This window comes from Ictidomys tridecemlineatus, chromosome 1 (genome assembly GCF_052094955.1).
Source record: "Ictidomys tridecemlineatus isolate mIctTri1 chromosome 1, mIctTri1.hap1, whole genome shotgun sequence".
NCBI lineage: Eukaryota > Metazoa > Chordata > Mammalia > Rodentia > Sciuridae > Ictidomys > Ictidomys tridecemlineatus.
The window spans coordinates 67,034,811-67,178,989 of NC_135477.1; the positions used below are offsets into that span (position 1 = coordinate 67,034,811).

The 144,179-nt window shown below is 36.7% G+C and overlaps 1 protein-coding gene and 3 pseudogenes across 5 annotated transcripts; 2 read left to right on the forward strand and 2 right to left on the reverse strand.

Annotated features, from left to right (window-relative positions):
• Window positions 1-20,983: 20,983 nt before the first annotated feature.
• LOC110597362 (prostaglandin E synthase 3-like) lies at window positions 20,984-22,611 on the forward strand (annotated as a pseudogene).
• A 6,519-nt stretch (window positions 22,612-29,130) lies between these two features.
• Window positions 29,131-29,616, reverse strand: LOC144366944 (protein tyrosine phosphatase type IVA 2 pseudogene; annotated as a pseudogene).
• A 5,963-nt stretch (window positions 29,617-35,579) lies between these two features.
• Mbl2 (mannose binding lectin 2) lies at window positions 35,580-69,814 on the forward strand. Of its 5 annotated transcripts, none has more exons than XM_078041994.1 (7): window positions 35,580-35,638; window positions 55,216-55,320; window positions 65,110-65,249; window positions 66,458-66,645; window positions 67,044-67,160; window positions 68,299-68,367; window positions 69,003-69,814. In XM_078041994.1, the coding sequence occupies exons 3-7, from the start codon at window positions 65,239-65,241 to the stop codon at window positions 69,374-69,376; spliced, it is 759 nt and encodes a 252-aa protein (XP_077898120.1). In that variant the 5' UTR covers window positions 35,580-35,638; window positions 55,216-55,320; window positions 65,110-65,238; the 3' UTR covers window positions 69,377-69,814. The 5 variants fall into 5 exon arrangements, with proteins under 5 accessions (XP_077898120.1, XP_077898117.1, XP_077898128.1 ...); XM_078041991.1 differs by lacking the exon at window positions 35,580-35,638 and adding an exon at window positions 51,387-52,230; XM_078042002.1 differs by lacking the exons at window positions 35,580-35,638; window positions 65,110-65,249 and adding an exon at window positions 51,387-52,230.
• Window positions 69,815-79,074: 9,260 nt separating this feature from the next.
• LOC144366946 (transmembrane protein 126A pseudogene) lies at window positions 79,075-79,681 on the reverse strand (annotated as a pseudogene).
• Window positions 79,682-144,179: the final 64,498 nt, after the last annotated feature.

Below are 144,179 nucleotides of genomic sequence, written 5' to 3' on the forward strand. Positions count from 1 at the left end.
GGGGTATTCTGCTACCACTTTCATATTTGTGACACTTCCTCACTTTCTTTGCTTCTTATTTGTGACATTAGTTTCTGGTAATTCACCAGAACTTTTATCTCTTGAACTTCAAAGGAAAATATATACCAAAGTCGTATTTTCAGAAATCCCATAGTCTTCATGATTAACTACCTCAGGCTTATTACTTAAAACACTTCATTTTCAGATATCTTCTTGTCTTCCCATTTATTCAGGTTCACAATATATGTAAAAGACTTTACATCAAACCCTGTTCTCAGTTTTCCAAGACACACCCATGTTTCCTATCTTGCAGTATCTCAAGAGTGACAACAGAGCTTTAAAATGAATACTTAAATAACTAAGTACACAAATTTCTGAACCTGAAATTATAGATTATGACATAAAAATTCAGAGTGTATATTTTAAAACACTGCAATGAAAAAGTTTTTAGAAGTTCAAATCATACTATATGGTTTTTCAGACTTTCTGCTTCAAGAACTATTCATTATTTGCCGAAGACATCTAGTTTTTAATTAGATTAAGAGATTTAAATACTCTTACTGGAAAAGACTCAAAACCAAAGTACAATACCGTTACAATAGAAATATTGAGAAACAGGTTTAAAATTTCTACTTTTTAACAAATTCTCACAGTTTAAATGTAAATATGGAACCTAGAATAGAAATCGAGGAAAAGCTCTCATAAAAATATATGACATGAAAACAAAGTGGCCAAGAAAAAAACTATATGCAGTGTTCTGCATAGTGCTCAAATTGAAGGAATTAGGAAAATTTCATGATTCATAAATATTTATTTGATTCATTAAAGATTTATTTTGTCCTGAGTATTAAAAATTATGGAAGCTTATTTAAAAGTCACAGTGAATTTATCCAATAATCATTGACCCAATCTCTACTAATGTAATTACAATGTTTCTACTAATGTAATTTTCTGTGGTTATGGATTTTCAAAAGCCCCTGCTTGCCTAAAGGATCAGACGGAACACTGATAAAAAGATAAAAGTAAAATCCCAACACATTGTTATCAGATAATTTCTCCTAGAACATTTCCAAATAAAATGACAAGAAAAGCATTGCTAAATTGAAAGACTAAACACTTCACAAAATTCACATCAAGAAAATGAATTTAACAACAGGGCATTTACCTTGGTGTCAGATTTGTTGTTGCTCTCTTCTGAAGTAGGCTTGGTATCAGCAGCACCAGGTTCCTCTTCAAATCTTTAGAGCAAAATGTATTACAAAAATGGGTGAGTCTGGTTTTTTAAAGTAATAAAATCTGGTGAGTGTTTGGATATCACTATATTAAATCAGGTTTTTTCTTTTTCTTTTTTTTTTAAGACAGAGAGAGAAATTTTTAATATTTATTTTTTAGTTTTCAGGGGACACAACATCTTTATTTGTATGTGGTGCTGAGGATGGAACCCAGCGCAGCGCACATGCCAGGCCATCACGCTACTGCTTAAGCCACATCCCCAGCCCCAGAATCAGGTTTTTGACTGAGAGAATTAAAATATGACCTCCATTTTAACAAAACTTTTGTTTACCTCTTTCTGCCTTCACTTTTCCCATTCTATGAATCATTCAGTGAAGTCATACTTAGATCAATTTCAAACAGTGAGAGCCAATGTATTAGCCAAGTCTGAGAATCATTTATCTTCGGAAACTACCTCCTGCCCTGAAGGCTGAACTGAAGAATCCAATCAGAGTCCAACATAACCTTTGTAGCCTGGACTGAAACAAACCTGATAATCTAGCATGAGGTAGAAAGATATACTGCTCCTTCTCCCTTTTCTCTTCCTGGATCAGAGTTGGCTAACTTGAATGTGGTAGCCTTGGTGCTTTGGCATGGAAACCACTTACAATATGTACCTATTGCCTCCCTTTACTCAAAAACGGCACAGGGATTTCTCTGAAACATGTTAATGGTTTGAAAGATGAAGATACACAAGAGAAAAAAATGCATATGTTGTTATTGGAAATTCCTTTCTTAGACACATTAAAACATTATAAATTATATAATTCAATTAATTTCCCAGTACAAGTCCTGCCTTATTCAAGGCCATGAAAGCACTTCAAAATATTCACAGACACTCAGACACTCAGTGGGAATGATTGCCTCTGAGGTAGAGGACTGCACGTGGGACTCTGTTTCCCTAAGTACTATCTAAATAAGTTGTACTTCTATGTCCTCAAATATCTCAACATCTTCCTTCCTGTGGGCTTCCACTCCCATGTCCTACTTCTGCAGGACCTTTCAAGCTTCATCCTATAAAGATGTACTTTCCTGAACAAGGTTGACTTCAATGACCATGAGTGGGAGCTGCTCTTTCCTCACTCCTAGAAAACAAGCTAAATGGAGTCTCAGTCACTGGTCTCAGCATAAGCATGTTACCAACCATCCAACTAAAGCTCTGTGATAGCTCTGCCAGATTGTACCCCTGTCCTACCCTACCCTAAAAATAGGGGAAAAATGAGAAGGTGGCAAAAGTGGCAGAAGTGAGCCTATGCCTGCTCTGGGCCATAGATCATGTGGTTGAGCAACTCCTAGTCCTTTGGTGCCTGAAGTCTGGTAAACCACCCTCATGTTCCTATGTACTCTACACAATCTTCCCAGTAGCTCAAAAGGGTTTAACATCTTCAACAGAAACCTGAAAGTCTGTCAGTTCCAAAAGCAACAACTTGTTTTGGACTTTTTTGAACCCCTTATTTTAATATCATTTTCTACTTAGTTCCCAAAATCCATGTCCTAAATTCCTGTTTTGTTTCATCAAACCAGGTGTAAACTCAAGATATTTTGTTTTCTTCTGGGAAAACAATGATTCCTACCCAACTCAGTTTTTCCTCTTCAATATGCCCTCCCTCTGTAGTTCTATTATGATCCTCTACCTCCAGGTTCACTTACTAATTCTCTTCCTATTATCCATGTTTGGGCTCACTAGACTCACTGTTCCATTTTATTGTTAAAACACTCACCAATGGTACTGCAATTCAGAACAGTATTTGGCTTTCCATTAAGGAATATGAGTTCAAATGTCATTGCTGTTACTTTCTACAACCAGATAAGGTCATTTAATATATTTAAGTTTTAGGTTGTCCATCCTAACAACCATTTGGGCAGAATGTTTAAAATATTTTGAAGTATTGGAGGTTTCTTTGTCTCATGACTACGAGTCTTTAAAATTCTGTTATTCTCTGTGATTTTGATTTTATCTAGAGAATAATTTAGTACTTAGCTGACAGTAATTTTTTAAAAGACCAAACATCAACAAAAGCAGAAGAAAAAGTTAAAAAGTTTTTTCAAGAAAACATCATAGCCATAGAAAAAACATAAATGATGAAAAAAGAAAAATCTTTCTAGAACTAGGCAGGGGCGCTAGCTTGATGTGACAATCAACTATGAAATCAAGAAGTAGATAAACCTATTAAACTATTCTCTAAATAATTATTGAAGAAGATTAATGTAATTAATAACTATATATTATTAATATTAATAGTAATCATTATTAACAATTAATAATTGTTTGTATATCACAGACAGGTCATATGTATTCTTCACTTCCAGGAAAACAATTCCTCATCAGTAATTTCCTGACTTAAAAAAAATCTTTATTTTATTCATATGTGGTGCTGAGGACCAAACCCAGGACTTCACACATGGTAGGTGAATGCTCTACTTCTAAGCCACAACTCCAGCCCAATTGCCTGACTCTGCTTATGTAAAACCCATAGTCCTATGACCACTGGTATGGGAGATTTGCCCTAAAACATTTGAAGTTAAAAAGTTACCATTTGCTGGGTGTAGTGGTGCAGGCCTGTTATCCTAGCAGCTCTGGAGGCTGATGTAGGAGATCATGAGTTCAAACCCAGCCTCAGCAAAAGTGAGGTGTGCTGAGGGCCATTACCATAAAATTAAAATTAGGGCTGGGGATGTGACTCAGTGATCAAGTGCTCCTGAGTTCAATCCTGAATACTAAACAAAAGGTACAACACTTATTGGTGCCAAGTTTTAAAAATATTAGCACAAATTCAAGTACAAACAGGTTTTTTAGAAAATGCCTGATTTAAGCATTAACAGACAAATAAATTTGAACTTATGAATTCATCTGCTATGGACCTGAATCTTGATCCTTTGTGTCATACAGGTCCCTATCAATCTATGTAAAAGGGCAATAGAATGAATTTATTAGCCAGACAGGCTGATGATCAAATCAGAGGCCAGCTATAAGATTATAAGATCATGGGCCCATTAGTCAACTTTTTTGAATGACTGGTGCTTAATCAGTAATTAATAGGTTATAATAGCACAGATACTTTCAAAGGTGGTGTGATGAATTGCTAAGCACATATTATGGTGTCTGGCTTAGACTAGAACATCCAACAATTTTCATTTCTTTCTGATGCGTTCCCCCTCATTAGCTTATGAGGTCATTATTTTTTTCTTTTTTAACTGGTAAAAGTCTACCTGGTTAAGGGTTGGGGATATAGCTCATTTGGTAGAGTACTTGCCTTGCATGCACAAAGGCCCTGGGTTCAATCCCCAGCACCACCAAAAAACAAAAACATACCTGGTTGAAGAGTCAGCGCACACTATAAAAGCAAATGGTAAAATAAATATGTTATCAACAATACAAAACATAAATAGTAGAAGTTCATGAATCATGCTTTCTTATAAAGCAATTCTTTCGGACCATTCCTGAAGACTATTCTATACTGGCTATCAATTATACTACTGATAGGCAATTAATGCACTGTGAATCAAGGGTACATAAAAGGAGCAAAGGTACAAACTGCAGGCATAGCAAACTTATTCTGTGAAATAATACTAGAAAATGCACCATATCATGGGAAATTATATAGACACCCAGGAACAGAAAGTGTTTAGAACCCCAAGTGAACCTGACCAGAAAAGAAACTCTCCACATCATATTATTATATAAAATTGTCAAAAATATAAAATCAGAAAGAATACTGAAAGCTACAAGAGACAATGGTTGAACTCATTATACAGGCAAAGCTATCAGAAGTACAGTACATTTTTAAACTGAAACTTTAAAAACCAGATAAGTATACAATGATTATTTCAAGCCCTTGCAGGGGGGAACAAAACTGGAATATACAAGGGCAATTATCCTGTTAAGCAGAGTAAACCAGAAAGGCAAGTATCCTGTGTTTCCCTCACATGTACAGCCTGGAAAACAAATAAATGAAAGGATGCTCTGAAACTACAAGTGACTATAGGGATGAGGAAAAAGACCGGGGAGAAACAGAGAAGGGAATGTAGGGAGGATAGAGAGGATTCAAATATGATATGATATCCCTGTGTGGAAATGTCACAGTGAAATCCACTCATTAGTGCCAAAAACAGGAGTCAATAATTATACTAAAAAAGTATCAAGTTTTATAACAAGCCCAATTTACTGTAATGTCACTATAGAAGAATTACACAACATACTAATTTTAAAATAGGATTTATACAAAGACAAGTAAGATTTCTGAGGCCAAATTTTAAATAACGAAATCTTTTTCAGAAAACATTGTTTGAAAATATAAATTCTCTACCATTTCTTAAAGAATTCTAAATTATAGGCTATTAAAAAGGAAAATATGAATGTCCTAAACACATTGATCTGATGCCACTCCTTTATGATGGCACTTTCTTACTCTTACTTTTTTATGTAGGGTAGGAACACTAAGGGCAATTCACTATCAGAAGTATTACCTGCTTTCCTGGCTTGCATGTCATTAAATACTGCTCTTGTATGTGCCAGAATTAGTTTCCTATTACAATGTACAAAAAAGGAATAAAATTAGTATCTTAAGACTGATGTGAGAAACACTAACCAAATATAAATTGTGAAGAGTATTATAGATAGCATCAGAACTAATATCAGTACTTAGCCCCACATATTTCAATTGTGCAAGTTCTCTATGCATGGTATTAACCTTGCAGTTATTTTTAGGATGTTTGGGGAAGAGGGTATTTATTATGTTTTGTTTTAGAGATGAGGTTTTACCACATTGCCCAGGCTAGTCTTCAAATCCTGGGCTCATGCGTCCCTCCTGCCTCAGCATCCCAAAGACTGCATCCATAAGTTGAAATCAAAAACAAAGTAAGGTGAAATGAATGTTCACATTTATAATTCACTTTCATTTCACCTGCTCAAATATTAACTATATTAGCTTGACATAAGGAAAGCATTCTGAACTCAGAAGATGTCCTCTCTCTGTCAACAATAGCTTTGTGTTTTGACACAAGTCATTGCTCTTAGGCTCAAAGTCTCCTTCTAAAAAATAAGGATTGTACTGCTTTAGGTCACCAGGTTGCTACTAAGATTTAGTGAGTTAATATAAACAATGATGAGAGAAATAGTAAAGTAATGGAATGATTTGTACGTTAATGTTGAACTCTGAAACTCAAGTAAAAATCCAATCTCAGTTTTTTCACAGGTTCTAATGATCAAATATTGCAATTATTAACAAATTCTAATGAGTCCTAATTTGGGTCATTGACTGTACTATTCTTGTGCTATATTGTTTAGGATAAATCAGGTGTTTAATAATTTATAACTCAATTTATTTATAAATATAATTGAATAACATAATTTTCTCCTTATACTGAAACTAATCAATCAGTTAGCTTGGATTATTACTATTCCTTTTCTACCTAATCAAATGGAACCAGTAGATCTTTATTCAGAATGAAGCTTAATTTCCACACTGATCTCTAGCTAACTTGAAACACAAAACCTTCTTTTACACATGAATACTGACAAATCATGATAAGGCTTAGCTCTAGGTTCAATGAATTTACTTTAGTTTTTGAGAATGATGTTTAATGTCTTATTTGTGAGAAAGAACTTGAAATGTTCTGAAAAATGAAGCAGACATGAAAGCAGCATGGAAAACTTTTATTGCCATGGGGAAAAAATCACTTAAGGTACCAATTAGAATTAGCATCCTCCCTGGGAATCATTGACATGGGGCCTCCCACAACCAAAGAAAATGTGCTTTATAAGATATAATGGGGCTTTGGGCTATGGATCAGTTAGAAGAGATTAAAAGGGAACTCTGAACTTTTCCTATAACATTATTTGAAACTGTTGGATTATTTTGAATGATCCAAAAAGACAAACAAAACCCTCAAAGGACCACTCATCATAAAGGTCTGGGCTAGCATGTGGACTGCACATAAGGTTTTAAGTGGGAGGGCAGGATTGGCATGTTCACCCTGGGGTGACCAAAGCTAGGAGATCCAGCTACCAAAGCAGAGTGCCAACTGGGAAACAATAGATGAGGTGATAACCATACAGATACTTAGAAGGAAAATAAGTTGTAACTTTTAAGTATAAGCTTATATCACCATGAAGACTCAGGGATCTGGATCAGTCAGGACAACCTGGTAGTGAAGTTAATCATTACCAGATTGTAGGACTACTTCTAATTGCAACATTACAGCAACCCAATGGACAGAAACAAAAGAATGTCTGGGAATTCCTTTTTATCTACCCTCTGGTGACAGAGATTTCTCTTCCTTAGGCATAAGAAACTCCTCAAAGAAATCCAAGGAGAATGGTTGAACAACTAGTTCCTAGAGAAAGTAAGATTTTCTGTTAAACTCTGACATGGGGCCTCCCACAACCAAAGAAAATGTGCTTTGTAAAACCCAAAATGACACTGGCAAAACACAAATAACCAAAACAAAAAATCAAAGATATGGTGTTATTTGTGCCTCATATGCAGGGGTTATACTTAGAATATAATGGATAATTCTGGGATAATGCTTAGGATAAATCAGCTATTTAACAATTTATAAACTCAATTTATTTATAAATATAATTGAATAACGTAATTTTCTCCTATACTGAAGCTAATCAATCAGTTGGCTTAGATAAAGGTTTTAAAAGTCCTGAGACAGGGTTCTACCATGAGCACCATCAGAAAGAGGGTGGGGCTTAATGAATCCTACATACATTGTGCCTTCTAAAGAGTCTTGATTTTTGCAGGGGTCTTGACTGCAATCCAAACATACCTGAACTATGAAATCAGATTGGTGTGTAGGATGCATTAGTTGTAATTATTTTGAACCTCCATTGAATCATATCATTTTAATGTAAACACTTACACATTGAAACCACTAGCAATGGCGTGCTGTAATGCGTTCCTTCCAGACTGATCTTCAGCAAAGGCATCAATACCTTCTCGAAGAAGAAGCTCAACTATACATTTTGCATCATATTTTGTGGCAAGTATGAGGGCTGTTCTAAAATAACAGAGAGATAACTTCACCCTTAGGTACTTTAAATGATGAATTGTCTTTAATAAAATCATTTAAACAACTAATCTTTTTACCAATTTAAGTTCTTGATTGTGTACAAATAACCTTTATATATACTAACACCCAAGTGTTCATCTTTGCATATTACCTCCACATCAAATAGAGAAACACAAACAGGAAACCTCTTATCCCAATTGGGTATTACATAACAGAAGTTGCACATTTAATGTACTTTGATGGATCACAACTATGATGAGGTCATTTGGCTGAAATAGGTAAAGATTGAAGTGAAGAATGATCCATTTTTACCCTAGTCTAATGTAACATGTTATAACTCTCATTCACTTCAAAGTCAAATAAGAAAAGGCTGTTTGCAAGCTTAAAACAATAGGAATAAGAATGATGATAATTATAGTCATTGCAGTTTCAGGTAATGATAATCATGGGCATTTGCTAGGCACTGAAACCTCTGCAATATACGTAATTTTCTAACCACCTTCAAGTATATATTATCTTAATTTTCAGGAAACATATTTAGTGATGAATAATGTTTCTAAGGTGACACACCTTGCAATTAGCAAAGGAAGGAATGCAAAACAGTCATGTTTGGATCTAAAGCCTATCACTTGTCTTTTGCTCACCCATCTATGACTCACGTTTATTAGCAAATGTTTATCCCATTAAAGCTGCTTTTCTTCCCTTTGCTCCAGTCAATTAAAAATATAGCCATCAAAGTATGTTAGAAATGAAAAGGGAGGATTAAAAATAATCTACCAATAGCAATTAATACTCACCTAGAGATAACCTAAAATGAATTTTCTTCAAAAAGCAGTTTAAACAAAGGATCATCCAAAAGTAAATGGCTTTCAACATCTACTTATGATCAATAGAGCATTGTAAAAGAAAACATACATAAGATGCAGAAGTTTAAATATGATAAAAGGTTAAGAAATTCAGTATTGAATGCAAAAGTAAACAAAAAGCCAATACTTTGCAAAATTAATGTGAAATACCCTTGGCTAAAGGGTTGATAATGTGACAAATCAAATCAGTTTACACATGACAAACATCAACAAATACTATAATGGAATCTGATCATACTATATAATGTTATTTGTATTAGACCATATAATTACTTTTCTAAAAGGTGATATGTGTTCCTATATTTCAATTTATCCCAATAATTATAAGTTAATATTCTTCTTCCCATTAATTTAATATTTTTGCTTGAATTATTATTATCATTCCATTAAACTTTGAAAGATATCACTACTATACCTTTTCTCCTTGTCAACTACATGTATATTTGCTTTTCTGTGAAGTAACAATGCTGCGACATCTTGTCTGTTGTACTTCAAAGCAAGTAGAAGTGGCGTGTGGCCATTCTAAAAAATAATAAAACAATTTATTCACAAAATTTCTCAACTGAAGCAGAAAAATTATAAAAGACACAATGGGTTCCAGAAATCTTGGTCTCCATCATAGCATTTATCCTGGTTTATTGGTGTTGTGTGGTTGCAGCTCCCTTCTAAACCAAGAACTTGTTGACGACAGGGACTAGATCTTTTATCTCAAAAACCCCGAACCCCAAAACCTAAAGGTAAATGATTTGGGTACTTTTGTTGAATTAACGTGCTAAATTTTCTTTTTTAGAGTGTGGATTATCCATCTATTCCAAAGAATATCTACTTTTCCATAAATACCAAGTTTCATCATAAAGATTCCTTGTTAGAGAAACATGTCCAATATTAAAGAAGTCCTTTGCCATCATTAATACCAATTTGAACATTTTTTGTATAAAACAGTTACATTTGAGGAATTAAGAGTTGCTAAGAGACAACTCTTGAGAGTTTTCCAATGAGGAGAAAGCTTCCCTCATGTTGTATAAACCCAAGTGATTCTATCTATGGTGTCAGAATCCCAAATACCAATGTCAGGCACTCCTGCTTCAATAGATTTCCAAGGAAATGGGTTTTGAATTAAAAGAGGCTCAAAATGACCTTTGATTTCATTCTTAATTGTTCCCTGAATTTGCTGATATTATACAATGAAAACTGTATTAGCTGTTAAAAAGCTCAACACAAAATATATGCTCACTTATAATAATAATCCTGGGTTATAATTATCACTACTATCATATCTTTTACTCTGCTCCCATTTTAATTGCAATTTAAAGTTATTAATTAATTCAAACATTTTGTGAATCAACAAATGTTTTACATTGACGTACATGGATTAAATTTAACATCATAAAAGACACTAAATCACCTGCATTTTAAATGGTGACTCAATGAATGAATATAACACATATATCTGTGTGTTACATTTAGTCTGCAGCTCTTGATTTTATCTTTACTGTGAGTATAAGAGTGGTTATGTTCAAAGCAAGTGTTTGCATGTAAAATCTTTCCTTTCTTTAATATAATTTTTCACCCAAAAATGAGACCTCAAAATATAATACAAAAAATTTGTAACATCTTCATTTTAATATTTTTTTCTACCAACTATAAAACATACTCCATTTGTTCACTGTTCTCCCAGATGATTATTTAAATAAGAATTTAGATGCATAGGAATGCTGAAACTAAATTATTAAGAGGAGCCCCCATGATGTTCTTACTACATAGTTTCAGTTTTTAAAACTGCTAGGCTGATTACATCAGGCCCAGAAACATAATAGACCTAATGATATAGAGTAGCATCCAACCTCTGCTAAAAATCTTCAACATTTGCCGTTCCTAACCAAGAAAATCATTTTTCAAGTCAGGTTTTGTTGACCCAATGATTGGAATGATAACACAGACATAAAATCCTTAAGAGGTTGGTCTCTGCTTATTGAAAGACTAGCCATAAGAAAATTTCTAATCACCTTTCCAATGATAGTAATTGATTAATGTTTGTTGAAAGGAAAAAGGTTGTATTCTGTAAGCCAAAAATATATCACTAATCATACTTCTTTTAAATTCCCAGCCATGGAAATAGAAAAAAAAATGTAATTTAAACTAATTTGGTCAGAAAGGAGAGATTGGAAGGAAGTTGTACCTAGTCAAACTCCAATTCTCCCAGTTATTTCTTCAGTTTTGGGGATCTGGGATTTTGTATATTATACTCTCTATTGAGTGATTCTTTTCCAGGAGTTGGGTCAGAATCTCAGGAAATATTGCAAATATCCATGTCCAGGGCCTATTGGATTTAGTGAATATAAACCTCCCAGGAAAAGCCTAGGTTTGACAATATTTAAATCTTCCCCAGGTCACTTTGTGATACCATTGGAGCAGAGAACTAGAAGACCAGACAATCATCTCTTCATCTCATCTCTCATTTTCAGGAACAATTCCATTTACAATTTGGAGAGTTGCCAAAAAATAAAAAAAAACAAGCAAGAGAGAGTGATTTAACAATACTCCATGTAATTTTCCTAGACAGTGGCAGAATAAGGACCAGTAAATTCAAAATGCAGCTTGGTTTCATATGTAAGCTCCTTAGCTCCCACATTTTAATAAGATAGTGTAGGTTTGATGGCATGGTTTGACTCTTATCTAATTGGTTGTTTCAGGCAGAAAAACATCATCTATCAGTTAACAATGTGTTCTCCCCAGTAGCTTCCCCATAATCACTGCCTAGTCACTGCCAACATGGTTTCCTCAGAACCCACCTAAAACTGCATTTTAAACACGTTTGCAACTCTGCATCTTCCTTCCCTAAATTAAGTATTGTTCCCCAGATCGAATAGCACCTCATCCATACACAGAAACTGAGAAAAATTACAAAAACTAAACTCTTCTTGGTATTTTTTCCTTAATTATCTAAATTTCCTCATTGGAAAATTATCTGCTTTTCCACATTTCCTGCTCAAGCCTTACCACAGAGAGATATTTAACTTTCATGTAACTTTTCCCACATCAAAAAGATCACCATTTATTGTAAAATTCTTTGTTTTGTTTGAGTTTTAAGATAAACCCTATTTCCAGGGCAAAATTTGCTTCTCTGTTTTCTTTTACACTATTTAGAAAAAGGTCTTGGTGCAAAAAATAATTTGGACACAGGAAATGTTTTAACTTAAAAATTCAGTATTTTTACAAATATTTGCCATTGGTGCATACCCGAAAGCTGTACCTCCTAATACTTTTAAAGTATCGGTACTTGAAGTGAAGTCTCAAAAGTCCATTCATTTCAACACATTTTCCTGCACTGAGTGCTTCAGCTTCTTAATATGGAAATAAACCCAACATATGTCATTATGAAAACAAAAGTATTTCAAATAATCTGGAAATAAAATTCAGTGATGTGTACCTTGTTTTGCAATTCCATATTTGCATTGTGTGAAAGCAGCTTTTCTGCCATTGCAGTGGTTCTAAAAAAGACGGCATTGTGGAGAGGAGAGTCACCATCCCTGTCCTGAACATCTGGATTGGCGCCATTATCGAGAAGAAGCTTTACACAGCGCAGATGGTGTTGTTCTGCTGCCTGTTGGTATTGTACCAAGAAATGTATCATAGATACAAGAAATGCAAGCCAAACATTTTATAGGGTCCACTAATTAGTTATATTTAAATTATATTAAGCCCCTTTTATTTGTGCATTTCAATCAAATCCATCTCCTGCAGAAACCCTAGGCTACTAACTGTGTACCTTAATCAGAGGTGTGTTGTAGTCACCATCCAAAAGTTCAAGATTGCATTTCTTCTCTATTAAGAGGGCCACCACATCCCAGTTTCCAAAAGCACAAGCATAATGGAGAGGGGTCCTGGGAAAGTAAGAAGATTCATTAGGAGATCATAGAGCACTTTTCACCACCCACTGAATCCAAGAGGTGAGCCAACCTAGTCTGCCACAGCGACTAACCAAGGCAGCTCCAAGATCTGGTGTCCTTCAAGGGCAGAATAGTCATTCACAAACAACTCTGCTAAACACAAGTGAGCTTGCAGAGCCTAAAGGACAGTGACACTGCGCGTGCTCAACCTGAGCTCTCAAAGAAACTCAAGCCCTCTAGAGGAGTTTTCTCCTGTAAACACTATGAATAGCTCCAAGATATAAAACATCATGATGGACCAGAAATCAATGACATTCAGGGAGGTCTTGAAAAGCTCAGTTGTTTCCCAAGAGAACCTCAGGATTTACAGCAAGCCTAAAAGAAGTCACTGTAGATATCTTCAGTGATCCTCCTCCACTCATGATCATCCAGGCTGCCAGTCCAGCAGACTGCTGACTGCGCATGATCAGGAAACCCCATCCACCTGCCTGAAACAGCAGTATCCGTGTTGCCAGTGTGGCCAAGGGTTCCTGAAAGTCCTGCCACCTACTCTCCAATCAACCCTGGACTCCTCCAACCAGATAGGTGGACGTTTGGGATATAAGGTGGTAAAGGCAGTACTGGAAACAGAACTGGAGGTGCGACAAAAAAGCATGATATGTTCGTGGTTTCATTAAGTGTGAAATCTCCCAGTGACTGCTATCCTCTCTCAGGGGAAGTACCTGAAATTAGTGCAAAGCTTGCAGGAAATCCAGACTTCTCGGCAAATCTGGTTATGAAGATGGTTGGCTGCTTAAAACCACACTGAGTGAGCCTTCAGAAGTTGATGGATGGGTACAAGTGGACCACCCAAGAAATAAGGAAAATCCTTTGAAGACTGAAATTGGCACCCCTAAATATGCTAGTGTGAAATAACATTAGAAACAAAACACTGCTGCCACTCAATACTCAGTTAGCAGCTAACAAATGAAGAATGGTTACCAAGCAAACCTGCGCAACAGAGACAGGAGCCATCTTGCCATTTCAAAATGTCCTTGTAAGGGTCCTCAGTAGAGAACTTATATACATATACATCTACACTGATGCAAATGGATTCCAGATTGTGTTCAAAGAATTATTTTTGCCCTTAAGTTGCTATATTATGGGAAATGTTTTGTCTCATGCTGCACTTTTCTACAATATACATAACATTTTTTAAAAATGTGTACATTAAAACAAAGTGCTGGTACAAAATTTTGTGATTTAAATCACTTTTAAATAGTCAATCAAGCGTTCTATAGGATGAATTTTAAGTGGCTGGGAAGCAGGCTAATGTTTTGTTTGGCTGCTCAATAAGAACTCCTGGATGGGAGATGTCTCCAAGGTCTATAGATCCCAGGAGTTGAGGAGCCTGTGAGCGCAGGAAAGTCAAGCACCTGGTGAAAGGAGAGTTGGCCTCTTTTCCCTCCTTCTGCCCTGGCCCAGTGGGAAAGGTGGAGCCTTCTTCCTTACTGGCCCTGCCTTCCCTGGTCAGCACCCTGTCGCTGGGACGCCTAGTCCTCTGGACATTATTACCTGTTTTTTTTATCTCGGTCGTCAACGCCAGCTTCTCCATGGGTCAAGATGTAGTTCACTGTGTCTACATCTCCCTCTCGGGCCGCTCTGTGGATTCTCGTGTTCGCTTTATAGCGAGAGCCCAGTTTCCACAGGCTCCTCATGAATGAGCTCTCGGTTCTGACAAACTTAGAGGCCATGACCAGGCCTCACAGGCCCCAGCCTTGTATTCTGGGGCTTTCAAGACTTTTTTCTCAGTCACAGAATAAACAACTTAGTCCCACCAGGTACCTAGTTGTGGCTGAGCCACTCAATACTCAGGTAGCAGCTAATAAATGAAGAATGGTTGCCAAGCAACCCTATGCAACAGAGACAGGAGTGGGCATGAGCAGCTTCAAGAGCCACACCCATCTTGGAACTCTGTGCTGAGGGCTGAAGTTATCATGTGGCTGGACTGGCCGACCAGGTTAGGTGCTTGCTGACTGTACAGGATCAAGAAACCCCCGCCCACCTGCGTGATGGCCAGCATCTGAGCGGCCAGCATAGTCAAGAGCCTCTGGAAGCTCCACCATCTGTCTCAGTCAGCACTGGGCCCTTCCACCCAGAAGTTGGTGGAGGTCTTGGAAGATGAACCTCCCAGTTCTTTTTCCAGTACTGCCACACCCAGAGAAACATAGAAGTAAAGCTGAAGATTGGTGGGCATTTTCTAAAGGTCTCCAATTCTGGTGAAATCCAAACAAGCAAGACTCAGTAAGAAATTTTTCCACTTTGGCCTGGATTGTTACATACAGCACTAATATCAATTTTGATCTTACATGCTACTTTTTATTTTGAATCAATACATGTTCATCTTTTATCAAATTACACCCTCATCAATATTTGATTATATTCTTGTAATGTTTTAAAGATTCACTGGAAACCATTCTATTTTTGTTTTCCTAGGTCATATGTACACTTGCTCCTCTTAGTCCCACTTTCTCCTCTACCATTATCTGCTACTAACACAAATTCCTCCAGTCATCTTTTCTTTTTAACTTGGTTTGTATTATTCATTTCTATTTTTTTTTATTGTTGGTCGTTCAAAACATTACACAGTTCTTAATACATCATCTTTCACAGTTTGATTCAAGTGGGTTATGAACTCCCAACTTTACCCCGTATACAGATTGCTGTATCACATCAGTTACCCTTCCATTGATTGACATATTGCTTTTCTAGTGTCTGATGTATTCTGCTGTCAGTCCTATTCTCTACTATCCCCCCTCCCCTCCCCTCCCCTCCCCTTTTCTCTCTCTATTTTTTTTCTCTCTCTTTCTTTCTTTCTTTCTTTCCATTTAATCTCTACTCTTCTTTTCATGTCCTACATAATGTGGCAGTAATTTTACTATCTGTAATAACTCATTTCCCAACCTACTCCAGAGTGTTACCACAATTTTATACCCAGAATATGAGAAGAGTTGAAAATTTTTTCATCAAGTCCCACTTGACCTAAGGTTTATTAGTGTGTGAAGTTTGCTCTGAAGGTACTAAGGTTTAGTATCTTCTTTCAGTGATGCTGAGTTTGGGAATAAAGATGAACATGTTGAATGGGAGTACCAATACCTGGATATTCACCCAGCCCAGGGAACTTACACAAAGAAGCTCACTAAATTGTCTCTTGTTTAAAAGTATAAGTAATAACCAGGTTTGGAACCTCATGGCTGTAATCCCAGGAGCTCAGGAGGTTTTTGCAGAAAGACCATGAGTTCAAGGCCAACCTGAGCAACACTGTGAGGTGCTAGGTAACTTAGAGAGTCTCTGTCTCAAAATTTAAAAAAAAAAAAATGGACTGGGGATGGGGCTCACTGGTTAAGCTCCTGGGTTCAATCCTTGGTACAAAAAAAAAAATAGTAAAGGTAATCATCCTCTCAGAAGTTGGGTACACACAGAAATAATATGAAAAAGCGTGTAAACCTACCACCCCAAACAACCCACAACACTTCAACAACTGATCCCATTGACATCACAGTGCAGAAAATATTGAGAATTTAGAAAGTTCATAGTTAAAATGTTCAGTGAACTAAAAGAAGATGTAAGGGTTTTAAAAATACAGGAGGTAAAAGATGATTTCAAGAAAGAGATAGATATTCTGAAAAAGGACCAAAGAGAAATCCTGGAAAGATTCAGACAATCAAATTAAAAATTAAGTGGAAAACGTCACCAATAAATGAGACCACTTTAAAGACAGATTCTCAGGTCTTGAAGACAAAGAATATTGTCAACAGTAAAACAAAGAATATTGTCAACAGTAAAGATGTTAAATAACCATAATACTCAAGAAATGTGAGATAACAAAGGTAAGAATCATTGTGATAGATGAAGACATCAAAATACAAAATATAGGAAGCAGGATAGCGTTTTGTTTGGCTGCTCAATAAGAACTCCTGGATGGGAGATGTCTCCAAGGTCTATAGATCCCAGGAGTTGAGGAGCCTGTGAGTGCAGGAAAGTCAAGCACCTGGTGAAAGGAGAGTTGGCCTCTTTTCCCTCCTTCTGCCCTGGCCCAGTGGGAAAGGTGGAGCCTTCTTCCTTACTGGCCCTGCCTTCCCTGGTCAGCACCCTGTCGCTGGGACGCCTAGTCCTCTGGACATTATTACCTGTTTTTTTTATCTCGGTCGTCAACGCCAGCTTCTCCATGGGTCAAGATGTAGTTCACTGTGTCTACATCTCCCTCTCGGGCCGCTCTGTGGATTCTCGTGTTCGCTTTATAGCGAGAGCCCAGTTTCCACAGGCTCCTCATGAATGAGCTCTCGGTTCTGACAAACTTAGAGGCCATGACCAGGCCTCACAGGCCCCAGCCTTGTATTCTGGGGCTTTCAAGACTTTTTTCTCAGTCACAGAATAAACAACTTAGTCCCACCAGGTACCTAGTTGTGGCTGAGCCACTCAATACTCAGGTAGCAGCTAATAAATGAAGAATGGTTGCCAAGCAACCCTATGTAACAGAGACAGGAGTGGGCATGCGCAGCTTCAAGAGCCACGCCCATCTTGGAACTCTGTGCTGAGGGCTGAAGTTATCCTGTGGCTGGACTTTTCAATAAATATGGAAAGCATTTTTCAATAAATATCAATAAATTTTCAAAACATTTAAGAATGAGATGAAAATCCAAATACAGAACCTCTTTGAACATCAAATAAACAGGATTAATAAAGATCCTCTCCAAAACACATTATAAGAAAAATACCTAATATACAGATTAAGGTTAGGATTTTGAAAGTCTCAGCATGAAAAAGGAAGTCATGTTTTGAGGGCAGTGCAAATATCCCAAGTGGTTTTGCAAATTAGGGTTTCAAATGACTTCACAGTTCAAACCCTAAAAGCAGGGAGTACTTGGAATCATATTTATATACCAACCAAAATTAACAAATCCAGCATAAATTGTCCTTCAGAATTGAAAAGGAAATAAAAACCTTCCATGCTAAATATAAAATAATTCATATAACCAGAAAGCCTGCACTATGACATTTACTCAATGAAATATTTCATGCAAAAGAAAGATAAGAATCAGAACCAGCAGAAGGATGAAACTCCCTAGAAAAAATAGTCATCTAAAGGAGAAGCAAGTCTGAATTGAGCATTAGAAATAAATGAAAATGGCTGGAAATAAAAATCATCTCTGCATATTCATATAAATATGAATCCTTTGCATGGCATGTGCTTTGACACTGAAATTTTATAAACATTACCACAAAGAGGTTGCTAACACAAATCAAATTGGTAAGAACAAACTGACAGGGATTCCAAACCCCATTACTCCTCTCAGTACTATGAGGCAGTTCACTGCAGAAAGCAATGGGAGCTCAAAGTATGTGAATTTTACCCTAGTGGCCCCAAGGTCAGGGGTCAGGTATCCTCCTTACTCAGAGTAGATGGTATCTGCTCTACATGGTCCTGCTCTCATATTCACCTGCTTCATACCTGCAGGTTCTGGCCTCACCCTCCCAGACTACTTGTCAGTGTTGCAAGTCCCTCGTTCCTGGTGACTGCTGGGGCCCAGGTTTATGAAGCTTGCTGCAATCAGTCTGTGGGTACTAGCAGCCTCTTCACTGGTGGTCACTGTTTCCCAAATACTCTGTGAAACTGGAATATGCTGATTTGGAGAAAACCTCACCTAGACTCTGACACTTTCTTGCTCAAACATCTATTTTTTCTCAAAACAATCAAAAGCATTTTATTTTATTACACTTTTAATTTTAAGAAATAGTGTGTGTTTTGTGAATGTATGAATTGACATACATTTCCACTTGATTTGGAGATACCAGTACTTTAAAAGCACTTCAAATAAATTGAAGGAAGGCCAGTAGATTAGAAGCATGGGAAAGGGGATAGGAGGAGAGTAGGGAAAGGAGTAGTACTGGGGACTGAAGTGGAGGCAATTACTTTCTATGTATGTATGATTATGTAAAAGGAAAATTCAATATTACGTGTAAGACATTCAGAAACCTCTTCCAGACTTGTGGTTATTTCTTTCTTTTTACTACTATTGTAGTTTCACTTGCCTTCTTTTTCCCTTAATTAAGATTGATAAGGGACTGGGGTTGTGGTAGAGTGCTTGCCTAGCACATGTGAGGCCCTGAGTTTCATCCTCAGCACTACATATAAATAAAATAAAGGTATTATGGTCATCTACAACTAAAAAAAAAAAATTTAAAAAAGGTTGTTAAGCTGTGTGCAGTGGTGCATTCATGAAATTCTAGGGATTACCCAGGCTGAGGGAGAAGTCCAAAGTACAAGTGTCCTGGGAAAATTATTGAGAACCTGTCTCAAAATAAAGAAACTAAAAATAAGACCTGGGATTATTCTCAGTGGCGGGTGCCCTGGGTTCCATTATCATTGCAGGTGGGGGAAAAAAAGAAGATTGAGAGCCACAAATTTAATGATTATTTGAATTTTTATCAATTTATTCCTGATATTACATTTTCAAAGTCATTCATTTCTTTCATTGTTAGTAATATTTTTTGTAATTTTAAGATGGAAATGTTTTTGTCACTCTTGCTCATCTCTTAACACAAATACTAAGATGTCTATTTTAAATCTGTCAGGTTTTTGTACAATACCTGCTGTGTCTTCTGACTCATCCTGTAGTGGTCCTTATACTGGTATACCTGTGACTAAGAATTTCTTTTTGGATATTCTCTCTCAGAGTGGCTTCATGCAGGGGAAGACCTTCACTAATAATCTCACCTAGATATTTCATGACCTCTCCATCCTTTCTGAAAATTCAAAATCTCTGAGCCTTTCAAGCAGAGAGCTGTGACCTGTCACAAATGAATAACCTACTATTCCTCCTGTTGTTTGTCTGCAGTACATGGGTGCTCAACCAGTTGTCAAGTTCTCTCTTGTTCTCAGGGGCCTCTATTTTAGCTCTCTGTGTCACAGGAGACAGAAAGCCATCACCTGAAAAACCAGAATGTTGGACTTATGTTATCTTTTTCTAACTCCCGAGGAGAACACTGAGAATTTGTTATTTTCTCTGATCATACCAGATTGTGTCCACTTAGGAACAGGCTGTTCTGGGTACTTGTTCCTCCCCATTTTCAATTAGGTTGTTCTTATTTTTGTACTCTATACTGATATTGTCTTAGTTGTACTAACATTTTTTGTTTGGCATGGAGGGCTGTCCATACCTCCAGGTGTGGTTGTGAAAGAGAAGTCATTTTGCACAGCTGCTAATATACATGGAGTCTATGCCCTTTTTAAGTAGTTTGGGAATCCTTGGAATTAAAAATGGATATGTTTCATTGTTCAGTGTATAAATGTAAAATGTGGTGAATGAAGTTATGTTTAGATTTGCTAAAGTGAAAATGAATGGTAACTTTGGGTAAAAGAACTTTAGAGGAGTACTTGAGGAGCAAATCACTAGAGCGAGTTCAAGAGTGAATGAAGAGCCTGAGAGGGCTGAATGGTAGTGCTTGCCCTGGAATTGGCCCAAGGACTTAAAATGACAATGAAGTCAGTGAGTACAGATCCTCCTCTCAGTGACATCAAACTAAGTGGCATAGTTGTGGGTGATGTAATTTTTATCTTGTTTAACTGTATCTTTCAATTCTGACATAAAAATCATGCAATATATTTACCACACTTCAAAGAGTCTTAAAATTACATACATGGAGTACCAAAAAAAACTAGAATAAGGTTTTAAGTAATAAATTCATAAAATTGCAAACTAAACAAAAACCCCTTGAATATTTTCACCAATTTCTTATAAAATCTATTAATTTGCTAGTTTTTGTGAGTAAAGAGCACGTAAATAAAAAATAATTGTGAGGGCAATATTTCTTGCTTTTTTACTATTAAATAATAGTGTTAGCTCACCACCCCTCGCTCGCACGCACGCACGTTCATTCTCCGTCCTCGCGCCCCTTTTCCTACACTTTCCTCTTCTCCCCCGTCGAAGAGCCGCTCTCTTCGCGCGGTGCATTCTGGGGATCTAGGTCGAGCCCGCTGCCGCCGTCGCCTAAGGAGAGCGACTAGAGGCCGCAATTGGGGAGAAAACGCCGGAGTCGCCATCGGAGAGGAGCCGATTCCCCAGCCTCCGCCGCCAGAGAGGCCCGCCCACCCGTTCGCCCGTCCCCCTGCCCCATTCACAATGCAGCCTGCTTCTGCAAAGTGGTAAGATCGAAGGGTCTATGTCTTCATTGAATTTTGTGTTGAAGACAGTAAAGATGTTAATGTAAATTTTGAAAAATCCAAACTTACTTTCAGTTGTCTTGGAGGAAGTGATAATTTTAAACATTTAAATGAAATTGATCTTTTTCACTGTATTGATCCAAATGATTCCAAGCATAAAAGAACGGACAGATCAATTTTATGTTGTTTACGAAAAGGAGAGTCTGGCCAATCATGGCCTAGGTTAACAAAAGAAAGGACAAAGCTTAATTGGCTTAGTGTGGACTTCAATAATTGGAAAGATTGGGAAGATGATTCAGATGAAGACATGTCTAATTTTGATCGTTTCTCTGAGATGATGAACAACATGGGTGGTGATGAGGATGTAGATTTACCAGAAGTAGATGGAGCAGATGATGATTCACAAGACAGTGATAATGAAAAAATGCCAGATCTGGAGTAAGGATTTGTCGTCGCCTGGATTTTGAGAAAGAAAATTACTTCTTCACAAGATTTCATAATTGAGAAAATTCCTGAGTTATAGCTCTAAAGGCAGATGCTGTATTTGCCTGCTTTAACCCATTTTTCAACCTGTTTTTCCCCCCTTTTTTAAAGGCTTTCACTAAGGGTTGATAATGTACCATTGTATTGGGGCAAATTTAAGTCAGCTAAGGTACTATCCTTATGCATGAACATTTCCCAGACTTCCATGAAGCTGTTGAGGTCCTAGGCAATTGATAACAGCAGTTGTAATAAGTAAAAACATTTCACCTGTCTCCTTTACTTTATAATATAATTACTGACATGATAGGAAGCTCTCAGCTTAGGGAAAGATAACTAAACTTTAGGTTTTAGGATATGGACTCAAGAGTGGCTGAAACAAATTGGCTGACATCTTAAACTGATAACCTGCCTTTCCTCTGGTGTACCCTACAGGATTGTTACACTAAAGTTTATTTTTCAGAAAATTTACTGCCTATTATTGTATGTAAGTGATTACTTGTCAGTGTTCCAGATGTATCTTAGCTAAAACTAGTGAATGCCCTTAACTTAGATGGTTTTTGAAGCCTATACATTTGGTATTGTTTGGCCCTTAAGCTTTTACATCTCTTAGCATGGAGGACGAAGAAAGCTGTACATTGTTGCTTGAGAGTCTGCACATTTAGACCAGATTTGTATTTGCACTGTCAAATACAAATCTGGTCTGTCAGTATGGCAAATGAGTGAAAAAATGTTAATGCACTATTGGATTTTTTTTATTTCTTTTTTTTTTTAATTCAGCTTGTCTGGCTGAAAACCTCAATTTATGTTCATGACAGTGGGGATTTTTTTAAATGTCTACATTCTTTCTAATAAACTGTTGGAAGACTTTAAAAAATAATAGTGTTATTATTTTAAATAAATAATTTTAAACAAATTGAAAAAAAATTGTTTATGAGTTTTTCTGTGGAAGCTTGCAATCAAGGGCTCCTGTGGATGAGCCAGGCTCAGCAGAGACAAAGTCTTCTGACCTGATTGCAGCAACTTTTGCTCTGTATAATTCCAGATTATTCTTCCAGTTCAGATCATGACTGGATCAGCATACCCCATGTCCCAGGGGATGAAAATAGAAATACACCTACTAATGTCCCATCTGCCACACTTCTTCACATGGTCATATGTAGTTGCTGGGAGACTGGACTCCATGGTCTCACTGTTTTTCTAGGCCATTCTGTTTCCAACTACAACCCAAGAGGACAAGGACTGGTAAAGCCAAGGACAGCAGGCATCTTTTCTCTGGCACGTTGTTTAAATCATGAACCAGGTTGATGTGGTGACGCTCTCCTTGGCTACTGGGGTTCTTCCTCTGTGATTTCCTTCCTCCTAGACATCCAGGAGTGCACCTTGGAGATCCTGCATCTGACCCTTCTCCCCAGCACTCTCCTCTCACTGTGCATGTCCAAGCCAGCATGTGCTGTCCCAGGATTGTGCAGCTGCTACCTCTGGGACTTCCACTTCTGCTTCTAAAGTCTTCTTCACCTCCATAGCCAGAGAAGGCTTAGGAAAATGAGGCCAGATCAGGTCTCTCCTCTTTTTAAAATCTCCCAATGGCTTCTCATAAGAAGAAACGCTAAATCTTTGCTCGAGGTCCATACAGTGGGCTCCACCCTAACTGACTTTATCTATTTGTGGATTTTCTTCACAAGGCTCCAGTCATACCGCCTCCTTGCTGTTGTCCCACTCCACTAAGGAAAGTGGTCTATTCTAAAGCTCTTTGTATTCAAAATAGCAGAACAAGAGGGACTGAGTGAGCTGCCTAAGGTCATAAGCTTAGAAGTAACGGAGTCAGGATTCAAATCAGTGTGGCTACACGTTCTGTATCACTTCTTCTACCTCATTACCCAAATGGTTCCTGAGTGCTTGATTGCTCAATAACAGATTCATGCAGGCAGGCAGTCCTACCTGAGGAAAGGCTGCTAGGTGTCTCTAGGAGAAGCGCTTGCCTTTCACAGGAGAACACAATGTCTTCTGCGTTCTGTCTCTGTTAGAAACCATCAGGAGCTTCTACTCCAAACCTGGTAGCCATGAAGCATCATCAGGACTGAGGTCAGCACAGGTTAAATGGATCAGTCATTGTCCTCTCCTGGACCAAATGGACAGACCCTCTTGGGGAGTTAACACTGACCTTCCTTGGGTTGGATACACTTATGCTGTTATTCCTGCAGAATCATCGCCATTTGGCACAAGCAGAATTAGGTGCACTTCTTACCCTGTTCATTAACTTACCTTTTCAATTCTTATGTAATTATTATGTAATGTACTTATAACAATTCAAATATTTTAAAAATTATATATATGTGATCCCTACAAATACTAGACCAAGGTTTTAAGGAGTAAATTCATAAAATTATACACTGACGACCCCTTGAATATTTCTTAACAATTTCTTATAAAATATATTAATTTGCTCATATTAATGAATAAAGAACACAGAAAGATAAAAATTTCGAGGGTACTATTTCTTGAGTGATAATATTGCTCTAATTCTAGCATATTTTAATCTTGTCAAATATACAACGTAAGCAGTCACATTGATTATTAATTCAATAATACTAACAAGGGAGAGAAATTTGGAAAATCATCTTATTTTATTAACTAAATTTTTGTGAATTTATGTTTATGGTTTGCACAACCACACTATCATCTATAAAAAGGAACATGTCATCTGTGCACAGTACACTGAAAGGAAGATTCACAGCATTAGCAGTCCTTTGCACCAAATTCAGTCCATTGCCTGTTTTTATAAATGGAATGTTTTTGTTTTGTTTTGTAGTGGTTGTGAACTGAGGCCCTCAGGCCTTCTAGGCAAGTGCTCTACCACTGTGCTTTGCTTCTTATCCCCTGAAAATAAAGTTTTGTTGGAAACATTAACACTCATTCACTTATCATTGACAGCAGATTTCAGACTATACCCACAGAGAACTTCTGGCTCACCAAGCCTAAAATATTTTCTGTGTGGCCTGTAGAAAAGTTTTGCCAATTCCTTGTTTAGTTTATCACAGTTCCTCTATTACCATTCTAATAGACTTTACCAAATACACTGAAGTACTTGTGGGACAAGTACTGGATCCCCTTATGTAATCCCTTAGTGACATTCAGATTAATTATATGGCCCTTTCTCTGACAACCCATGCACTGGGAACAAAAAATAAAAATGTAGCAAACAATAACTTTGCTGGTAACAAGATACAGTGCCAGTAGCAGGCAGCTTCCTTTTGCACCTCAGCAGTTGATGCAGGTATTAGAATAAATTTGCTTCAGATATGTCATCAATCTAGAGTACTTTAATTATACTTGTGAAATAATTAGGACACTGTAGATCTAATAGTTTAAAATGGTGGTTGCATGCTACATAATTTTATGGGTATGAAAATAGAACTATTTTATTATTGAAGAGTATTTAGACTATCTTAAATTTGGTATGATAATGCTGTACTAAATATACTTAATGTACATATGTACATATGAAATATTTGAATAAATATCCCTAACATATATAAGTCCTTCTTGTCTGATATCTATATGAAATACATATTCACCTTTGAATGTTACATATAATATATACTTAACATGACAAACCCAAGGACAATATTCATATAGATAGTGCCCACATCTTTGTCCTTAATAGGAATCAGAGTTTTTAGGGAAAGTGACTGATTTGGGGCCTAGAGTAAGAAAAATACAAGATGATCTCGGGAAATAATGTCGGCAATTAATACATAGAATGACATCCAATGGGGGAAAATAAAAGCTTCTACACAGCAAAGGGAACAGCTAGGAATGTAAACACAGAGCCTATAAAATGGGAGAAAATCTTTGCTAGTTACTCTTCTGACAGAGAAATAATACCTAGAATATATAAAAACCTCAAAGACTTTACACCAAAAAAATCAAATAACCCAATTAGTAAGTGGACAAATGAAGTAAACGACAGTTTTCCAAAGTAGAAATACAAATGGCCAACAAATATATGAAAAATGCTCCACACACTAGCAATAAGGGAAACAGAAATCAAAACTACACTGAAATCAGTCAGAATTACAGATATCAAGAGTACACACATAATATATGGGAGGATGTGGAAAGAAAGAAACACTTGTACTGGGGGTGGGAAGGCAAATTAGTACAATCACTATGGAAATCAGTATGGAGGTTTCTCAAAATACTAGGCATGGAACTACCATATAACCCAGCTATACCATCTTTCAGTATTTATCCTGAAGAATTAATGTCATCTTTCTACAGTGAGTGACACATGTACATTCATGTTTTTAACAGCACAATCTACAATTGCCAAAGTAAGGAACCAGCCTAGGTGTTCATCAACAGGTGAAAGGATGAAGAAAATGTGCTGTATATACACAGTGGACTTTTATTCAGCCAGAAAGAAAAATTAAATTCGTCCTTTGCAGCAAATGGATTATGTTAAGAAAAATAAATCAAACTCATAAGGTCAAGTGATGTATGTTCTCTCTCACATGAAGAAGCTAGAGAGGAAAAAGGTAGAGAAATGTTGGGCCAAAATTATGAAAATAAAAGGGAGATCAGTAAAGAAAAGGGGTCAAGGGGAGAGTGTAAGGGAAGGAGGGGGGAAGTGTTAGAGAGTGATATTGGCCAAATTATATTGTATAGTGTTTGAATGCATGACTATGTAATGACAAATCTCATCATTGTGTACAACTATAATGTGCCAATAAAAAATTGTGAAAAAAGCATATAAGGTTGATTACACTGTAATAATTTAATAACATTAAAACATTGGTATGGGCCACAGTACTAGCATAGCAAAATACTGTTAGTCTAAATCATTAAGTCTGTAGTTGGAAACAAAAGTTGGAAAATACAAATAAGTCATCAATAATGTGATATTTAGAACCATAAATTTATTAATGACCACTTGATTGTCAGGGTAGTGTTTAGTTAGCTGGCATTTGGGTAGTGTGAGTACATAAAAATCCAATGGGTACATACTTGCAATTCAAATTTAGTTGGAGGTGCCAAGAAAAATTCTAATTGTTATATTTATTTTATTTTTTAACGTGTAAAATATGTTTTATTGTTCTTTAAAAGGGTTCAGGGTTTGGTTTTAAATCAGGCTGCATACCCTTCATCAGTCTGACATCTCTCTCACCATGTCAAACTGGCTTCAGCTAGCAATACTTCATTAAATCCATAGGAAAAAAAATGTTTTGATGGGAAAAAAACCAGTTCTGAGAACAATTAACATTAGTCTGTAATTTAAAATAAAATGAGGGCTAATGTTTCACTTTGTTTCATATACCCTTCTTCTCACTTAGAACCAGGAATGTAGTTCTCCTAACTCGGGCAGGCACTGGTACTGATGGAGGCTGCATGCATGTGAATGCACACACCTATACTTCCCCGCCCCCCAAACAACATTCAGAGCATGTCAAATGGAAAAGGTTTCTGATGGCATTGATCCAAAGAGTTGAAAGTATATCTGAACTTAGAGGCTATGATATTTTGATTTGATCTTGAGTCTGTGTTAAAGGATTCTATTGTCATGTTCAGAAATAAAAAAGAATTTTGGATAGTACCATCATTTTTTTACTTGAAAATTCTAGAAACAATGTCAAAAAGCATTATTTTGCTTTGTTGGCTGAGATGAGGGAAAGGAGAATCTACAGATTTGTATTTAGTTAAAAATCGAAAACTACTCCGGCAGTAGGAAATAGGCAGTTCACATAGCCGGCCAACGTCTGAGGTATCATCAGTGAGAGACCAGGTCCTGTGCCATTCCTATTGGCCTAGCTGACACTAACAAAATGGAAAGCTTATGGCTCTGCACAGCAAACTCCAGCAAGACAAGATGACACTAAGCCTGTATTCAGAGCCTTAGAAGCAGGGCACTATTATTTAATATTTAGGTGAAAAGAGTGCAAGAACCCCTGATGGTGCCTTTCTACTTGCTTTGTCAATACAGCCTGGTCATAACTTCCTTCTGCAAATGAGGAGAAAAACAGCTTTTCTTTCTAAATCAGCACATTGAACCCAGCAGAGATTTGCAAAAATGCTACTATACCACTTCATAAGCAACACAGTCCCTTTGCTTCTCATTGGGTTGCCTGGTATCTTCTAACCTGTTTATAGCATTGCTGGTTCTGAACCAGTGACTTATTTTTTTTTTAAATCTCAAAAAGAACCTAGAAAGAAAATAACAAGGCAATCAGTGGTTCAACTGAACTATACATATAGGGAATAGTTTGAAAAATGATCACCACAGGCATTTCTCAAGACCTAAATATTGTGAATTTGCTGTTGCTCCTCTGACCATTTCCGAAAATTCAGAGTACAATTAAGTCCTGAAGTAAGAGTTTTAAGCTACCAGTATTCCCTGACATCATTAGACAGAAAATCAGAGTAGTGCTATGGTCCACAATTCTACTGTTTGTAGAGTGTGCTAATTCTCGGCCTCAACATATTTTTAGTAATGAACTAAAGCTGACCTCTTCAGAAAACAAATTTCTGGGATACTCACTTAGCATCATTGGTTGGTAAAGAGAAGAATTCTACTCTCAGCTAAGTTCTTTGAAAATAAAGATTCCTCTTCAAATGCTATTTCCCCACTAATTTACCAAAACAAAAGTTTCTTGGCTATTTTGCCTAATGTTAGATCAAGGCTTTGAGGAAAAGAAACTAAGATGAATACTCCATCATCAGTAAAGACTAAAACCACCTGCATGCCTTTTTTTTTTTTTTTTGGTGTTTTTTAACATTTTTGTTTGTTTGTTTGTTTGTTTTTCCTCTAAAAGTGCCCAGATGGGCTTAAGGCTGCCAGACTGCATGCAAATCTACAGCAATAAGGGCTTCTCCTAGTCCATCTACAATGAATATCAGGGGAAAGGAGGGGACAAGAGAAAACAAAAAAGAGGGGGAAAATGCACCTCTTTCCTCCTCCCAAATATCCCACCACAGGGAAATCTATGTGCCAAGCATAATGAAAGATGTGCTCCCCAAACAGCTGGTTCTGCACAGGCTAATATTCTGCTGGTTTTCCTTAAGAGACCTATTCTGAAAAAGTTTAAAAAGACAGGAGATATTAAAATAATTCGATCCTGGCAGAAATTAAAACTCCAAAACCAGGAGAAAATCATCCTTCACTGAATTAATCCCTTTTTTCTTTCTTTTTTTTTTCTTTTTTCTTTTCTTAAACATTTTATTCACGTTATAGAGGGATTTCTTATTTGTTTACTTTTTCCTAATTGTTAAGAAGAGTGGTTGAGGAGTACTGAATCCAACACTATTTCGATGACACAGGTAAATTCCAGATTCACATTTCCAGGTACCAAGAGTTCCCTCTAAATGCCATGATCACATAAGCCTTCGTTTGTATTTCTTTCTACTGAATACAGCAATGCCCATTGGTATCTCTGAAGCGTAATCGCATCTTAGGTCGATATTTCTCCAAGTAAAGCAGCTGTTTGGAATTGAATGCTCCCCTTCTTTTTTGTCTTATAAACTGAACTGCATCTTCATACTTCATTCCACATTCAATCAAAGCAAGTGCAACCAGCACAGGTGCCCTTCCCAATCCTGCAACACAATGCACTGCCACACAGCAACCGGGATCTTCACGGAATTTGGTTTTTAACAAGTTCAGCCAGTCATCTACTACCTGATTAGGGGGTGGAGCTCCATCATCAAATGGCCAATCTAGAACGTAGATTCCTTCTTTTTCGACTGGAGCTTTATCATATGTAGCATCCCAAACTCGAACCAAAGTTGTCACTCCATACTTCTTTTTTTTTTTTGGGGGGGGGGGCAAGTTGCATTTATTCTTGACATCACACCTGTACAACTCACACACACACACAACAGGAAGCATACCTTCGTTTCACAACAGCATCAGGCTGTGCTTCCAATTATAATACAGCGAGAGCAAGATCTCTGGGAAATGTACATTTATACACTTGACATACTTCTTAAGTTCGCTGGCGAGCTGGGGACTGGGCATTGAAGTCCGGCGGCGGCGGGAGCGAGGAGGCGCCTCTCTCCTCGGTCACCTGGGAGGCGGCGGCGGCGCGTGTCCACGAGCCCGTCTTGCTGCTGCTGCTGCTGCTGCGGCAGCCGCTGCGTCTCCTGCTGCCGCCGCTGCCGCCGCTGCCCTGTGGTGTTGCCTCGCGCCCTGCCCAACCGCCGCTGCCGCTCTAGCCGCTCCCTGACGGACGACGGTTACAGCCCGGCCGATCGCGCCGCCGCCACCACCGCTGCGCTGTTATATTTAATATATGCGCATTTTATACAACTTTATGAAATTGTGTATTCCACAAATACATAGACCTGCCCATTATAACCAACCACAACTAACTCTAACTGTACTTGAGTGGAAAAAAAGAACAAAAGATTTTTCTCTGTAGCCCTCAGATTAAAGAGGAATTTGGAATAATAACAAAATATTTTGCTACAAAGAAATATCTTACAGTAAATACAGTAAAATTATACTGAGAGAACTACATATTCTATTTCTTTTTGAAAGTCTAAAAATGAGTAATATAAGTTTCCTAATTAATGATCAACCAGGCTGAGTACATTAAATATAAAGTTAAAAAAGCAGAAATAATTCAAAAAGCATAACTAAGAAACATGTAAAACTAAATGTGTAGAAATGATAAATAAAAGCAAACTTGAAATACTAAACCAGAAATAAAGAAGCTTTATAAAAACATAAAATAAAAATATAAAGTCAGAATTCAAAAAAGTAAAACCCATGGTACAAAATATTTTTAAATGATTGTAAAATGACTAGATATTTTTACTAGAAGGTTTGCAGAAGTTCTAGCAAGTCCAGGTCCAAATTCTGTAGCAAATGGAAAACAATGAATTATTATTATATTCTTTCCCTCAAAGATTTCAGCTCCTAAAACTTGCTCCACTCCTCACTCCATTCGTGGAAGTGAAGAATACCTATAACTTGACTGTGATTATATATATAATTATTAGTTGTTATTAATGATTATTATTATTAATAATATATAATTTTTAATTACATTACTCTTCTTCAATAATTACTTAGAGAATAGTTTAATTGGTTATTCTAGTTCTTGATTTCACAGTTTGATTTTTGCTTCAGGCTAGCACCCCTGCCTAGTTCTAGAAAGATTTTTCTTTTTTCTTTATTTATGCCTTTTCTACAGCTATAATGTTTTCTTAAAATAATTTTAACTTTCTCTACTGCTTTCATTGGTTTTCTGTCCTTTAAAAAATTACTGTCAGCTCAGTACTACTTTTTTTCTCTAGACAAAATTAAAATAACATAGAATAACAGAATTTTAAAAACTCTAAGTCATTAGTCAAAGAAACCGCTAATACTTCAAAATATTTTAACCATTCTGCCCAAATGGTTGTTAGGATGGACAACCTGAACCTTAAGTATATTAAATGATCTTATCTGGTTGTAGAAAGTAACAGCAATGTCATTTGAATTCATGTTGCTTAATAATAAGCCAAATACTCTCCGGAATTACCATACCATTGGTGAGTGTTTTAACAATAAAATAGAAGAGTGAATCTAGTGAGCCCAAACATGGATGATAGGAAGAGAATTAGCAAGTGAACCTGGAGGTAGAGGATCATAATAGAACTAACAGAGGGAGGGCATATTTGAAGAGGAAAAACTGAGTTGGATAGGAATCATTGTTTTCCCAGAAGAAAACAAAATATCTGGATTTGCACCTGGTTTGATAAAGACGAAACAGGAATTTAGGACATGGATTTCGGGAACTATGTAGAAAATGATATTAAAATAAGGGATTCAAAGGAGTCCAAAACAAGTTGTTGCTTGTAGGAACTGACAGACTTTCAGGTTTGTATTGAAAGTTGTTAAAACCTTTTGAGCTACTGGGAAGATTCTCTAGAGTACATAGGAACCTGAAGGTGGTTTACGGGACTTTAAGCACCAAGGGACTAGCAGTTGCTCAACCACATGGTCTATGGCTCAGAGCAGGCATATGCTCACTTCTGCCACTTTTGTCAACTCACTCATTTTCTTCCTATGTACAGGTAAGGTAGGGCAGGGGTACAATTTGGCAGAGCTATTTTTCCCTAGTAACAATGTTACAGATTTTAGGCCTTTTTTTTTTTTTTTTTCTTATGGCAGGTGAAGTAGATCGAAGCCAGTTCAGTTAGGCATTAAGCTGTTAACTAAATTTTTATGGGTTTAAATACCATCAGTCTAGAGAATTAAGATAGTTTGTTTAGGTCTTAGCTTAATTAAAGTAATTGATTTGCATTCAGTTGATGTGAGATAGATAGTCCTGATTGTAGGAATTAGTATTTGCTTAAGTATTAATTAAATTTACAAGACTCTTGGTCTAAATTTAACCTAAAACCTAGCTTAAGATTGATAGCTAAGGTATAAGGGAAAGGAAGAGGGTTGATATAATTATGAAAGTTGGCATGAGAGGGTTTATTTTTGTATTTCGAATTGTCATTTTATTTTAGAATTGTTGAATGATAGAAATAGTGTTAGCGGATGTTGAGAAGATAAGTTGTATATAGAAATACAGTTTTAGTAAGGCTGTTATCGGTATTGATATAGATATAATGACATTGCTACTTGATACAAGTTCTTTAATAATAACACATTTTGGGGTGAATCCAATTAGTGGAGGAAGTTTGCTTAGAGATATAAGTACAATAAGAATTATTGAAATTAGTAGAGGAAATTTGTTTAATATGTTGGAGAGTGAAAGGGTGGTGGTTTTCTTGTTATAATGGATTAATATGAACATGTTGATTTTATATATAATATAAATAATCAGATTTATAGTCAATGTAGGATTCAATGTCATGATTGTTATTATTCAGCCTATGTGGGTGATTGATGAGTAGGCTAGGATTTTTTTGTAGATCGGTTTGTTTGAGTCCTCCTCAGCCTCCTCATACATTAGACAGAATTGCTATTATTATCATTGCTATCATTGTCATAAGGACAAATTGATTGAGGGGGCAATTTGAAACATAATGGAGTTTGGGGCAATTTTTGACATTGTAGTCAGATTACTGCTGATATAAGTGGAACTCCTTGGGTAACTTTTGGGTCTCATAGGTGAAATGGGGCTAGTCCCATTTTTACTGACAGCACTACAGCAAATATTAGGGGTAAAATTTGGTTGGGTGAGTTGATTAGAGTTCATTGTCCTGAGTGTATAAAACTAATGATGCTAGAGCCTGAATTAAGAAATATTTGGATGCATTTTCTGTGGATTGAGGGTTTGCTTTGTTAATTAAAATAGGGATAATATCTAGTATGCTTATTTCTAGTCCTACTGAGGTAAGTAGTCAGTGGGAACTAAATAGTGCCATTAAATTTCGTGAAAATGAGGTGAAATTGATGGTAGAGGCAATTAGAGATTAATTAGTACAGGAAGGGTATAAACCAACATTTTTTGGGGAATAGCCTGACAGCTTATTTAGATGACCTTACTAATAGGACATGGTGTGTAAGGTACCCTTAAGAATTTTGGATTCTTAAGGTTAGGTTCAAATCCTATGGTTCAAGAAACAAAAGGGTTTAAACCTCTATTATTTACTCTATGAAAGTAACTCTCTTGTCAGACATATTTCTTTAGGTTAGGAGTACACATGTCATGACAATGCGCAGGGAGATAGATGTGTCATATGCATATAGAGTTCGTGTTAGGGGTAAAAAGTTTTTTTTCATAATAAGTGTATGAGTTTTCCGTATCAAAATCATGGGTATGATGCTTGAATTCATAGAAATGTTGAAGTTAATACTAGGGTTTTTAATGCAAAACTGAATGTAAAGATTTCAGGGATTGGTGGGTTGAAGAGTACTCCTATGAAAAAGAGTTGTGGTTAAAGCGTTTATTATAATGATTTGAGTGTATTAGGCCAGGAAAAATAAGGCAAAGGGGCCCGCAGCATATTCTAAGTTAAATCCTGGTACAAGTTCCTCCTTCTGTCAGATCAAAAGGAGCTCTATTTGTTTCTGCTAGTGTTGAGATGAATCACATTATTGCTAGTGGTCACGTTGGTGTAGTGATCCTATGAATTGTTGAGTTGCGATAAGGATTGACATAGGAAATGATATGTTTATAAGTAGAATGAACAGTAGAATGATGGCCAGAGTTCCTTCATATGACATTGTGCTACAACGTGTAGTGCTCTGATTAGGGCGTATTCAGAATTGGACACTCATCTTGATCATAAGATTGTATATATGTATATATGGCTAAGCTTGAAGTTGCAAGGATAAAGAGTACCTTCAGTACTGTCAGGAGACAGCGGATCGGCCACGGTCCACTCACTGCCTGGGACACCACCTGGCAGTTACAGTGAATGAACCTGACCACGTGCCAACGCTGCTCCCAGATGTGAACAGACTGCAGAAGGCGGGTGCAACAGGACAGCGCTGGTGTACCCCTGAAACACCACAGCATACCCGTTTCGCTCTTGGGTGTGCACGCAGAAAGGGGTAAAAAGATGAGCTAGAAGACACATGTCAACTTCATGACTGAAGTGGCCTGGGGGAGGGCGCTGTGGCTGAGAGGAATGGGACTCAGAGGCCAGTCCTTTCCTCTTCTCTCCTGGGTTCCTGGGCCAGGAAGGCCTGTAGTGTCCATGCTCCCTGACAGGAGTGAGTCAGGCTTCCATGGGAATGAGAGGGAGGCACAGCCTGGCTGGGCAGCAGGAGCAGCCATGCAGAGCCTGTGCGCAGCAGAGGGGACAGTACATGACAGACCACAGTTCCTTGTCCCCATCCCCCAAGTTTGACCCACTCTCTGGGGGAAGGGCCCTAGGAGGCCTGCTGTCTCAGGAGGGTTCCCCAGAAGCCAACCGAGGTAAGGGCCAGGAGCTGGGCTCTCTCAGTCATACCAAGGGCAGCCCTGGGGGTGGGGGCAAGTCTGGAATTTTTGTTTGTTCAGGTGCTGGGGTGGAACCCAGGGCTTTCTGCCCAGGAGGCATTTATGGTAATGAAACTAAGTGCTTTATTTAGAATTTTTTAGAGAAAGGAATTGTAGTGTAATCAAAATCAGTATTATCAGTGTTATTTGTTTGGTCCAAATTCTGTGTTGGATTTCTTTCCATACTCTTATTTCTTTCCTTTCTTCTTTGGCTTAAACACATGTTCACTTGACTGGCCATGTTTCCCTCTTTCTGTTTGTTTCTTTCTCCTCCCTTACCTTTCTAGAAATGTTTTACCCCTAGGCTCAATATTTCCCTCAGGCACCTATGCCTCCATGGTGGCTTCTTTAATTAGTCTTTCTGTTTTCCATTTGCTGTGTGCACCTGTCATTCATCCATCATTGTCCTAAAGGATTCATTATTGCCTTTGTCAGATGCAGCCAAATGTATGCAATCACTTGTCTTCAGGTGTCTGACATACAGGATAAAAGGACTCTCTCTCATCTCAGTTGTAAATTGTCCTCAAAACTGAGCTCAAGAGGTACTTTGTGCAAATAAAAATCATGGGAACATTCAAAACGCATGAGTAATTACTTTGTCAGATTTTGACAAGTATGCTAAGCTACCGATGGATCAAATTTTTATCTAGGATTATTGAGATCAAGAAAATAATCTACTGGATATCACAGTATTTGCATAATAACTGACTAGAGGTGAGGGGAGTAATGTTTGGAGATGTCTCTATCATCTCTTATAATTCTCAACCTATGTGAAAATGCAGGTCAGAATTGGGGTTGGAATGTATGTCTGAATGATTCAGAAACCTATGTTCTTTCCAATGTATCATGTAGTAATGCTGAATACTATAATTATTCTATCAAATGTAATGCTCATTACACATAAAGCTTTTCTTCCTTCCCAGAATGTCCCTGAAGGAAAAGGAAGCATATGTGGAGATGTTCAGCATTCCAAGAAAGATGGTAAGATACTTGAAGGCTGCTCATTCTTGTGCTGTTTATTAATTTGAAGTTATAGACATTTTCATTAACATAGAAGCAAAATGTGAGATGGAGAAACCAACAAATGCCATAATTTGCATTTATTTCATTCGAGGGCAATTGGAGGAGCAGTATATACAACTTATAATCATATAAATGATTTTGATGTGTTCCACAAATAACATTTTCCATACATTCTAACATCAGATTTGACATTTGACTCACAACTCCTAGGGTTCTGTGTTGCTCCTCTGACTAGGGATCATGTTATTCTCCACTAATCAGCATGTTTACCTTGTTATATGTACACTTTCATTCATATATATATAATTTTTTTTTAACCAGGGTTTGAACTCAGAGGCACTTAAATACTGAGCCATATGCCCAGCCATTTTTGGTATTTTGTTTAGAGAGGGCATCACTGAGTTGTTTTGGGCTTTCCTACATTTCTGAGGCAGGCTTTTAACATACACTCCTTCTGCCTCAGCCTCTGAAATTGGGATTACAATTGTGCACCACCATGCACAGCTCCTATAATGGTGTCATTGGAAACATAAACTTGATACTGGAATCTTAACTTTATGTTTCATTAAACCTGTATTCCTGATTTTTCTACAGTATATTCTGTCATGTTTTTGCCTTAACCGTAAAGAAAAAGCCAAAAGCTAAAGTAATCATCTCCAAACTATGCATAAGAATTCTTCTCTCTAATAACTTTGTCTGAATTTATGATTATTTTTGATATATTCCTGTATAATTGATTATCTATACCTTTTGCTTTTTAGTCTCTCCAAGGAAACATTCTCATGTTAGGATGAAATATTTCCATTTTTTTCTAATATATTAACTATATATTGTAAGACTATACAATTTTAATATAATGTCTTGTTTGCAAACCCATCAAGGCTGTCATTGAAGAGAAAAATAAAGCAAATGAGGTAGTGGAAGTGAATGATGTAAGGACATTCCAATCAGGTAAATTTTGCTATACAAATTTTCTGGAAAGAACTACATTAAACTCTTGAATTGTAAGCAAACTTTCCAATCTTTGTTTTGTTTCTAAATTCTATGGAAGGATTTCACATAAAAAATTCAAATGTGAAAGTCAGCGTCTATGATTAAAATAAAAGTTATTTATAAGCCTAGGAAAAGAATTTTTATAAAGATGACTTTGTCTTAGATGTTGCTACATTTAAACCTTTGTAAAAATTTTTATTAGTGCATTATAGCTATATATAATATTGGGGTTTATTATTGACATAACAATATATGCATGGAATATAATTTGTTCCACATAATTTCTAGGACCTCCTTCTCTCCCCACCTTCCTTCTATTGTTCTCCTTCCTCCATTCTACTGGCCCTCCTTCTATTTACAGTCTTTAACATTTGTTCTTTTCTATAGACACAGAGTTGAAATGTTTTGTGGTATATTCATATGTGTGCCTAGCCTAATTTGATCAACATCTTTCATAGTTGCTCTCTTTTCCTGTCCCTCTTGTCTTCCCATCTATCCTCTTCTTCTATTCCACTGATATCCCTTCCATTTTCATAGCCTTCTTCCCATTTTTCTTCATATTGTTCTAGCTTCTGAATATGAGAAAAAACATTCCACCCTTGACTTTCTGAGTCTGGCTTATTTCACTCAGGATGATGTTCTCCAGGTAATTCCATTTATAAGCAAATGCCATAATCAATTTTTATGGCTGAGTAAAAGACCATTGTCTATATATACCACATTTTCCATCCATTTGTCTACTGATGTGCACTTGGGCTGGTTCTATATCTTTGTCTTATGAGTTGCCCTGCTATAAAAATTGATGTGACTGCATTGTGCTAATATTAGTTCTTTTGGATAAACAGGAAGGAGGAGTGGGATAGCTGGGTGGTTCCATTCCTAGCTTTTGAGAAATCTCCATGCAGTTTTCCAGAGTTATTTTATTCATTTGAAGTCTCCATCAGGTATGAGTGTATCTTTTTCCCCTTGGTCTCTCCAGAATTCATCATTGTTTATATTCCCCCAAATTGCCATTATTGAAGTGAGATGAAATCTCAGTGTGGTTTTTGAATTGGATTTCCCTAGGGATGTTGAACTCGTTTCATGTGTTGCTTGGCCATTTGTAATTTTTCTTTTAAGAAGTGTCTGTTTTGTTCTTTGGCCCATTTATTCATTGGTTTCTTTTTTTAGTTTTTGGTGTTAATCTTTATAGAGTTCTTTATATATTCTAGATATCATTCTGCTTTTGGAGAAGCAGCTGGAAAAGATTTTCTCCTATTCTGTATGCTCTATATTCTTGCTCACAATTGTATGCTCAACTTTTTAAATTTGATGCCATCCCATTATAGATTCTTGATTTTCTTTCTTGAGCTTAGGGTCTTCTTAAGGCATTTGACAACTGAGACAATATGTTGGAGTGTTGACTCTGTCTCTTCTTTTAGCAGTTGCAAACTTTTTGATCTAATTCCTGTGACATTGATCCACTTTGATTTGACAAATGTCCAGGTTGAAAGATGTTTCTGATGCACATGGATAGTTGGCTCAGCACCATTAGTTAGAAGGCTTACCTTTTCTCCCATGTATGTTTGTGACATTTGTCAAATATCAAGTGACTATGTGGATTTGTATCTGTGTTTTCTATTCCATTGGTCTCTATGCACATTTTGATGTTAATACCCTGATATTTTTGTTACCATAGCTGTGGAGTACAGTTTGATATCAGGTATTGGAATGCCTTTAGCAATTCTCTTCTCTCTGAGTATTGACTATTCTGAAGTTTTTATTCTTCCAAATGAACTTTAGGACTGCTATTTTCCAGTTTTGTGAAGAATGTCATAGGTTTTTTGGTGAGATTGAATTGAAACTGTGTGACATTTTTTGTAGTATGGGCATTTTGACAATATTAAATTTGCCCTTCCAAAAACAAGAAAGGTCTTTCCTACTCCTTGTTCTGTCCTCCCTCCTCCTCCTCCTCCTTCCACTTGAGTTTATTAATAGTTCTATTAAAGTATTATTAGCATTTCAACTATTCCTTCTTGAAACTTGCTACTGCCTCCTCAGAGCTTCCATGTAAGTTTCTTTAAGACAGTTATGTATGGATCAGAGTAATCAAACCTATAAGGGAGTCATCTTTCCAGTGGTCCTTTCTGTAGGATTACAAGCCTTGTTTGCATCACACAAAGAGAGAGAAAATAGGTGGAACTAAGAAATTAGCAAAACAGGATTAGTGAGAACAGTCACAACAATTTCTATTAAGCACGTCTCAATGGAAATCTAGATTTTCCTTGTAAGTATTTGTCCCTTGTCTGCTCCTGTATTTTGTCATTCTACTAAGTATACTGCCCACAGAACTAGCTTCCTCATGGTGAGGTATTTTATTCTCACTAGTTTTGACTGAAAACCTGGAGACACTGTTGTGTGCAAGGATGCAATAGTATACTCCTTATAATAGTTCTATTGCCATTGTTCCAGAAAGCTCCTGCTATGTGTTTGGCTCTGTCAGTTATATGCTAATGACTTATTTTTCTGTCAGTTTTTCAGCTTTCAGTTAGTGTTATGGGCATGAACACATCAGTTTAGGAGTCAAACACTGATAAATCTTATTCTTTATCCTTTCATTTGACAAATCCAAAAAAGAGGGGGGGCAAGAGAGTTTTTAATGCCTTAATTGCCTAACAGTAAAATAAATAATATTCATTGAAGAAGAATTTCCATGAATGGTCCCAAAGGAATACTCTGTAATAAAATATCAGTCTCATGACGTTTACTATTTCATGTTTTTATACTGTTGATTAATTTACCCTTTTCTTTAACAACAGATGAGAGTTCTAAAAATGAAACTTTAACCAGGTAGTATTTTATGGATTTAAAAATTGTATTTGTTAAGTATTTAAAGCATACAGAGAAAAGGAGGATGTTTTTTAAATTTTTTTAAATTTTTTAATGGTTGTTCAAAACATTACAAAGCTCGTGATATATCATCTTTCATACATTTGACTCAATTGGGTTATGAACTCCCATTTTTACCCCAAATACAAATTGCAGAATCACATCATTTTGAGTGCTCTATTCTGAGCCAGAGATCCTATTAGGTGCCTCGAACTTGTTTTTTTTTTTTTTATCTCTCTTTTTTTCTTTCCCTTTTGGTACCAGGGATTGAACCCAAGTGTGCTTAACCAGTGAGCCCTATCCCCAGTTCTTTTTTATTTTTTATTTTGAGACAGGGTCTTGCTAAGTTGTTTAGGACATTGCTAAGATGCTGAGGCTAGTCTGGAACTTGGGATCCTTCTGCCTCAGCTTCCCAGGTCACTGGGATTACAGGCTCCACCACACTCGGGCACTTTTTTTTTCCTTAATAGTAATCACAGCAGCTTGAAACTATGTTTTGATAACCTACTGTTTACTAATTAAACCACTCTCATTCATATTTGTACTGACTATCCCATGATTCCCAAACTAACAAGTACCTGGTCTATGATGGCAGATGGATATTTGACTGTCTGCCCACTTGGTTGACTAATATATACTTTCACCCCTGTGCATGGATTGATAGAGACTCATGGGGCATTAGATCCACACCAGATGAATTCAGAAATTTACTCTGAGTTATGTGTTCATTTTGATTCAGACATTACCTGGGAAGCTGGGATATATTGCAAGAGTTTGTCTTAATATTTTGTAGAGTGGTTTGATAACCAATACCTTTTAACATCAAATAGTTTAGGAAAAATCTCACAATAGCAATGATTATAGGACAATGGGTTTTATATGAACAAAATCAGGCAAGTCTGGGAGAAAAATTATTTTATTGGATGTGTGGTATATTGATGTATAGTCCATGTTATAAAACATTAATTATATTTGAAATCTTTTTAGAAGATATTTCAATTGATTTCTCTATCTCCTGATTTCTCAGTTTGGATTTACCTTCAGACTACAACCTTTATGTTGTTCTATCTAGATACTTTTTTCTTCATAGTCTTTTTTAACTTTTATGTGAGTATAATCATGTTATGAGTAAAGTTCTGTTTTTTTACATTCTCTTCTACTTTTGATGTCAATACCCTGAGTTTCTTTTGCTCTATTAAGAAAATTCTGCCAGCTAAGTATTCCTCTTTCTATATACCACATCAAAAGCATTGAGAATTTCAGGGTTTTAAGGAATCTTATCAACTAGTCAAAGTAGTACTTCCAAATGTGTTTATTATCCTGGGCAAATGGTTGTTATGATCAATAACCTACAACTTAAGGGTAATAAAGTGATTTTCTGGATATAGTAAGTGGCCACAGTAAAATCTAAATTCAAGTTCCTATTAGCCCAATATTGTATAATTTTACTGCTCTATAGGTGCTTTTATTGTTGTTGTTATTTATTTTTATTGTTTCTTTTTAGTTAAACATGACAGTAGAAATCATATCACATAATTACAAAAGCATGGAATATATCTGCTTGTCATGCAGTCCCTAGTATCTCTTCTTCCCCTCCCCTCATGCACTCCAGCCCCTCCCTTTCCTCCACTGCTCTTTCTGCCATTTTCCCATAGATATTTTTAAAAACTAAGTGATTTCAGGTGTGCACAATGTTTTCACTATCATATATTCATATATGTACATAGGAAAATTTTGTCAGATTCATTCCAGGGTCTGTCCTTTGCTGATTTCCGCTCCCTTCTCTTGACTCCTGTTTGTCTATTTCACTGAAATTCTATATTTTTTAACACTCCCACACATTTATTTTGGATTAGCTTCCACATACCAGACAAAATATTCAAACTTTGGTTTAATGGGAATGTCTTATTACACTTAGCATGATACTCTCCAGATCCATCGATTTACTAAAAAAAGTCATAAAATCATTCATTACTGTGATTAATACTCCATTGTGTACATATACCTCATTTTCTTTATCCATTATCTGTTGAAGGGCACCAAGCTTGGCCCCATAACTTGGATATGGTGAATTGTTTTGGTATAAACATTGATGTATCTGCCTCCCTATAGTTTGCTGATTTTTGATCCTTTGGATATATACCAAGAAGTGGTATAATTGGGTCAAATGATGGTTCCATTTCTAGTTTTTAGAGGAATCTCCATATTGCTTTCCAGAGGGGTTGTACCAATTTACAGTTTCACCAACAGTACACCTTTTCTCCCCACATCCTTGCCAACATTTATTGTATTCTTGATAATTGCCATTCTGGTTGGAGTGAGATGAAATTGCAGAGTAGTTTTAATTTGCACATAGCTGAGTATTTTAACAACAGAATAGGAGAGCTTGTCTGGTGAACTCAACTGAACCCAACTGAAGAAGGTGAGACTGAAGGTAGTGCATGATCGCCATCCAGAGGATCAGAATGGAAGCAATAGAAGAAAGACTAGTTTGAAGAGGAACAATGTGAGTTTTGGAGGCATGGGTTTTGAGAAAGAGATCAGAATATTAGGTTTTGTGGCCAATTTGTTAAAGACCAAACAAACATGAATGACAGAGGATGTTGGGAGCTATCTAGAAAGGCATATTTAAAAATTGGTGCCCAAGGGAGTGCTGAAGAAGTTGCTGTTGCATGCTTTTCTGCTTTATTGGAGGAATGGGCAAAATCCAAGTTCCTGTGGAAAGATCTTAAAATTATTTGAGCCACTGGGAAGAGCAGAGAGAAATGTGAGGAAGGGTTAGAGTTCCTCAAGCATCATGGGGCTTGAAGTTCCTGGACTTCAATTTTCTATTTCCCTGAACAGATGTCTGCTCACATTCATCCAAGTCACTGATTCCATTCCTATGTAGGGTTGGGCAGGGTTGTGATTGGGTGGCAGAGCCATCATGAAGCTTCAGTTGAGTAGCTGCATAACATGTTCACACTGAGATCAGTCACTGACACTCATTTAGTTTTCCAGGAGCAGGAAGAGAGAGCTCCTAACTTTGTCCTTTGAGCCCAACCTTGTTTCAGAATTCTTCATCTTCATAGGATGAGATTTAAAAGTAAGAGATTGTATTTGTATCCTGCAAGAGAGGGCCTTTGGAGTGGGAGCCCACAGGAAGAAAGTTATTTATATTGTACTTAGGGAAACAGAGTTACAGCATCCAGAACTCTACTTTACCAAAAGTCTTTCCAGTTGAGTGTCTGAATGCCTACAGAATTTTGAATTATTTGCTATATAATGTGGCACTGAATAAGGTAGGACCTATATAAGAAAATGAGTTGCATTTTATAATGTATAATGCCTCCATCTTGCAGGGAAAAGTATTCTCAATAACACATTACACATTTGTTTTTTACTATTGTACATTCATCTTTCAAGCAATTTAAATGGAACAGGTAACTCCCTATGATATTTCTGGATAAAGGGGAGCAATAGATTCTTTTCAGGAAGTTATTTCCATGCTGAGGAACTGTACTTGTCAGTTACTAATATTCTTATCTCTTTCTCAAAACCTATGCCTCCAAAACTCGCATTGTTCCTCTTCAAACTAGTCTTTCCTCTATTGCTTCCATTCTGATCCTCTGGATGGTGATCATGCACTACCTTCAGTCACATTTTAATGTGGTTTAGTCTTTGATCTCTGGAGATACAAGGGAGTAGGGACAGTGTATCTGAGGTAGAAACCTCATCTGGGTTACCAGTTTTTGTTTCAGTTCAGGTAATACCACTGATTTCTCTTATCAATTGGATTTTCAGTTCAGCCTTCAGGACCATTTTTTTAAAAAAAAAGGTTTATACTCAGGCTCTGTTAATCTGGCTATCACCTTTTAAACAGAACTAAGTATGTCTTCTTTTACTATTCCATTGATTAAAAAAAAGTGGAGTCAAGGGGTAAAAAATGTTTTTAAAAATAGAGGTCATAAGTTAATTACATCAATCTAGAAAAATCTACTTCTAACTAGACATTTGCAGTTTGGGCTATAAAGCAGGCTTATTACTATTCTAAACATACCTGAACTATGAAACTTCCCTCATGTATAAGAAGCAATAGTTGTATTTATTGTTAACCTCCATTTAATGTTGGTTAGCATTTTAATGTAATACTTCACAGCATGACGACTACCAAAAACATAAGCTAACACTTTCTTTCTAGAGTTATGTGTAGCAAAGATATCAATACCACTTTGAAGAAGCAGCTTGATGATATTTTTTTATTTATATTTGGCAACAATCATGAGGGCAATTCTACAATAACAAAGATCACTTCATCCTTAGGTACTTTAATAAAGTTATTTAAGCAGTAATGTGATATATTTTTACCAATTTAAGAGCTTGCTTTATTTATACTAACAGACATAACCATTTTGGGATATCAAGTGTTCATCTTTGCAAATCATCTCTAAGACTAAAAAAAAAGAACAAAAAAGAAAAGCTTTTGGCCCAATGCGGGGAGAAGTTACAAACTTAAAATTCTTTTATGGACAATAACAATGATGAGGTTATTTATCTAAAGTAGGAAAAAAGTGATGGGAAGGGAGGGAATGGTTTGGGGAGATCAGAAGAATACTAGAATGAAGTAGACATTATTATTACTGTGTGTATATATATGAATGCATGACAGATTCTTCAACCTTCATACTCAGAAAAATGAGATATTATATCCCATCTGATTCAAATGTATGATATGTCAAGGTCATTGTACTGTCATGTGTAACTAATTAAAAATTTATTAATTTAAACAATAAAAAAAAAAGTAGGTAAAGATTTCAATGAATAATGAAAAATGCTCATTTTCTTCCCTAGTCTGATGTAATATATATTTCACAGCTATGCGCTAGTCAAGCAAGTACGATCTACATGTATCTTAAGATGATAATGATGATAATGATAATAATAATAATAGTCATCATTGTTTCAGTTAACAACACTGACAAGTATTTTCTAGATGCTGAACTCAATGTTACATATATCATCTTAAGCATATATTTATCCCTTTTCATATTGGGAAACTATTTAGTGGTAAGTAATGTTTCCAAGTTGATACACTTTGCAACATGGATATATATAAAAGCAACCAAGTCATGCATAAATCCAAAGTCTCTTTTCTCATTATCAGATACCCATGGCCTTTCTTCATTAAAGGCAATGTTTATTCCAGTAAATCTATTTTTCTTTCTTTCTCCCATGCCAATTAAAAACTAAAGCATTGGGCTGGGGTTGTACCTTAGTGGTAGAGCGCTTGCCTAGCATGTGTGAGGCACTGGGTTCAATTCTCAGCACCACATAAAAATAAATAAAGATCCAACAACAACTAATAAAAAACAAACAACAAAAAAAACAAAAACACCACAAAAAAGTAAGCATCAGGTAGACGCTGCTGTTGTAGGCACAACTGCCAAGACTGGAGATCTCTTCTCTGGGCACAGCCTCTGTAGCCTTGGTTACCTCAGATGTTACTTACAATGTTACTTTGGTGGTCTCTGTCTCTGAACCAAAAGTTTCCTGTCAATCAGCTGCCACCTGTACCTCTACCACCATTGCTGCTGCCTCTGATTCTGCAACCTGGGGTGGCCTAGAGGTCTTCTTCCTGGGTTCTGCTATCACAGAAGTCATCTCTGCCATGGATGCAACTGAAGCCAACACTGCTGCTGACCCTGGGAGAATGCCTAGTGAGGTGTTCCCCACAGCTGCAGTGGTGACCCCCACAGCTGCACCTGCTGCCAATAACTGCTGCCATTACCACTGCTACCACGGCCTCAGGACTGCTTCGTGGGAGACTCCAGGTTTGGTTGCACATGGCTACACCCATTTTGGGACACCATCCAGGGCCTGAGGACCTGGGCACCAGCAGTTTTACCATCACAAAAGCCTCAGTCTGGGGACTCCAGCCTGGACCTGCAGGTCCAGTGTGGCGGTGCTTACAGGTTTGGAGGTGCCTGGGTCTTCCTGCTGAGACTGCTGATAGCCCTTGTCTTGCTGCTGCATCTTGGAGTTGCTCCTCTGGATGAGTGTATCTCTAGTGGTGTCTGCAATAGGAACAGCATTGAGAACTTGAGACTGCAGCATGGCCAAGCCTAAAGTAGCTGAAGCCCAGATGGATGGGATAGAGACTGGGTTTGTGAGGGCTGATCTGGGTTTGGTGATCCCAAGAGATGTCAGAGACGGGGCTGAGAACTGTTGAACACTGACACAGACACTTTGACTTTCCAGCTACACTTATTTTATTTTTCAATTCTCTAATCTCTCTACCATATTTGGAACAGGATTTTTTATTGAATTTATAATTTGGTTTACTGATTCCTTCATATTGAGGACTTCTGGTTAGTTTTTTTCACAATCTCTTTATTGAAGTGGTCTTTCACTTTCTGTGTGGAGGATAATGATATATGAGTGAAAATTTCCATTTTTCTTGTATTCTTATGTCTTTAACTTTTTCTCTTTGTTTATATTCTTTCTCTCTCGTCTACTTTCTTGGATTTTCTTTACAACTTTTCTCCAACTAATAGCCAATCTCTGTCAGCTCCTCTTCCACTCTTCCTGTGAATTTTTACTTCTAGCTTTCCTCTTCCTCTCTCCCGAAAACGGAAAACCGCATATTATACTACCTCTGTCTCTCATACATCATTTGAAATTATAAACTGTTTTAACAAATTTTCTGTTTGTACTATAGTTATTAAACTCATCATTTTGGTTTTATATGAGAAAGCAGTAGATGCCTTAGTGGATGTTATTAGGTTTAAGGCTATATAGTGTACACTGGGTGCTGTTGATATTGGTCTCAGTATTAAAAGCAAAGTGCTGGAAACCTTCAGGGACACTATAGGTCTACAGGGTCAAATTTATGCTCCCTTAGATCCATCCATACTTCTAGATGGAAAAACACACTAACAACATAAAAAATAACAAGGAAATAAAGCACCCAAACAAACCAAGATGCTTCAACAACAGAAGCCACTGATCACACAGTAAAAGAAATGTTCAAGAAGGAGTTCAGATTATACATAGTTAAATTGAAATGTGAAGTAAGGGATAGTATAAGGAGTGAAGTCAAAGGAAAAATACAGGAAGTGAAAGACCACTTCAATAAAGAGTTAGAGATCATGAAAAAAAATAAGAAGAAATCCTCGAAATGAAGAAATCAGTAAACCATATTATAAATTCAACAGAGAGTATCACCAACAGACTATACCACTTGGAAGAAAGAACCTCGGACAATGAAGACAAAATATATAGGTTTGAACACAGAGTTGACCATGCAGAGAAAATGGTAAGAAACCATGAATAGAACATCCAAGAATTATGGGATAACATGAAAAAAACAAAAACAAATTGAAGGATTATCAGAATAGATGAAGGAGGAAAGATACAAACCAAAGGAATGCACACTCTTTTCAATGATATAATAGCAGAAACTACACCAAACCTATAGAATGGAAAATCAAATACAAGAGGCTTATAGGACCTCATGTGTACAAAATTACAGCTACCTCACACCAAGACACATGATAATGAAAATGACTAAAACAGAGAATAAAGATAAGATCTTAAAGGCTGTGAGAGAAAAAAAATCAAATACTTATGTATAAGGGGAAACCAATTCAGACCTCAACTGATTTATCAAACCAGATCCCCAAAGCTAGGAGGTCCTGGAATAACATATTTCAAGCTCTGAAAGAAAATGGATGCCAATCAAGAATTTTATATCCAGAAAAAATAAGTTTCAGATTTGAAGATGAAATTAAAACAACAGTTAAACTATGGAACCAACCTAGATGTCCCTCAATAGATGAATGGATAAAGAAAATGTGGTATATATACATAATGGAATATTACTCAGTTGTAAAGAAGAGTGGAATCATGGCATTCACCAATAAATGGATGGTGTTGAAGAATATCATGCTAAGTGAGATAAGCCAATACTACAAAACCAAAGGCCAATATTTTTCTCCAATATTTGGATGCTAATTTACAATAAGGCAGTTGGCACTAGAGAAAAATACCCTTACCTTAGATTAGGTAGAGGGAAGTGATGGGAAGGGAGGGGAGGGGATGTGGGGATAGAAAAGATAGTAAAAGGAAACAGATGTTATTTCTGTATGTATAAATGTGGCTGCATGACTAATATGATTTTGCACATGTACGCTCAGAAAAATGAGAAACTATATCTCATCTATGTATGATATGTCAAATTGTAGAAATGCATTCTACTTTCATGTGTAACTAATTAAAACAAGTAAAAAATTAATTAAAAAACTAAAGAATCAAAATACTTTAGAAAAAGTAAAGCATCTGGCAATTGCAATTAATTCTCATTTAGGAATAATATAATATAAATTACTTCAAAGAAAGTAATTTAAAGCAAATAATCACCTAAATAAAAAAATGATTTTCAATGTCTATTTTTTGCTTAATATAGCAATTTCAAAGGGAAAGTGTTAAAAAGCTGAAGCTAAAAACACAATAGAAAGGTTAAGGAGTTCAGTTTTGGATCAAAAATAAACTAAGTTTACACTTTAAAATCTTACATGAAAACCCTTTGAATAACACAAAATCATGTGATCCACAAAATCCCTTAAAATAAAAAATACAGATAATATTGTAAAGGAATAAATCATACCATATATATATATATATATATCCCAGTCCAAGTAATCACATTTCTATCTAACAAGTGATTTGTGCTTATATTTCTCACTCAATAAATATAAGTTATCATTCTTCTTCCAATTAATTTAATATTTCTGATTTGAGTGACTATCACCGCATCATTAAGGCTTTTTTTTTAATAAGATACCTTTTCTTCTGATCAACAGCATGTATATTTGCTTTCAGCTGAATTCAAAATTTTGCCATCTGCTGTTTGTTTTCATATTCAGCAATTAAAAGTGGCATGTGGCCTTTCTGGAAAACAAAACCAATTTATTAACAAAATTGCTCAGTTGAACTGAAAATCTGATAACAGACCATATGAACACGAACATATGATATATAAAGAAGATGAAGAGCAGCCTCTTCCTTCTATGGCCTGTACTTCCAGATGGGCTGCTCTTTCACTTTACAAAGCCCTCCTCTGCCTAGAGTGGCCACATAAACTCCAGTCATCTCCAAAACTTGCTTCAACTGTTTAGTCCTCTAAGGAATCTTTGCCTCTGTCATAGCCTTTATCATGGTGTTTTGGAGTTAAATAACTTTTTCCTCTTTCTAAAACTAAAACTTAAACTTTCTTGAGGACAAGGACTGACACTTTATTCTCAATAACACCCAAAGCTAAAACACTGTAGTAAGAGGATTTAAGAATCCTATTGAAGTTATGAGCTAAACTTTCATCTCTAGAGCAGGGATTATCAATCTGTATTCCAAATAATGTCAACATTTCCAGAAATACCAAGGCTCATCAGAAAAATTCCTTGATTCACTGTCAGAAAAATATTATAAAACTGTGCATTATATGTTCAATTTTTTTAAATTGATTTTATTTTTTAACTACATGACAGTGGAATGCATTACAATTCTTATTATACATATAGAGCAAATTTTAAGTATGCAATACAGTATTGTTTGCTAAAGGTGACTTGACTTCTTTTAAAATGCAAGTAATATTGCAAAAGACTTAAGACTATAGTCATGTTTCAGCAATGGTCCAATATTAAATCTCTTCACCAATGCTAACACCTATTTGATAATATTTTCATAGCAAACATTCACATTTGAGGAATTAGAATAGCAGGGAGATAGCTTTGGGAGCTTTCCAATAATATGCAAGTTTTCTTCATGCTACACAAACCTATTTATAGTGTCACCATATGTGTCACTGGGGAAATGGGCTCTGTGTTAAAAGACAGGGACTTCAAATAAACTTTGATTGCTTATTACAATTATTGTTTTTCCCCTGTGATATGTGTTAGAAAGCTCAATACCAATGTATTCTCACTTAAAATGATAATCCTGGAACCCTAATTCATATCTCCTTTTCCAAATTCTTTTTTATATGGTTCCATTTATAATTGCTAAAATTATTTATAATTTTATGTAAAATTATGAAATTTTGTGTTTCAACAAATATTTTATACTGATACACATGGATTAATGTTAGAATCATGAAAAAAGTAGAAATCACTTGCATTTTAAGGGGCAATGCTGAAATAAAAGATACAATATTGCTTACAATGTGTATATGCTGTCCACCTCTAACCATGAGTAAACTAACAAAGTTTATGGAAATTTTAATGGGAATATCACTTATTGTACACAGAATGAAAAATATCAATTTCTAAATTCTAAAATCCAAGTTCATTTCAAAGAGATTAATATATTCCATAGCCCATATTCTTGTAAATGAGTAAAATTATCATGAAAACCATGAAATTTTAGTCAAAATATGTTATAAAACAAGAGTCATAAACTCCTCTATACAGGCAAAGTACAGGATTCTGAGTGAAAGCAACAGTGCACCAGCAGAAATCTGGGAGACATATATGCCCAGTATGAAGGGGGCACCCTGTGCACCACACAGTAGTGGTCTTAAAGGAGACCCCATGTGGTTCTTCAAGAGAACCTTGAAATCCATATTTCTGCATGAGTCTCCTTAAATTTTAATATTGACTCAATTTCTATGAACTAAATATATCTATGAGATTAGAAAACATGTTTCCGGCTGGGGTTGTAGCTCAGTGGTAGAGTGCTTGCCTCTCACTTTGAGGCATTGGGTTTGATCCTCAGCACCACATAAAAAATACACAGAGGTATTGTGTCCATCTAGTTTGCTATTAAATCAAATGTATTTCAAATATTTTGGAAATAAAGGTGGTTGATGAGACTTGAAATAAAACTAAATGTATTCATAAATATGCAACATGAAACCCACCATTATTTATAACTGACTCACGTGTGCTAGACAAGTGCTCTACCATGGGCCACAACTCCAGCCCCTAAAATAAGGTCTTTTGAAAGGAATAATAAAATTGATATCATCCTAGCCAGACAGGACTAATGAAAACAGAAAGAGAGTTGAAATAACAAAAAGGGCAACATTATAGCATAATTAATAGCTAGCAAAAAATAAAGGACTATAATAAATACTTTTATGCCTAGATGAACTAGACAGATTGTTTTTCATGATATTTGAAAAATGCAACTTACTGATTAGGACCCATGGAGTAACAAAAATCTGTGCAGTTCAACCTCTGTTAAAGAAATTAAATTTGTCATTAAAAGCCAGGCTATAAATAAATATTTGGGAAAACAAAAATTACTTAGGAACTGCAACATTTAGAGAAAAAAATAATAACAATCTTACAAAGACCTTTCAATTAAAAAAAAACTGTCTTTTTTATAAAATAAAACGACTATTGGCACTGAAACCTCAGGAGATAGAGGAATTGTTATCACTCCTGATGAGCCTACATGGCAAAAAAATTCAAAACTTAAAAGAATTAGCAAATATAATGCAGTTGCTCCTTCAAACTTAACAATGTGTCTCCTCTTACAAGAGCACAGCAAAAGGGGCAGGGGATACACTGGGCCTCTGGAGAACTGCGCTGCATCATGACCTTGGTATTCTAAAGAACGGTCTTTCATGCTTCATGTGTTGAGTGTAAGAGAGCTTTAGCCACTGCACAAGTCCGTAGGAATAAGAAATTTGGCCTGTGGTTTTAACAGGCTTAAAGCATAGTTGTTAGATGCCTTCCAGGGGGGTTCTGGTTTCTCTTCTTCCCCTGCAAAGGGTCACCCAGGAAGCCTGCGGCAACAGTTCCTTCTGAACCACACGGTGGCGCTGTCAGGGCGCTGCCGCTACACCTTGGGGAATTAGCCACGGTGTGCTGGGCGCTGGAAGTGGGGAGACTGCGTGGAACCAAAGTACCCTCGGAAGGAAGAAGGAAATTGTGTATTTTCCCTGGGAAGAGAAGATAATTTCGTTGTTGAATCGCACACATAAGCTTTCACCCAGGGAGAGAAACGCCACCGCCAGCACCCCACCGGAACACTACCAGCAAAATTCCAGAACAAGTGCTTACCTCTCCTCCAGCGAGCCCGGAGTTCACCGCCAGAGTCTCGAGTCCACCGAAAAAGCAGAGAGTATGGGGAGTCCCGTGCGCTTCTGCCTTAAATGCTATAATCAAGAGGCAGATGAGGACCCGGTCCACTGTGAGCAGAGACAGAAGTACAACAGGAAGAGCAGCCCCCTCCAAGCGGCTTCCTGAAAAAAAAAAAAAAAAAAAAATCTCTTCCCTTTGTGAGCAAAGGGACTGTTAAAAAGTCCCTTCCACCGGGAGCAGACAAGCTTCTCTAAGGATTTACACGCAGGTCTGCACTGCTGAGCTCACACAGTGGGCGCCTGTTCTGGCCCAGAGCTTTCCCAGGGCGTGTTGCTTGTTCCTGGCTGCTCCTCCATTGAGAGTGACTGAGCCTGGAGAAAACTGATGGTGCAGGTGCAGAGGAGTGGATCCGCAAACGACCAACATCAGCTCCTTGTACCTGCAGCGTTTCTGTGGTGGTGAGCTATCTGAACTGAGCCACAGCTGCTGAAGAGGGCTCCGACCCCATGTAGTGACCTTCCAGGAGGAGTAGAGGACACTATCATAAACATTTCATGTACCAGAAATCTTCAACTTTATGCCTAACATTATGTGAAAATCAAATGAGATCAAAAACAGCAAGAGCACGTGAGTACTCAGCCTATTTCAATTCTTCACGGAATTTAGGAAATAAGAATGTGGAGTGAAAATATGGCTGAATTGGAAATTTTTGCATGACGTAATTTTAAATTCTGGGTTCTTTCTTGTAAAAGACATCTTGGCAGATTTTCACTAACTTACTGGTAGTGATTTACAAGGATGTTCAAACTAGAGCAAAAATCAAGTTTTCCAGAAAGATTTGTGTTGAAGCCTTTGTAATCAATCCAGTCTTCCTTGTCACTGACCTGTCATTAATGAAGATGGGAGTCAGGTGAAAATCTGTAGACCAATTTGACATTACCAGGTCATCCAGGTGTGATAAGGGTGTCTGATGATTCAGGTTACCCTTGTTAAGCTGGGTGACTCCCTCTTCTGAACTGCCAAAGTCTCCCAGATCTTATGCTAGCAAGTAGTCAGGTGCAGTTGGACAAGGTTCACAGTGGGGTGTGTTTGAAGGTTGGTTCTGCAACTGAAACCTCTCATCTCTATGAGGAATTTCACTTTTTAAAAATGTGTGTCATTCAAAACATTCCACAGTATGTGAAAACTTCTGAGGAACACTGAAGCAATTACTGATCTATATCTATTATTTTAAAATACATATTCAAAACACTTTTATTTTTTATTACCAGCTTAACAATGGCAATAATGTCATACATTTGAATTTTTAAAAATTTAATATCTTACATGTTATTTGTTAAAAGCAATGCATTTGATCTCGGTAGTTTGAAACATTATCTATTGTACAATAAATATGCATAGAAATAGTTGCATATTAATTATTTCTACTTGGTAAAGGAACTGTGAACTAGAAGAACTTTGAAAAAGGTATATTTAGACATGGAAAACAAATAAAATTGTTGTGCCTTATATTGCAGACTTAAATTCTCATTAGATATGTATTGCACACAAACACACACACACACACACACACACACACACACACACAAATAATATGCTTAAAGTTTTAGCATCCAAGCAGTATAAAAAGATTCTTGACAATGTTTCCTACTAATCAAAGTAATGCTTTTAATATTTATTTTTCCTTCAAAAATTATTGAATAAATACTCAGAAGTAAATGATGGTAAAGCTCTAGCAATCTGCTATATTTTCATATAATTAAACACTTATAATACTGATGAACATATATGTGAATGTACATTCTACCTTTATATAAATACACATTTGAATATTAAAGGTATATTTATTAAGTGTGCCACTTCAGAATAAACACTGAACAGTTTATTTGTTGGGAATTATACATGTATCAGTAATACCAAAAGGACATCACATTGATTCAATTAAGCTGAAAATAGTTTTTCAGATATTGTTAGTTTTTAAATTAAAATCCACTCTGGTAGGGAAATCTTTAGATTATTACCAATATGATCCTAATTCTTCAGATGAAAAGAAGAGAACAAGAAACCATTGAGGTGGAGAAAGTTATTTTGTTTTTAAATATTTTTTATAGCATGTATACTATTTGTTTTTGTACCCAACTGAATAATTCTTCCTATTAAGACACATATAAGAAAAGTGTGCTTCTCAGCAAAACTAGATTGATCTAAAAAAAAATGGAAGAAAAGAAAAGATGTAAGCCTATACAACTGAGATGAGCTAGGGCTGACATTGACAAATGAATGAATGAATAAATAAATAAATACTCAGAACCACTCAAGTTAATTGCTTGATCACAATCATTAATGCCCCTCTGATTATAATATTCTGGGGGATGTATGTATGCCCTGTGATAAGCATTATAACATGCTATTTTTTCCTCTTTTTTAGAGTTTCGTCATTGTAAGAGCATAGTGATTTGCTAGTATTCAGATGTTATCCATTCTTTCACCATCTCATTCCCACTGTTATTAAGAATTATTAGAGCATTTTCTCCAATGTAATCTTCTGAAATTTCCTATGTCTGTCTTTGAAATAAAAGTAACTATTTGGAAAGTTGAAAGCGCAGAAGCATTGAAAATATATTTGCTTGATTCATTTGCACTGGAAAGTGATGAACTAAAATTTATTTGCAGCAGATTGAAACACACATCTACAAATTAACTGACTACAATGCCACCTGCAAATCTAATGAGGCAGAATAAATAGTAAGTTATACAGTATACAATGATACACACCAGATAAACATTCATCATGTGAAATTCAGGGATCTTATATGCTAAGTCAGTTGGAGTTAGTTCCTAGGTAATGAGAAATACTAATTTAGAAGTCCTTTAAATACTGTGCCAAAAATTCCTTATTAATCAGTGCTTGCCATTCTTCTGTAAAATATATTGACTAATGCCCTTAGCAAGCTTAATAGTGTTGTGGGGCAGTTGCTCAGAAAACACACCAAGTCCTAGTTTTGTCCAAATTGAAAAGACTATTGTCTGACGGGCAGAGACTGCTTCCTACTGGACCAAGTTATCTCTGCAGGAAACAGCCTCCAGCTTCAACATTTTAGGGTATTTAAAGGCAAAAACAAAAACAACAACAACAAAACGCATCCAGGTTATGTGTCTTGTTGCAGGGGAAAGAAGCCCTGATAAAAAAAGATAGAATGAGCCCAAGTTGGGGCAACTTGTGCTGAGGCAGAAGAAAGAAAAGTTTGTTACTTTGAAGAAGTGAGAAAACACAAGCACATGTAGGGGAAACAGTGCCCCAAGAAGGAGGCAAGGGAAGTTTTCTGGGAGGCAAGGGAGAGTGAAGAGGGGAGGCAGAAAAATAACAGGACTTTGGAGTCTAGCAGACTTTAGGTCACAGGGAGGAATCTTGAGGCTCATCCCACAGGTCACCCCAAAAGAATAAATACCATATAGTGTGTCAGATGATCAGAGCTGACACTATACTCCTTATCATAGGGACATTCAATGACAAGATTATAGATACCCTGGGTCTCAAGTTCTCTTAGTTAATTAAGCTTGTTGACTTTTCCAAACAAGTCTTAATCTTCCCGGCATTTATCTCACTTCCAGGCTCCCGAAGACCTAAACATGGAGCCCCATCCTGCTTTTGTGATTTTCCCAAAACATCCCTCTAAAAGCTGCAAGTTGTTTTTTGACATCATTAAAGATGCCCAGGTGAGTAGGCACTGGGGTCATCGTCCAGAGCCTGAGTGTCCCTCAAACTACTGTGGAGGAAACACATAACAGGGCAGCCAGAACCTGCCCTCTTTAGAAAGGCTTACCTGCAAGACAGGCCTTTGATTGGAGTCTCAGAACTTGGATTTCTTGAGTTCCCATCCATCCCCATGTTATGGTTTGGATGTGGGGTGTTCCCCAAAAGAAAGCTCAGGCGTGAGAAAATGCAAAAAGGTTCAGAGAAGAAAGGATTGGGTTATGAGTGTCTTAACCCAGTCAGCAAATCAATCACCTGATGGGATTAATTGAGTGGTAGCTGGAGGAGTTGGGGCATTGGGGCTATACCTTTGGGGTATACATTTGTATCTGGTGAATGGAGTCACTCTCTCTGCTTTTGGATTTTCATAGAGCTATTTCTCTCCACCACATTCTTCCACTCTGATTTGCTGCCTTACCTTGAGCCACAAGGAGTGGAACCTGCTGTTTATGTACTGAGACTTCTGAAACCAACAGTGAGCCTCCAGGTATACTTTTCCTCCTCTACAGTTGTAGAGGAGGAAATTGCTGGTTGAGTTTTTTACTCACCACCATGAAAAAGCTGATTAAACTATCCCAGAACATCTCAGAGTGGCTCACTGTGCCTGAAGCATTGTATAAAGAGTACTGTTTAGTCTAAACACCTATTTTCCATCCAGAAGCCTGGAATTGCAGTATATTCTAGACACAAACTGCCTACTTTACCAGCACCCAATAAATAATCCTGAATACTAACAAATAATCCTGAATACTAAGTTTCTAATGAACTTCCTCAGTATGCCTTATAATACATGTGTTGTCACAGTTTCTTACTAGAGGCATTAAGCACATCCTTTGTGACACCATCAGGAGAGGACCCTTAGAAGCTTGCACCTGGCCTTCTCCAGACTTCACCTCATGCATTTCGTTTTGTTTTGTTTTGTTTTTTTAATGTTTGCTGATTTGCTTTGTATCCTTTCACTAGGCTCAACCATGGCTGAGTGCTACCATATCCTGAGTCCAGTGGTGACTCCTCCTAGTGACTCATGGAAACAGGGTGGGAGTAGTAACATAATGTGTGCCAAATACAAGTGTTGTGAAAATTAAATGAGATATTGCCTACAAAGTAATCATCACACTGAGGCATATATCAGGTGCTTAATAAATGCCTCGTCTTTCTCCCTCCCTTTAATCTTTCTAAACAATTGAATTTTTCCTCTCATTAATTCTTATTACTGATTTCTTCATTATCAAATGCTTAACATGGTCTCTTCACAGCAGTTTGCAAGATACAGGTGAACACAGTGAATCAGATCCTCTCTCCTGACTTCGTAGTCTAGTGTCTGAAGTTGTCTGTCCCAATTTCTTTTTGTGTGTGGGCTGGCTCAATACCTCAGGGTCAAGAAAGTCCTAACCTCTCTTCAAGAGATATACATGAGCCCCTGATCCTTCAAGGACAAACCACTGACTAGAACAGTTTCCTAGAGTAGTTCTCAAAGAAGAAGAGTTCATGCCTGTAATTTCAGTTACTCAAGAGGTTGAGGTAGGAGGATCACAAATTTGAGGTCATCCAGGACAACTTAGTGAGACTTTATATCTCTAAAATATATACAAACAAACAAATAACTAACTAAATGTGTTCTTTGACAAGTCTCCATTTATAAGATGAAGAATTTACCTATGTTTCTAGTCTGGAATGAGGATTCCTATGAAAATCTCATCTTATAGTCTAGAGTAGCAACCTCATGAAACAGTAGCTTCAAATAGAGAACCAGCCTATGGGCCTTAACACCACCAGACCTGGAGCGGAAATTCCTCATGACTTGGCTCAGAGTTCAATATACATAACAGAGTCTTGAATAACCAGACGGCAGATACCACAATTTCAAATGCAGCTTGAATTTCATCGCAATGGAATGAATTCTGAAAAAAATTCTGAAGTCCTGATCCCTGAGTCTTAATTCAGAGACCAGAGCAGAGGGACTCGGTGATCTGATCCCATTCTTCAGTCAGGATCTCAGAGAACTGACCCAGAGACAGAGGACCCGAATCCAGATTGTCACGGCAGGCACCATAGCTCACACCTAGAAACAGAGTTCAAAGCAAAAGTTTTGGTCAAGATCCTGAGTCCAGTCCATAGAGCAGATGCCAGAACATAGAGACCAAAGTCTATCCAGAACCTACATTCCATACAGTGTCCTGGAAAGGGAAATGACATACAGAGATCATCAGAGATCATCAGAGCTGCCATCTGCATGATGCTCAGTACTCTGAGAGAGTCAAGAGATCTGGGTGTGGATCCAGTCCCTAAAATGTCAACATCTTCCTTACCTATGGCATTAAAATGCATTCCCTTCAGTCTACAATGAGCTTCCTTGTACTTCTATAATTTAGAACTGTTTCTCTTCCCCAGAAAGGCACAATCTCTGGATGTTCTCTACATTATTATTTTTTTCTTCATAGCAGAAATTGTGCTAATATAAGTTTTACTTACTCCATTAAATTGTCATCTCACAAAGGCAATTATTCTCCTTAGTCTCCCTCCATCTTGTCCCAGAGACTGACATATAGCAGATTTGGGGTAGTAATCTGTACAACAAGCAAACAGAATGGGCATGGGGATGTGTTGGCTCTCAGTGCATCCATCCCAAGCCTCTGCTATTCTCACTGTGGCCAGTAGGTGGCAGGGCTGACCCATGCTTTCCCATATACCAAAATGTGTTTCCTTCAAGCGCTTCTGGTCCTCAGAGTTCAGTGAGTCCCCTTTCTCTGCTGTGTTTCTTAGAGGTCATACAGAGACGCAGGAGAGGACAAGATCCCCCTCCACCACCCTTCTATGGATCTCTAAAGAGGGAAGTCAACTTGGGGCAAATATTCCTGGGTCAGACTCTCCTTTTTCTAGGCCTCTGTGTCTATCCTGTCTCAGGAAGCAATCCTTTTCTTTCACTGTTCTTTTCTGAGGAGACAGGGGGATCAGTCAGCCTTAGGATACATTTTTAATTGCTAATTACTCTCCTAAGTTCATTTTATGAGTAAATAACAGTTTTAACCAGGTGAGGGCCCTTGTCTATGTGGCTCTGCTCAGGTAGGGATGAAGCAGAATCACATGTGTGCACCTCTCTTGTCCCTAACACCCTCCTGCACCACTCCACTGACTTGGCCTGGTTTCTGGGCATCCAGCTGATTGGGTGGAGCAATTGGTATAAAGCAAAGCCCTTTGGAACCAGCCTCCTCTCAGCATTTTTGCCAGAGAACACCTTCCTTAAGATTATGCTTCCCAAATTTGCTACTCGGTCATTCTTTTGCATGATCTCTACCTTTCCATCCTTGAAAGCCTCCCCTAAATTCTCACCTTCCTACTACAGAGGGTGGTTGTGGGTGGTTGGCTGAGATTTCCAGACCTAATTGGTTCTCTTAATGTTGAACTGGGCTGGGAGCCAGTTGCTTGTGCCTGGAAGGAAAGAAAGAAAGAGGAAGGCCAGAGGGGACCTCTGAGCCCAGAACCAGCCAGGCCCACCCCTCCACCTTCCTTGCCTGCTCAGCCTCTCCTATGCAACCCAGCTTGAGGAATCCTTGTTGTCCTTTCTGCACACAGAGGGCACACTCAGTGCACATATGGACTTGCTATGTACACAGACATGAAGATACACAGACACACCTATCTGCCAATTATTAGGGGACTCTGGGCTACAAATTTACCCTTCAATTTATGCTCTTGATCAAGGAGAGAATCCCTTTAAGTGTTTTTCAAGTGGGCACAGTGACAAGCTTTTCAACAGATGGCACTAGAGAGATGTCACAAGAACAAGAGCTTCCTGCAGATTCTGGATGTGCCTCAGTGGGTTTGCTTTCTGAGCCAGAGCCTGCACCCTAGGGAGTCAGAGAGATTAGAGCAGCGACCTGGCCTCAGCTCAACCTTCCTGCAGTCCGAGAAACAGGGAAAGCCTGGGGCTTCCTACCCACCCTGCCTGTGATTTCCTCTGCTTGTATCCTTCCCCCAGGTCTCCCATGGTCCACGCAGTGTTCCAGGCCTCCTACTGCACCTGCACCCCACTGCCACTGGGCAGCCATTAGGGCCACAAGTTTCAGTTTGCTTGTCCTGCCCTGGACTACAGGGCTGATTCCAGACTACCCCATGATTGCAGAGCTACTCTGGCTCAGCAAACAAGTACAGTTCTTGGCCACTCAGTGGGTTCAACAACAACTTTTCCACTGGGGTCTGAACCACAGGAAATTGCTAATATCCTATTATTATCTTTTTAATCATAGCTTAATAATTCTATGCTTTAAACTTCCCCTCTTTGGATTACTTTGTGATTTCTGTCTCCTAAATCGCTCCAGAGTATTGAATCACTTCAGAGTTCAAAATCCCAGGTGTGCTGTATGATCATAGGTGAGGCCACACAATTTATAAAAAGGCTTAGACTCGCATACAGAAATCCCCCACACAAGTACATATACATAAGTACATGTATTCGTACATACCTGGATACATAGAGTGTCAGTTTTTTCCCAAGTGCACAGTGTGGGGTTTTGGACAACTAAATTGATGATACAATTAATTCATTATTGCAAGAGCTGACCTTGCTCTCTCTGGTCCCAGGAAGGTAACATAGGAGCTAAGAGAATACCAGGGAAGACATAATATGATGTTGTCTTGAGACTTTCATAATTTTTTTCTTCCAAGGGGTCCCCTTGTTCTTGGGTGAATCAAAGTGTGGCTGTTAAATGAAGTTGGGTTTAGCAATCAAAGTGAGACAAAAACTGGAATGACAGAGGTATTTACGCCCAACTCCTTAAATTTCTGAACTTCCACTATATGCTTGCCAGTTGGGGTTGTCTGCCAGTGTGACTATAGGGACAGATGAATTCCCTGACACAGTTGCAAATGGTATGTGTATTGTTGTATAATTGTCTTTGTTGAAAAGAAGGCCCATAATGTCTTTGGATTTGCTCAGGGTTTGTAAGAAGCAAGGAAAAAATACTCTAAGTGGAAACACAGGACGGTACAGGATGGAGAGTGTACAGGAGGGAGAGTATGGGAGGGAGAACATTCGAGCCACAAGGGGCACTGCTGACAGAGACAGCTGCTGTCACTTGTCTCTCAGACCATATTGTGGGATTCCCCACCTACCATAAACAATTCCACCAAAGGCCAACTTAAAACAAAACCTCTCTGGATGAAACATGAAATCACTCGAAAATGTCTCTACACTTAGAGAAAAGAGATGCTCTGTGAACCACAAAAGTGGAAAACATGTCCTTCTCCTACTTAACATGAATATTAGCTACTCCTTTACAAAGTATAGCTTTGCCTCGCTCTACTCCACTCATCTCATAAAATTAAGATACCCAATTAGATTTGCCCAGCTTCCTGACAGTTTCTTGAACTTCCCCTCAAATCACCCAACACAAAACCAAATCCCATGAAAAAGTCTGGTGGACTCTTGTGTAAAATTACCCTCCTCCAAAAGATAGGAAAAAGAAAACTCAAATCTGAAGATAAAATAAAATAGTTGACTTTGACTGTGTTTTCCTGATAGCCTTGGAGGGTAAAGGCACTCCCACATCTTGCCTCTGTGATACTTGCAGCATCCTGTGGAAAAGGGAATGGGCTCAAAATCTTATTTTATACAGGTCAAGACCAACGTTGAGCCAGTAGGTGGTTTGTCTAAACTCACAATCATGAGTCAAAACCAAGACTTCTGATTCTAAACCCACCCTTTGCCTCCCAGATGGGACTGCACAAGAACACTGCTTCCAAGCTAAGAAAACTATGGCCCATCATCCTGCAGAGGAAGGCCTGTCTGAAGCAGACTGCCTTGGGGAGCTGTGCCGTGCACTCTTGGAGTGGACCCCACAAGTGTGCAACAACGCACAGCCAAGGCAGTATGCCCTCTTTCACACAACAGGGAACTGAGGCCATAAAAGCATTGGAATCTGGCCAAGTTAGACAGACAGGAAGTGGCGGAGCTCAGATTCCACCCAGGCTACCAAAGGAGATGGAAGGGAGACACCTTCCTACAGGTCAGGGAGGCAGCCGTGTCTGCAGCCTCTGGGGTGAGGGAGATTTCCAGAGGAGCTCTCAGAAGGGAGGCAGTGTTGGGAAGTCCCTGAAATCCTGAAGAAAGTGGGCTTTTATGTGGGGTGAAGAGCAGAGTGTGTAATCAGAGGCTGATGCATGTAGAGAGAGGCATCTCATGGTGCAGAAGCTCTGCTGGAGATTGGGGAGCACGAAGGTGCTCATAAATGGGTGGTGCTCAAATCTATGGGTCAAATGTCAGACTGACTTCCCACCCAGATGCACTCCCAACCCAGCCCAATCCCGGGAAATGTCATGTTTGGGCAATGCAGTTTCTTGGCCTTGGAACTTAGTACACAGTGAAGGCAAACACTGTGGTTCAAGTGAGTATCTCCAGGGTGACCTAATGTCAATTACCTCACTTACCTCCTGCACTGGAGCAGAAGGCAGCAGCTCTGCATAGTAAAGAGTAGTGATGAGAGATAAACAAGATGCCTGCTGAACCTCTGGGCCCCAAACTAATAGCCATCCTCTGCTTTGGCCATGTAACTCTCTACCACCCTGGGCATGTCTGCAGGCACAGGGTCAGCAGGAAGTAAGGAAACCAGGTCCTTCACAAACCAAAGAATGGTCCAGTGGAAGGGAGCCTGGAGGGCATCTGGCTCACACACTTGTGGTATTTAGAGGCTCCTATAAGGCCCCCCATATGGGCCTGAGGCCTTGTGTGATGCTCATATTATGGGGTCGCTCAATGCCCCAAGTTAACGTGACATTTTCATGACAGCTGCTATTGTTTTAATCTAGAATATCCCCCAAAGGTCCATGTTTTAAAGGCTTGGTGCTCAGGCCACAGCACTTTAGGAAAGTTGTGGAAACTTTAAGAGGTGGGGCCCAATGGGAGGTTTTGGGTCACTGAATGCTTGCCCCTAAATGGGATTGTGCAGTACTGAGTTCTCTCTCTCTCTCATCCCTGGCCATGGGGTGAACATACTTTCTCTACCATAATCTTCCACCATGATGCTTTGCCTCACTACAAGTACAGAAGCAAGCACAAAAGCAACTGGACCAAGCAGCCATAGACTTCAAAACTGTGAACCACAATAAATCTTTCCTTTTTTCATATGTTGATTTTTTTTTCAGGGATTTTGTTATAGTAATAGGAAACTGACTAACCCCGAAGAAGAGCTAGAAGAAATTTAGTTCAGAATTGAGTGAATTATGCTTCATAATATATATTGTTCCATCTCTTCTACACTATCCCAGTCGATTACTGGAACATGCTCATTTATCTACAAGATACCCATCCTCTTCCCAGATTTTCTCATCATTTTTCCCACCCATGTCCCACAAAAGTGGTGGAAACAGAGTTCCTCTGCTTGGAGTGACTGGCTGCGAAATAAAGCTAAGGGGAAAAAAAAGGTGGTGAAAAAACACCACAAGACGCAACATTGAAAGTAATTTTGAAAGGTGAGGCAGGACGGCTCTACAACCTTAGGGGTTGAGCTTCAACACTGTAAAAAGAGAAAGTGAGAGCCCATGTTTGGTTTATTCATATGAGGGCAACATCAAAGATTTTTCAATAGAATGTTTTTTTGCCAAATAAGGTAGGAGGTGAGCTGTCCAGGCCCAAGGGGTTACACCCAATTCCAGAGCTAGGAGAGCAGATTTCCTAGCCCAGCAAAGACTGAGGTCACAGCATTGTGTAATCCATTAAGTGGGAGGAGCCATAAAATGACTTGCAATGCCAAACCAAAATCTCCTTTGCTCAAGTCCCAAGAAGATGCTAAATAGCTCAGGAGTGGCTTCCCATAACTTTGTCTTGGTTTTTATTTTAATTGTATGGTGCTTATGTATTTAAATTGGAAACTTGTATTTAAATGAAAATAAATAAACTTGTATTTAAATGAAACTTGTATTTAAATTGTATTTAAATGAAAACATCTTCTTGTTCATCACTTCATATTCAATCAGTTCTCAATGTAGGTCAGCTTTTCACCATTAGGACTCTCTTCTAATCTTTCTCCACACTGTAGTCAGAACAAACCTTATAGAATTCAAATGTTATCATCTCTTTCCTTCTGGAATGCTTCCAAAGACCTGTGGGAAAATCCCCAAAGTTTTTCACACAGTTGACAAGTCCTATTATCAATCAGTGCAAGCCTCCTCTCCTATCATAGGGACCTCACACTGTGAACTGGGCAGACTGAATAGTGTTACCATTGGGAAGCCAGCCCACTCTTTCTTACCTTCAAACCATTGCACAGGCTATTCACATTGTGAAACTTGGACAACGTTCTAAGGGAAGCTTGGATGGTCTTTGTAACACTCACAGATTTCTAAAGACTCTTTTTGAAAAACTTTTTTCGTTTGAAATCATTTTAGTCTAACTTAGCAGTTGAAAGAATCATAAAGAAAATTACCATGTGCCTTTCAATCATCATCATTCACTAATGAATGTCAGGATCTAACATACCATAGTACAAGTATTCAAACCAGGAAATTGATTAATACAACAGTAAGATACAGATGCTGTTTGGATTTAGCGGTTATTTATCTAGATACTTTTCTTTTTCTTCAGGTTCAGCTCTCTGAAGATTCTTTTTTGTAAATATAAGCTTTTGTAACTACCAAGATACAGAATAGTTTCATCACCCCCAATAAAACTTTCCGCTAGAAATCTTTATAGTTATACTATGCTTCTATTCCTATCAAGAACTTATTTGTTCTCTATGACTATAGATATGTCTTTCAAGAATGTTTTATATGAATAATTATATACCTTGTAAACATTTGAGATTAAATTTGTTTTGCTCAACATAATATTCTTGAGATTAATCCTAGTCATTACATGAGTCAATACTCTGTTCCTTTTTTCCCTGTGCGTTCAATCATATGATGTACCACAGTTTATCCATTTACCTGTTGAAAATAATTTAGTTATTTTGAGTATTTTTAGTCATTGAAACTGAACTTTCCAAAATGTGAAATAAACCTATGGTGAAATGCTATTGAACTTCAAAAATGAATGAAATTACAATACATGCTGCAACACAGATGAAACAAAGATATTCTGCTAAAGAAATAAGTCAGGAACAAAATGAAACTTGTTGCATGGTTTCAAGTATATGAGATGCCTAGAAAATTTAAATTCATGTAGACAGAGGGTAGGAAGTGGTTACCAGCCATTGGATGGGGTTGGAAATGGACAGTTACTATTCAAATAGGAAAAGAGTTTCAGTTTGTGGTGATGAGATTTTCTGAAAATAGAAAATAGTTATGGTTGCTCAACAGTCTGTATGTTCTTGCTGCCACTGAGTTGTACATTTAATAATGGACAAAAATGTTAAAGTTTGACATAAAAACAGAAAAATAAATGACTATTATATGACACAGTATAAGTGTGAATGAAATGTAAGTATCTCTAAGTGTAAATATGAAAGAAGATAATACAAGCTAAGAGGACAGAGAGGCTGGGTAGGACTAGTTTATGTAAGATTAGACAGGAATCTCTGAGATAGGTGTATTTTAGGAGAATGGAAAGAGCCAGCCTGCCATGCACTGAAAGGAGGGCATTTAAACACAGGGAGATGTCAAGTGTGGAGCCTGAGGCAGGAACCATTGTCCAATGGCAGCAAGAGGTCTGCCATGCCTTCACAGATAATGTATGTGCATATGTGCACACTTGTGTGTACAGCTGGTGTGCAAGAGAATGAGTGTACATTCATGGGTATCTGTATTTTTCTCTATTGGAGACAAGGACCTTGACATCAACTGTGCTCGTGGTAACTCTTCAGTGAGAACTGGCAAAAGAGTTGACAAAGGAAGGATGGTGCTGTATTAAAGCAGACAGCCACCTAGTGTTGTGCTGGAGGTCCCAGGGAATGCTCTTTAGGTGAGTCTAATGTCTCCTAGAAAGAGTTATTTATTAATCTGAGGTTAAAGGCCAGGTCCAGGGTATCCCTTTTCACATGATTTGTTGCTAAGCCCAGCCTCCTTCCTTTTTCTGAGGCATCTGCCAGTCCCAAGCTGGAGGGCCACTTTCTTTGTTGCTGAAATCCTGCTGGGCAGAAGCCTCATAGTAAGTCTTTATGTTGATATTCATTCCTTGATCAAGAGTCTAGGGGTTCAACTTGACTCTAGAGACCTGGAGGAGGCTTTCAACAGGTAATGGGCAAGAGGCACAAGCAGACAGAAATCATATTGGGGAAAACCACACCATTAAGTTTCCTTAATTATCTACTGCAAAGGAGACTGCCTCTGTTTTCAGAGAGCCATGGAACATTACTTCCATGGGATTGGGTTGCTAAGCTTTCCCAGCAAGGAGCAACTGGAAGAAAGCTTTGAAAGACAGAGATTTCGAAAAAGGAGAGAGAGGCAGTTTGTCTAATTGCCAAAGGTTCTGACTCAGAAAATACAGGGGAAACATGACGGGAAGTAGAGAGGGATCTAACACTGTGCTTGGGCAAAGGTATTGAGAAGTTTCTAATGGGATATTTTGTTGTGGGAGACAAAAAAACAACCAAAAACATAATAAAACGTTATTTCTGGGGTAGGTTAGCGACTAGCAGATGAGTTGATCTGAGACTGGGACCTAACTCTTCCTCTCTGTATTACTGTCTGCAACTTAGTGCCTGGAACTGTATAAATGAGAGTTAAGTGGCTCTGGAGGGAAATCATCTGCACAGATATGAAACTGGGGTTTGGGGTTCAGATGGCACAAAGGGAGGTAGGAGGAGAGAGGGAGCTTCTGCAGACACCTGGTTCTCCTGCCTTCCCACCTCTTAAGCCAGCAGGCATGAGTGAGTGGAGATAGGTGGTGGTTTTGCTCTCACAGCCACAGGAAGTATATTCCCTGTCTTCTAGCAGCAACACCAGAGGCCTGGGCTCTGGTGGTGCCCTCAAAGGACCCTGCTACATGTCACTGTGCTGATTTTTGTTAAAATACTAATCAACAATGTTACAAGGAAGGTTTCCTTTTCTAAATACTCAATCTAGAGGCCCACTAATTCTTTGCCTGTGCCCAAGTTCAGGACAAAGGGCATGTGTGGCAACTATGGGCTGCTTAACTAAACAAGATATCTTTCTTGACTTATCTTTTAGTAAGCTGAGGACCATGTTCCTGTTTCTACCATTCCTTCTCCTTCTTCTGAGTCTGGTGACATCAGATACTGTAACCAATGAGGAGGTCCAAAAGACCTGCCCTGTGATGGCCTGTATTCCTCCAGGCATGAACGGTTTCCCAGGCAAAGATGGACGTGATGGAGCCAAGGGAGAAAAGGGAGAACCAGGTACCCATTGGCTCTTCCAGCTGTGTGACTCTTTACCTTCCAGATATAACTGGCTGGGGAAACAGGAGGAATTTCCTATCTAGGCAGATTAAGTTTTTCTTTACTATATAATATAACTCAAATCAGAGATGCATCTCCTGTCCTCTGCCATTTCCGACCTCCACCCATCATTTTGTGACATGTGTTGTCTTGCCTGTCCAGGAAAGCATCTTTAAGGGTAGGCTCCCCCTTGGAACACAGGAGGATTATTTCTTCTCTGAGTCGTTGGAATAAGGGGTTCAGAGGTTGGCCCTGAGTCAATGTCTCCTTTCTCTGGGAAGGGATTCCACATCAAGTTCTTGGGAAAAGAAAGCAAAAGCACAATAATGAGTCATGTTTTCTTTATCTTCCAACAACAGGTCAAGGGCTCAGAGGCTTGCAAGGCCCACCTGGAAAGTTAGGACCTGCAGGCCCCCCAGGTCCCCCTGGATCAAAAGGGGAAGTGGGTAAAAAGGGAGACCCTGGAACATGTCCAGGTAAGATCCATCTAGAGAAGATTGAATTAAAGGTGCTCAGAGTTCTGGAACCCAAAATATCAGGTGGGAGGTGTCCTTTTACTGACACTTTAAGGGAAGAGGCCTGACTCTGCTTCTTGTCCCAAGGCCCCCTCAGCCCACTCTAGGTTACTTAGAGCCTCGAGGCATTGCCACCAATGCCTAAGTACAGATTTACTAATCTCTCAGGGCTGCTTTCTCACCAAGCATACCCTGGGCCCAGAGAGAGAAAGTAGGACAACTGAGTGTGGACTTAATATTTCTTTTGTCCCATGAAAGTATATCCATGTCATGGCAGTTATCTCTTCATAAGAAATCAAACCAAACCTTAGTGGGTTCAAAACACAACCAGTTATTTAAATACAATTTTGTGGGTCAGCCACAGAAATTCTGGTTTTAGCTGATCTCAGTCTATGGTCAACTGATGGATGCTCCATGGTTTCATTCATATGTGGGTGTCAGCTGCATTGAGGAGATTAATTGAGCCACGGACCTCTTATCTGACAGGCCAGCCAGGGCTTGTTCAAATAGCAGAAATTTTGAGATTCCAAGTTGTAGAAAGAATAGAATCTTCAAGGCCTCCTGAAGCTCACAACACATACATTACCATTTCTGCCATACTGTATTGGTCCTAATAAGTCACAAATGTGACCTAGTTTCAAAGAGCATCAAAATAGCCTTTATTTTTTTTATGATAGAAGCTACTATTTTTTGTCATCAATGAAACACAACTTGCCTCAGAATCTCCTTACTCAAATAATAAAAATTCCTTCAAAGGTTTCTTTTTGCCTTTGAGGTTTGTTTTAGCAACTTATTGGGGGAAAATGTAGTGAAGAGCTTTGGCTGCAGATTTCTGTCATGTGAGGTATCCAGGGAGTGCACGTGTGCATGGGTGTATAAAGGTGTCTTTAGAACAGTCATCAGATGGAGACTGGTGTTTCGGACTGTGTGGAAATGGAGGTATTTTTCTTCTTTTTGCTTCTTAATACTTTTTATCTTCCTTCAATATTTATACATCAATGTAAAAGAAACTATTTTAAAAAAGGTACTCACCTCCTTATGTGTACAGTTCTGGGACTCCTTCTCAACAATGCCCCTTTGTTCTGTTTTTATTTTCTAGCATGTGACACTAGCAGAGCTGCTTCTGAAAGAGCAGCTCTCAAAGCAGAATTGGAAAGCATCAAAAAGTGTAAGTTTTCTCTCTTGTTCTTTAAACACCTTAAAGTGAGGGACTGGTGAAAGTCAGTGAATATTTATTTAATATATATAATTTTCTAGTACCTGGGTAGACATTTCTTTTATTCTGGTATCAAAAAGTCTTCACAAGCCCCCTCAAGTAGACATGAAGGCAAAAGGAATTTAAATTTCTCATTCAAATGCACAATAGAACTTGTAAGTAGTAAAATTGGTTTATCAACTGAAGTCAGTTGAACTTAGGAGACTATAATCCTGGATTCTGATCTTTTCTCTCTGGAAATGGTATCTATGCCCCTTTGTTATGCTGGTTTCTAGACCTGGCAATGGGACCAAACTTGTTCTTTCTGACTAGGGCCATATATGCTGAGACGTTTCTGTTTAGTCTCCAGTTAATGGTGTGGTAGAATTCAGAATTCCAAGTTATATGTGTTCTAGACTTCTGATCCAGTGTTCCAGGGTGTCCCTTCCTTTCAAGGTTGTGAGAATTAACAAAAACAGAATATACTAGTTTAATTTGAATTTAAGTTTATTTTATCTGACAAGTCTACTGTGGAAACCTTTACTCCTAAACATACAGCGGGCAGGAGTTTAAAACAAGCTAGTTTTATCTACTTTTTCCCATTTTAGTGCTATTGTTGTCTGTCACCAAAAAAGCTGGAAAGAAGTTCTTCTGGAACAGTGGCGAAACAAAAAATTTTGACAGCGCTAAGGCTCTGTGTGCCCAATTCCAAGCCTCCATGGCCACCCCCTTGAACGCTGAAGAGAATCAGGCCATCCAGAGTTTGGTCAAAGATTCCGCCTTCCTAGGCATAACAGATAAGGAGAAAGAAGGCCAGTTTGTGGATATGGCAGGGAGGAGAGTGACCTACGGAAACTGGAACAAGGGTGAGCCCAACAACGCTGGCTCTGGGGAACACTGTGTGCAGATGCTGTTGGATGGCACCTGGAATGACGTCACCTGCTCCTCCTCCTTTTTGGCAGTCTGCGAGTTCCCTGACTGAGGCCACATGCCCCTCAGCTCCCCCTGTGCCTTTACTGCACCCCGAAGACCTACAGTCTGCTCTGAAGATGAAGACATCAATTTCCCACACCTTGTCAGGAGTTGCTCCTTTTTTGGAGCATTGCAGAAAATGAGGAGAAGGGATTGAACGATGGCATGGGGAGGGGAGAAATGAGAAGAGGCTGATAATGGAGCAACACAGAATTCTGTTTCAGTCCAAACCACTAATAATGAACACTAACAACAACATAACGGTGATAGTTTTAGGAGTTGCCTGGTAATATTAATAATATATTTTAAACGTTCACTTTGAGCAAGATGCTACATTTTTCTATCTTTCAATGATTATCTCATATAATTAAGTTATGATATTTTTGTGTAAGTACTTACTTGTTCAGATACAAAAATAAAATGAGTTCACTTTTCCATTTACTACAAATGCATTGTGTGCTCTGTTGTGCTCTCTTTTCTCTCTGGGTGGAGGGTTTCCAGGGTAACAAATCTCCATAGTATCCTCTTCCATGGCTTCTCAGCCAGTCTCAAATATCAAGAGGACTTATATGTAGCTCTATTTCTGAATTCTAGTTCCCTTTAAATGAGATACTAACTAGGAAAAGAACATAAATCTCAAGTGAGCAGATTCATGAGTGCATACACACACACACACACACACACACACACACACACACACACACACACATATGTAGCCATCTTCTAGGTTAAGCTATGGGACAATTTTAGTGCCCTAGAAGCCCCTTTACAACTCCTCCTAGTTGGTATTCCAAAGTTAAATACTATCCTAAGCCTACCATTGTACATGAATTTTATTTGTTATGATACACAGGCAACCATCCTGTATGTTCTGTTTTATATCTTGCTCTTCATTCACTCTAAAGCCTAGCTGTGGGAATTTTCCACTGTTACATGTAGCAAAAGTTTGCTTTCATTTCTATGCAGAATTGCATTATATTTATGTACCTCAGTTTACCTCTTGTATTATTAATGGATACTTGGCTTATAAATTTGGGCCATTAAGAAAAAATCCTCATGAGCATTTCTCTGTGTGTTTTAGTATGCATGGCTTACAAATTTCTCTTGGCTCTCTACTCAGGGCAGAGTCTTCAGGTCACAGGGCAAGTACACATATAGTTTCAGTAGACACTGTAGTTTTCCAAAGTGTCCATACAAACTTATGCTCCCATCAGCAAACTGTGTCGATCCTAGGTACCCCACATACTTGTGAAGAGGTGGCACTTACAGTCCTTGTAATTTCAGCCATTCTTGTGAATGCAAAGTTTTACTTTTTACCTCCCTCTGGCTTGAATCTCTTTTCCCAGAAGAACAATTTTCATATGCTAATCAGATGTCTGGACATCCTCTCTTGTGAGATATCTATTAGAGTCATTTGTGTGTTTCTTTAGACAATATTTTTTAAATTCATAAAAATATTGTTTACTTTTACATTCAAAATATATTTTTGTTTATGTATACCACAAATATTTTTCTAGTATTTACTTACTTCCATTGTTGACTTTTGATGAAAATAATTTCTTAAATTTAAGAAAATCTCATTTACTCATATTTTCTTTCAAAGTTGTGCTTTTTGTGCTTAATTTAAGAAATCATTGCTTGTTCTCAAATCATGAAGATATTCTTCTATATGTTTTTTTGAAAGCTATATTGCTAAACCTTCCACATGTCTTTAGTATGTACCTACTTGATACAGCACTAATTTGCTTGAAAACCATGTTCCCTCCCTTAATTGGAGTAGTTCATTTTTGCACTTCAGCTGATTATGTGTGAGTCTGTTTCTGGACTTTCTATTCTATTGTCCTATTCTATTCCTCCAGTCTGTGTGTTGATTATTTTGCCAAACACCACACTATCTTAATTACTGTGCAAATGTAGTAGGAACTGGCATGTGGCTATGGAAGCCTCCCAGCCTTTTTCTTCTGTTAGCTAAAAAAAAATTAAGATAATTTTTGAGTAGCCCCTCAACTCCTACAAAAACATGATAATGTTTTCATTAGATCTGCATTAATCCTACCAATTTACTTAGGCAGATTTGACAATTTACTACTGAATTTCCAATGATCATAGTGTATTTCTTCATTTAACTAGGATTTCCTACAATTTTCTTGGTATGTTTTAAAGATTTTAGCTTAGTGATTTCACATATTTTGTTTTGGTGGATGAAAGGTTTTTAAAAATAATGTATTCTTCATAATTATTTTCTACTGTTGCACATAGAAATATAAGTAATTTTGTATATGATCCTATTATATTTAGTAATCTCAAGGTGTTTATTTTTAAAATTCTAGTAGTTTATAAATTCTTCTAGTTTTTCTAGATCTAAAAACATGGGAGTTACATCATTCTTTCTTTCTTTTTCTTCTTCCCTTCCTTTTTCTTTTTTTCCCTTTTTCTTGCCTCATTGCACTGGTTAACAACTCCAGTACAGTGCTGAATGGAAATGGTGAGGGTGACCCTTCTTTCCCAGTTCCTTAGTCTGCCTTTGTTTATTTTAGTGATTAAGATTTAGGTTTTTATCTTTTTAAAAAGTTCAAGTTCATATTTACCTAAACTTACTTCTCCTCCCACCAATTTTCCTATACTTCAGGGGCTTGTAAAGTCCCAATGTCCATCACTCTGTTCTGTTCCTGCTTCTTGTATTGAATGTAGCCTTCAGGTATTGGGCTACAGAAGGGCTGATGGTTCTTAAGACTAGCTGTCCTGATATCTTTTACCATGCTGACCAGGCTTGCTGTCAGTAGGTCCCCTGTAATGGGGTAGAACATCACAACTAGGTGCTTAAATCAGCTCCCTTCCAATTTTTCTTTGCATGCCTAGGTGAATGTCCAAGACCAAAGACCTGCTCTGCAAATTCCTCAGTAACATTTGGCCAGGCCTCAAATAATGCCATATGTCAGAGCCTAATATTTGCCAACCTTGAGAAAATCATAACATCTCTGAAAATGTTCCTGAAAATATGATAATTAGTCTTAAAATCTTGGCAGCATAGAGTCTCCTGGGTAAAAGATTTGAAATACAACAGATAATATTAGGAGGAATTTGACCTAGTAGGCTTGCTTAAAAAAACAAACTAACAAACAACAACAACAACAAAAAAAAAACCACCTCACATCATTTCCTTAATTAGAAGTCAAATGAGCCATGTGTGGTGACACATGCCTATAATGCCAGCAGAGACAGGAAAATCACAAGTTCAAAGAGAGCCTCAGCAACTTAGCAAAGTCCTGAGAAACTCAGACCTTGGCTCAAAATAAAATATACAAAGGGCTGGAGATGTGGCTCAGTGGTTAAGTGTGCCTGGGTGAAATCCCTGTACACACACACACACACACACACACACACACACACACACACACACAAAGTCAAATAATCAGTACAATAAACACTGTATATTCTGAGTCCCAGGTCCAAAAGTGAAAGGTCACTGGGACATTTCTGCTATTCTTTTGCTTTCAAAGACCACAGTACCAGGCAGAAACAATCACAAGACCATATAGCAGAATGTTTCAAAATATGGATAAACAGGCTTATCTGACTACTCTCTTCTCTCCCAATTCCTGGCCAGGGCTATGTGACCAGGCCTCCATTTCTAGATTTTTTCTGGAGAGTCATATTCTTCACACTGAACCCAACTCAGTATGACTCATAGATGTCATGTTTTTACTGATAATCCAACAAAGTATCAGAGATGTCAAAGACATCAGGACCCATGAGGTCACCCTCTCAGGCAGAGATGAAGAGCGTCCTCAGCTGAGGAAGGCACTGGACAAGCTGATTCACAACTGTGTCCTTCCCTCTCTTGAACCCACTCCTGTCTGTTCTAGTATGTGGATTCCTTGGTAGTGTTCCCTTAAACTCTGCACCTGCTTATGCTCATGCTCAATTCCAGGTTTTCAATAATAGAATTCTTATCAATTATATATTCCATAGATAATACCTTTACCTCTCATGCCTGCAATCTATTGATTTCACTGCCCTCCCTGCCCAGGAGTTGCTGCTTTCCATATTTGTTAGCCCAGCAGCTCAGCTGGCCTCTCTGTCCCTGTCCATACTGTGGTCTCTGTCAGATGTCTCAACTGGAGAGTAGTCATGAAAAGAATAACAAAAGTACTTATTATACTCATCAGTAAACCATTAACTTGTGGGGTGATGGGTGGAAATTGACACCAAGTCACACCCCCACACACATACAAACCTCCCTTGCCACATCTGGCTGACAAATAGTTGAAACTTGTTGCACAATATTAAGCTCCTCTTCCTGCCTCTGACCCCGAACATTAAAAGGGATATTGTACAATGGAACCACCAATATTTTATGATGAAACAACCAAATGCCTTGGTAACAGCCGGTCCAAGTGTGCAAGTAAGGATGACAGCACCTCATATGTGACTGCCATAGACCAGGGGAGATGTGTGTACTCCACAAAATTGAAGATGTCTTTTTCAGGCAACCTCTCACATGGAACATGAATGCCTACAAGAGGTTCAAGAGAAATTTTATCAGGAAAAGATTCTTAAATGTTCAGATTTACAGTTTTTTACAGTATGAGACTGTTTTGATGAATATAAATATTTTGGAAATCCAAGGTTATTTTTGATAACTACAGTCTTATGTTGATTTCAGGATTCACTTTATTTTTTTAATATTTTGTTTTGGTAGCAAAAGTTTAGAAAACTGAATGCCGTACATAAATACTTAAAAATGATGGCTAGGTGTTATCTTCTTAGCTCGAATATGCACTTAGGCTCAATATACATTGTCTTGGCACTGGATCCACTTAGAGGAATAGGATGATAAGAAAGGAAACATAGCCTGCCATTGGAGTAGCTGTGAGCCCTGTTCTGCAGTGGGAGGAGCCTGTCAGAGATTGAGACAGCAATCCAGGAGCAATTTTCTGTTCCTCTTTAAAGAATTAAGATGTGACAGAGTTAGAATTACACAAGTAGGTGCAGTAGAAGTTCAGCAGTAACCGTGGCTTAAAGCTACTCAGCCCTGACAGGAATTAATATGAATACAGCTTCACAGGCGAAGTTTCCAGGTCTCCTTAAGGGACATGTGGGTTCCAAGAACCACCACACCTTTGGAAAGTATAGGTCTATGGCTTCCAACTGATATCTTGACTTTAGTCTGTGCTCCCAGTTAGAGGCAGTTCACAAAGGTCATTTCTACCACATGCACAGCTGTTCAATAACACAGCTGACATTGCACCTTTATCAGTATTCCAGGCAAACAGATCTAGAAAGTGAACTCAAGGTCAAGGTCAAATTCTACTAATAGGACAAAGGCTGTGTTAACTCTTGACTTATACAGTGTTATTTCAAAAAATGTGTGTTCTCAAGTGTTCCACACACCAAAAGAGGAAATTTACAGGAAAAATAATAATATAACACAATATAAACCTGTCACTGAAGTTTCCCTATGAATATCATGAAGAAGACAGGTACTGGCAGGCACTGAGTTGACATGTCATAATCCTTGCCTGGCATTTAACTGATCTCAGTCTAAGAGTTGCATAGCAGTGAACTGACCTGAACAACAGATTGGGAGTAGAATCTGCTAGGCTGAATTTCTAAAAATTGACCAGGATAATGATGGATTTTCTGTTAAAAGTGACATTTTTAACCAGTTTAAATACATACAGAAATCCATACAAATAATTTTGTTGTATTTAGTTCACTCCATGCTGGAACCACATTCCAACAGTCTGTGGACTTCCCAGGACTCTCTAACCCTTGAACCGACCCTCTCTTCACTGCCCTTATTGTCCCCATGGCATCTTCTGCATACTAAGATGGCCAAAATAATCATTGTTATCACTATTTTCTGATTCCACTTTAATAATTCTCTCCATCTTTCAAAAGTTCTGGGAAAAACAGCAATCATTTTTTTTTGTATTCTAGTTGATAAATTTATTTCCTATGGGGATAAAGAATAATAAACTTGTTATTCCTCTACCTGTATACTGCAATTGAATAAATAGATATGTTGTTGATGGATTATGGGATCTCAGTTTCTTTTTTAATTTTTTATTGATTTTTTTAAAAAAATAAATGACAGCAGAATGCATTACAATTCTTATTACATGTATACAGCACAATTTTTCATATCTCTGGTTGTACATAAACTATGTGGACACCAATTCATGTTTTCATACATGTACCCTAGGTAATGATGTCTATCACATTCTACCATCCTTGCTAATCCCCTTCTCTACCCTATCTAGAATTCATATATTCCTCCCATCCTCCCCCTCCATACTCCACTATGAGTCAGCTTCCTTATATCTGAGAAAACATTCAGCATTTGTGGTTTTGGAATTGGCTAACTTCACTTAGCATTATCATGTCCAATGCCATCCATTTACCTGCAAAGGCCATGATTTTATTCTCTTTTATTCCTGAATAAAATTCAATTGTGTATATATGCCACATTTTTTTTTATCCATTCATCCACCGAAGGGCATCTAGCTTGGTTCAGCTAGGTTGGTATAGCTATTATGAATTGTGCTGCTATAAATATTGATGTGACTGTGGTCCCTGTGGTATGCTGTTTTTAAGTCTTTTGGGTATAGACCACAGAAAGGGATAGCTGGGTCAAATGGTGGTTCTATTCCCGTATTTCCAAGGAATCTCCATAATGCTTTCCATATTGGCTGCACTAATTTGCAGTCCCACCAACAAAGTATGAGTGTACCTTTTTCCCCACATCCTCACCAATGCTTATTGTTGTTTGTCTTCATAATAGCTGCCATTCTGACTGGAGTGAGATGATATATTAGAGTAGTTTTGATTTGGATTTCTCTAATTGCTAGAGATGATGAGCTTTTTTTTTAATATATTTGTTGATTGATTGTACATCCTCTTTTGAGAAGTGTTTGTTCAGGTCCTTGGCCCATTTGTTGATTGGATTATTTTGTTATTGTTGTTGTTAGCTTTTTGAGTTCTTTATATACCCTAGAGATTAGTGCTTTATCTGATGTGTGAGGGGTAAGGATTTGTTCCCAGGATGTAGGCTCTCTATTCACCTCAAGGTTGTTTCTTTTGCTAAGAAGAAACTTTTTAGTTTGATTCCAACCCATTTATTGATTCTTGGTTCTAATTGTTGTTCTATAGGTGGCTTATTAAGGAAGTTGGGACCTAAGCCCACATGATGAAGATTAGGGCCTACTTTTCCTTATTTTAGATGCAGAGTCTCTGTTTAATTCCTAAGTCTTTGATCCACTTTGAGTTGAGTTCTGTGCATGATTAGAAATAGGGTTTTAATTTCTTTCTTTCTTTCTTTCTTTCTTTCTTTCTTTCTTTCTTTCTTTCTTTTTTTTTGTTGAAGGTGCTATCTTTTCTCCAATGCAAGTTTTTGGCACCTTTGTCTAATATAAGATAATTTTAATTTTGTGGGTTACTCTCTGTGTCCTCTATTCTGTACAATTGATCTACCAGTCTGTTTTGGTGCCAATACCATGCTGTTTTTGTTACTATTGCTCTGTAGTACAGTTTAAAGTCTGGTATAGTGATGCTACCTGCTTCACTCTTCCTGCTAAGGATAACTTTAGCTATTATGGGTCTCTTATTTTTCCAGATAAATTTTATAATTGCTTTTTCTATTTGTATAATGAATGTCATTGGAATCGGAATTGCGTTAAATATGTATAGTGTTTTGGAAGTATGGTCATTTAGATAATATTAATTCTGCCTATCTAATAACAAGGTAGATCTTTCCATCTTCTAAGGTCTTCTTTGATTTCTTTCTTTAGGGTTCTGTAATTTTCATTGTATAGCTCTTTCACCTCTTTCATTAAGTTGATTCCCAAGTATCTTGTTTTTCATTTTTTTGAGGTTATTGTAAATGGGGTAGTTTTCCCCATTTCCATCTCAGAGGCTTTGTCACTGATATACATAAATGACTTTGGTTTATAGGTGTTGATTTTATATCCTGCTACTTTGCTCAATTCATTTAGTAATTCATTTAATTCTAGAAGTTTTCTGGTGGAACATTTTGGGTCTTCTAGGCATAGAGTCATATCATCAGCAAATAGTGCTAAACGTTCTTCTTTTCCTATGCATATCCCTTTAATTTCTTTCTTCTGTCTAATTGCTCTGGCCAGTTTTTCAAGAACTATATTAAATAGAATTGGTGAAACAGAGCATCCCTGTCTTGTTCCAGTTTTTAGAGGGAATGCCTTCAATTGTTCTCCATTTAGAATGATGTTGGCCAGAGGCTTAGCATAGATAACCTTTATGATGTTGAGATATGTTCCTGTTATCCTTAGTTTTTCTAATGTTCTGCACATGAAATGGTGCTGTGTTTTGTCAAATAATTTTCTGAATCTATTGAGATGATTGTATGATTCTTATCTTTGAGTCTATTGATGTGATGAATTAAATTTATTGATTTCCGTGTGTTTCTGAACCAAACTTGCACCTCTAGGATGAATCCCTCTTGATCATGGTACACAATCTTTTTTATATGTTTTTATATTTGATTTGCCAGAATTTTATTGGGAATTTTTGCATGTATGTTCATTAGAGATATTGGTCTTTCTTTGATGTGCTTTGCCTGGTTTGGGGATCAGGGTGATATTGACCTCATAAAATGAGTTTAGAAGTGCTGCCTCTTTTTCTATTTCCTGAAATAAATTGTAGAGTATTGGTATTAGTTCTTCTTTAAAGGTCTTGTAGAACTCGGTCATGTATCCATCCGGTCCTGGGCTTTTCTTGGTTGGTAGGCTTCTGATGGCATCTTCTATTTCCTCACTTGATATTAGTCTGTTTAAATTTTATATATATTCCTGATCCAATCTGAGCAATTCATATGACTTAAGAAATTTGTCGATGCCTTCAATATCTTATATTTTATTGAAATATAAGTTTTCAAAGTAATTTATAATTATCCTCTGTATTTCTTTAGTGTCTGTTGTGATATTGCCTTTTTCATCATCCATGCTGGTAACTTGAGTTCTCTCTCTCCTTCTCTTAGTTAGCATAGCTAAGGGTCTGTCAATTTTATTTTTTCAAAGAACCAACTTTTTGTTTTGTCAATTTTTTCAATTGTTTCTTTGGTTTCAATTTCATTGATTTCAGCTTTAATTTTAATTATTTTGTGCCTTCTACTGCTTTTGCTGTTGGTTTGTTCTTCTTTTTCTAGGGCTTTGAGATATACTGTGAGGTCATTTATTTGTTGACTTTTTCTCCTTTTTAGGAATGAACTCCATGCAATGAACTTTCCTCTTAGTACTGCTCTCGTAGTGTCCCAGAGATTTTGATATTTTGTTCCTGTGTTTTTATTAATTCTAAGAATTTTGTAATATCCTTCTTGATATTATCTATAACTCATTGTTCATTGAGTAGCATATTGTTTAATGTCCAGGTGATAGAGAAATTTTAGTTTTCATTTTGTCATTGATTTCCAATTTTATTCCATTATGATCTGATAAAATGCATGGTAGTATCTCTACTTTTTTGTATTTGGTAAGAGTTGCTTTGTGGGATACTATAGGGTCTGTTTTAGAGAAGGATCCATGTGCTGCTGAGAAGAAAGTGTATCCTCTTGATGCAGGTTGAAATATTGTATATATGTCAGTTAAGTCTAAGTTATTGATTTTATTATTGAGTTCTATAGCTTCTTTTTTTATCTATACAATTTTATTTTGTATACACATTTGCTCAAAATCAGAGAATTTCTAGCCCAGATTCAGGTAACTGAAGGGCCTTTATAAGTACTTTATATTGTCTAGCCCCAAGGTATGCTGCAAACATAGTCTGAAGTAAAATGGGAAATAACATCTTTCTGAAGATAGGCTTAGTAATTTTAATCCAGTAAGTTAAGGTGTTTCCTTTCTCTGGTAGCAAGACTGAATGATACCTGGCTGCTAAGCCACCATTTACAGGAATAGCCAAGAAAACAGGGTACAGACCTCCTAAAACTAATCCAACAAGTCCACCTGTTGTCACAGTACAGGTTTCACAATTCAAATCACCTGTACTCAAGGGTAAACTTAAAAAACCTTTGAAAGATGCTTTTGCTATCAAAAATGGGAGCACTGCCATTGGTAAGCCAGCATCTATTCAGGCCCTTGTTACATGCAAGACACGCTGAAAAAGACTGTTTGCTATTAGGCCACAGAAAGTAGCAATATTTTTGGATCCATGTTCAAGAAGATTCCTTTCTGCTTCTGATAGTAGTTCAATTTTTCTGGCTATGACATCAAAAATTGAGTTTTTCTTGATAGTATCATGTGGTTTATGGTTTTCCATCTTGACCCTGCTGCTATCCTCCCAACAGGTGCCTTCCCAGTTCTTCTAACATGCCTGGGCTTAAGATACAACCTTTACTCCATTCCTCCCCGTGCAGCCGTCTTCAGCGAACACCTATAGTTTCTTTATTCAACTTTTGTTGGGAAGATTTATCCAGTGGTGAGAGAGGTGTGTTAAAGTCACGCAAAATTATTGTGCTGTGGTCAATTTGACTCTTGAACTTGAGAAGAGTTTGTTTGATGTACATAGCTGAAACATTGTTTGGGGCATGTATATTTAGGATTGTTATGTCTTGTTGGTGTTCATTCTTGAGCAGTATGTAATGTGCATCTTTATCACTTTTGATTAACCTTGGCTTGACGTCTCGTTTGTGTGATACAAGGATGGAAACCCCTGCTGGCTTCCACAGTCTATGTGAGTGGTATGATTTTTCTCAAGCTTTCACCTTCAGTCTATGGATGTCTTTTCCTATCAGATGAGTCTCCTGGAGTCATCATATTGTTGGGTATTTTCTTAAATTCAGTCTACTAGCATATGTCTTTTGATTGGCGAGTTTAAGCCATTATCATTCACGGTTATTATTGAGACATGGTTTGTATTTCCATCCATATTTATTTATTTTTGTTATTTAACTTGACTTGATTTTCTTCTTTGATTACTTTTTCCTTTAGGTTACTACCTCCCTCTGCTGATTTTCATTATTGTTGTTGCTGTTTTTCCTCTTCATGGAATATTTTGCCAAGGATGTTTTCTGGCTATAAATTCTTTTAACTTTTGTTTATCATGGAAGGTTTTTATTTCATCCTCAAATCTAAAGCTTAATTCTTCTAGATAAAAGGTTCTTGGTTGGCACCCATTTTCTTTCAGAGCTTGAAACATTTTGTTCCATAACTTCTAGCTTTCAGGCTCTATATTGAAAAATCTGCTGCTATCCTAATTGGTTTTTCCCTATATGTAATCTTTTTTCCTTTCCCTTGTGGCTTTCAAAATTCTCTCCTCATTCTGTATGTTGTGCATTTTCATTATTATGTGCCTTGGTGTGGATCTTTTATGATTTTGTACTTTGTTGTCCTGTAGGCTTCTTGAAATTCAATTTCCAGTTTATTCTTCATGTTTGGAAATTTTTGTGATATTATTTCATTAAATAGATTGTTCATTCCATTGGTTTTGACCTCTATGCTTCTCTCTATCCTAATAAATCTTAAATTTGGTCTCTTTATTCTATATACATATTTCATCAATATTCTACTTGTGGTTTCTTACCATTATCACTGTGTGGTCTATGTTATTTTCAAGATTATATATTTTATATTCATTGACTGATGTACTATCTTCTAAGTGATCTACTCTGTTGCTGAGACTTTCATTTGAGCTTTTAATTTGGTTTTTTTTTTTTTTCATTTCAAGGATTTCTGTATTTTTGTTTTGTTTTTAAGAACCTCTATCTCCCTGTTGAGGTGATCTTTTGCTTCCTGGATTTGTTTATGTAGCTTCTTGTCAAAGTGATCTTTCACTGTTTGTAGTCTCTCTCTTATATCTTCCTTGAGTTCACAGAACATTTTAACAACGTATATTCTGAATTCTTTCTCTGCAATTTTTTTCTGCTGTGCCTGCCAATAATTCTAATGATGTGGTGTCTTTATTTGTTTGTGGCACTTTCTTCCCTTGTCTTTTCATGTTGCTTGTGTGTCTTCCTTTCCAGCTCTGTGGGTTTGGGTTGTTATTGTTTTACCCTATAGGTTTGTAGTGCTCTTGTAGGGTTCCAAGATCCTTCCTTTGTGGAGAAGTCAATGTTAACAGATCCAATATCAATAATATATCACCTATGAACAACTTGTTGTTATTAAAACATTTATAGTGTATTCTCCATGTACAGAAATGTTGGATTTTCAATTATTATCTAAAATATAATCAGTAGTTTTGTAAAAAGATTACAGTTTTCGATGGTGGATAATGAACTGGGGTTGGGTGTAGGACGGCATGCTGATGGGGAAAGATGTGAGGGTATAGAGTTAATATATCTTAGGAAATGTGAAAGAAAAATCTAATGAAGAGGGTTAGTAGCAAGAGACTAGGCAGGAAGTAATTTAGGATAGACAAGAACGTGGGAAGACAGTAGAGTACATAAAACGAACACACATATATATTTAGAAAAATACAGGATGTTAAAATAGTAAAATTTGGAGTGGGAAAGAAAAATAAAAAAAGTGAAAAGAGAAAGAAAAAAGTAAAAAAAGAAAAAAAATGGAGGGCATGTACAACACCTCTATATTATATTATTCAGATGACTCAGTCCTCAAAATCCTATTTCATGCAAAGTTCTTGAGTTTACACATGTTGAGGGTTTGAGGGCTGGAGGAGAGAAGAGTAGAAGAGAAAGAGGGAAAAAAATATTCCACAGAAGAAAGCAGGTTTGTTACTAGTTTTAGAGGTTGTTTCTTTTCTGTTTTTCTTCTTATCCAATAGGTAGGGCTGTCCTTTTTAAGCTGGTATCTCTGCCCTCAGTATGGTGTAGGTAACCAGGATGGGAAGACTGATCTTGGTGTAAGACATCTAGAAGCGAGGATTCCCACCTGCCAATCTCTGCAGGGAGGCTACACCTCAAGGGTCTCTTTTTGGGACAACTCTTGTGATTTATGCACCCAGTATTGTCCTCCTTTCTTGCCTGGATATTTCCCAGATCCTGGTCTCTCTGTTGGGCTCTAAACTTAAGCTCATCCTCATCACTTAGCAGTTCCCACATGCTGGACCTCTCACACACAGGCTCACAGCAGTGGGTGGTGCCCTGGTCACACTGCACACCTCCCTAACTGGGAGCTGTTTTTGTGTTGAGTGGTCACTATGCTGAGATCGCTGCTGGGGGGATGAGGCAGTTGGATACCTGGTACCTGGCCAGATGTAGATTCAATCTGGGAGCACAGAGCTGCCCCCACCAAATATGGTGAGAAAGGTTATCCAAGTTGGAGTCAGTCTGCTTCCAGCACAGCAGTGTCTGGTGAGGTGGGGTAGCTGGGTGATGGCTTTGTGTGGTGGGTAGGTAGCAGCCAAATGACCTGCATGGGAATAGAGTACAGTTTGGAGTTCTGCAGAGGTGCTGATAGGTGATTCTGCTTAGCCACTTCAGAGTCTTATGTGACCTAGAATTGTGGGCTTTGGGTTTCTACCACTGCAGGGGTCCAGAGTCCTACTCGATCGCTGAGGCACTGGGTTTGATTGTCAACACCATATATAAATAAATAAAATAAAGATCCTTTGATAACCAAAAAAAATGTTTAAAAAAAAATTATCCTTGACCAAGCCCCATTCTGGCCATCCTCCGTTTCTATGCTCACTGCCTCCAAAGAGCAAAATTCCCTGAGTAATACCTTCAGATATAATATGAAGGAAACAGATTTGTTTCCAGTGCCATTTCCTTTTCTTAGGTGCACAGGAAGCAGCATTTCCCAGCATCCCTTGCAGTTGGGATGGGAACACATGATGGAGCTCAAGAAATACAAATGTAAGCAAAAATGGTATTACACATCAATTCATTGCACTTGGGTGTCCTCAGTGTCTTGTCCATTCTTTCTCATCACTCCATCAGAGATGAGTATGGGACTACCATGTTTGTGAAATGGAACCATTCAAGAGACTTGACCTGGAGAAAGCGAGCTATCCAGGAAGAGTCACAGAGGAAGGCTTTCCCTCAGCCATAACCTGAAGTCATGCACTCCAGGGGTGAACTTGAGGCTCTGGGCATGCTGGTGTAGGACATAGTTTCATATTTACTCCCTCCAATTATATCTCCATGAAACCCTGTTCTCATCCCCTCTTTTTGCAGAATTCTAGCTCTTATTTTTCATTGCTCATTTGGTTATTTGCTTTAGAACTCTTTGCCTATTGTTGTTATCCATGATCTATCCTGAAAGTTAAATATTCAACATACTTGCCACCTCTTCACAAACTTCAGCCACTTTGTTTCCTATTCTATAAAGAAGATGCTGACTTACCATTTTGATTGTGCTCACTCAATATTGTTAAATTCATAATAATAATCTGCCAAAGGGCTTTTCTCTTCTTCTGTAATGTTGATGATACATTGATTTTTCTTTAAATCATTAATTCCACATGGTTGACATTGCAATAACTTTCAGTTTCCTCCAGGATTCTTTGCCTGCTCATCAAAATGATCTCTACTATGATTTGGAAATGCTTCCCTAATGTGGTGTGTGTGTGTGTGTGTGTGTGTGTGTGTGTGTGTGTGTGTGTGTGTGTCTTGACCCCATGATATCAGTTTTGGGAGGTGCTTTGTACGATTCCATTATGATGTACTGCTCTCGCTAGAAGCCCAAACCAGTGAAATTACTGAATCTTGGGCTTGAACCTCCAGAAATGTGAACCAAACAAGCCTTTCTTTACTTAATATGGACACATCAGATATATTATTATAGTTATGAAAAGCTAACTATGGAAATCTCTACCACCTATTTCTACATTATGAATTATGATCTCTTCTCTCAGAGAACATGCCAATTCCTTACTCTTGAGCCAGAATTCTTATATTCAAACCTGACACTCAGTACAACCACAGAAATCACTGTGAATCTTCAGTTGCCTATAGTACTTGTAAATATATTTTAGCTTTTTCTATTTGTGCTTGGATCTATTCCCCCTTTTATTCCAAAGTCTGTACCTTAATTTCAGCATCATACATTATTTCTTCTTCTTTCTGACTGTTGGTGGTTTTCTTACTATATTGTTTCACTATAGTGCAAAGGATATTTCTAATCACAGGTTTAGAAATATTTAGAACTTCCAGCATTTCTGATTTTCCATCATATCCATTGCAGAATGAATATTTACAACATTATATTTTGCTAAGTCTAGTGTTGAACTTCTACTGGCATATTCCCTGTCTCCTTGTCCAGAAAGACTTTCTTTGGCTGATATGAAAATTCAACATGAAACCAAGAGAACTTTGAAAGACTGAACTATCAGTGTCATACTCTACCATCTCCTACTGATGCTCAGGGTCAGCAAGACTTAGTCTCACATCATCAGGTACTTTCACCATACAACTCTTCAACATCTACATCTCCAAATAGTAAAAATCTCAGGAAGGATAAAGTTCTTCCTTAATTTTCCAATCTGATGTAGGATCCTCTGCAGCTACCATAGCTAGTGGATAATCAGACTTCTTGCAGAATCTATATTCCAATTGTATACCTTGATTCCCCAGACAAAAAGAATCTAGACATGCATTCCTCTGAATACTCTAGCAAATGCTTTGCTCAGTAGAGTATTTCCAAGATTCAGGTGAGAAAATGGTATCCTGTGCTGTATAGTGGGAGTGACATTCCTGTTCTCAGACAAGAGACTCTGCCAAAATACCCAAGGATTTACTCTTTTACTCTGCACTCAGTTTCTGCACTGCCAAATCTGTAGATATCCATGATCTTTCATCTAATCACGTGCTGGTTAGATCTACTGTGTTGGCAAGAGCTTGGTGCAAGATACCACCCAGGACATCAACATGGAAGATTGTGAAGAGGCAGTGGCACTGGGATGGGACTTCCAATCTAGATGAAGAGCTTGAAGGCCAAGTGACCCAGATGATATGAGATAAAGGTGAGGGATTATAGACTGACCTACTTCCTTCTTACTATGTCTGACATTAGTTCTGTCCCTTCCAGATATTTGCAGAGTCAGGAAAAACTGGATATTGATGGGTATAGTCCTTCTGGACAACCCAACCCACAAATCACTCTCCTCCCTTCTTAGCCAAGATTTAATTAAAATATAATTTATTAAAACCACAAGGTAAACTTTGCCTTGGAGTTTTAATACTGTTAGATAGAAACATTAATGGGATCTTTTCTATTTCAAATGCCACTGTAAACTAAGTTGCTCATAGTTAATGTTATAATGTTGTATTGGTTAATGAACAGCAGGCTGAAAAGAGACATGAAGACAATAGAACATGCACTCCAGTCAGAATGGCAATTATCAGAAAAGGTACACTTATACATTACTGGTGGGACTGCAAATTGGTATAACTACTCTGTAAAGCAGTATGGAGATTCCTTAGAAAATCTTGAATGGAACCACCATTTGACCCAGCTATCCCACTCCTCAGCATATACTCAAAGACTTAAAATCAGCATACTACAGTGACACACCAACATCAATGTTTATAGCAACTCAATTTACAATAGCTAAACTGTGGAACTAACCTAGATGCCCTTCAATAGATGAATGGGTAAAGAAACTGTGGCATATATAAACAATGGAATATTATTCAGCCTTAAAGCAGAATGAAATTATGGCATTTGCAGATAAACAGATGGAGTTGGAGAATATCACGCTAAGTGAAATAAACCAATACCAAAAAACCAAAGGCCAAATGTTTTCTCTGATATGTGGATGCTGATTCAGTTTGTTGAGTCCACAAAACCAGGGATGGAATCACCACATGATCCAGCTATTCCACAGCTGGATATTTTCCCTGAAAAACTAAAATAAGCATACTAAAGTGACACAGCTACATCAATATCTATACAGCACAATTCACAGTAGCTAAATTATGGAAGCAACCCAGATGCCTATCAATATACAAATGGATTAAGAAATTGTGATCACAATTTCATATATATATATATATATATATATATATATATATATATATATATATATATGTATGCATGTATGTATCAATGGATGATTCAGGGACCCTCCTATCTCAGAGGAAGCACCATCTCAGGAACAGAGAGATCAGGGAACAAATTCTCTACTGAAAATTTGATTATCAAACTCATGGGGATGCATTTCCAGAAACTGAAGATTCTGGAATGAATTTCTTTCCTTTATTCTTTGTCTCAGGTCTGCAACTTCCTGTCTAGCAATAATGAGATTTTGTTCAGTCTCCTGAAGTCTCAGACAGTCATCAAGGTCTTTCCTTTCCAAGGACAGAATGATTCCTTTCTGTTCTACTTTGAGATCTTAGAATCACTTTCAGTGCATCTCTGACTCTTTATATTCATGGCTCATCAGATCATTGGCTTCAGAATTTTCCAACTCTTACTGTAAATCAAGATTTATATTGACAGAAATAAACCCAAATATTCCATTTCTTTTTGGTGATGCTGTTTAACCATTTCATTTTCTTTCTCCCCAGGATAGCTATCTGCCCTCTTGATGGAAATTTCTTTGACTGGGGCACCTTAGTTATGTCCTCTTAGGGAAGCTTTCTTCATTTCTTTGACAATGCTATTATAGAATAAATCTTTCCCACTGTCACAAATGTTTAAATACATACTTGATTTTGCAACAACTTTCAGTTTCTTCCTAGATACTCTGGCCTTGTTAGTAGCATGAGTTTCATTCTCTGGTTCTCCTCATTGCACATTCTCACCCAGATCCTTTTTTCCCAGAAGACCTTTCCCTTCTGTGATCTTGAGCCACTCTTCCTGTAGATACACGGCCTGAATCTTCATACAGAACATAGAGCTCACTATGGACAGCCTGGGTCTTTTATCAGTTGCTGGTAAACATTTTAACCACGATTTCATTTCATGTTCTTGTGTTTTGATGTTTGTCCTTTCTTGGTCCAGAGCTGGGATCCTTCAAAGACATCTTCTCTTCTTGTTTTGAACATTGACATTTTTCTTTTCTCCTGTTTCTTACCACAATACATATGATGCTCCTCTTCACAGGCCTGAAAATATCTGAGTCATCAGCCACTTCTCAGTTTTCATCTTCTTTCCAAACTAGGATAAACTTATCAAGAGCATTACATTTTACTAAAGCTACTGCTGAACTGCCACTGGAAGGTTCCTTGTCTACCTGTTGAGAAAGTCTTTCTCTGAATCTTCAACATCTGCATCTCCAAGTAGTACAGATCCCAGGAAGGATGAAGTTCCTCCTTAATTGTCCAATCTGATGTAAAATCAAGATAACCATGAGCACTTGAACTATCTAAACACACTCTGTTATCTTCCACTGACATCCAGAGACAGTGAAACACAGCATCATATCATCAGGGGCTTCTGCCATGAAATCCTCCAGTGTTTCTTGAGTTTGATAAAAGTGCCTTCCATCAGCAGATTGAACTTGCTCCATAGTAGCCTAATATGATACAGAGGTGCCTAGAGACACAGTTTACACACTCTCCACTCTACTCTTGACTCTGTTTCCTTGAAAGAAATGGGTATTCATTTTCTTTGGAAAAAAAATAAAGGTCTTATGATCACTTTTTATTTCACAGAGATATGAAAATAAAGCTTCTTTGGATGACCTTTTGAAGCCAAAGTGTGGAATGAGAACTTTAAACCCTGAGCAATACTATAGGACTATAGGATGAGCAGAAGTCCCTAGGCCCTACCATCTAGCAGAAAAAAACATAGGACAGCCCTGCACTCTGCTGGCTATGTTTTGAACTACAGGGAATGAATACACAGTCTAAGAAGGAAAGCTTTTGAGGAATATACATGACATTCAGCCAGAGACCTGAGGGACATGGAGGGGAAAAGGGGAAATCTAGGCAAAGAAAACAGCTTAGGCATATGATCCTGATCTTCACGATGACCAGTGTGCGTCCAGCACACCTGGAACTTCCCAGGCATTGAGAGTCATGTAGATGACAGGTCAGCTTCTAATGGCACTATCTTCCAGGGCACTGGCTTCCTAGGTGTGGACTCTAGTCTCCAACCTTAAGGTCCTGGGCTCGCAGCTGAAGCTGAAGTCACACTCTCAGTGCTTTGGTATCTGAACTCTGGAAAGAGGATTGGGACTCTGAACCAGCTACCTCTGTTCTGGTCTCCTGAGTTTGTATGCCTATACTTTAGTTGTGACCTTGGTTCCAGCTGCTGGAACTGATTCTGGGCAGTGATCTTGGTTTTCTAGAGAAGATACACCTTTATGCTCTGTAAATTGGGTCTTAATTCAGGGTCACTGGCTTTGTTTGAGGCTTGCTTGGCCCTGTGGCTCTGGGACTTATTGACACCTGGCCTCTGGGTTCCAGGAGGTTGGTTTATTTCTCTGAGCTTTTCCTTCGGTGATATACAGGGCCCTGATGATACAAGTTTAACTGAGACCTTCAATCTTTCTCTTCCTAACATTTTTCTTGTCCTGTTTCCTTGTTCTGTGCACTGAGGTTGGAGCTCTAGGTTTCAGGTCCTGTCCCTATGTAGTTTAAGTCTTTGGATCTTTTGCTGGTCAATTCCATCTTCATTCTCTGGGCTAAGGAGTTTCTTGAGTCCCAGGCTCTAAGTTCAGGATGTGAGTTCTCTTATCTGGCCTTTGGGGTTCAGTGCTGAACAGGACTCGTAGGTTTGTCTAACGCTTGGGAATCCTGGAAAGGGATGGGAGGTAGGGAGATTAAGTGTAAGATGAAGGTGATAACTTGGGAGTCCAGTTGGGGGAGATAATAGGAACCACTACATCAGTATCTGCTTGGTAGTCCCCAGGACTAGGACAAGGTCTTCTCCCTCCTGAACTGGATGACTTTTGGAAGTGACTTCACCTTCCTGAAAAGAGACTCTGCTCTTACTAAGTGGTTGGTCTTCAGAAATGACCTCACTTATCTGAGCCTCAGTTTTCTTATCAGTAACATGAGGATCTGAAAAGCACACACATACAAGGGATTCCTGTTTAGTTGACAAGCATGACTAGCTTGTCCTAGCAATGCTATTTTGAGGAAGCAGTTCTCCTGCCAGCCTCTCAAGACCAGGGCCACCCTGTGGGACTTCTGAAAAATCCCTGGAGGAAGTGCTTCCCTCATTCCCAGCCAGGGGCAAGGAGTGGAGCCCTGCTCTGTGGTGGTGAAGACAAGAAATGGGCCTTCCAAGGTATATTTCCCTACACCTTGACCCATTCAGCTCACATTGACCTGGCCCTCCTGCCATCCTCAGGCCAGGGCAGACCAACTCCACTGCACAGGCCAAGAAGCACAGAGCTCTTCTCCATCTTGTTAGCACCTCTGACCCAGAGGCCCACATCAGGCAATTGTGAAATTGACATTTCAAGAGGCAAGTATGAATTTATTTCCAGAAAATGCTGTTTTGTTTTTTTACTATGGATTGAATTTGGGGCATTTAATCACAGAGCCATATCCCTATCCCTATTTTGTATTATATTTAGAAACAAGGTCTCACTGGTCAGGGTTGCTTAGCACCTCACCATTGCTGAGGCTGGCTTTGAACTCACAATTCTCCTGCTTCAGCCTTCCTGAGCCACTGGCACTATAGGCATATGCCACTGCACCTGGCCAGAAAATGCTGACTTTTGATGCTAAAATCATTAAAATGCTGAACTATGGTCAGATAAACACTAATAGTCACAGGACTAAGCTTGTAAAAGGTACCACAAACAAGCTGTGCTAAATGATTATCCCTGGCCAGATCTGAGCACATTCGCCCCACCCATGTAGCCACCATTGGACATTCCAGGGCCTTCAGCTTGCCCAGGGCTGTATCCTCCATGTCATACCTACCAGACATCCACTTCCACCTCCTGACTGCAGAATCAGTTGGTCTCTGGCCTGTTCAATTTTCTGCCCCTTCTATAGCCCCCTCTTTCCCCTCTTGGCTTGTTTCTGTTCCTCCCATTGTCCTTTTCCTGCAGGGTTTTGCCTAGCCTGTGTCCCATTCTGAATCAGCTGTCCTGAATTGCAATCATCTTTGCTCTTTCCTTTGAGATGCAGTCACCATTGACTGCCCATCTTGAAGAAAGAGCTGGAGACTTAGGAGATTTTGACTCATGACTAAGACTTTAAGATCTGTGTGCTCTAGGGGAAACCACTTATTCTAACACAAAATAAGGTTTAACCTCATGCTGTTTCTCCAGGGGTGTTATGAGAAGTATAAAGAGTGAAAATGAGAATGCCAGTACAACACTTATAGTTAACAAGAGTTGTTTTGTCTTGTTGGGTTTTTTTTTTTTGGGGGGGGGGAGGGGGGTACTTGTTGCATCACAGAGTCCTACATCAGGGGGAACCATGGAACCTCTCCATAACAATTTAAAAGAAGGATTGAAGGGAATTTGGGTTTGTGCTATGTGATTCTGAGGAGAACTTAAGGAAGTGAGAGACTGGTCTGGACTGGATGCTGTCATGAAGCAGGATATCTTGATTTTTTCTAGAGGTAGGGAGGAACAAAGAGGGGCCACCACCACAGTTAATACAGAAGCAGGAGTTACTCCTGCTAACCAGAACAGAGGCCTGTTGGCCATAGTTGTGGTGTGTATAATGACTTTTCCTGAATAAGTGATCAAGATTTTGTGTGTTAAAATTTTTGTCTTATAAAGAAATCCATGAGCAATATTTTTGTAATATATTTTCTGGATTTTGACATGATGATAATGTTGGACTCATCAAAAAAGAAGGGAGTGTTCCTTATTCCTCTTTTCTGCAAAAATTTGTAAAAGATTGATTTAATTTATTCTTTAATCTTTAACAGAATCCACCAGTAAACCATCTGAGACTAGAGTTTCAGATGGTTTTACTAATTTTGATAAGAAATTCACTTTTATTGGTAGATAAGGAGCTCTCGAAATTCTCCACTTGATCTTGCAAATTTATTGACATAAAGTTTATAGTTATCCTTTATTATACTTTTGTAATTTATTGGGACCAATAGTGATAGGCCTTTTTTTAATCACTGATATTGCTAATTTTTGCTGTTTGTAAAGAAAGACCTTCATAGACATTGATAAATATGTTTTGATTTGTTGCCTAAGATCATAGGTGGTAAATTATCAAAAGAATTGGAACTACAATTCAAGTGTCTCATCACAAAAAATCTAAACAATATTTTCCAACATGTTTTTTCAAATGGAAAAGATAATTATTTTTGTGAATCTTGAAGTAGTTTTTAAAAAACATTGTTTTAGGTGTTGATGAATTTATTTTATTCATTTATTTATATGTGGTGCTGAGAATCAAACCCAGTGCCTCACACATGTGAAGCAAGCACTCTACCACTGAGCCACAATCCCAGCCCCTTGGAGTAGTTTTAATTAGAAAAAATAATTGCATGAGCTATATTAAGTCCTACATAAAAACTTCGGGAGCAAGAAAAATCAGATGTAAGTACAAAAGATATGTTACTTTTAATTCTCATAATACTGGTTGGCTATGCTGTCATACCTTAATTTCATTTTATTATTATTTTCCATGAATGGTAACATGAAAAAAATCAAGGAGGCAATCGCCCCTATGTGACGACATTCTTTGTCAAGACAGCAGAGGGTGCTCTTCCACTGAGAAATTACACTAGCCACTAAGAATTCTGTTTTAAGATGTTTACTGGGTAGCAAGAAATGTCTTTTAATAAAATTATTATTTTGATGGTTTAGTTCAAATTGTTGGTTTTTAAGTGAGGCCATGTCTGGAATTTAAGGAATGTTAGTAATATTCCTGTCCATTCACTCATCTTTGAAAACATTATGAAAGCTCTCTGGTCTTCCAAAAAAATGATAATAATCTACACACATATACATAAAACATTGGTGAGGAAATTAGGGAAACACTAAAAAAAAATGGACTCTTTCCCAAATATGCTCAATAGTTTTTCAGAGGCAGTTAAAAACAAATTTTTATGGGAAATTTGAACATAAAAAAAAATAACACAGTGAGCTATAACCTCTTTCATTCTCTGCTACCCTCTCCCTTGTGCTCTAATACATACTTAATGATTATAAAGCCTGTTAATCTCATAGCACCAAATAAATCCTATCTTATGTGTGTATTGGAAATTCAGGACTTTTTCTTAAACATAGCAAACTGTACCATTATTATACCTTTTAAAATTAACAATAATTTTCTTGGTATTTCTTAAATACAAAGTGATTACCATATCATAAATTTTCACGTTTTAGTTGAATGTCTCCAGAAAAGGTGTATGCATTTCATGTGATTATAAAGAATACTTCTATTTTTCCTTTCTTATTTTAAAATTACTTTTACTTTGTCTCACCTTGCCACACACACTCTGAAAGCTTATTATGAATAAACAATTTCAAAACCCATGTCACACTACTGAGTCAGAATATAGAGAATTGATATGGCAGGACTGCTTTCTGGGTATTTTCTCTTCTTTTTCTAGGAGAGGCACAACATCTAGTTCTATCTCATTTTATGATATTATAAGCTATTGACAACCATTATCAGCCATTGATAAGTATTGCTTTTACCTACTAATTTACTTAAAGGCTTGAAAAATTATGACATATTTATTCTATCATTTCATACTTTATTAAATAAGATAATTTAATAAAGGGGAATTTTCCAACATATTTATTCTATCATTTCATACTTTATTAAATAAGATAATTTAATAAAGAGAAATTTTCCACATTTACTATTGTATTGCTTTAGAGTTGAAATTCATGAAAAAATTAAAACAAACAATAACAAAAAAAAACAGTGTTCAAAATAGTGAGTTGGCCATAAGCAAAGGAGCTTTGAGGGAAGGAAAATGGTTTTCCTCTGCACTTCAAATTTCTTTGGCTGAGCTTCAAATTAAAATGACATGAGATGTATCAATAGGAGAAAAACCATGTGAGGATCCAAGAAGAGGCATATGATTGAAGCTTATAGAGAATTTCAAGCTATTTTGATGGTTTAGCTTTGAACTTGGGGTGGGGGGTTGATAGAGACAAGTTATGGGAGGACAAGAGGACAAGAGGAGGAAACATACAGTGAATAAAAATGCTTTATTATATAGAGTTTAAGAAAAATCTCCCAGGTAATAAAAGTGTTCTGGAGCAGCCTTCTTCCTGATACAGATAATTATACTAATGTGGATTTCCTTTATGGATGTAAATTTTTTTTATAAAAGAGCAGCTTTTCAGAGCTAACATTGTGTGTACAGTTTCTCAGAAAAACCATCCCCAAATATGGCAAGGCAGTATATTTGAGGGTGGCATAGTCTCATCTCCTATAGTCATATTTTTTGGATAATGTGTCCTGAAGTCTAAAGGTATCCAAAGATTTGTTGTATATTTTGGAACATAATTATAAACTCACAGGATTTTAAAAATAATGCTTGATTATTTTAATTCACCACAGTTCTAATCTTATCCCCAACTTGTCTCATCTTTACTATTGGAATATGTATGCAGCTGGCCCTGATTCATTTTGACATGACCATGTCCCCAGTCATCTCTGATATATTTCCTTGTTTTCTGTTGTCAGAAAATATTCTTGGCTTTTACTGTGCATTTCCTGTTTCAGCCCTGGAATCAACCACTCTTCCAGTGCTTCCTAGCTTGATTTAGTCGGAAATGGTATTTTGAGACCAATCACCTGTGTACTAGTGGTGTTCATTGCTACTGAATAATCAGTGGACATTATGTCTAGAAAATCTTAGTGGACAAAGCTAAGAAATGCATATTTTGAGAACATACATATTATGTACTTATGTCAATAATTTCAATTTTATTTGTAAATACAGAATGTTTTGGCTAAATTCTCAGATATTATTGTTATAAACCTTTTTGTCATGAAAATCTTGACTCCTAATTATATTAACAAAATTAACATTTTTTCAACTACAGTTGCTAAATAGTTTAAGAATAAAAATCTAAAATTATCACTAATGTTTTAAATTGTAAAAAAATGGTTTTAGGAGTTTTTGCTGTTTTACAATTATTTTGTCCTCAGGACTTATCTCACTAAGAATGTACAATCAAATTACTGTGCTTTAGAGTAACCTGAAATAATTCCTGATTGTGTGGTAACTACCAACTCAACATGAAGTTATACATATTTATTTTGTTTTAAATTTTTAGGAATGTCTTCTGACTTTAATACTGATTTACTTTTTCACGATTATGTGTATCGTTCTAATTGTCTGAAAGCCAAATCTAAGAAGCAAGATATATTCTGAGAAGTGCAGCTGTGGGGACCCTATTTTTTTTTTAACAGAGTTCTTGGTTTATTTCACAACATAAAATAACAGCTAAATCAGGTCAAAAGTGGAGATGTTATAGGACAAAATGAAGGCAAAATAGAAAACCTGGAATGTTTTTATAGCTCCCTAAAATGAGATGCAGCATGGCTAAGTTTACTTTCCTTAACATGCTTGACTGATTTTAGGAAGTACTGTATGATTTATGCAACATCCTTTACTAGGTTGTGAATAAACTCTGATACTTACTGTGGGCAATACTGCCACACTCTGGGTGGAGGGGGGAAGAGAAGCAGATGTTGGCATAAATGATTTTATCTTTCTTTTTTATGTTTGAATAAATTTTTATTTCAATTATTTTATTTTGTTTTTAACTGATAAGGGTTTGGGTAACTGCTCTTATTTTTCCTGTTGTGTGCTATATGTAGAAATAATTGATCTTTTGTTTTATATTATCTTTATTTGGTTATAAGAACACTTAGTGTGAGATCTGCCCACTTAATAAGTGATCAATACAGTATCCTCAACTTGGCACAATATTATATAATAATTCAGTATAACTGATTTACCTTGTATAACTGGGATTTTACACTCATAGGACAGTAATGCCACATTTTCTACCTGTCCCCAGATCCTGGCTACTACCATTCTACTCCATTTCTATGAATTCGATTATTTCAAATACTTCATATAAGTGGACTCATGCATTATTTGTTCTTCTGTGGTTGACTTACTGTACTTAGTATAACGTACTCCAGGCCCATCCATGTCGATGCATATAACAGAAGTTTCTGGGTTTTTTCTCCTCCAAAGACTTACTAATTTTGCAACATTTGTATATATCACATTTTCTTTATCCACCCCCAGTGAATATTCATGTTGTTTCCTAGCTTGACTATTGTAGTAATGCTTCAATGAACTGGGAATACAAATATATTTTAAAGAGCCTCATTTAAATTCTTCTGAATATATTCCCAGTAGCAAGATTGGTGAATCATATGGTCATTCTTCTTTCACTTTTTAAAGGAATCCATATTGTTTTCCATAGTGGTTGTATCATTTTAACATTGCAACATTTTGCATGTCCACAAATAGTGCACAGGATTTCCAACTTCTCTACATACTTGTCAATAGTTATTGTGTGTAAGTGTGTGTGTTAGGGTGTGTGTGTGTGTGTGTGTGTGTGTGTGTGATAGCTTTCCTATAAGGTGTGGTGAGATACTTCATTATTTCATTTTGATGTTGCTTTATATTTGATGATTAGTGATGTTGAGAATTGTTTTATATACCTACTGGTCATTTGTAAGTCCTCTTGGGATGCATATCTTTTTATATTCTTTGCCCAGTTTTTAATGATTTGCCTTGTTTGTTTTCCTTTTTGCTATTGAGTTGCAATGATTAATTTTTTATGTGACACTGAAAGCACAAGCAACTAAAATGGAATCAGGTAACTGGGACTAGAGTAATCTAAAAATTTTCACAGAAAAAGGAAATAACCACTAGACTGAAAAGGCAATTTATGGAGTGGAAGGAGATATGTGCAAAACATGTATCTGATAAGGGTTACTATCCCAAATGTATAAAAGACCCCTACAACAGCAAATTAACACACCCAACCAAAAACCAAATAACCCAATTTTTATAATGAATAAAGAACTTACCAGCCTTAGAAATATGAGCAGTCATATTGTTAGTTGTTTTTCTCTTCATTAAATGAAAAAATTGAATAATATAATATTTCAAATTGTTTCTATGAGTGAAATTATCTTCTACTACTTATGAGACAAATAATGTCAAAAGATGACCACCATTAATTTCTTCACTTTCTGTACAAACATGCATATGCTCCTTATACTGAAATGAATCCTCATGTCCATTTTCTTAAATCTGGGCTGCCTTTAATGACTCTTTTGGTATATAGAACTTAGATGTAATTTCTGGGATTCCCAAGTCTAAGTGATAAGAATTATTTCACCTTTATCTTGTTTCTTAAAACACTACTTCTAAAGGAAGCCATTATCCATACAAGAAGTCCAGTTATCCCAAAGAAAGACAAGCAAGCTGCACAGAGGAACAAAGCTCATTTAGCCTTTACCTATTCCTATCATCTCCACTAAAGCTTCATATATGTGAGTTGTCTTGTCTGTCACACTCAGCCAAGCTTTAAGGTGACTCCAGACCTAACTGCCATCTTATTACAACCACATGAGACAACCCAAGAAAGAATTGTCTAATCCCAATCAACCACTACCATTAAGCACTACCATTTCAGGTGAAATTTGTGTAATAATAGACAATCAAAATAGCATATGATCATTGCTATCAGAACTGGTAATCTAACAGAAGAAAATGAGATTCATTTTTACTGTGGGAGAATAGCATTGAATGTTTTTGAGTAAGGTCTTGAAGGATATGAAAACATACTGAAGGAAAATATGAAGACAAGATTATATACAGGATATCTGGGGACAACTTATTATCAAGGGCATTTAAATATACAGTTCAAAATTGAACATATGAATATTTTTATAGTTTTATTTAATAAAAATATACCACCAAAGTTAAAAATTTTGATTAAAAAATATGTTCCAATGTTCTTATGATTTGGTAGATCTGACTTTAACCAAGAAGAGCATTTAGAGTATTGAATGGGAAGAATTTTCTACATAACTTTCAAAGCATTTATCCATTTGTGATTTTCTCTAGCTTCTCCATTTTAAGTGTTAGAACCAGATGTTCTCTAAGGCAAACTCAAGGGTTCTGGTATTCTAGTTTCACAAGCTCTAGAAACAAGATAAGTAGATAGTATGTTGCTTCTATTTGGGGGAAATTGATGAATCTGAATTTGTTCCAAGAAACATCATCTCACCTCTGCTTGTACTACAACATCAGAGAAAACTTCAGGCTAAGCAACTTTATCTTATTTTGTTTTGTTTTAGCTTATAAGTATGGCATGACCATTTTTCACATCTTTAAATGTGCCTTTGAAATAGGACTTATATTAAATATTCCCCATCTCTATGTCTTTATCATATTTAACCACTCCCCTATAGATGGACATTGGGTTATTAGTTTTTCTGTCTTTTACTTTTTGATGATCATCCTTAGACTGAACTAGTAGTACACATTCATGAAATTTTACTTAAGAAATGGAGACATCCATTTAAGAAATGGAGAGATTTTTATGGTATCCCTTCTTCCTGAATATCTATGATAACAAATAAAAGATAGCAAATAAAATTATCTATAGTTAAGAATATATAATAATTTAAGACATATTGCACCCCAATTTCTCTCGTAATTATTATTTCTCTTCAACCTGGTTCCAAGTACAAGTACTATAAATCTTAAAATAGGGTACAAATTTGAAAGGGCTGAATTTTAAAAGTTCTATATTAGAAACATCTACAATATTGAGTCAAACAATGTAATAATTACCTTGACTCACATTCAGGCAAATAGGAATGTTATTCTGTAAAATCATTGTGTAATGTAAGCACTAGGGTGCTTGTTTAAAATTCAACTTTTTGAGTTCCAGTGTACTGATATACAGCAAATTCTTTGAAAACCATGGGTATAGGATCTAACTCTAATGAAGACCTCTTATATGTCTCTCACACACAATTGACTAATATTCAATAAATTATTCTTTAGAAATGCATATCAAATTCCCTTATATTTCTGCTAATTATAATGTTTTGGGGGTTTACCTTTTCGGGGAAGACATGATTTGCTTTCATCACTCTTCCAAGATGTTTGCTTACTTCCCCCATCCATGAGAATAGGCTAATTTTCAAATCTTGTTTTTAAAATGGTTGACTGGAAGAATATTTTCAGTAATATAATTGATCAATATAAATCAGACTAAAGTTTTTACATCACTAAAAACAATTATACAGCTTGCTGAAGCAGAGAGAACAAAGTGAGATGCCTGAGAGGTCTACAGAAAGATTGGATCACCAAACACCAGGAGGAATGTGAAACATCTGAACCCAGGACCACCTGTCCCCAGGCACTCTGATGCTCCAGAATCATTCTCCACTTTTCTTTCTGGAGATATCTGGAGATGGTGATATCTGGCTTCATCAATTATATATTATTACAATGAAGAAACTAAGAGTAGATTTAAGTGACTTCTCAAGATCACACAACAAGTGAGTAACAGAGCCAGAATTGAACATATGCCATTCTCACCCCAGAAACTCAACTCAGAAATATTTTCTTAAACACTGATGTTGTCTCCTCAATTATCACCTAAGGTGTCAATATTTAAATTGTTAATGAAAATCATAGTTAAATACACTAATTTAAAATTTGATCTTTATTGTTGTTATATTAAATGAAAATTAGCACAATTTGTAGTTTATTTTCGATGTCTTAGATAATTTCCATCATTTAAAAATATGTAAAACAAATTGTGTTGAACTCCAACATTAAAAAAAAAAAAATTGAATCCAGGGCCAAAACCACTGAGCCACATCTCAGCCCATTTTTTTTTTTTTTTTTGGTATGTCTTACTTTGAGACAGAGTCTTACTAAATCCTTAGGTCCTCTTTAAGTTGCTGAGGTTGGTCTCAAACTTACAATCCTCTTGTCTCATCCTGCTGAGTTGCTAGTATTATATGCATGCACCACTGTGCCCAGCAAAATTCAACATTTGGAATGAAAAATAAAACATCAGTCCTTGTCAGTACTGTATACCCAATGTCATTTGCCTTTATCTACATTCTTGTAAAAGCAATCTTATGTTACCAAATGAACTTTAAAGATAGGAAAATAAAGGATTTGTAGTGTGGCTTTTTAAATAGCAACGAAATTAGCAACATTTTTCTGCTGATGTACTCGTAGCAGCACAGATTATTTGAGGATCTTCATTGTTATAGTAAAATTGATAATACCCTCATAATATAAACCTCCACTATTATAGCAACATAAAATACAATTTTAAATGCTTTTGAATTAATTGTTTAAATGTATCTTATCTACCTTTAATTCAGCATACTATAAAAGGCATCAATCTAAAGGAACATTGTTAATTGTTTTTTAACATCATCATTATGGATTTTTATCAATAATAAGTGTTCAAGCTGCCCTTCATTTATTACTTAAGTATTGTCTTTATATGGTATTTTCTTGTCTCTCAAAGAACTAAATCATTTAATGTTTCCTATGATATACAAATATATCCCATAAATATTATTGTAGTATCTAAACCCAAAAATTAGTAGTAATTTCTTCTCCAATTTTTTCATGTCTCTTTAATATATATTGCTATTACCAGATACGGTGGAGAACATCTGTAATCCCATCAGCTTGGGGGGGCTGCTTGTGTGTTCAAAGCCAGCCTCAGCAAAATGAGGTGCTAAGTAACTCAGTGAGACCTTGTCTCTAAATAAAATACAAAATAGGACTGTGGATGTGGCTCAGTGGTTGAGTGCCCCTGAGTTCAATCCCCTTTATCATGCCCCCCCACAAAATATATATATTATGGTATATGAGGATAAAGTTCTAATTCTTCATTAGACCTCCTATGAATATCACCCTAGTGTGGTGGAGGAACTTTGCTAATCCAAGATGGAAATGGAAGTCGGTCTCCATTTGGTTTTCTTGTGGATGATGGCTTACTGGTACCTTGTGGGGTTGGAAGTTCTTGATCTCTACTGGATGTTCTCTGACAACCAGTCTGGCAGGGAGGTAGGAAAATCTCATTGCAGTCTCAGGGTGAAGTGTTGACTTCTACTAAAGTTTGGCTGTCTGAAGTTTGAGGTGGAGTCCCTGTTAGAACTTTCTAAGTACAATTTTTATAAACATTACATTCCTTTTTAATCAACCTATAGATGAAAGTCATGGCATCTCTAGAAAAATCAAGTGTGAAGCAATTAAATATTATGTTTAATAACTTTTGCATCAGGAAAGATAAAGTAGAAGGATTTCTTTTTATTCCTTCTGATGAGTAGAGTTGAAAGTCTTAGACATTATTATAAACATGAGAGCTATGAAGTACACCATGATCAAGTGGGATTCATCCCAGGGATGCAAGATTGTCAACATACAGAAATCAATAAATGTATTGCATCACATCAATAGACTAAAAAATAAGAATCATATGACCATCTCAATTGACACCAAAAAAGCATTTGACAAAATACAGCAACGCTTCATGGTCAAAACACTAGAAAAATTAGGGATAACATAAACATATCTCAACATTCCAAAGGCTATCTACATTAAGCCCCAGGCCAACACCATTCTAAATGGAGAAAAATTGAAGGCATTCCCTCTAAAAACTGGACCAAGACAGGGATGCCCTCTTTCACCACTTCCATTTAACATAGTTCTTAAAACACTGGCCAGAGCAATTAGACAGATGAAACAAATGAAAGGGATACACATAGAAAAAGAAGAACTTAAAATAGCACTACTTGCTGATGATATGATTCTATACCTAGAAGACCCAAAAAGTTCCACAGAAAACTTCCAGAACTAGTAAGTGAATTCAGAAAAGTAGCAGAATATAAAATCAACACCCATAAATCAAAGGCATTTCTGTATATCAGTGACAAACCCTCTGAGAAGGAAATGAGGAAAACTACCCCATTTACAATAGCCTAAAAAAAATACTTGGGAATCAACTTAACAAAAGAGGTAAAAGATCTGTACAATAAAAACTACAGAACCTCACAGAAAGAAATCAAAGAAGACCTTAGAAATGGAAAGATCTACCTTGCTATTGGATAGACAGAATTAATATTATCAAAATTACCATACTTCCAAAAGCACTATACAGATTTAATGCAATTCTGGTCAAAATCCCAAAGGAATCTCTCATAGAAATAGAAAAAGCAATCATGAAATTCATCTGGAAAAATAAGAGACCCAGAATAACTAAAGTAATACTTAACAGGAAGAGTGAAGTAGATGGCATCACTATACCAGACCTTAAACTATACTACAGAGCAACAGTAACAAAAACAGCATGGTAGTGGCACCAAAACAGACTGGTAGACAATGGTACAGAATAGAGGACACAGAGACTAGCCCACAAAATTGCAATTATCTTATATTAGACAAAGTTTCCAAAAACATACATTGGAGAAATAATAGCCTCTTCAATAAATGATGCTGGGAAAACTGGAGGTCCATATTCAACAAAATGAAATTAAACTCCTCTCACCATGCACAAAATTCAACTCAATTTTGGATCAAGGACCCAGGAATTAAACCAGAGACTCTGCATCTAATAGAAGAAAAAGTAGGCCCTGATCTTCTTCATGTGGGTTTAGGCTCCAACTTCCTTAATAAGATTCCTGTTGCATGAGAATCAAAATCAAGAATCAATGAATGGGATGGATTCAAACTAAAAAGTTTCTTTTCAGCAAAAGAAACAATCTGTGAGGTGAATAGAGAGTCTACATCTTGGAAGCAAATCTTTACCCCTCACACATCAGAGAGAGCACTAATCTCTAGGGTATATAAAGAACTGAAAAAGCTAAACACCAAATAAACAAATAACCCAATCAATAAGTGGGCCAAGGATCTGAATAGATACTTCTCAGAAGAGGATATACAATCAATCAACAAATATATGAAAAAAAATGTTCATCATCACTAGCAATTAGAGAAATGCAAATCAAAATCACTCTAAGATATCATCTCACTCCAGTCAGAATGGCAGCTATTATACAAACAACAATAAGTGTTGGTGAGGATGTGGGGGAAAAGATACACTCATAGATTGCTGATGGGACTGCAAATTGTTGCAGTCAATATGGAAAACAGTAATGTGATTCCTTGGAAAACTGGGAATGGAACCACCATTGACTCAGCTATCTCTCTCCTCCGTCTATACCCAAAGGACTTAAAAACAGCATACCACAGGGACACAGCCACATAAATGTTTATTGCAGTATAATTAACAATAGCTGAACTGTGAAACCAACCTAGATGCCCTTCAGTAGATGAATGGATAAAAAAAAATGTGACATATGTACACAATGGAATATTACTCAACAATAAAAGAGAATAAAATCATGACATTTTCAGGTAAATGGATGGAGTTACAGAAGATAATGCTAAGTGAAGTTAGCCAATCCAAAGAATAAATGCAGAATGTTTTCTCTGATATAAAGAGGATGATTCATAGTGGGGTAGGGAGGGGGAATATGGGAGGAACAGACAAACTCTAGATAGGAGAGAGGGGTGGGAGTGAAAGGGAGGGGGAAGGGGCTTAGAAATAATGATGGAATGTGATGAACATCATTATACAAAGTATATGAAGTATGAAGACATAAATTGATGTGAATATACTATATATACAACCAGATATATGAAAAACTGTGCTCTACATGTGTAATATGAATTGTAATACAATCTGCTGTCATATATTAAAAAAATCAATAACATGAGAGCACTGAAAGGGGAAGAGAAAATAAACTAGGGAAGCATCTTTGAACTTTAGGAACAACACATCAGTGAATTCCCTGGGTTTTCCTTTTTTCCTGATATATTTCAGACTGGGTTCGGCCTAGAAATGTAAATGGATACAAAATAAATAAAAGTAAATAAATACCCCAAGAGTAGCTGGGTATCTGAGTCACAGTTCTAGGAGAAGGACAATCTAGCAAGAAGAAAAACTTTTAGGCAATAGCTGTTCACTCCACTCATGCAGGAATACAGGGACTCCACCCCAAGTTTCAAAGAGTCAAGCCTTAGTAGAAGTCTAGACTTCACCCTGAGGCTATAATGAGATGCTTCAAACTCCCTGCCAGTCTGGTTCACAGAAAAGATCCATTAAAGATCAAGAACTTCTATCCCCACAGGGCTGTAACATGTTCTCAGACCCAAGAAAACCAAATGTGGACCTGGACTTCCATTTCCAGCTTGGTTTAACAAAGTGCTACACTGGAATTATGTCATAAGAGATCTAATGAAAAGTTAGAACTTTCACCACCACCCAGCAATGAAAAGTTCACTCAGGCCTCACATGGTGTCAATTGAAGACCAGTGGGGAACAGCAATGGGGCATCCTCTTCTTGTTAGCAAGGGCAAAATCTTACTGGGAAGCCTGGAGTTCCACCTCCATTATTCAGAATAACACAGAGACCGTCCTGCAGGTATAAATGGAGGCTGGTTCGCAATTTGTACTTCCATCCCGATGGCACTAAGAGGGAGTGTATACTGTTCCCTTTCCAGCAGGGTGTCAGATGAAGCAGGCAAAAACACAACTCTTAAATTAGTCCTAGAATCTTAAAACACATCAAATGTTTCTTATAAAAAATCATTCTTCATATCATGAAACAGGAAAATTTTGATAAGAGTAAGAAAAGAAAATCAATAGATTCAACACTAGTGTGATACACATATTGCTAAAGCAACCATAATAAAAATATTTCCATGACCAATAAAAACATGCTTCAAATAAGCTTAAAAAAGAAGAAATAAGGGCAAAAACACCCTCTGATTTGTTTCCTCCATTACTACAAAACATTTCACAAAATGTTGTGGTCAATATGAAATAGAATTGACAGATTTAATTGCTAAAAATAAGGATTTACTCTAAGTAGAAAATGTATGAAGCAAGAAATCTGAAGTATATGACTTAGTCATGCATTCATATCCTGTGCATCAGCTAGTCATCATTCTCTTGGTATTGCACAAGCAGATGACTTACTGAAATATAACTAAAACTGATCATCAGTCAACAAATAGCTATTGAATGCTTCTTTGTACCAGACACAATTCTAATAGATAGGAAAATTAGTCTGTGCTCCCTGCTTACAAGAATCTCACCTTGCAATCAAAGCAATTTAAAACACATTTACACGTTAGAGACACAATTAATCATTACTTTGAAAGGCAGTGTAATGAAAGCAAACTTCATCACAGAGGAGTGACAATGTACCATTTTGTAACCTCTCTAAACTGCAATATCTCCTGAAGACGAAGATGTTAAGATTACTTTAAAGATAAAATGAGAGTAATATGTACTCATTGACTCATAATAAATGTTCAATATCACTTACTGCTATTTTTATGAACATTATATTATTAATGTGATAGAAGTTTAAGATCAAATGTTCTTGAAACCACAGAGACAGAAAAAGAAAATCACAGAGACCAGAACATTGCTGTCTTTTTAAATGTCTAGACATTTAAAATTTGAGTGTCAGGAAGCAAAGCCCAAAGGAGACAGTAGGTGGGGTGAAAGAACATAGAGTTTAGAATAAAAAAGCAAAGAATTCAAAGCTCAGTTTTGCTATAAGACTGAGTCCTTGGTAACTTACTAAATGTTTCTGAGCCTCACTTTTCTTCCAATATAAATGAAGACAACATACCTTGTAGTGTTTAGAGAAATAGCTGGGCAGATTCCAATCATCTAAAGTGATTGTTATTCTGCTCAACATATGAAAGGTTTTCTATAAAAGTTAGCAAATGTAATTATTATTAGTATTATCATAGGTGCAGATTGGACATCAAAATTCTCATTTAAATGATCTCTTTTCACTTTGAGATGTATTAAATCTTTAATTAGTATTAAGTCTTCCTACAGGTTGGTTTTTCAATGTCTCCCTTCTTTCTCAAGTTCAACAGCATTACTATGGGTCTTTTAAGAAAGAAATGGATAAAACAAAAATCACTACATCATTTCTATTATTAGCATAAAAAACTTCTTCAAAAACACTATTATAAAGAGTTTTACCTTTTAATTTTAAATTTGAAAGTCATAAATTCTTATCTGTTTGCATGTTCACATACTAAGATTGTCACATTGCTACAGTTCTGGGAAGGAGGTCCCTTGGGTTATTATAAATGAGAAGGTTATGATGTACAGTTTAAGCTAATGAAGGTAGGCTTCCAGTCAGGATGTGGAGTCACTCCCTGTGGTGAAGCCATTAAATAGCTAGGGATGAAACATGTCTATAATTAGAGAGGCATTAGGCATTAGTGATCCAGTGACCAGGGATCCTGTGCCCAATGGACTAGTCAGACTGGCTGGCTACCCACCCAAAGCTATTTCCTCCATCAGTCAAAGTCAAAAGCAATGTATCAAGGGGTGGACTCACAAATTCCATTGAGCCAAAACTATCCATCCAAAACATAAATAAATAAGTGAGGTTTCTGAAAAATAGGCTTAGAAATTGTATGCACTTAGAGTAAAACAAAAACAAAGACATAACATCCAGGAAAGCAGCAGATTGAATGGTCAAACAAGGCAAAATGACTCTCAAAACTATGAGTAGCAGATCAGAAGAAGTATCATTCCATGTTTGTTCTTAATCATTTCTTTGGTCTGAAAATAAAAGGGTTGTCCAGAGACAAGTCTTTACATGTCTCTGGAAGACACATTTGTTAAAAGTGCAGAAAGGTTTCAGTGTCAGGGATCCCAGTGATATCAGCAAAGTGAATAAAACTTGAGTATTCTGAAACACACTTGGGGTGTACAGAGAAATTCTAGTATATCTTCATTGTTTCAGAGATAAGAACACCAAAGCTGAGGATAAGCAGCTTTGGTGTTATTAGAATTAGAGTAACCAGTTATCATTTATTATAATGCATTATGCATACTTTTAAACTACTAGAAAATGCTTCATTCTGTGCCTAATTTGATTTTCAGTCCCCAGTGAAGTAGGGTATAAAATATAGTCATCTCAAACACAAGGAAATGAAGTAACAGAGAGGATGAGTACCTATCCTTGAAACCTGTTCCCTCCAGGTTCTGTGCTTCTATAACTGCATATAACATGCATTATCTAATACCTCATTCTTAGCAGTACTGGTGAAACCAAGGTTACGATCTAGATCTAATGGTACGAGGCCTGTATTCCTTCCAGTAGGCTAGGCTACAGCCCTAAAAATCCCAAATACATTTATGTGAATTTATTTGCTTACAAATGTGGAAATTCAAAGATACTTAAAAGAAACTTCTACTGGTCTGGTGGCATGTGCCTGTAATCATAGCAGCTGTAGAGGCTGAGGCAGGAGGATCCCAAGTTCAATGCCAGCCTCAGCAAAATCGAGGTGTTATGCAACTCAGTGAGGCTCTGTCTCTAAATAACATGCAAAATATGGCAAGGATGTGGCTTAGTGGCCGACTGCTCCTGAGTTCCATCCCTGGTACCCACCCCCCAAAATGAAAAAAAAAATTAAAAAGAAAAATAAACTTCCCTATAAGAATTGAAATCATCTAGAACCTATTCACTGGGTATTCTAGTAATGTTTTATTTATTTGATCATTTGTTTTAATTGTTTTATTCATTCCCTTTGCTTAGGATGGTGCTTTTACCATGCTAGTTGATTAATGAAAATTTGTGAACAGATGGCTTTATTGTGTATGTATGTGATGCTACATACTCTTCCAGGAGCTAGGACAATGGAAACAAAGGTTTGGCAAATAGGAAGTTTTAACATGGTTAAAAGAGTTGTTAAGCAAGAAACAAATATCCAAACTATATTTAAAATAAGGCTATGCAGAAAATAAAACAGGATAAAACTTAAAGCATGAATTAGGGAGGACTTTGTGGAGTTCTATTGGAAGCATTGACATATGAGCTAAATGCTGCACATTAATTTAAAAACCAAGAAGCTGGTGCCATCACACAGGACTGTAATCCCAGTGAATTGAAAGACTGAGGCAAGAGAACTGCAAATTCAAGTCCAGCTTCAGTAATTTACCAAGATTTTGTCTGAGCCAGGGGTACAGTAGAGCAATCCATAATCTCAGAGACTCAGAGGCTGTGGCAGGAGGATCACAAATTCAAGGTCAGCATAAGCAGCTTAGTGAGATCCTAAGAAACTTAGTAAGACCCTGTCTCAAAATAAAAATATAAAAAGGGGTTGGTGATGTGGGTCAGTGGTTGAGTGACCTCCAGTACAAAAAAAAATGATTTTGTATAAAAAATAAAATTAAAATTAAAAATTAAATTTAAAAAAGGTCTGGTGATATAAATTGATGGTAGAGCACTCTTGGGGTCAACCCTGTACGAAACAAAACTCAAGAAAAGGCAAATTGTAGGTACAGAAAAACAGCAAAAGCAAAGTCTGGAATAGAAGAATGATTTGGGCAATTTTGAGAAAGAGAAGAAGTATGGCTTGAGCTTATGGAAGGGTGGGAAGGGAGTGGGAAGGGAGGAAGAAGTGAGCAAAACGTGGAGGCCAAAAACCACTCCTGAATTACTTATTTTTGTTGATTTTGGACTCACAAACAAAAATATACTAAAATCATTTAATTATTTAAGGTTACATTTACAGGTACCAAGGTTGAAAACAATTAATGAGAGTGGCCATAGTAGAAAGTGCATAGAGTCTGATAAAGAGGTTAAAGGGAGAGAAGTAAAGCAATGACTTTATGGATCTATCAAATATTTCTCAGACATAATACCCTTTCATTGTCAAGGTGATCACTTGTCCCAAGGAGACAAATAATATGTGTTCTCTGATTATTTTGTTAGAAATTACTTATTGATTATTGAGAGCTAATAATTTCTATTTTCATCAATATCCTCCTTGGTACATTGTCTCAACTATAACTAGACAAGCTAGGGAACTCAGGGTAGTTATTTGTATAGTGTTTAGCTGGATATACACATATATTTAACAGAATAATCTACATCAACTTAACTTTCCTTTTCCCCCAGTGCAATAGTCATTATCATTTATTTTTCTGTTTTTGGTTATTGTTTGTAACTATGATACTATGTTCCTGTTGATTATTTTTTTAAGTTGTGCTTCATTAGATTAAAAAAAAAAGCCACCTTTAAATATTTACACTGGAGCATCCTGTGTGTTACCAGCCTGATTGTCAATTATAGCAAATTTCTTATGAGGAATCAGATCAAGAGTAAACCCACAGAAGTCCTCCCTAGTCTCTTGGTAAATGGGTGTGGTTTCCTTTGGGGCAGCCTTTGTAGAAGGCCAGGGTCCAATCACCAGTGCTTGTTGAAACAGCTCACCCAAGCACACTTAATTTCACAGTCCTGTTGCATCAAAAAGAAAGAACTGTGGCTTACTGCTAATCAGAGTAGCCATGTTTCCTCAGGCAAGGACAACCTTGTGAGCAATGATGTAACCAAAAACCAGGTTTTTGTGATAAGTCAGTACAACTTAACTGAATAGAAAAGACATTATTTTCTCTGTGAAATACATAGTATCTCTTCTGTATCAGACAGGAAGACTGAAAATACAGCAGTCACTTTTCTTAGATTATAAAGATTGAGAGACAGACAGGAAATTATTCCAGTTTGCTAAATCAATCTGAGAAGGTTTGTATAAAAAAAATTGAAGGCTTCTGACTCATTGTCAGACAAATTGTAAACAAACAGGTATAGAATTGCTATCACTGCTCAGAAAGTGTCTTTGCTTGTTTGGCTGGGAATTGAACCAGACATTACAAGTGGGTTACAAATATGGAGTCATTTTGGAAAAAGAAAGGAAAAAAAAGATCTGGCTTGTGAACTTTGTAGTTCCTGAACATATAAGCATTTTAGTAGGAACCACAAGGAGCAACTCAACAACCTTGAAACTGTCTATGTATAAAAGAAAAAAATCTGTGGTTAAAATGCTCTCAGCCATTGTATTTTTATCACTCAAATTTCCCAAGGTTTCAGGTAGCTGTTTTTAGATATCCTTAATTTCAGTTCTACTCAATTTTATTGAATGATTTGGCTTATTTGAGGGTGTGAATATAAAGTTCACTCTCACAAATATACATTAGAGGAGGGGTGCATTTAGGGTTTCAAAAATTTGTATCTGTCTTTGTAAAAACATAGGAAAGAGCAGTGGAGTTCAAGGACATAGAGCAGGAGGGATGAGGAATGGGAAATGGGAAGAAATGCAGAATGAATTCGACATAATCGTGCTCTATGCCTGTATAAATATGCCATAGTGAATTCTACGTGTATGTATATCTGTAAGGCACCAATTAAAATTAAATAAAGGGGTGAAAGGTAGACCAGTGGAGTAGAGGAAGAGCATAGGGGAAAGGAGGAAGGGAGGAGAAGGGAGGGAACCAGGGACTGAAATAAAGTCAATAAAATTCCATGTATGATTTTCTCAACATGAACCCAACTATTACGTACAGACACAGTGCACCAATAAAAACAAATACGCACAGACACACAAATCTGTATCTGTTAAGATTATAGGATCAAAGGGGAAAAACTCACCTGAATTTCCTCTAGAATAAAGCAATGAGAAGCTTTTAAATAATTCAATCAGTAAAGGTTAATAATCAGTCTCAAGAATCAAATTCACAGTATATTCATTTCCAAAATATTTATTTATTTTTTAGTGCTGGGGATAGAACCCATAGTTCTGTGGATGCTAGGCAAGCACTCTACCACTGAGTTACAGGCCCAGCCCCCACCCCCATTTCCATAATATTACTGAGCATTTACTGTTTTTAACACACATGCACACACACACACACACACACACACACACACACACCATATACATACATATGTATGACATGATCCTTAAGTAACCAAATATATAATACCTTATAGAGAGTTCAAATTTGAAAGTTCAATAAAAGAAGGATATAAATAATTTGCTTTGATATTTTTTTTGAAATAGAGATAAGCCAAATATAGCTATAAGAAAAAAATATATATATGCTTATATAATAAATATCTATAAAATATTTTTAAATTATTTAAACAGGATAATTTAAATAATCAGAATACAATTGGTATTTGTTACAATATAGACAAAGAGCAATTTTTATTTAAGACTACTTTTTCTCTGGCAGAGTAAGTGTAGCATTTAAAAGTGTATTTATTTAGCTTGCTAAATAAGTCAGAAAAATCACTGACATTGAGATTTGCCAGTCTCACACTTTTGCACAAAAATAGCCATAATTGATACCCAGAATAGAACAAGCCTCTGCTCCAAAGTGTCTGCTTAGCCTGAAACCAGACTCTTAAAACTAACTTTTTGAAGGTTTATATTTTTAAAACTGTGCATGGGTTTTGTATCTCATTCAATTCTTATAACAATTGTTTGCCTTAACACATTTTCCAGAAAGTAACAGAAATATTGATGCTCCAGGATATGTCATCATGTGTTCTGGGCCAGCCTATATGGGTAATGACCAAACAACTCCATTTTACCCTAAGACTCTGTCATGTAAAAAATGCTTCTCCCATGGGAAAGCCCTGCCTCTGTGCCCATCAACAGTTTCTTAGCTAGCATGTTTGACAACACAAAATGACAATTCTTATACAATGTAAAAATTGTTCTCTTTTTGGTTCCCATTTTTCTTGGACAATGTACACTGTCAGAGATTGATTGTCGGAATGTTAGTAACCATTCTTTAACTTGTACTCAACTAGGGATGTTTTGACTTACTCCTCATGACATTTGTCTATGACTTCGAATCATAGCAGCAGCCACTTATGATTAATACGGTTTTGAACTATAAAAGGTGTACTCCCCAGCAGGGGGTCGAAGGGTGTAGACTTGTGGTCTGCCTCTTGGCCAGCCAACTGGTGAATCCAGACCTCCGGCTGGTGGATCCAGACCTCCACTTGATGAATAAATATTCCTTCTCCTGCTTTAAGATCAACTTGGTGATTTATTGCAATCTCGCCATAACACATGTACCTATTAAAATTATGTGTAAAAAAAAAAAGTATATGCACGTCTCAATTGTAGAGCAACTCATTAAAGAGAGTGGCATTGGACGAAAGCAAGATTTTTTTTCCCATAAAAATTCAGCACTTTACAAATTGAGACTGATTTAATAGCATTTATTGACAAAAGAAAAGAGTAGCTCAAATTGGTGTTTTTAAGGTCAACTGTGAACTACAAACTGAAGGAATCCAATTGTAACCAAATCCACACTTGGTACATACATAAGCAGGCTGTGGCCATGATTATGTATACAAACCGCCTACATTGGTGTCATGAGAAGGTCAATGTGTTGACACCAGCTGGTTTTGTTATTCATGTGGAATGCCACACAGTTGTTCTGGACATGGAGGTCAAGAGGGGATGCCAGCACAATTGTAATGAACAGACTGCCAGACAGGGGCTGATTAGATAGACCAAGCAGGGAAGTGTAACAGTACTGAAAATGCAACAGGTAAACAAATATTTTTGTCACAAATATCCTGATAGTCTAAAAGAGCTACATAATTGATCATATAATTGAAGTAATTCTCACAAATTCCAGTATAAATTATTTCACAGGTGGGTATTCCTGTCAACTAACAAGTACTTTTTCTTTTATTAAAACTATATATACTAGCCAAGCCTAGAGGATATTAGATCACTCCTTTAATGAATTTTAAATTCTCAGCAAATTAGTGTGCACAAACAATTAAAATTTTAAAAAGCTAGACAACTTTTTAAATTATTCCAAAAGAATAGTGTCAAAGTCTGGCCCATAATAATGTGGTATGATTTTCATGTGAGATCTGAATTCTCAAAGGGAAGGCACCTAATCTCATTGGTATACTTATTCAGTAAGATAAATGCATTTGCAATGTGTATTTCAGTACCCTTCATTTTGGCCTAGGGACGTGCTGCAAGCCAAAAACCATGGAACTTGACCCAGGAATTAGAATCATATTCAGCATTAATTGCTATACACATCTACTGGCACTTTTTAAAATCATAATGTTGTACCTGCATAAAGTCAAATAAACAGTAGAGAGGGTTGGCCTAGTAAAGGAAAAATATCAGACAAAGTAACCTGTAATTTCATTGTTCTTGTTGTGGTGACATCATAACATTATCTTGGTAATACACACTGAGGAACATAACAACTATGAAAATTGATGTGGGCATTAAGTATTAGAATTGGAAAAGACCAATGAAATCTAAGAAAAACATTACATTAATATGTGGAAATTCTTAGTCAAATATATAATACTCATTTATACATATGTTATATTCAAATTTCTCCTTCCTATTACATCAGAAGAATAAAGTTTAAATTTTGAATGAATTTCCAAAGACAATGCTTCTAAAGAATATTAGAGATAATTAAAATTTTGTTCATAGATATTTATTTTTACTCTGTTATGTCTATTACTTTATTTTTATAAGGTTGCTTTGTTTTTATTGCACATATATGGTGAAAATGTGATAATTTGATACTGAATTGATTATTATAGATAAGCAAATTGAATATATACATCAACTTCCATAGTTATTTCTTATTTTATATATATCTTAGGAGCACCAAAAAATACTCTCATTATTTTTTAATATGCGTATTAAGTAATAATACAATATTATTTAAAATTTTTTATATATCATATAAAAATATACAAAATAAGTAGGGTGGCCTTATAAATTGTCATGAAACCAGGGCACTGTCTATATTGAGGGATGCTATTTTATATCAGGACAACAAACATAAACAGATTTTATCCTGGGCTAACAGAAACATTTGCTCACCCTAGAAAATATTCTAATAACTTCATACATAGAGAGTAAGGGAGGAAGTTTTCATTCTACTTCACAGAATCTGAGAGACTTCACAAACCACAATTCACTCTGTGTCCTGTCTTACTAGAAGAGAATGTATCCCAGACATCAGATGTGAAGTAGATGCTTACATGTGATCTGTTTGAATGCAGGGAACAAAAAGGGAAATACCAAGAAAGCAAAATGATTAATAAAAGCTTTAACTTTTTAAATCATAGGACAAAACTCTTGGAGCCAATTTTTAACAGAAGTTTCAACTAAAATTGAATCAAAACCATAAATTAATTCTATAAATTCAATTATGACTTTGCAAATCTACCACTTTTCAATAGATTTGAATTTGTGGCTTAGGATAAGATATATGCCTCTTATTTTCTAAATGATAAACTTTTTCTTATTATATTTATGAATCACATCAGAAAAAAATAAATTATACAAAATGGTTTTACTCATTTATTTGCATGATACTTTAACCCAAAAGGTATGACTGCATGTTAATCAAAAAAAGGAAAAAGAACACAAGTTTTCTCATGTCTATTCTCATTCAACAAATATTCATCACGGTGATTCTCAAATATCAGCAGAAACAAAAAACACCTGAGAAGCTTGTAAAAAAAATATATATATATTGTTGGACCCCATTCCCAAAGTTCTGTGTTGAGTAGTGTTATACTGGGCTCAAGAATTTTGATTTCTAACACATACCTCTATCTTCCAGGTAGCTTTGATGATGCTGGTCTGGGCACCACACTCTGAGAAACACCAACATTATTGAGCAAGCAGTGTATTCCAAGTGGTGAGTGTGAAGAATTTAGCAACAAACAGCAAAACAGACATTTCCTCTTCTCATGGGCCTTATGTTTTGGTATAGGTAGGTAGACAATGACTAAATAATTTAAAAATATAGCATATTAGTTGGAATATGCTAAACATGCTTTCTATGAAGAGCAAAACAGAAAATGGGCATACGATGAAGTGGTGAGGGTCATATGCTATAGTGATTTGACTGAAGACCTTAAAGAGTTGGAGAATGAGAGAGAGATATGGAGGTAAAAACAAGTCCAAATGCACTAAGTCTGTAGTACAGTCACCAAGATTAAAGAACAGGAAACAGTTCAGGCCAGAAGGATGGAGAGAGTGACAGGGAGAACAGAAGGAAGCAAGGCAGAGAGGTTGTGAGAGAACCAGCTCAGAGAAGCTTTATAGACCACTGAGAAATCTCAGGTTTTTATTTTGAGTGATGGGAGAGGCCATGGGTGAATTTGAGTAGAGAAAGAACATTAGCTAATTTCCATTTGAAATGAATTGCTGAGCTACTAGTTTGAAAATAACTGATACATTTAAGAAATGGGTGTAGAATGAATGGTATATAAATTTGGGAGTTGTCAATATGTTGGTGTTATTTTAAGGTGTAAAATTGAATTCATCAAAGGAATGAATGCACTTTTAAAAGAGAACTAATGGAAGAACTGGCTTGGGGAAAATTCAGCTTTCAAGGACAGAAAAATAAAATATATCTTCAGAGGTAGAGAAGGATCAGAAATAAAGTGGGATGAAAGCCAGCAGAGGTGTGCTGGAGGCCAAAAGAAAAGAGTAGAACCCTAGGAAAGAGTTCTATCAGCTGCTGATCAAATAAGATGAGTAATGAAAATCAAATCTACACAGAGGCAACACAGAGGACAACAGTTGTGTTGACAAGTGCTGTTTTAGGAGAGTGATAAAAAATGACAGCTCAATGCACTTATCCACGTGAGGATAGGAGGACAGCACTGAGAGACAGGGCACAGGCACTGGATTCACTGCTTCACTGTTAAAGAAAGAAGAGACATGGTGGTAACTGGAGTAGAATGTGATCTCAAAGGAGGTTTTTTGTTTTGCTAAGATGAGAAAAGTATTGAAAATTTTCAGGCTAAAGGTTATGATTCAGTAGAGGTTGAAAAACTGTTGTTTCAGAGAAATGTTACATATAGCGGAGTGATATACTTGAGGAAAAAAGAAAGGCTGGGAGCTTCTGAATAGGTAGAGGGTTTCACATTATATTGAAACATGGATAGTTCATCCATAGTGAGAGGAAGGCAGGCAGAACATACAGGGACAGACAGGTGAATGGGTAGACCTGGAGGTGGGTGCTTCAGTGAAGGAGGTAAGGTCCCCAACTGAGAAAAATTATTAGAACTGTTGGGAGTTTAAGGAGAGTTGCCAATGTTTAATATTCTCTGATTAAGGAAAAGTAAAGAGGTTGAGAGGGGGAGAGGGAGACAGAAATGACGGAGAAATATGGTAGGATCTTTAGCAGGACTAATTCAATCAGTCTGATATTTTGAAATTATTATTTCACTTAAAATCTCTTGGGTGTTTTTCCAAGTATTTGTAGAGCTACTAATTAGAGCAATGTGCATCCTTCCCAAGATCTCCCTTATTATAAATTTAACCTGATGAGCTTTCCTTTGTAGATATTTGTACAAACAATGAAGGTCATTTGTTGGACTTGTCAACCAATCAATTCATACATAAATGTACTCAGCCAGGTTTCAAAATAAATTGGGATTATATATACTAGAGTATTCTTTGCCTTGTGAAATCTGACGTAATTATGTGATGGATGTGTTATATTTGCTTATATGAATCTCTTTACTGTCTTTTTTAACTTTAAAAATATGCCATAGCTGAGGTGAAAATGTATTTGTTGGATAGGAATTTTCATAGGATAGTCAATCAGAGTTAACCTCTTCTCTCCTTCTCAACTTTTTTTTTTTAATCAAGAGAATGCTAGAGTTCTCTGAATTCTGCATAAATGTGTGGACTAATTTTGGTCCATATATATATATTTAGTTTTCAAAGGACTTTTAGTTTATTTATTTGTTTGTTTGTTTGTTTTTGTTTGTGGTGCTAAGAATCAAACCCAGGGTCTTACACATGCCAGGCAAGTGCTCCACCACTGAGAAACAACTCTAGCCCCTCCATATACATTTTTTTGTCCACACAAAAGTTTGCCATGTTATAGCAAATTTGCAGGAGGAATTTTTCCCTGAGGGTATTAAGGAACAGATAAATAGGTATAAAGAATGGTAAAAGTTCAAACACCAGAAATAGAAATGTGAAAAATCTTGGTCTGTTAAGTATAGGAGACATCCTAGTCAGGAGAGTAAAAAATAGTATTAAAGAGCAATGGATCTCTGAAAGACATCTACCTGAATACATGCACACATTACAGTCTTCATGGAAAGGATTGACTTTTGATAGAATTCTCTAGTTCAAGTACAGATTTCTAGGTGAGGGAGAAATGACAATTGATCTTTTTCATTCATGTGTTCCTTCTTTGAATACCAGTTAAAACTAACCGTGCAAAGCACAGAAGAGATTCCAGAGGACTTAAAAGAAACAAAAACAAAAATTTTAGTTTTCACCTTGAGAAGTTTATAGCCTAGTGATGAAATCATCTACACGTGAAGCAACAATATCAAAAAAAATTAATGCTAAGCTTCAGATGTTCAAGGTTCAAGAGACTGATCCAGCTAATAAATATTTTGTAGGACCAAGGAAATCCTCTTGGGGCCCTTCCATACTTATTCATGCTGCTAGCTGATGAAAGGCACAGCCTTACTCTGTTGTTTGTTCTAAACCTGGCCAACCACCAGAACACCCCGGGGAGCTCTGTAGAAATCCAAGTTCCTGGACTCTTTGATGGTCCTGCTCTAGGGCTCTTGTGAAGCCTCATCTTCCCATACCTGGATGGGAAAACTGTAGGCAAAGCTGCCTCTCCCCAGAAAACTCTACTTGTTGCAATTTCATCCCTCAGATATTCTTTGTGTATGTGTGTGTTGGGGATCAAACCCAGCTTCAGATTTTATTCCTTATCATTGTCGGTGTTACCAAAGTAGATAGTTTCTTTTTCCCAACAGTGTCCAAAGGCAATGGGTTCCTGACCACAATAAATGAAATTCACTTTCTTTCTATCAAGAAAGAAATGTTTCAGAACATGAAATTTACGTTTTGGAACATAAAATTGAACTGTGCTCTTTCATCTTATATAAGAAATATATATTTTACACGTTATGCTATTTGTGTAAATAAAAAATAATCATACTACACATTTCTATCAGTTAGAAACTAGCAAAGTCCTGCACATTTTTTTAAAAATCTGCAAATGTCACCTCCCCTATGAAGACTTCCTTGACCATATCATAAAAATGTATTGTTTTAAGGCTGAATGTTTTCTCTAATATGCTGATGCTAATTCACAATAAGGTGGAGGGCACTTGAAAAGAATAGCATTACCTTAGATTAGGTAGAGGGAAGTGAAGGGAGGAGAGGGGAGGGGATGTGGGATAGGAAAGTTAGTAGAATGAAACAGACATGGTTACTGTATGTGACTGCATGACCAATATGATTCTATAACATGAACGACTCAGAAAAATGAGAAATTATATCCCATCTATTTATGATATATCCAAGTGCATAAGCATTCTATTACCATGCATAACTAATTAAAACAAATTTAAAAATTAATAAAAATGTATCTTTCCTTTCTCTGAAAGTCTATTATACTGATACATACCACCAATAGTGCCATCATGACCGGACTTGAGATTGTTTGAATGTGTAATGTTATAGTTAAAAATAAGCTTCATTTAGCAGGGACTATCTCTTATCTTTGTTGCCCAGCATGGCATTTTGTGCTTAATAAATCTCCAGTAAGTGTTTGTTGAATTTATTCATAGTAGAGGTTGACAACTTTGGTATAAATTTAAAAACAATAAATATTGCATATTTAGTTACATGTAAAAGTTACATATTAAGATAAGCTATCAAAACTAGAAAATGTTTAATTTTGAAAGTAAGAAAAGGTATATAAAATGTATTTTTAAATCTTCTGATAGCATGACCACTTATGCTATTTGGTATTTTTCTTTGCAGTATTTTTTAAATATAAACTTTGTTTTTTACTTGTCATTATGGTGTATATAAAATGGTTTTATATTGTTATTTTTACTTGAGATATATATAGATATATATATATATATATAGATATATATATATATAAACTTATAGGAAGAAAAATTTATTTTGGCTCATAGTTGTACAGCTTCAGTCAATGGTCAGCCAGTTCCATTGCTCAGGGTCCAAGGTGAGGCAGGACATCTTGACAGAAAGAAAGTGCAAGAAAAGTTGCTCACCTCATGGTGCCCGGGAAAGCAGGGAGGAAAAGAAAGAGAAAAGGGACCACAGGGAAGATGAACCTGTCCAAGGCACCCCTCTAGTGGTCTACCTCCTCCAGCCACATTCCGCCAGTTACCACCTAATTAGATCATACAAACTAGGATGGGCCAATTAGGTTACAGATCTTATAGTATAAGCATAATACCTCTGAATATTCCTGCATGAACACAGGAGTTTGGGGGGGAGGACACTTTATTCTAAAGCATAGCATTTTATTATTGATAATCTTTAGGAATATACATCATAAAAGCTGAACAATATTATTATATTCATCTATTAGAAATTAAATATCTTTATATATTTAAATTGCTTTTGATTTGGGAAGTGATTTGACCATGAGCATCTTTGTATAAAGATTTTACCTAGATATATTATTTATTATTTCTCTAGGATAAGCACATTTTGGATTTGACATGATCATTTAGCACCTTTGATATTATGTAATGCTTATTCTAGTAAGTTTGGAAGCATAGAATGCTATTCAAAGTCTATAATGTTTATTCAGAGAACACAATCAATATCAGTATGTGGTAACTTGGAGAATAGTGTCTAATGATATCCATACAAAGATAAGAAAACTGAGATTCCCCAGAGGTTAAAAAAAAATGGAAAAAATGTATTGATTAATTGACACAGTCTACACTAGAATTCACTGTTATCTATTATCATGGGTAGGTTCACCCATACCATTTCCAATGGTCCAAAGTAAGAAAAAAAATTTTGGTGGCCCTTCTGTCTGTGGACTTATTGTTTTGTGGAAGAACAAGATCAAGTAAGGACAAAGATACCTTTTGGGTTCTGTTCCTGAAAGGTCTTTGTCCTTATACTACTGTTCATAACATTTCTAAGGAAAGAGAAATCATTGTGCTTAACTGCATTCTGAGAAGGCTTCATAAAAGAGTTGAGTGAATCATTGAAAAATAACCAAAGATCTGTAGTTCCAAAGGAAAAGAAAAATGGTCAGACCATTTTTGATAGGTGGATTAATGGTCCCCCAAAGATATTCATATTCTAATCCTAGTATATGTGACCTTGTTATTTACAAGGCAAAAATGGTTTAAGGTGCAGAAGAAATGAAGTCTGCTTATGAGTTGATCTGCAAATAGACTTTATAGAATTGTCTAAATGGACACATAAGGGTTTTTAAATGTGGAAAGGGGAGGCAGAATAGTAAGGGTCAGATGGATCCCATGTGAAAAAAACTCAACCAGTCATTGCCAGCTATGAAGATGGAAGGGACTTTGACACAAGGAATGAGTGCAATCTCTAGAAGTTGGAAAGGCAAGAAAATAGATCTCATCTAAAGACTGGACGGAAGGCAGTCCTGCCTAAACTTTGAGTTTAATGCAGTCAGACCAGTGTTGACTGCTTTCCTCCAAAACAATAAGATAAATCTGTATTGTTTTAAGCTTCTGAGATTTTGGTAATTTATCAAGACAGCTATAGAAATAGTATATCATGCATGAAAAACGGAACTGTACAAGGATAGAAAATGAGAAAATGTGGGACAGGAGATAAACATGAAGATTATAGATTAGAAGAGAAGGCAACAAGAAAAAAGGTTGAGGCTAGAAAGGAGGAAATTATGAATGTCTTTCAAAAATAATTTGAATTTTATCCTGTAGATGGTAGATATATTTTGAGAGGGCAGCAATATAATAAAGGTTTGTGATATAGAAAAATTAACCTGGCACTCTGTAAAGCATTATCAATAGAGACAGAGCAGTTATGGTACTATAATAATCTAACCATGAAACAATACAAGTCTGGACTCGAAGCTTAAGTGGAAATGGAAAGTCAGGCATGAGAATTTTCCTAAAGGAAAATTCACTTTCATATTTTGTTTTGCACATAGGTCATTTTATGAATTTTCCCTAATTTCAAATTGCCATTTCAATGTTGATGATATAAATTATGAGCAATCACGTAGTCAAGATAAAGCTTTCAAAAAATATATCCTCTCTGTGTGTGCAAGTATGTTTGTGTATCTAGATTGAAAGATTAAAAATATATCTCTGCATATATTTTAGAGAGAGACAGGTTTTCTCTCCTGTTTTACCCTATAAATCCAAAGGACTAAAACTCATTATTCTCTAGTGAGAAGGAATGTGAAACAAATTGCCTACCATGGATGTCATTCCATCTATTTAAGCATTAAATTGACTCCAGGCAATTGGAAACTTTTTTTTCTTTAGTAACTAGCTTATACTCTGCCTTCACATACAAAATATTTTTCAAAGAAAAGAAAAAGATAAAGTGTTTTATGTTTTTCAAAAGAGCCCTGGATAAGATAAAATTGAACATCCATTTGTTTTCCTAGTATTTCTTTCCAGTAGATATTGTGTACACAAAATAAGTTACTACAAAATATTCTCTATTTCCCCGTGTGTGTGTGCTGTGCAGATACATACATTAGATCTATTTTATTTACTATGTAAATTGCTTGAGAGCTCATAGGTTTAACTTGTGAAAATTAATAGTTTTCTTAAAGGCCTCCTTCTCATAGTCTAATTTTACCTATTATTCTACTCCTTCTTTTTCTTCTTCTTGTGAAATGCTGCCAGGTTAGACTCTGATGAATGACTAGACACATGGATCAAATGATAACTGAAATAGAATTACAGAATCAAGTAATAGTTGCATAAAGAGTTTGTCATATACTGACAAAATGTGTTCTAAAAGATGATCTTCCTCACTAGTGGAGCATTCATTTCAGTTGACATTAAATACCTTGATTAATATTTACTAAATTATTATGAATTTGATATACCCACCCATTGAATACAGTGAGATAAAATATTCTCTATGTTCAATAATCATCATTTTTCTCAGGCTGGGGATGTGGCTCAAGCGGTAGAGTGCTCGCCTGGCATGCATGCAGCCCGGGTTCAATCCTCAGCACCACATTCAAACAAAGATGTTGTGTCTGCCGAAAACTGGAAAATAAATATTAAAAAGTTCTCTTTCTTCTGTCTCTCTCTCTCTCTCAAAAACAATCGTCATTTTTCTTGAATGACTTTTTGTGCTAAGGATTTAACCCAGAGGTGCTTCACCACTGAGCCACATTCCCAGCTCTCTTTGATTTTTTATTTTGAGACAGGGTTTCAATAAGTTGCTGATTTTGTTACCAAAATCTCAGAAGCTTTTTCTTTTTCTTTTTTCTTTGATCCACTTTTCTATATAGTTAGGTACAATTTTTGGATAATTTTCACTGTGCACACACTCTTTTAAACTAATTCTGTTGTGAAAAATATTTTCATCATGGGCTGAGGTTGTGTTCTCAGAGGTAAAGCGCTCGCCTAGCATGTGCGAGGCCCTGGGTTCAATCCTCAGCACCCCATATAAATAAATAAAATAAAGGTATTGTGTCCAACTACAACTAAAAAATAAAAATGTTTAAAAAATTGTTTTCCTCAGTTTCTCATTTGTGCTTTAAAATAAGTGATTTTAATGTGTAAACATTGTAAATGTTCATGTATGCAGAAATTTCATCCCTGACACACTTTACCTGTCTCTCCTCATTATATGCTGTTGTCTATTAGCCCTTTTCCATAGCTTTCAACAAGCACAGTTCCAGTCCACACAGTCTCTGTATATAACGTTCCCTCTTCTGTAATTTTCTCCCTTCACCTCTTCATGTCTCCTCCAAATTGGCTGTCTTCGGCACATCTTCACATCTTATCTTCGATGTCCCCTTCTTCAGGGATGCCTTTGCCAATCAGGACTGCTAGGTCAGATATGTTTGTCAATAGTCTTCAGAGTAACCCAGTAGTAGTTGCAAGTAAATACTGACTTAATATCTATTGGGTAATGCCTAGAGCAAAGACTGGTTGTCTGTTGCTTGCCATCATATCATAGCATACTAGTATAATGACATTTGGCAAATAACAGACAGCATTTGTATTTTCTGTATTAATGTATTCCATCCAGAATTAGGGAGTCTTACCTAAACAAAAGATGACATTAATTCTATTTTTGCAAGTTTTATTGCTATTTATTTTTCCCACTTAATTCTTATTCCATCTGGAGTTTGTATTTGCGTTATGTGAAATAAACATACTTATTTATCTAATTGATAAAGCAATTCCTTCCTTCTTATTCCCTTAAATATATAGTAGCAAGCCAGGTGCAGTGGCACATGCCTTTAGTTCCAGTGACTCAGGAGGCTGAGGCAGGAGGGTCACAAGTTCGAGGCCACCCTCAGCAACCTACTGAGGCCCTCAGCAACTTATTGAGACCCTGTCTCAAAATAAAAAATCAAAAAGAGCTGGGAATGTGGTCAGCGGTAAAGCACCTCTGGGTTACTCTAGCACCAATATATATAATATAAACCAATTCTATGCCATTGTCATTTGGGGCTCTGGGCAAAGTAACGTTCAATCTGAGTAAATTTAGATTGTTGGGTTTAAATTGTGGCAGCCCCATTTACTAATTGTGTACAATCTGGAAGCAGTTGCAAAATTGCCAAGGCTTGCTTCTTTAAATTTAAGAAAGATATAATAATAACTTTTTTCATCAAATTATCCTATGAGAAAAACACTTGAAATTTGATGGGAAATGATGTACTACTATAAGTTTGAAATGTCTCAATATATTTACAATATGAATCTGTCAGGATAATGTTTTCTTTCTATTTCATTATGTCATCTGCACAGCTTCTTAGTAGTCATCACATCGAACCAGACATTTCCACACATTTTTTATTATGTAAAATTCCAAATATTTTTATATTTGTGGTGCTATTGTAAATGGTACCTATGTATTATACTCTCTAAACAATTAAAATATAAAGCTAAGTTACTTCAACTTCATTTCATCGGAGTAAGACTTTTAACTAGTTCTGTATGATAATTAAGGGATAAAAATATAATGTCTGAAAACAATAGTCATCTTGTGTGTCCTTCCAATAGTTTTATTTCTTACTTTTTCTTCATCTGATTTAGTTATTGGTTTGACACATTGAAATTCTGTTTTGAAAGATGTATTTTCCAGAAGATACTTCTACTGAGTGAAGATACTAGGTAACAAAATCAGATTTTCTGGGAAATACTGGGTTAACTCTACTATACTTCCCTTATATGCACATGTGAGAACCTGAGGCCTGGACAGCCAAATCACACAGCCAGAACAGTGACTAGAGATTAAATCTTGAGCCTTAAACAATGGTCTCATAAAAATATGCTACAACTTTTCAATGAAAGTGAAAGAAATAATAAAGATGGGAGGAGTAAACTGTGTAAAGTGTAGCAAAGATTATAAATGGTCTGCTTATTGTGGTCTTAAATATATTCCCTATACTTACTACTAGCTTCACTTACTAACTAAGAGGAAAAAACTCACTCACTGGGATTTTTTTTTTATTTTTACTGATGAATCAGATAATTTATTTTAAGCAACTCAATTAACATTTCCATCCTGCTGTTCACATTTGCAAAGTGAGAATAGTATATGAGTACTTTTCTGCATAATATATATCTGCTTTTTTAAAAAACTGCATAAATTAATGACTATTTTATGTGCATCAGAGGAACCAGTTACTTACAGTATACTTATTATGAATCACTGCTAATTTGAGAAAGACTTGACAATAGTTTCCAAATCTAGCATCATACAGAAGGTAGTAGATTCAGAATCATAAAAAGGACACCCATTATTTATGGAACATGTCCTATATGTTAAGTATTTTAAGTACAATCTCTCTTTTAATATTATAACAGTCTATGAAGAAGTTTCTATTATCTTTATTTTAGATAGAAGAAAACTGAAACCGTCAGTGGTTGAATAATTTGTCCAAAGTCCAAACTGATAATTCCCATAGTTGTTTTCAGATTCAAATCTGCCTGACCACAAACTGCATGCTCTCAACCACAATGTCCATGTCAATTGCTACTCTGGTATAGCAGGAGCACAAGGGACAGAACTGGTAGGAAAAAAATTACTGGTGGTGAATCTGAAAAGGCAATTTCTGAAGAGATTGTAAATGGGCAACTTAAAAAATGAGAACCTTTTAGTCTCCAGGAAGTAACAACAACAGTAACTGTAGTAAAATTCATATTATAGCATTTAGGAAGCACATGTTAAGTACCAGGTATTTTACTAAGCAGGGTGGGATGAGGGTGAGGCAATCAGACTTCGAGGAGGCACTCACTCTCGGGATCACCTGGCCCTGCTACTGACAGCTTCATATAAAGAAGATGTGGAATGTGGAATGCACCTCTTATTGGCTAAATGTTTCACCAGAAACACTTAAGGAAGAGCAGCAGGTACTCATATCCTAGGCAACACATCAGCAAAGTGAGGCCAAAGTAAGAGATAGTAAAAATTGTTGTGCTCCTGCTCCTACTTAATAGAACTGAGGAGGCTATTGGAGGATTCTTCAGAGGTCTGTGAGGCTGTATCTCCCCATTGCTCTGCTTTCCTCCAGGAGAGGAAGGAGTGTTATTTCCACCTCTGGTCATTTGAGAGGGGTCTAAGATTTTAGCATGGTACATGCTCCTGTAGGTTCAGGTACAGAGATTGGCAATATTTTCTGAGGCAAGGAGAGCCGCAATGTGAGGAAAGTACGAACCCAGCCATGACAGCAGCATAAACGAACTTAAAAATTTTACAAAATTTAGAAATGATGCAAAAGACACTAACTATATATTTTAAAAGTCTAAAAGTAAATAGAATAAAGATCACTAAAGTAGAGGGAAGGGGGAGAGGGAGGAGGGAAGAGAATGGGGACATACCGGAGACTGAATTACAGCAAACAATATTCTATGCTTTTTATAATTATGTCAAAATAAACCCTAATGCTATGTATAATTAAAAATAACCAATAAAAGAGTCTTTAAAATCACATGTTTAAAATCACATGTTTACCTGCAGATTCTTGGGATTTAATCATTTCTCTCTACTATAAAAGAAAATCCTGAAGTTACACTTTTATCGGTCTTTAGGATATTAGTTTTGTATGTAATCTACTATATATTTTCAAACATTTTTATTACCTACATATAGTTTCTCAAATACTCTTTGAACTGGCTTCACATCCTACTGGTTCTCTTATTAATGAGTTAAATAAATCTTTCACAGAAGTTCACTGTGTATTGTATGAGTGTCATGTTTATAACTTTCGTAAAATTCTATTCCTACAGTTTTAATCTTCTTTTAAACGAAATTGGAGTCAAATAAGAAACACACAGTCTGGACCCTCTTGAAAGTGACCTCATTCAAGAAGTCCATTTTGAGGTGTCAAGGGATTCATCAGAAGAATTTCAATAACTGAAGACTGGGAGAGTACTTGAAGATGATAAGCCAGAAAAAACATCCCTGAATCAATGGAATTCCAGATGGATATTCTTTCAGAGAAATGTCTGAGGAATATGCAATAAGATCTTATAGAAAATTCAGTTTTGACATTTTGCAAATCTGTATGATTCAATTGCATATTCCTCCATGATATGACCAGCCACACTGCAATAGTACCAGCCACCTTTTACCTAGATCACCTATCCCTTATAGGTAAAATTCAGAGATTAGAAATCATGGCTAGCTAAGGGTTATGGGACTAAATATGAAGAAGAGACAAACAGATCATCCATATATCTTGGGAAAATGGAAAATAGAATTTTCATACCTGCATTTGGTTTGGAGTTAAATACTATATTATTCATTTCCATTAAGAAATTTGATTTTTCTTTTGACTTAAATGAACCAGAAAAAATTGTTCTATCTACCTAAATTTAGTTTAGATATAGAAAAAAGAGAAAAAAAAAGTATTCCCAATGGAGTTTTAAGGACAATGGGAGAAGAAATAGAGTTGCTTTGTGACTGCGTTCTAAAGTTCCTTGTCTGCTTATATATAGACTAGCTGAGTGTTTATAACCAGTTAATACTTACAGAAACCATATGAAGTGGGTAGTGACCATTGTCTGGGTTTGGCCAAGTTGAACCAAAATCTGCATTCATCTCTAAGTTTTTCCTTGCTGCATCCTATATGTATATGGCTGGTTTCTCTCTGGTGTTGGAGCTCTGAGCTGCTAGTCAAAGGATATTAGTGTCCTGTTCCCTTTCATATGGAGAAAGCCAGCTGCAGTAAAGGAGAATGGAACCAATAAATAAAAAGTAACGGAAACAAGATAAAGCCCTGAGGAAGATCCAGCTCTTGGGTCTTGGATTCCATCCTTCCTGGCATTAGCTTTTCTTTCCCATGCTCAAATTCTATAACCCAATACACTTTCTGAGTAAACTGATTGGTCCTTGATCTCTGTCAGTTGTGTCATCATTTTCCACTGTTACAATCATATATACTTAACTGATAGTTAGGTTGAAAGATTTAAGTATTATCCCCAAGGCCATACCTATAGTAAGTGAAAAAATTAACTAGAATAGAGAATATTATACTTAACCTTAACAAAAAACTTTATATTGTGAAAGTTCCAAGGCATCCTTGAAGTTTTATGATGGGAGATATATTTCAGTGCTAGGAGAATTGAAAAGAAGTGATTGCGAATCCTTTTGTCTTTCTCCTGTTTTTCTTTCATTCATTTCTTCTCCCTTTTCTTTCCTCCTTTTGACTTTCAGAACTTCATCCTAATCTTATGACAAATTGCTGAGGGCCATTACCAAGTAGGAATGACGCATCGAAATTTCCTTGCCAAGCCTACCCCATGCTGCTTAGAGGACATTCGATGGGACATTGCATGCATGCTTTAATAAGGTGACCTTGCTCAAGGACCAAGGCGGATCCAGGTTTAGAGCTGATCAGGTTTGAGGAAGTAACCAGCTCCTTGAGTTTAAGGCGTTGCCAGTTTAAGATAATGGGTTTTAGGGAAGTTGGAAGTTGAAGATTATTGCTGGGATTAGGGTGTTCCTGCTGCTTGTTCCCGTTGAGTTCTCGTGAGATTAAAATGGGATTTGGAGATAGCCTCGTGGAGTAGGTGAATTGTGCGGGTAGACGGGAGAACGTGTTTGCCCCTGGACCTGTGTGGAGGCAGTGTGAGAGCGGGAATAAAGAATTGCTGTTTGAACCTACAAAGCTGTGAGTGCCTCGTGATTCTGGTGCCAAGCCGAGACATTGGCTTTGGCAACAAATGTGGGAAGAGAAAGTTAAGGAGATGGCTCGTGGTTACTGGAACTCAGTCAGAGGAAAGGGCACATCCACAGAGAACTCCCTGCATGAGGAGTCAGACATGACCAGGTTCAAGAGGGCTGGTAAACAGAAAAAACAGACCCCTCCTTCCCTTGCTTCAACCCTTGCCTCATTTGCTGTTTTTCCCTCCACTTTTCCTTCATAACTCCTCTAGTTTGTAGCTACCTTCCTTGCTGCACAACCAACCTTGAAAAACTACAAAGTTTGCCAAAAGAACTGTTCTGATAGTTGTCAGGAGGGATGGAACCTAAGATCCATCCAAAGCAAGAGGCATTAAAGCAAGAACAATTTCCAATCAATTCCCCTGGAAGTTTAGCAGCAGTTAAAGATGAAGGTGACCTCAAGCTGGGCTAGACTCACAAGTACACATATACCTCTCCTCCCCTTGTTCTCTAAAACTCCTATCCTGCTTTGTAAGGGGAGTTACCCGATCTTCAAGTCTTTCCTGATGTGTGCATCAGCTGAATAAATCTTTAATCTTGATTTGCCTCACACCATTTTTCCTTGACAGAATCCATATGGAAAAAGACATCATCACTCAGTGTGAGATGCCAGATTTTGGGCGAGGGTAGAATGACATGAGGCATCAGAGCTTGAGTTGAGTACAGAGAGAGCATCCATGCAAAATTTAGAGTTAGGGATCTGATTTGTGATCAGGAGACCACAAAGGTAGGGGATTTTATATGTTGTTTGTATGCTTCTCTTAGGATCCAAACAATGCCTGGTACCTAGTAGACACAGATGCTAAGCATTCTGTGATAAAGGAATTAATGAATAAATAAAGCACCTGAGAGATGGTTAACATGCAAAAACATCATTCATTCTAGCAGAGCGAGGTTCTGTTTTTAAACAGAGGGAAAACATTTTTGTTTTATTAGGCCATGAAGTTCTTGCAGATGTGTTCTGCTTGATGAGAGTGTTCTGCTGTTCCATAAATGTTAATCCTCAGTATACAAAATCCTACTCTAAAGAAATGCTTAGCACCACAACAATAAGACAAAAGCCCATGTAAAGTCAACATTCCAGAGGCCATCAGAGGTGAAGTGGGAATCTGGAAATAATTATCCTATTTCTAAAAAATAAATAACATATGGAAAATGGAAGGAGTGGGGAAAGACTTCCTCTTTTTAAGCAGTATTGTATTCTTTATTTTTTTATTTGACAAAATAATATTTAACTAAAATATCTTAAAATATATAAAAATAGTAACGCAGTGATTCTTTGATATTGAATATTGTTACTTTCAAGATCCAGCTTTATTGAAAAATGTTCACCACTATATTAAGTGATCTTAATCTTCTAATTCTGTAATTCAAATTTGTTTCACATTATTTATTAAATTATTAAATTTAATTTATAGGCAGAGATTAGCATATGTTTTGATGAGGGGTGATAGGTCACCTACATATATGTGTGTGTGTGACATACATGCATACATGATCACACATATATATGGCCACATATATAGTCATAGAAATGTTATGTGGGAAAATATTTATCATACATATGTGTATATTTTTTTCAGGAAAAAAATAATTGGCTGTATCCTACAGTCTCGTTTTGTCTCTCGTTCCCTTTCTGTCTCCTTCTTTTATTATTTTCTAAACTTTCTGAAGAAGGTGTCTAGACTATCACCATTTCCTCCTTTGCCTTCCTCCCACAGCAGTCTGGTTTCTGTCCGTACCACCCCACTGAAACTGCCTTCACCCAGAGACTGTCTTCTTGGTCATTAAATCAGAGGAGAAATTTTTAGCTCTTAACTTAGTTGACAGCTAAAAGCCTTTGGCACTAGTCTGCACTTCCTGTACTCTCTATGCTCTTGATGGACTTTTAAAGTACATTTCAAGCTTCTTTCTTTCCACATTACTTCCTAATTATTTGGCCCTATCTTCTCGATCTCTTTTTTTCCTTTTCTTTCTCCATTTCCACAATTGTCCAATTTTATTTCTCCAACTGCCCAAATAAGAACACCAGGGATAATCTTTGACCCCCTCACTTTCCTTCTGCCCTCTTGGCTAACCAGCCCCAAATATATCTCCACCCTTTGTCCTCACATTCTTTCCCACTATTGCTATCTTAGTAAACACTCTAATTATCTCTCACTAAATGATTGCAAGAGCTTCCTAATTAGTCTCCTTCTTTCCAGCCAGACTCTTGGCAGGCCATCCATCATAACTGCCACCAGAATCCTACTGCTCTCTGCTAAAAAACTTTCAGTGGTTTCCCATTAGTGCCACCTAAAGCCTTGGCTCTTTGGGATAGTGAACACACCAGATTTCCCTTTTTCAAATGTGGACACAGCCTGCCTCTTTAGTGTTACACACAACACTTGGGCATGAAACTCCCTCTTCCACATTCACCCTGCTGTTCTATGTACCTATGTATTTGCACAGGTCAGTTAGTTCTTTAGCCACCTCTGCCAGAGGCTCCCTTAGCCCTGTAAACTTGAAACTTATTTGTGCTCTGCTGACTTGGCTTTCTGTGCTCTTTCCAGCTTACTCTAATACTCTCATTGTACATTCAGCCTCTAATGAGACATCAGGGGATGCATTGCATGTTTAAAATTTACTCATATCTTTCCGAATATTCTCCTCTTTGCTATTCAGTTAATGGCCCACTGAATTGTCTTCTGCCAATAACCAGTATCCTCATTCATTTCCTCTTCCTCCCTATTTCTCTGTATCCAGGTTCTGTGAAGTACTTTTGGTTCTTATTTTAAAATAAAACTTGAATTATTTTACTCACAGCCATCTATACTGCAGGTACCCTATATAAGAACTGCATTATACTTGACCAGCTCAATAACTTCTTACTTACCTTTCTAAACACATGACTTCCTAAATCCATTACAATCTGCAGGAAGAATTATATTTCTAACCTAAAAATGGAATATATTTTACCCCTCTAGAAACTATTCAATGGCTCCTCATGGTCATCAATTAGTATCTAAATTCATTTGCATGACCTTCAAGAACTTTCTCATAAAATACTTGACTTACTTTCTGGCTCCTACCAAAAAGAGATATGCTTATATTTTTTTCTCCTCTGCCTCAGAAACTCATGCATAGTCATAGCGCTTTAGAAATTTTATTCTTTTGTCCAGATTGTTGGCACATGTCTGTATTCCTAACAACTTGGGAGGCTGAGGCAGGAGGATCACAAGCTTGAAGCCAATCTCTGAAACTTAGCAAGACCCTGTGTCAAAAACAAAACAAAAAAAAACTGGTGATGTAACTCAGTGGTACAATCTGAGTTCAATCTGAGTTCCTCCCCAGATTAATTGTTTTGAAATTGCTCATATAAAATTGTTCATTTATTTTATTTCTGTACAATTAATTTGTAATGACATGAAATTCCTTTTAGAAGTGGGACTAAAATAATAAGCTTGAAATTTGGACATAGATAGAAAAGAATTAGCATATGGCAGACAGTCTTTCCTGTGCAGTTATTGAAAAAAAAAAGTTCTAAGACCTCATAAACTGATTTGATAATTAAAGAACCATTGATGTTTCTTAAGAAAAAAAATTATCACTCTGTAATGTAGTCCCCACTTTCAAAAGTATTAGTAACAGTTTGTTCATTATAAGTGTTTTTCCTAAATTGATTATAAATCATTCCCCCAAAGTAAAAAAACTTCTAAAATTGTACTAGTTTCTGTTTTTGAACTAACTCAAAACCCTTGAGTTTTAAGAGTTAACTTATTTCTTCTCTGACAATTTCCTGTCTTCACAGAATATCATTTGAAGCAAATTTGGACTTTCAAATCTTGGCGATACTCCAGGGACAACATTACCAGCATGAGTTTTCTTCCAAAAATCCAGAGAATGCAATGGGAGTTTAATCTGGGCTCTGTTAATTATATGTTTGTAAAGCACTCTTCTGGTGCTCTTTTCCTTGGGTATTTATTTTTAACACAAATGCATATACTCTACCTGCTGTGGTGCAACCACAGTTATACCCTCTAAACTTCATGAGAATTTACTGCTTTTATTTATTTATTCAACATTCCCCAAAATATTTATTGAGCTTTTGCTTGAGACAGACTTGATTCCCACCTTCATGAAGCTTACATTCAAATAAATCACAATTACTGATTATTTACTGCATACCAAGAATTACACTAAACGTTCTTCTAGGATCATCTCATTTAAACTTTAAAAGTAATAGGATATCTAGTTACCACTATTATTATTTTTATTCTTATTATTTTATACCCAAGAAAACAGAAACTTAGAGAGATAAATAACTAACCATGATTCTTATGGAAGAATCACTGTGTATCTCAAAACTCAAAATAGTATTTTCTTTCCCCAAAGTTTTATTGGTGCATTACAGTTGTACATAATGGTGGGATTTGTTGTTACATGTTAGTAACCTAAAAATGTAATATATTTTACACCTCTAGAAACAACATAGCATACAATATAACAGTATAATTTGGCCAATATCATTCCAAAAATAGTCTTTTTTTTTTTTTCACTATAGCAATGGCAGTATACACAGTACTAAACCCTGAGTTGTGAAAGAAAATTTTAGGTAAGATGTCTTGAATAAACTGCTCAAAAACATCACAAGAGAGTTGACAGAAGTTTCTCCTATTCTGTGGGTTTCCCTTTTTCTTTTTACTGAAAGTTTTAAAAGATCAGATATCTGGAGCTATTACTGACCTTAAAGAAAAAGATTCAAGGAATTGACCATAGTTTCAGCAATCCAGACTGGATGCCTTTGGATATTATGTTATGTGAGGAAAAGAAAACTGTCTTATATAAATAAGTTACTGTTATTAGGTTTTTTTAATTCCATGCAGCTAAACTCAGTTCTTAACTGACACTTCCAACAATCCATATTCTTCACATCCCAACTGAGTGATCTTCTAAAATGTGCAACATTTAAAAAGCTAGCCCCTACTACAGTGCTTCCCAACACAGTGAAAAAGAAATCTGCAATCTCCTAGGTTTACCAAGCCCACTGTGAACTGCATTTTGCCTGACTTTTGTGCCGCCTACCCTGCAGCCTTCGTTCTGTTTCTAGAACATGCCAAGCACATTCTTTGAGATCTTTAAACCACCTATTGCCCAGTACACTCTAGGTTCTATGCTTCTGTGATTGGCTGGGTCCTCCTTGTCATTCAAATTTTAGCTCCTTGACACCTCTTCAGAGAGCTCTTCTCTAACCACCTGTTCTAAGAAAGCTACCAGTAATTCACTATCACAGCATCCTAAATTAATTTTTTCCTAGTACTCTGTACTATATTTTTCTTTCCAGTGGGTTGTGTTTTGTCTGTATCAGTGGCCACACTTCCCCCAAATATATATTGCATTAGAACAGGCTTCTTGTCTGCTGAGGGCCATTACCAAGTAGGATTGACGCATCGAAATTTCCTTGCCAAGCGTACCCCATGCTGCTTAGAGGACATTCGATGGGACATTGCATGCATGCTTTAATAAGGTGACCTTGCTCAAGGACCAAGGTGGATCCGGGTTTAGAGCTGATCAGGTTTGAGGAAGTAACCGGCTCCTTGAGTTTAAGGCGTTGCAGTTTAAGATAATGGGTTTTAGGGAAGTTGGAAGTTGAAGATTATTGCTGGGATTAGGGTGTTCCTGCTGCTTGTTCCCGTTGAGTTCTCCTGAGATTAAAAGGGGATTTGGAGATAGCCTCGTGGAGTAGGTGAATTGTGCGGGAGATGGCAGAACGTGTTTGCCCCTGGACCTGTGTGGAGGCGGTGTGAGAGCTGGAATAAAGAATTGCTGTTTGAACCTACAAAGCTGTGAGTGCCTCGTGATTCTGGTGCCAAGCTGAGACATTGGCCTTTGGCACTTGTCTTTGTTCTGTACTTATTCTGACATCTAAATAATGTCTTGGAATTTTACTCAGCAATAAAATAGAATAAAATCATGGCATTTGCAGGTAAATGGATGGTGTTGGAAAAGATAATGCTAAATGAAGCTAGCCAATCCCCCCCCCCAAAAAAACAAATGCCAAATGTTTCTTCTGATATAAAGAGGCTGACTCATAGTGGGGTAGGGATGGGGAGCATAGGAGGAATATATGAACTCTAGATAAGGCAGAGAGGTGGGAGGGAAAGGGAGGGGACAGGGCATTAGCAAGGATGGTAGAATTTGACAGAGATCATTATCCAAAGTACATATATGAAGACACGAATTGGTGTTAACATACTTTATATACAAACAGAGATATGAAAAACTGTGCTGTGTACATGTAATAAGAATTGTAATGCATTCTGCCATCATTTATTTATTTTAAAAATCAATAAAAAAGTATATTATGAACACTTAAAAAAGAATGTCTGGTACATAGAGATTCAGTAAATATTTATTACATGAACAAATAGATTAATAAACCTCTTCCTAAAAATATAAAACATTGTAATTAGAATTCCTTATATTTTTTATGCTGGTTATACTAATTATTAAAAATGCTTCAGCATGTTTCAGTGTATAAAACATTAATTCTATTTTTCTATTCTTTATCCTTTATTCTGATAATATTATTGTAAGAATAATGAGGATGAGATAAATTAGGGCTAGGTCAATAGTAATAAAATGTCTAGGAATTAGACAAATAGATATTGGACATACTGAAAAATCAATTTTCAATTTGACACATTTATGATGGTAAAAATTTCTATATTTCTGTCTCGTCTAAATATATTTTCCAATTAATATAGTAATTTTTGATGATTAATGAGAATAATAAAATTTAAACATATTTTTAAGATGTCTCACATAGTAGGTTGAATGCTTATAAGTAGCATGTTCTATTCACTTGGAAGCTTATTGAGAAGATTGACACATGTCCAGGGTCTGAATTATTGAACAAACTGTGTTGCTCCTTCTGGGTTCCTTTATCTAGTAAGGTGGCATAATAGTGATTAAGAAAGAGCTCAGGTTCTAGGTCCAAACTACCTGGATTGAATTTGGTTTCTACTATTTATAGAAGTCCTTAAGTATATTACACAATCTCTCTGTGCTTCTGTTTCCTCATATGGATGCATGAAAGTAATATTTACTTCATAGGTTGTTATGAGAATTAAAGGTGCCAACAGAAGTAAAACTCTTGAAAAAGAGCCCTACATATAGTAAACACTTAGTACATTGACTTCTAATCCTAGGCAACCAGATTAATGAATGAAACATACTAAGATAAAATAAGGCAAAGGAGGAGGTTTTTCTGTTTGAATTGAGAAGGGAGGAATTAAAGCAGGTAGATTGTGATCTATTTCCCTCCAAATGACCAATCTTGCCTCCTTAGAAATAGATCAACTGTATATCTGGGGAAATAGTTCAATAATCCATACTAGAAAGCATATCCTTATCTGTGGAATTCTCTTAATAATGTTACTGGCTTAGGATTGCTTAAGGCTTCCAAGATAAAATCATGTGATCACTCCAACTCTCTAGCATGTAAAAGAGAAATATTTCATAATATATTAAAGCATTCTAGAATGCTCCCTGGTGTAGGAGCAACCCACACACTATTTAGATACTTTATTTAGAACTCTGAGTTAGAGAACATGTGTTTAATACAAGAAGGACTGGAGTAGGCACACAGGTTCACCATGAAGAACCTGAGTAAGCATATAGGTGCACCAGACTTTACCTGCTTCTCCTCTGCCTTGTAATTGCATATTTCCATGAAATTATTAGTAAAACTTGATATAAGTAAGATCTCTGATTGATGTATATTATTTGGCTTTTCAATCCTTTGTTTGACTCAAAACAAACTTACCTATTTAAGCATTCTGGAATACCTTTAAATGATTAACATTTACATGCAATTTCAATTTATTGTGCTCAGTAATATTGTACAGTTGAAATTATTATTTTATCTTTTTAATATTTGTTTGTTTGTTGTACCAGGTATTGAACAGGGGCACTTACCCATAGAGCCCCAGCCCCATCCCTATTTATTTATTTATTTATTTATTTATTTATTTATTTATTTATTTATTTATATTTTAAGATATGTCTCCCTAAGTTGCTGAGGCTGTCTTTGAACTTGTGATTCTCCTGCCTCAGTCTCCTGAGCAACTGAGATTACAGGCATGCTCCATTGGCTATTATCTTCATTTTACATAAAGAAGAAACTGAAGTTTATAAAAATTATTAATTTAGAGAAAGGAATGCTATCCTTAAAGTCACTAGGTCACTGAGATTAGTGTGTTAGTTCCTTATCTATATCCCCTCACTTACCAATTCAAATGGCCCAACTTCCCATTGCCAACACCTGTAATTCTCTGACTGAGAGCTTCTCTTAGAAGCCTGAGACTCATATGCCTGTGTCCAAGAAAATTTGCACAGGGCAGAGTTAAACAGGCAAGAAAGACTTTATTCAATCTATTGTAACAGGGGTCAAAGCTATTATAATAACTGTTTGAACTCAGCTCTAAACTCAATAAACACATTTTGAGATTTGTGACCAAAGGGCAGTATGAGGGAGTCAGTGGATAAAATTACAAAGAAGAACTTGGTCAAGTATCAGTTTGGCACAAGAGGAACTTGAATAGATATCAAGGTGAAGGAGATTCTCACTAAACTGGCTTAGCAAGACTCTTGCTACAACAGGTCAAGGCTGAAGCCCAGTCAAGAGGAAGAGCAATAGTCCTGACTAAGGTTTGGCCAAGAAGAGGGTTACTGTCATCTGTCCCTAGAGAAAGCCAGAGATGCAAGAAAATTAACAGCTTCTGGGGCTGGGGTTGTGGCTCAGCGGTAGAGCCCTTACCACGTACCTGTGTAAGTGAAATAAAGGTATTGTGTCCAACTACAACTAAAAAATAAATGTTTTTTAAAAAAAGAATTAACAGCTTCTGGGAATAGCTATCAACAAATGACTGACAGATGCTGGTGTATAAATACTTCAGTTTCCTGACTCTAGAAGAGTAATCATTTGAAGCACTGTGCTCTAAGTTGGCTCTTAGGTTTACACAAAGGAATAAAGCTTCAGTTACCACAATAGCAAATTCCTGGGTAAAAAAATTTAACTCTCTAATGCCTGCCTTTTTTTGTCTGTCACTTTCTAGTCCTTGCAAATTTCTTGGGAATGATCTCCCAAATGAATTCTAGAACACAAATCTTTGTCATAGTGAACCCAAATTAACCCATATATATTCATGCATTCTTTCTTAGTAGATAAGTTCTAAGCAATCCCAACTATATTATATATTCTATAGGTATGATATATATGTATCATACCTATAGAATAAGGCTATGTTTAAAACATTGACAATATTATGTATTTATATAATGTGTTATATAAATACATAATATTTAAATACATAATATTTAAAGCATTCACTATATTTTATCTTATGCTATATTCACACTGACCTTATGAAGAAGATAGGAAGTATCTTCAATATGAGAAAGACATTATATATGTGCAAATAATTATAATTTTCAAATCAGCTAGCAGCAGTTATTTACTGTTATTTCTAATTGATGCCATAACAATTTATCACTAGCAATGGCTTAAAGCAACACACATTTATTTTCTTACCCTTGTGGAGGTCTGAGTTTAAAATGGGTCTTATGAGGCAAAATGTATCTGATAGAAAGGGTTGCATGTCCTCTGGAGACTAGAAAAGAACCCATTTTCTTGCCTTTTCTGGGTCATAGCATTCACCCACATTTCTTGACTTACAGCCTCATCCTCCATCTTCAGGGTATATGTTTTTAACCTCTGCATCTGTTATCACATCTGTCTTTTACTCGGATCCTCTTGCCTCCCTATAAATGAACACATTTTGACCACTAAGATAATACAGGATAATCTTAGCATTTCAAATCCACAATTTAATTATGTAGGCAAAATTTCTTTTGCATAGAAGATGAAATATTTATAAATTCTAGGTATTGGTATGTGAGTATCTTTTAGGGATGGCATAGTATTGTTTCTACCCCATGCACTATATGGTTTTATAAGAGTCATTTTAGACAGAAGATATCTAATTTTAAATATGAGAGAATAATATTATGTGAATTAATTGCATTTTATGGCTTATTAAATTCTAAAATGCCTTAAAATTAGAGCAAATGAAAGTTTTGAATTCCTCATCACATCAATTGAATGCATGCCTAATTATATTTTTTTCTGGGTTAGTTTCTAATTTTTTCTTAATAATCTTTTAAACTTTTGTATGATCTTACAAATAATGCTTTCACAATAGGTGACCACATTGTTAGATTCACATAATAAAAAATAGTATAGAATTAACCTTTTAAGCTTTCTTTCTCTTACAGCTTACTTTTCTCATTAATTATATTTACTAGTATATTAAGGTTCTTAATCCTAAAAAAACATAAAATCTGACACTCTAAGTAAATACTTTTCTTATATCTACCTTTTGTCTACTACAATCATCTGCCTAGGCAGTTTGGTCAATAGAAATACACTGTGAGCTACAAATGTGAAGCATATATGCAATTTTAAATTTCTAAAAGAAAGAAGAAATAGGTGAGATTAATTTTAACTGTCAATATTTGTGTATATAGGTACACACACACACACACACACACACACACACACACACACTCGAGATTAAACCCAGGATCTGAGCTAGGCCCCCAGCCCAAAATATTTTATTTAAATCAATATAATAAAATTATTATCATTTCGAAAGAGAATTAAATATATTGAGATATTTGGCATTCTTTTTTCATGCTAAAATATTCAAAATTGGGAGTGTGTTTTATACTTACACTAAGACTCTGTTTGGATTAAGTAAATCTAAAGTTCTTTGTAGCCACAGGTAAGTAGTGGCTACTAAATTTGATGACACAGAACTACAAACACTCAACTTTCACAAAAATTAAGCACAAAAAACAATGGTATTATGGCTACCGACATTTCTACAGCTCCATGTATTTTGGTTCAAAAAGAATTTTTCTATTTTATTTCCATTCGAGAGATGAAAACACCACGGCCCAGAAATTCAGAGACTTTTCCCAAGTTTATGTAGCTTGTAAGTGGCCAGGCCTCTGGTGTGAACCATCCAGGCAGGAGGCAACCGCTGCCCAACTCAGTAAAGCACGGATCAGGTCATACGCTAGTAGATGGTAGCTCTGCAGCACAGCTCCAGATGTGACTCTGTGCAGGGCTTAATTGCTTCCCAATTATTCTGAACCGAAATTCAGGCTATGAAGATGTTTCTTCAGAAGTAGGGAAGCATCATAAAGCTAGTTACATGCTTCCAAAATTTCCCACTTTAGTATTCACTGTAACCTAGTTTAAATTTTCAGTCATTTTGGGGTTTTTGTCCACTCAAAAACAATTATGTGATGGACATCTGCTAATTATTTGGTCATTTGTTATTAACTACAGGTAATTCACACTTTGTTGTTTACAATGAACTACATCAGTTACTACCACATTTGGTTACCAAGCACTAAGAGCTTGGGGGCCATGTGATTAGAGGCTCTACTGCCACCTGATTGGTCCAAATGTCAATCATAGAGTCACTTTTCCTACTTTAAAAATGTTATTGCTGGTGTTACTGCACTTTGCATAAAATACTAGAGTTTTGCTCTTCTGAGGTTATAATCTGATATCATCTGATTCCATCATTTTTGCATATGAAACACTCCCAAATCAAACTTCTGAATAAAAAAACATACAACTGAAAATACTTCCACATAGAAAATAGTTTTTACAAACTACATTAGTTTCAGTGAATAGAAAGAAACTGCTACCATATTAGTTTTATATATTATTTAAATAGTTACTTATATTTTTAGTAGTTGATTATGTTCAGAAAGGCATGTTCTTGGAAGACCCTTTCTTTATCTCCCATCTTGTTTACCTTAAGGGAGGGAACATGGGGTCTGACTAAAGGAGAGGAACTCCTTTACAGGGGAAAGGAACTTTGATGATTGATTGATATAAAAGTCCTACATTTTTATCTTTTTTGTTAAATCACACTTCCTCAAACACTTAATGATTCATATTTACTAAAATATTTAAGAAGTATCCCATATAATCCAATACTAAGCAGTGCTTGAACAAGGGTGGAGTACTTTTTTTTTTGTATAAAAAGTGATACTAGATCTTGAAGATTTAAAGCAGTTAAAGATGAGTACTGTTTAATCTCATTGGAGCCCTATAGAAACTTCCTGAATTTGGGGGGAAAGAGTATCTACCATTAGTAGCATCTACGCTAGTAGTATCTATGTTTATTGAAATAATTTTAAATCTATCCCTATGTCATCTTACTATTTTTTTTAAAGAGAGAGTGAGAGAGGAGAGAGAATTTTTTTTTGATAGAGAATTTTTTAATATTTATTTTTTAGTTCTCGGCGGACACAATATCTTTGTTGGTATGTGGTGCTGAGGATCGAACCTGGGCCCCACGCATGCCAGGCAAGCGCGCTACCGCTTGAGCCACATCCCCAGCCCCTGTCATCTTACTATTTTTTGTTATATTCCTTTACACAAGGAAAAAGAAGCAGGATAGAAATGTCCTCTGGGATAGGGTTAAGGTGAAAAGCGCAAAGAGGGAAAATGCCAAATGCCAGACTTTGCATAAGGCTGTTTATCCAGGCAATATAAACAAAATTTTGAAATGTAAAATATCCCCATTTAAATAATTTCACCTCCTCTTTTAAAGGCATATAAGCAGAAGTTGATAAACTCCTCTTGATTGATTTTTGATATTTCAATTGTCCTGCAGTGGGTGCAGCCAGATTATAGATTATGGTGTTGCTTTCTGAACAGAAATTTATGTCTTTTCTGAGAAACAGGAACTGTTTTATAACATGTCAGGGGATGTTCAAATGGCTGTCCTAATGCTTGCCCTCATGTCAATCTTTACTGTCCTTTATCTACTCTCCACTCCCTAGCCTTTTCTCTCTCGTTACTATCTGATATGCTCCAGTTCCAGGCCCCCAAAAGACCACCAGAGACCAAGATCGATGTAAGCAGCAAAGAGGTGTTTATTATGAGCTAGCTAGGTCCTCTGCGTGCACACAGCAACTGGTGACACCGAGAGGCTCCAAGCCCAGGGTTTGCAGCAGTTTTATGCATTCTTTGGAGAAGGCAGGGACTTCGCATACATCAAATCATCACACACTGCGGAAAAATCATAAAACAACTCTAAAACATGATTAGCACATTCAGTGGCAGGAACAAGTTGGGTAGTATAAGAGGGGGATTTGTTTGAACTGATTGGTTTAAGCCACGAGGGGAGTACATGCTGAACTACATGGTTTCCCAAATGTTATCAACCACCATAAACTACTGGGAGGGTCATCTGTCATCCTAGGTGTTTTCCCTGTTTCATGCTGATTGGAGGTTGCTAAGGGGTTGCTATGGGTCCTCACCTAGCCTAACTGAGTCAGAGACACCTGGCTCCACCTCTCCTGTTATTTGTAAACAAACTGCCGCAGCCTGGCTGCAGCAAAATAACCGGGGGAGGGAGGGAGGGGGGGGGGACTCCAATAACTTGTGTACTTTGATTCAGCAGGAGTAGGAGCCATTTATTGTAGGACAACAGAGCTATTTATACATTCCACACAGCTTATCTAATTGACATAAACTAGATACATCAGTCAACCAATAAGGAATCTCTACACTTAATGGCTCGCTTTTGTTACTTTTCAAACCACTCCCTCTGGCATTTTGTTAGGCACCATCCAGACTTGTTTACGAACTCTAACATTTCTCTGGCAAGATACCAGGTGTTATTTTGACTTGTTTACAGACTCTAACAACAAACAACTCAGCAAGGTGGGTATGTGCCTAGAAGTGCTCTGTGGGTCTTTCCAAGAACAAGGTCTTTCCCCCTTCCTTGGACGGGCTTTGCTCTGAGGTCAAGGCTGGTTTCTCAAAAATAGAGTCACATCAGTTTCTCTCTACCTAGTGGGTTGCTTACTCTGGGCACTAGAATCAATTGTACCCACCTAGTATGAGATTCCTTCACTCAGATACTGTTTAGAAACTTAGGAATCTGTTGAGAATGATAGAATCCAAACTGTGGAATGAGATATCTGTGCATGTTTGTCTGGCTCTCCCATCCCCAAATCCAGAGCCTTCCCCAAACTTGCTCTAAATACCTGTGTTTTTCTTCATTATAATTTTCACCCCTGATTCTGCATCTGCTGCCTTAGTTCCACTATTCTGATTTCCATCAAAAATATCTATTGAAGAAAAGGATCTTATATATTTATTCTTACAACATTTGGTTGGTTCTTTTAAAAAGAGTCTCATTACCAATTCAAAATGTGTCCAACATCTTTGTGACTTTATTTTCATGCTTTGATGCTGAAAGGAAAGTAATAAAGTAGGAGACAGGCCAGTGAAGAATGAGCCAGAGACCCAGCAGAGATACACAAGAAAGTTTGTCACTCTGACAAATAAAGGCACATCTCTCTAAAGGAGAAAGAGGCAGAACAGGCTTGGATTTGGGGGCTTTTATGGGATCATAAAGGGATCTGAGTCGGGTGGGTCCTAATGCAGGCAGTTTAAGGGTGGGGATGATATGAGGGAGTGGTGAGCCTTTCCTGAAAAGATCCTTGGGAGGGAAAATGGCAGCTGTCACTTAACATGGCCACCCAGATGCTAAGCAAGGATCTTACAGATGCCTCTCCCCAACCTGCTAACCTGTGACTCTGGCATCAAAGGAAAGACCTCTGGAAGGTGTAATCCACTACATTCTATTGGATAAAATATAGATATTTGAGTGTGTGTGTGTGTGTGTGTGTGTGTGTGTGTGTGTGTGTTTATTAAAGAATCTGAAACAATTTTTATTTTCTCCAAATTAAGGAAATCATGATGAAATGGTTTTTACCATTGTAAGATATAAATTTTAGTTCTTTCTGTGATTGGATACAATGATCTAAAGTCTCTCAAAGGTAACAAAGGAAGGGGATATATTTGTTTTCTTTTGCAGGGAAAAGTGAGACTTGAAACTAGATTCTTTTTATCATGGCATTAATAGCTTTCTTCATGATACCATTAAGCATTTCTGTATAGTATATATTCAGATGCATTAGTACCAACCACTTTAAGCCCCTAATCTTGTAGGTGTCCTGTATTTATAATAGTCTATAAGTTTAATTCAGCTCAATATATGGTCAAAGTTTAACATGAATTAAATATATAATCTGAATTGCAACTAGTTTATCCTCAAAGGAGGAGAGTGAATAGAATTTTAAAGTAAAAAAAATAATACTACATTGTTATTGTGGCTAAATTAAATGTCTAAATTCCACTTCATTAGAATCTATGGCTAAATTAAATAACCCAAACTGAATCCCAACTTGATGAAATGAAGTTCAAATTTATTCTGCCATATAGTAAATTTTGAAAGAGTAGGTCAAATAACTATTTTTAAAACTGAAGAATAATCTTTTAAAGTCTCACCTGAGGGGCTGGGGTGTGCTCAAGCGGTAGCGCACTCGCCTGGCATGCGTGCGGCCTGCGGTTGCATCCTCAGCACCACATACAAACAGGGAGGTTGTGTGTGCCGAAAACTAAAAAACAATAAATAAATAATTAAAAATTCTCTCTCTCTCTCGCTCTCTCTCTCTCTCAAAAAAAAGTCTCACCTGAGCAAATTCAAAAAATGCAATCATTGTTTCCAATATTAGTACACACATGTGTTCATCTTTGTTATTCCTATAAATCCCTTGAGTCATAGATATTTCTTGCTCATCTTTTGAGCTTCACATACTAACATTCACAAAATATTGAATGAATGAGCCTGACACTTTTCTTTTTTTGTCATGGGCCTGAGGAAGAAAGAAGGAAAAGTTCTCTTTGTTAAATGACTTTATTTTGTGAAATATACCAATATGCAAAATCACATCATGATAAAGCAAATATCTGTCCTCTTATTGAACCCAACATTTGAAAACTATTGACTACACTACAACAATGAATACTGGAAAGGTTCTGACTTTATTTTTCAAATTTAATTTTGTTGTTTCAGCAGTAAGAAAAAAGTAAAAATAGTAGGCAGAAGAATTTGTAAAGAAGTAGTTAATAGCAGTGTAATAATTGAAAGGCAGAATGATTTGTGAGACTAATTGTTATCAGTGAGTCCAATAAGTTCATTAAGAAAATAACTTTACACAATACAATGATGTTGATAATAATAATAGTAATATATTTGTATGGATTCAAAAATCCCCAAATGAAAATGAATACATTTCTATTATTTCTTTATTCTTCTAGAATCATAATATACCATGTTTTTTGGTAATATTATATAATTAAACAAAAGTGTGCCTATCAAAAGTTTGCCAAACCTTGGAAGTTTTATTTTGTTCACTTTTTATTTTATTGAACGGATTTTCTTTCCTTCTTCCATTGATCCACAGCTCATTGCAATTAGAATTGCCGTAATGGAAGGATGTGGTTGGTAAAAATGTATGACTTCATCCTTTATAATCACCAGCATGGCATTTCCCAAAACAAAACACTACAGGATATCAGTGAAGCTGAGCCTCTCTCCTCGGATCGAATGTTTTTGTGTGTGCCAGTCTAAAAATGCTGACAGCATCCTGACCATGGTTCCCAACAGTAAGCTTGTAAAACAATAGAAAAGCAACAATAAAACTGCTATTTATGTTTTATGGAACCATGTAAAGCTAAGAAAATAGCAGAGTACACAAGAATTGAGTTCTTAAATATCCCCCAAAGTCTGAACTTTTGTTCTCAACTAGTTATGGGAAAACCTCCAAAGTTTTAAAATACAGTATCTTTTTAAAATACAGTATATTTCTAAAGAGAAACAAATTGAGATGTTGACTGCAATCAGCCTAGGCATATTTAACACTTAATCCTTTTCTAAGTGGATAGTGTTCTTTTGTTGTTTCCTCATATTATTT

What these genes read in the sequence shown, in the direction of transcription:
- Mbl2 (XM_078041994.1), top strand. An exon ending in AGACCCTGGAACATGTCCAG is followed by an intron (nt 67,161 to 68,298) that starts GTAAGATCCATC and finishes TTTATTTTCTAG; the next exon opens with CATGTGACACTAGCAGAGCT. An exon ending in ATTGGAAAGCATCAAAAAGT is followed by an intron (nt 68,368 to 69,002) that starts GTAAGTTTTCTC and finishes TTCCCATTTTAG; the next exon opens with TGCTATTGTTGTCTGTCACC.